Source organism: Ranitomeya imitator, chromosome 2 (assembly GCF_032444005.1).
Source record: "Ranitomeya imitator isolate aRanImi1 chromosome 2, aRanImi1.pri, whole genome shotgun sequence".
NCBI lineage: Eukaryota > Metazoa > Chordata > Amphibia > Anura > Dendrobatidae > Ranitomeya > Ranitomeya imitator.
The window spans coordinates 350,080,406-350,211,899 of NC_091283.1; the positions used below are offsets into that span (position 1 = coordinate 350,080,406).

The following is a 131,494-nucleotide window of genomic DNA, read 5'->3' on the forward strand; positions in this document are numbered from 1 at the left end:
AAGACCCTCCCTTACTACAGACAGCCTCTAAATTTTACCCCTTAACGACCAATGACGGATCTATCCGTGATTGAACGACTCCCTCTGGTGCAGGCTCCTGTGATGAGCCTGCACCTTTTTCCAGCACATGAGAGCTGATCCTCCCACAGCTGTTAACCCATTAAATGCCGCTGTCAAATGCTGAAATCCACCCATCGGTGATCAAGGGTCACCGATGGGTTGTCATGACAACCAGAGGTCTTCTGGAGACGTCTATGGTCGTCACTGCCAAATTGCTATGAGCGCCACCCGGTGGTCGACATTCATAGCACGTGAGGTATTCTGCTACATGCAGGCGATCTGACCATTACCTCTATGTAGCAGAGCCGATCGGGTTATGGCAGCTTCTAGTCTCCCATTGAGACTATTGAAGCATGGCAAAAGTAGAAAAAAACTTTTTAAAGATATAAGGCTATGTGCACACGTTGCGGATTAGGTTTAGGAATTTCTGGTGCGGATTCTGCCTCTCGTGGCAGAAAACGTACCTGCGGATTTGTTGCGTTTTTTGTGCGGTTCCGCAGCGTTTTTTGTGCGTTTTTCTTGCAGATTTGCTGTGTTTTTTACCCCTGCGGTTTTCTATAATGGAATGAGTACAAAAACGCTGCAGATTCACAAAAAAGAAGTGACATGCTACTTCTTTTAATCCGTTTCCGCAGCGGATTTTCCGAAAAGTGTGCACAGCATTTTTTTTTCTCATTGATTTACATTGTACTGTAAATCAATTGCGGGTCTGCAGCGTTTCTGCACTGCAAAAAACGCTGCGGATCCGCAGAGAATCCGCAACGTGTGCACATACCCTAAAAGTTCAAATTACCTCCCCCTTTCGCCCCATTCAAAACAATTTAAAAAAAATAAAAAAATCAAACATACACATATTTGGTATCACCGCGTTCAGAATCTATCAATAAAAAAATTAAAAAAGGATTAACCTGATCGCTAAATGGCATGGTGAGAAAAAGTCAAAACGGCAAAATTACAGTTTTTTGGTTGCCGTGACATTGCATTAAAATGCAATAACGGGTGGTCAAAAAACTCATATCTGCATCAAAATGTTATAATTAAAAACATCAGCTTGGCTCGCAAAAAATAAGCCCTCACCCGACCCGAGATCACGAAAAATGGAGACGCTACGGGTCTCGGAAAATGGCACAATTTTTTTTTAAAGAAAGTTTGGAATTTTTTTTCACCACTTAGGTAAAAAATAACTTAGGCCGGTTTCACACGTCAGTGGCTCCGGTACGTGAGGTGACAGTTTCCTGACGTACCGGAGACACTGACTCACGTAGACACATTAAAATCAATGTGTCTCTGCACATGTCAGCGTGTTTTCACGGACCGTGTGTCCATTTGGAAAACACGGAGACATGTCAGTGTTCGTGGGAGCGCACGTATTACACAGACCCATTAAAGTCAATGAGTCCGTAAAAAACACAAACCGCACACGGATGTTGTCCGTGTGCAGTCCGTGTCCCCCCCAGCGTGGTGCTGAAGCTGCCATTCATTTCTTCTCTCCAGCAGCGTTCGCTGGAGAGAAGATATGAAAAAGCTTTTTTTTTTTGTTGTTTAAAAAAAGATCCCTGTCCCCAACCCCCTCCCACCCCCTGTGCGCTCCCCCGCAGTTAATAAAATACTTACCCGGCTCCCTCGCTGCTTCCTTTCCTTGCCGCAGCTTCTCCTGTATGAGCGGTCACGTGGTGCCCTATGGGAGGTGGAGCCGCATATTCATCACTGTAATGGGCGGCACCACGTGACCGCTCATACAGGAGAAGCTGCGGCGAGGAGAAGAAGCAGCGAGGGAGCCGGGTAAGTATTTTATTAACAGCTGGGGGGCGCACAGGGGGTGGGAGGGGGTTGGGGACAGGGATCTTTTTAAAAAAAAAAAAAAAAAAAGATTTTTCATATCTTCTCTCCAGCGAACGCTGCTGGAGAGAAGAAATGAATGGTGGCTTCAGCACCAGATGCAGGGGACAGCGCTTAACTGTAGCGCTGTCTCCTGCACGGTGCGTGTGGTACCCAGTCGATGTGCCACGTGAGCACACGGACACGGATAATTCCGGTACAGATTTTTCCGGTACCGGAATTATCTGGACGTGTGAGACTGGCCTAAGACATGTTTGGTGTCAGTGAACTCGTAATGACCTGGAGAATCATAATTGCAGGTCAGTTTTAGCATTTACTGAACCTAGTAAAAAGCAAAACAAAAAACAACTGTGGGATTGCACTTTTTTTGCAATTTCACCGCACTTAGATTATTTTTCCATTTTCCAAGACAAGATGTGTTAAAACCAATGGTGTCCTTCAAAAGTACAACTCATCCCGCAAAAAAGCCCTCACATGGCCATATTGACCAAAAAATAAAAAAGTTATGGCTTTGGGAAGAAGGGGAGTAAAAAAAACAAAACTCAAAACCTAAAATAGCTCCGTTCATGCAGGGGTGAAGTAATCTCAGAAGCTCAGTGCCCTCTGATCCCCCAAGAGGAACTTATTCTTGCAGTGTGAACAGCTGCAGATCCTGCAATCATGTAATGACCACAGACAGGATACAGATCCCCAAAAGAAAACAGGACTATTCCTCTTCCGACGTGGTATTCTTAAGGTATGTGCACACGTCAGGATTTCTTGCAGAAATTTTCCTGACAAAAACCGGAGATTTCTGCCAGAAATCCGCATGCGTTTTTACCGCGATTTTACCGTGATTTTGACGCATTTTTTGTGCGTTTTTTCCCAAATGCATAGAATTGCGGGAAAAACGCAGAAAATCCGCAAAAATAATGAACATGCTCATTTTTTTACTGCGATGCGTTTTTTTCGCGGAAAAAAACGCATCCATGTGCACATAACATGCAGAATGCATTCTAAATGATAGAATGCATAATGTATGCGTTTTTAATGAGTTTTTATAGCATTTTTACCGCGAAAAACCGCAAAAAAAAACGCAAAAAAACCTGAACGTGTGCACATAGCCTAAATCTTGTATCTATATGTCCTACTGGGGGACTCTACGTTGGAGAATGGTAACAGAAATAGTGCATTACAGACAACAACAAAAATCTACCAGTGGCAAAACATCTCTGTGCTCCAGGACACATCAGCAATGTGAAAGTTGTCATATTAAAAGACAACTTAAAATCACAGGACACCAAAGGGTCTGGGAGCAAAAATTATTTACAGTCTGTGATATTCTCTGGAGACAGTGAGGGCACCAGGTCTCTGACCTTACATGGATATTGGGACAAAAAACTTTCACACCACTGATCCAAGCTAATGATGGATTCATTGTTTTTATTACAATTATTATTATTATTCATTTTTATAGCGCCATTTACTCCATGGTGCTTTACATTTTAAAAAAAGGGGAATACATAGACAAGTAAAATAAACATGAGCAATACGAGGCACACACAAGTACAGAAGGAGAGAGGACCCTGCCAGCGAGGGCTCACAGTCTACAGGGGATGGGTGAGGATACACTAGGAGAGGGTAGAGCTGGTGATGCAGCGGTTCAGCAGACTAAGGATCACAGCAGGCTGTAGGATTGTCGGAAGAGGTAGGTCTTCAGGTTCTTTTTGAAGGTTTCGATGGTAGGTGAGAGTCTGATATGTTGTGGTAGAGAGTTCCACGGGAGAAGTCTTGTATGCGGTTGTGGGAAGAGGATATAAGTGGGGAGTAGAGAAGGAGATCTTATGAGGATCGAAGGTTGAGTGTAGGTAAGTACCGGGAGACCATGTCACAGATGTATGGAGCAGACAGGTTGTGCACACGTTGTGGATTGTGCTGTGGGTCCGCAGCAGTTTTCCATGAGTTTACAGTACAGTGTAAACCTATGGAAAACAGAAAACACTGTGCCCATGCTGTGGAAAAAAACACGCGGAATCGCAGCGGTTTACATTCTGTAGCATGTCAATTCTTTGTGTGGATTCCGCAGCGGTTTACACCTGCTCCTCAATAGGAATCTGCAGGTGTAAAACCGCAGGGGAATCCGCACAAAATCCACATAAAAACCGCAGTAAATCCGCAGGTAAAATGCAGTGCCCTTTACCTGCGGATTTCTAAAATCCGCAGAGGTCCATTCTACGTGTGCACATAGCCTTAGGGTTTTGAACTAGAGTCTCTGGACAATAACAAGCCAGTAAAGGGCTTGGCAGAGAGGACAGGCTGGGGAATAATGGGGTGACAGGTGGATTAGTCAGGCAGCAGAGTTTAGGATAGATTGGAGTGGTGCAAGAGTGCTAGAGGGGAGGCCACAGAGCAGGAGGTTGCAATAGTCGAAGCGGGAGATGATGAGGGCATGCACAAGCATTTTTGCAGTTTCTTGGTCAAGGAATGTACAGATCCGGGAAATGTTTTTGAGTTGGAGTTGGCAGGAGATGGCAAGAGCTTAGATTTGTGGCTTAAAAAAGAGGGCAGGGGCAATTGTTTGAACCCAGTTTGTATTTTTTATTTTCCAGTAATCCAGTGGACCTTGCTGTACCACCCTGTACAAGGGATAAAAGGTGAAGGCCCGAATTCCTTTGGAGTGGCTAGTGCAAAGTCGGAGTCACTGTTCCTACCGAATTGGGTAAGAATTCCCCGTGAAGGACTTGTTGTAGTCTGTCACAGCAAAAGTTGTGGCTAAGGCTACTTTCACACTAGCGTCGGAATCTCCCCGTCGCAATGCGTCGGGCAGATATTCCGACGCTAGCGTTTAACGCACTGCACAACGGAGGCAGCGGATGCATTTTCCCGGCGCATCCCCTGCCCCATTGTGAGGTGCGGGGAGGTGGGGGCGGAGTTCTGGCCGCGCATGCGCGGTCGGAAAAAGCGGTCCGTCAGGAGCAAAAAACGTTACATGTAGCGTTTTTTGCTTCCGACGGTCCGCCAAAGCACGACGCATCCGTCGCACGACGGATGCGACGTGTGGCAATCCGTCGCAATGCGTCGTCAATACAAGTCTATGGGGAAAAAACGCATCCTGCAAGCACTTTTGCAGGATGCGTTTTTTTCTGCAAAACGACACATTGTGACGGATTGCAGTTAACACTAGTGTGAAAGTAGCCTAATAGTATACAGTTGTGTTCAAAAGTTTACATACCCCGGCAGAATTTTCGGCTGGATGAAAGATGCAAGATTCTGTCTGGATCCCAGAAACTCACTCAGCTTTTATGCACACACATTGATTACAAGAAAACAGGTCACAGGTAAAGATGTTACCTTCAGTAGCCATTCAGACTCATTTGTGTCAACTTGTGTGCATGTTATCATGCCAAAATCACCAAAGTATGTGAACTTTTGATCAAGGTCATTTGGATGTTCTGGGTTGTCATTATGATTTAACCCAGTGGTCCCCAACTCCAGGCCTCGAGGGCCACCAACAGTGCAGGTTTTCAGGATTTCCTTAGTATTGCACAGGGGTTGGAATCATCACCTGTGCAGATGATCACATTACCACCGATGCAATACTAAATAAATCCTGAAAACCTGCACTACTGGCGGCCCTCGAGGCCTGGAGTTGGGGGACCACTGATTTAACCCCTTCATGACCCAGCCTATTTTGACCTTAATGACCTGGCCGTTTTTTGCAATTCTGACCAGTGTCCCTTTATGAGGTAATAACTCAGGAACGCTTCAACGGATCCTAGCGGTTCTGAGAATGTTTTTTCGTGACATATTGGGCTTCATGTTAGTGGTAAATTTAGGTCAATAAATTCTGTGTTTATTTCTGATAAAAATGGAAATTTGGCGAAAATTTTGAAAATTTCGCAAGTTTCACATTTTGAATTTTTATTCTGTTAAACCAGAGAGTTATGTGACACAAAATAGTTAATAAATAACATTTCCCACATGTATACTTTACATCAGCACAATTTTGGAAACAAAATTTTTTTTTGCTAGGAAGTTATAAGGGTTAAAATTTGACCAGCGATTTCTCGTTTTTACAACGAAATTTACAAAACCATTTTTTTTTAGGGACCACCTCACATTTGAAGTCAGTTTGAGGGGTCTATATGGCTGAAAATACCCAAAAGTGACACCATTCTAAAATCTGCACCCCTCAAGGTGCACAAAACCACATTCAAGAAGTTTATTAACCCTTCAGGTGCTTCACAGCAGCAGAAGCAACAAGGAAGGAAAAAATGAACATTTAACCTTTTAGTCACAAAAATGATCTTTTAGCAACAATTTTTTTATTTTCCCAATGGTAAAAGGAGAAACTGAACCACGAAAGTTGACCAATTTGTCCTGAGTACGCTGATACCTCATATGTGGGGGGGGGGAACCACTGTTTGGGCGCACGGCAGGGCTTGGAAGGGAAGGAGCGCCATTTGACTTTTTGAATTAAAAATTGGCTCCACTCTTTAGCGGACACCATGTCACGTTTGGAGAGCCCCCGTGTGCCTAAAAATTGGAGCTCCCCCACAAGTGACCTCATTTTGGAAACTAGACGCCCCAAGGAACTTATCTGGATGCATAGTGAGCACTTTAAACCCCCAGATGCTTCACAAATTGATCCGTAAAAATGAAAAAGTACTTTTTTTTCACAAAAAATTCTTTTAGCCTCAATTTTTTCATTTTCACATGGGCAACAGGATAAAATGGATCCTAAAATTTGTTGGGCAATTTCTCCTGAGTACACCGATACCTCACATGTGGGGGTAAACCACTGTTTGGGCACATGGTAAGGCTCGGAAGGGAAGGAGCGCCATTTGACTTTTTGAATGAAAAATTATCTCCATCGTTAGCGGACACCATGTCGCGTTTGGAGAGCCCCTGTGTGCCTAAATATTGGAGCTCCCCCACAAGTGACCACATTTTGGAAACTAGACCCCCCAAGGAACTTATCTAGATGCCTAGTGAGCACTTTAAACCCCCAGGTGCTTCACAGAAGTTTATAATGCAGAGCCATGAAAATAAAAAATATTTTTTCTTTCCTCAAAAATGATTTTTTAGCCTGGAATTTCCTATTTTGCCAAGTGTAATAGGAGTAATTGGACCCCAAATCTTGTTGTCCAGTTTGTCCTGAGTACGCTGATACCCCATATGTGGGGGTAAACCACTGTTTGGGCGCACGGCAGGGCTCGGAGGGGAAGGCACGCCATTTGGCTTTTTAAATGGAAAATTAGCTCCAATCATTAGCGGACACCATGTCACGTTTGGAGAGCCCCTGATGTGGCTAAACAGTAGAAACCCCCCACAAGTGACCCCATTTTGGAAACTAGACCCCAAAAGGAACTTATCTAGATATGTGGTGAGCACTTTGAACCCCCAAGTGCTTCACAGAAGTTTATAACGCAGAGCCGTGAAAATAATAAATACGCTTTCTTTCCTCAAAAATAATTTTTTAGCCCAGAATTTTTTATTTTCCCAAGGGTTACAGGAGAAATTGGACCCCAAAAGTTGTTGTCCAGATTCTCCTGAGTACGCTGATACCCCATGTGTGGGGGTAAACCACTGTTTGGGCACACGTCGGGGCTCAGAAGGGAAGTAGTGACTTTTGAAATGCAGACTTTGATGGAATGGTCTGCGGGTGTCACGTTGCGTTTGCAGAGCCCCTGGTGTGCCTAAACAGTAGAAATTCCCCACAAGTGACCCCATTTTAGAAACTAGACCCCCAAGGAACTTATCTAGATATGTGGTGAGCACTTTGAACCCCCAAGTGCTTCACAGACGTTTGCAACGCAGAGCCGTGAAAATAAAAAATCATTTTTCTTTCCTCAAAAATGATGTTTTAGCAAGCAATTTTTTATTTTCACAAGGGTAACAGGACAAATTGTACCCCAGTAATTGTTGCGCAGTTTGTCCTGAGTATGCTGGTACCCCATATGTGGGGGTAAACCACTGTTTGGGCGCACGTCGGGGCTCGGAAGTGAGGGAGCACCATTTGACTTTTTGAATACAAGATTGGCTGGAATCAATGGTGGCGCCATTTTGCGTTTGGAGATCCCTGATGTGCCTAAACAGTGGAAACCCCTCAATTCTACCTCCAACGCTAAAACCCCCCACACCCCTAACCCTAATCCCAACTCTAGCCATAACCCTAACCACAACCCTAATTCCAACCCTAACCCTAAGGCTATGTGCTCACGTTGCGGATTCGTGTGAGATTTTTCAGCACCATTTTTGAAAAATCTGCGGGTAAAAGGCACTGCGTTTTACCTGCGGATTTACCGCGGATTTCCAGTGTTTTTTGTGCGGATTTCACCTGCGGATTCCTATTGAGGAACAGGTGTAAAACGCTGCGGAATCCGCACAAAGAATTGACATGCTGCGGAAAATACAACGCAGCGTTTCCGCACGGTATTTTCCGCACCATGGGCACAGCGGATTTGGTTTTCCATAGGTTTACATGGAACTGTAAACCTGATGGAACACTGCTGCGAATCCGCAGCGGCCAATCCGCTGCGGATCCGCAGCCAAATCCGCACCGTGTGCACAAAGCCTAATTCTAAAGGTATGTGCACACGCTGCGGAAAACGCTGTGGATCCGCAGCAGTTTCCCATGAGTTTACAGTTCAATGTAAACCTATGGGAAACAAAAATCGCTGTACACATGCTGCAGAAAAATTGCACGGAAACGCAGCGGTTTACATTCTGCAGCATGTCACTTCTTTCTGCGTATTCCGCAGCGGTTTTGCAACTGCTCCAATAGAAAATCGCAGTTGTAAAACCGCAGTGAAATGCGCAGAAAAACCGCTGTAAATCCGCCATAAATCCGCAGCGGTTTAGCACTGCGGATTTATCAAATCCTCAGCGGAAAAATCCGCAGAGGACCAGAATACGTGTGCACATATCGAAAACCTAACCTTAGTGGAAAAAAAAAATGTTTCTTTATTTTATTATTGTCCCTACCTGTGGGGGTGACAAACGGGGGGGTCATTTACTATTTTTTTTTATTTTGATCACTGTGATAGGTTTTATCACAGTGATCAAAATGCACATTGGAACGAATTGGCCAGCAGATTCGGCGGGCGCACTGCGCATGCGCCTGCCATTTTGGAAGATGGCGGCGCCCATGGAGAAGACGGACGGACCTCGGGAGGCTCGGTAAGTATGATGGGGTGGGGGGGAGCACGGGGGGGTGGATCGGAGCATGGGGGGGTGGATCGGAGCACGGGGGGGTGGATCGGAGCATGGGGTGGGTGGATCGGAGCACGGGGTGGATCGGAGCACGGGGGCGTGGATTGGAGTGCAGGGGGGTTGGATCGGAGCACGGAGGGGGGATTGGAGCATGGAGGGAGCGGACAAGAGCGCGAGGGGAGCGGACAGGAGGACGGAGGGGAGCGGAGCAGTGTACAGGACAGATCGGTGGCTTGGGGGGCGATCGGTGGGGTGGGGTAGGGGCACATCAGTGTTTCCAGCCATAGCCGATGATATTGCAGCATCGGCCATGGCTGGATTGTAATATTTCACTAGTTTTAATAGGTGAAATATTACAAATCGCTCTGATTGGCAGTTTCACTTTCAACAGCCAATCAGAGCGATCGTAGCCACCCCCCCTGGGCTAAACTACCACTCCCCCTGTCCCTGCAGATCGGGTGAAATTGGAGTTAACTCTTTCACCCGATCTGCAGGGACGCGATCTTTCTATGACGCCACATAGGCGTCATGGGTCGGATTGGCACCGACTTTCATGACGCCTACGTGGCATCAAAGGTCATGAAGGGGTTAAAAAAAGAAAACACAGTAGTTTGACAATAAATGGCTTCATCCAACCACTTACCATGAGTGGAGAAGAAGGTTTGGTGTAATCATTCATATTCTCTAAAAAAAAGGCCAAGAAAGCAAAAATTCTGCCTGGGTATGTAAACTTTTGAGCACAACTGTATCAGCTTTTAGATACTGGAACAGTGATTCTTGTTCTTTGAGGTCCAGGTTGCATTGTGTCCAGGACTGCCTCTAGGAATTTTTGGGCCCCCCCTTGAGACTCCACCCAGGCTCCACCCCAGCCCCACCTCCACCCTTCGAAAAATCCGCACTCTCTTGGAAAAACTCCACTTCTGCACCACATCCTCACCAATCACACATTTACAGTTCCCATCACCACATACATAACCAGTAGCTTTTGTTTTGGCAAAAATATTTTTTTAATCCACCACCAAGACAAGGCAGACTCTTCTGGCACTACAGTCATGGACAAAAATTTTGAGAATGAGACAAATATTAATTTTTCCAAAGTCTACTGCTTCATTTTTTCTAATGGCAATTTGCATATACTCCTGAATGTCAGAGTGATCAGCTTAACAGCAATTACTGTACTTGCAAAGTCAATATTTGCCCAGAAAATGAACTTTAACCCCCAAAACACATTTCAACATCATTGCAGTCCTGCCTTAAAAGGAGCAGCTAACATCTTTTAGTGATTGATCCATTAACACAGGTGTGGGTGTTGATGAGGACAGGGCTGGCGATCAGTCAGTCATGATTAAGTAAGAATGACATCACTGGACACTTTAAAAGGAGGCTGGTGCTTGGTATCATTGTTTCTCTTCAGTTAACCATGATTATCTCTTAAGAAACACGTGCAGCCATCATTGCACTGCACAAAAATGGCCTAACAGGGAAGAGTATCGCAGCTACAAAGACTGCACCTCAGTCAACAATCCATCGCATCATCAAGAACTTCAAGGAGAGAGCTTCCATTGTTGTCAAAAAGGCTCCAGGGCGCCCAAGAAAGACCAGCAAGCGCCAGGACCGTATCTTAAAACTGTTTCAGCCACGGGATCGGACTACCAGCAGTGCCGAGCTTGCTCAGGAATGGCAGCAGGCTGGTGTGAGTGCTTCTGCACGCACTGTGAGGCGGAGACTCTTTGAGCAAGGCCTGGTTTCAAGGAGGGCAGCAAAGAAGCCACTTCTCTCCAGAAAAAAACATCAGGGACCGACTGATATTCTGCAAAAGGTACAGGGAGTGGACTGCTGAGGACTGGGGCAAAGTAATTTTCTCTGATGAATCCCCTTTTCGATTGTTTGGGACATCTGGAAAACAGCTTATTCGGAGAAGAAGAGGTGAGCGCTCCCACCAGTCTTGTCTCATGCCAACTGTAAAGCATCCTGAAACCATTCATGTGTGGGGTTGCTTCTCAGCCAAGGGAATCGGCTCACTCACAGTCTTGCCTAAAAACACACCCATGAATAAAGAATGGTACCAGAATGTCCTCCAAGAGCAACTTCTCCCAACCGTCCAAGAGCAGTTTGGCACCCAACAATGCCTTTTCCAGCATGATGGAGCACCTTGCCATAAAGCAAAGGTGATAACTAAATGGCTCATGGAACAAAACATAGAGATTTTGGGTCCATGACCTGGAAACTCCCCAGATCTTAATCCCATTGAGAACTTGTGGTCAATCATCAAGAGACGGGTGGACAAACAAAAACCAACAAATTCTGGCAAAATGCAAGCATTGATTATGCAAGAATGGACTGCTATCAGTCAGGATTTGGTCCAGAAGTTGATTGAGAGCATGCCAGAAAGAATTGCAGAGGTCTTGAAGAAGAAGGGTCAACATTGCAAATATTGACTTGCTGCATTAACTCATTCTAACTGCCAATATAATCTATTGGTACTCATAATATGATTGCAATTATATTTCTGTATGTGATATAAACATCAGACAAACACTAATAAAAACCAGAGGGCAGAAGAGCATGTGAAAATATAATTTTGGTGTCATTCTCAAAACTTTTGGCCATGACTGTACTCTATTCTACTGTAACTTACTAAACATTTGTTAAAATATCCAATACAATGTAGGTATATTTTTATTTATTTTTCAATTTTTAAAATGACCAATAATATCACAAACATGGAACAAATACCACCGCACCATGACCTGTCACCGTATTACCACCACAGTGACCGAATAATATCACATACAAGGGCCAAATACCACCGCACCATGTCCAGACCACATATTACCACCACATGATGACCAATAATACCACATACAAGGAACAAATACCGCCACACCATGACCAGACCACATATTACCACCACAGTGACCGAATAATAGCAAACACAAGGAACAAATACTGCCATACCAGAACCAAATCACATATTACGACAACATAGTGACCGAATACTACAATACCGATCAATAATAAAAAAAACACAATATTAATATCACCATAAGTGCTATTATACACAGATCTGTATATCGTAAACAGTGTCCGTGTACAGGTACTACAGAGATCACCAGTGACATTGTACACAGGAGCTCTGTATATAGTGTCAGTGTACAGGTAATACAGTGATCACCAGTGACATTATACACTGGAGCTCTGTATATAGTGTTAGTGTACAGATAATGCAGTGATCATCAGTAACATTATACACAGGAGCTCTGTATATAGTATACCACAGTGTATAGTGTCAGTGTACAGATAACACACTGACTCATCGGTGACATCTCTAGTTGAAGTCGTTTATCTTCGCTTTTCATCTTCATCCATCGCACACCGCCATCACTTCTTCCAGCCAGGACTCGTTTCTGTAGAAAATAAGTTATCTAGAGCAAATTCCTCAATTTTTCACCAACCTCCACACTACACCAGATGTAGAAAATAAGTGACAGTGTCGCCCTGCACAGTAACAGGACATCTCCTCCCCAACACTGAAAACACTATCCTCAAAAATAATATCCTTTAATTAGCCTCTACAGTAATAATATCCCACATTCTGGACCCCACATGTCCTCCCATTCTGCCTCATGTCCCGCCATACTTCCCCCATGTCTCTCCATATTGCCCCAGTCATCCATAATAGTATAATGTAACCCATCATCATATATAGCAGTATAATGCTCCCCATAGTAGTATATCGTACCCAATAGCCATCTATAGTATAATGCACCCCCATAGTAGTATAATGCACCCCCATAGCAGCATAATGCACCGTATAGTACTATAATGCACCCCCATAGCAGTATAATGCACCCCCATAAGAGTATAATGCAGCGGCCCCATAGTATAATGTACACATAGTATCATGCAGCAGCCCCATAGTACAATGCAGCATCCCCTTGATACAATGCACACATAGTATAATGCAGCAGCCCAATAGTATGATTCCCATAGTCCTTTAAGGCTACGTTCACATTTGCGTTGTTGGGCGCAGCGTCGGCGACGCAACGCATGTCAAACGCATACACAACGCAGCGTTTTTGACGCATGCGTTGTCCTATACAATTGAAGATCAAAAATGCCCCCCCCCCCCAAAAAAAAAAAAGAAAGTCAAAAGGCACATGCGTCAAAAAACGCGGCTCAACGCAGACACTAATGTGTTTTTTTGGCGCATTTAAGACGCAGGTGCGTTGCATGCGTTTTTCTTCGGAAATGTGATGCATCAAAACTGCAACCTGTAGCGTCTTCCGCGCCCTGTCTGGTGCGCCAAAAAAACGCATGCGTCATACAACGCATGACAATGCATACTGGCGCATGTCCATGCGCCCCCATGTTAAAGATAGGGGCGCATGACGCATGCGTCGGTATCCGTCGCCGACGCTGCGCCCAAAGACGCAAATGTGAACGTAGCCTAAGTAAGGTAGGCTGAAAGCACTTCCAATATACTAACTATTCACCACACTGATATGAAAATGTGCCATAACAGTAGGAAGTGACGAGAAGAGAAAAGGAAGTTTGTAAAAGAAATTCTTTTCATGAATTTTACCTGAAGTGGAAATGTGGTTGCTGTGATACAGTGCAGCTAGGAGAGCTGTGTCCTTCCCAGCACTGATGAGTGGCGTTTCGCAACTAAGCTTCTTCCAGAGCTGTAAGCTATGTCCCTTTAACACTACTGCTTCAGTGCAGGCATTTATGATTTTGCGGTTTCCTCCCCACTTTTTGGAGGTATTTTCTTTCCCCCATCTTTTTAAATATTTTAACCCATTACTTGCCAAATTAGCAATTTTCTTTTTTTATGACAGATTTTAACCCCTTTCTGACATTAGACGTACTATCCCGTCGAGGTGCGGTGGGCCCCTATGACCACCGACGGGATAGTACGTCATATGCGATCGGCAGCACTCACGGGGGGAGCGCCGCCGATCGCGGCCGGGTGTCAGCTGCCTATCGCAGCTGACATCCGGCACTATGTGCCAGGAGCGGTCACGGACCGCCCCCGGCACATTAACCCCCGGCACACCGCGATCAAAGATGATCGCGATGTGCCGGCGGTACAGGGAAGCATCGTGCAGGGAGAGGGCTCCCTGCGGGCTTCCCTGAGCCCCCCGCAGCAACGTGATGTGATCGCGTTGCTGCAAGGGTCTTTACCTCCCTCCCTGCCTGCTCCAGCCCCGGATCCAAGATGGCCGCGGATCCGGATCCTGCAGGGAGGGGGGTGGCTTTGTCATGTCTCACGACTTGAGAAATCATTTAATATTTGCATTGCTTGTGTTCGTTCCTTCTTTCTAGGCAGAAGTTTGCCTTTCCCTGTATTTTGTCCCAACTCTCTCACTGTAGTCTTGTGATGTATGTTTGTTCACGCCCTTATTCTCCATTTTGTTATCATTCCTCCATCTGTATGCATCCTACTACATGTCCTCTGTTGAATATTCCTTTTTACCTGCTACTTTCATCATAATACAAGAATTTCAGTTAAAGCAACCCTCTTTTCCTGGAGTCTTCTTACATGAGATCGTGGCTGAGTTAAGCTGTCTGATTAATCGGTATGAACGTGAGTACAGGTGAATACGGAAGCGCCTAAAAAGAAGGGTCTATCCAGGCACCACTACGTTCTACATATCCATGAGTCAGAATAGTGAAAAGGAATAGCCTGCCTTCAGAGACAGTAACTCAAGGTCTGTGCTGAACCTCAGTGGAAAATGACATTTCCCAGATAGATAGTAACCCAGTTCCCAGCCAGACCCCAGCGTGCATAGAAGCACACACTGCAGATAAACAGGAAGAAGTATAACCCTCATCCTTCACTCTTCCTGCCTGCAATCAAATCATGTCTGAAGCAAGGAATACAATGTCCCTACCAGACTTACAAACACAGGAAAGAGACCCAGATCCCCATCCACCAGCTAGTGAAAGGGGAAAACGTACAGTCAAACCTACATGGAAAGTCATGGAGAATTTAGAGACTGCAAAATGTGTCGTATATAGTGATGTGTCTTCACTGTGGGAGAAAGTGCTGAATCACATAGACACTGCATCAAGGCCTGCTTCTCATGAGTTACCACTTGAGGGAGTCCTAGAACAATTATGCACAGCATACCAAATGTATATGGAGAAGACTGACCAATACATTATTCTCCTGAAAAAACTGAATCTGCCAGAGACTTTAAACGAATTGCAAAGTTTCCAGCAGCTTAATTCTGAAAGATACTGCACCGTACGTGACATTAAAACCAAGTTAGAGGCTAAAATTGCACGGACACCAGATGCATCAACTCGCTCATCTAAATTGTCCAAGCACTCAAAACGCTCATCTAGGTCAAGTTCATCAAAATATTCCACTCTCAGCGAGCAGCTTATAAGAGCACGTGCTAAGGCAGAAACGTCTAAGATACAAGCTGCCTTTGCGCAAAGGAGAGCAGAAATGGATGCAGCCACAGCACAAAAGAGAGCAGAAATGGATGCGGATGCAGCACGCAAGGAAGCTCTGGAGAAGGAATGCGAGCACGCGACAGCCATGGCAGAGTTAAGGATCCTGGAGCGAGCTATCAGTGGGAGTCAAAGAGACAGCATCAGTTTGTGTGAAGTGGAGGCAGAAGACCCTATTGAACGCACAAGAGACTACGTGCTAAGCCAAAATGGCGAACCGCAGATCATTACTAACACTCCTGATGGCGTTCATGCTTCTCCAGGGCACCAGGATGCCGATCCACTTACAGAACCCTGCATTCAAGGTCAGTACAATGCTCCCAAACTTGAACTTCCTTCGTATTCCAGTATGCGCCAAGACCCCGCATCTCACCAAACTCCACAGGCTAATATCTACACGCAACCCAATATGCCGGCAGGTCATTATACTCTCGACAACCGCGCAGTGCCAGCTCCGCATGTAGCAGAGACTATACCCACCAAACCGGTTGCTGGACTAAATGCATATGCCACTCCATACTTACCCACGTTTCAAGGCCAGGACGTCTCCACCCCTATGTACAACACTGCTCAACCTACATTCGTGCATCCTAAGTCAGAAAGAACAGACATGTCCGACTTCGCAAGGTACATGATTCGCCGCGAACTTACTAAAACCGGTCTCACAAGGTTTGACGACCAACCTGAAAATTACAGAGGTTGGAAAAATGCCTTTAGAACCGTAACTAGTGACCTTGGCATCACTGCTGCCGAAGAGCTGGACCTGCTAATCAGATGGCTAGGACCACAATCCACAGAGCGTGTCAAGAGACTCAGGTCTGTACATATCAGTAATCCAATGGCTGGTCTCATGGCTGCATGGGAAAGACTAGAGAAAAACTTTGGCAGTCCAGAAGCCATAGAGGATGCACTGTTCAAGCGATTACAGAGTTTTCCAAAGATATCAAGCAAAGACAGTTCAAAGTTCCTAGAGCTCAGTGACTTGCTGTTAGAGCTCCAGCTGGCCAAGGCAGACACCCACCTACCTGGCCTCAGCTACCTGGACACTGCTCGTGGAGTAAATCCCATTATCTCCAAGCTACCGTACAATGTACAAGAAAAGTGGACTACACTAGGGTCAAAATACAAGAAAGACCATCAAGTGTCATTTCCTCCATTCTCCTACTTCTGTGAGTTTATAAAAGACGTGGCAGAGCGTAAGAACGACCCAAGCTTTTCCTACGAAGAATCCAGTGGCCCAGCTTCACCTCCTTCTAAATACATCAGCGCACGCTCAAATGACAGAAACCGCAGGGGTCCAGTGTCGGTGAAGAAGACGGATATTCTTCCCTTACCAACATCAGCCCCAGGCAACAGTAACAAGGGTGAAAAGATAGAGAACCCAAATCGTGAATGTCCCATCCACAAGAAGCCACATCCCTTAAAAAAGTGCATCGGCTTCAGGAAGAAACCGCTCCAAGAACGCAAGGAGCTTCTAAAGAAGTTTGGGGTATGCTACAGATGTTGTGCTTCTACTGAACACCTTGCTAAAGACTGTAAAACTACAATTAAGTGCATGGAGTGTGACAGTGAGGACCACGTACAAGCACTCCACCCATTCCGTCCTGACTCTATAATAATAATAATAATAATTTTTTATTTATATAGCGCCAACATATTCCGCAGCGCTTTACAAATTATAAAGGGGACTTGTACAGACAATAGACATTACAGCATAACAGAAATCACAGTTCAAAATAGATACCAAGAGGAGTGAGGGCCCTGCTCGCAAGCTTACAAACTATGGGGAAAAGGGGAGACACGAGAGGTGGATGGTAACAATTGCTTTAGTTATTCGGACCGGCCATAGTGTAAGGCTCAGGTGTTCATGTAAAGCTGCATGAACCAGTTACCTGCCTAAGTATGTAGCAGTACAGACACAGAGGGCTAATACTGCATAAAGTGAATGAGAACATGATGCGAGGAACCTTTTTTTTTTTTATTATAAATAGGCCACACAGGGATCGTTAGGTTAATGCATTGAGGCGGTAGGCCAGTCTGAACAAATGAGTTTTTAGGGCACGCTTAAAACTGTGGGGATTGGGGATTAATCGTATTAACCTAGGTGGTGCATTCCAAAGAATCGGCGCAGCACGTGTAAAGTCTTGGAGACGGGAGTGGGAGGTTCTGATTATTGAGGATGCTAACCTGAGGTCATTAGCGGAGCGGAGGGCACGGGTAGGGTGGTAGACTGATACCAGGGAGGAGATGTAGGGTGGTGCTGAGCCATGGAGTGCTTTGTGGATGAGGGTAGTAGTTTTGTACTGGATTCTGGAGTGGATGGGTAGCCAGTGTAATGACTGGCACAGGGTAGAGGCATCGGTGTAACGGTTGGTGAGGAATATGATCCTGGCTGCAGCATTCAGGACAGATTGGAGCGGGGAGAGTTTTGCAAGAGGGAGGCCGATTAGTAGAGAGTTACAATAGTCCAGACGAGAATGAATAAGTGAAACAGTCAGAGTTTTTGCAGAGTCGAAAGTAAGAAAAGGGCGAATTCTAGAAATGTTTTTGAGATGCAGGTAAGAAGAGCGAGCCAGTGATCGGATGTAGGGGGTGAATGAAAGGTCAGAATCAAGGATGACCCCAAGGCAGCGGGCATGTTGCTTTGGAGTAATGGTGGAACCGCATACGGAGATGGCAATGTCAGGCAAAGGTAGGTTAGTAGAGGGAGAGAACACGAGGAGTTCAGTTTTTGACAGGTTTAGTTTCAGATAGAGGGAGGACATGATGTTAGAGACAGCGGTAAGACAATCACTGGTGTTTTCTACACTTACTCTACACTTACTCCTTCCCTCACCATGAGCCATGGCGGGGAGGACGCAGGTCAAACTGCAAGCCATACCACAATATCTTCTTCATGCACAGAAGTCTGCGGAGAAGACCTCTGGGACAAGTCCTGTGCGAAGATTTGCCTGGTGAACGTGTATCCCAACGGTCACCCAGAGAAAGCCGTGAAGGTGTATGTCCTTCTGGATGATCAGAGCAACCGATCACTTGCAAGGTCAGAACTCTTTGATATGTTTAACTTAAAGGGAAATGCTTACCCTTACACCTTAGGTACCTGCAGTGGTGTTACAGAGGTTTCTGGGAGAAGGGCCAGTGGCCTTACAGCGACATCTCTCGAGAACACCGTCGAGATACCGTTACCTACACTGGTCGAGTGCAACCAGATTCCATCCAATCGAGAAGAGATCCCAACGCCAGAGGCTGCTCTTCATCATCAACATCTCAAGAAGATAGCAAACAAGATACCAGCCCTCAACAACAAAGCAGATATCCTTATTCTGCTGGGCAGAGACAGTCTCCGGCTGCACAAGGTACGTCAGCAAATTAACGGACCACACGATGCACCATTTGCCCAACGCTTAGATCTAGGCTGGGTAATCGTAGGCAATGTTTGCATACATAAGATGAAGAGACCTAACAACATCTCCTCTTACAAAACACACATCTTGTCAAATGGTCGCAGCACCCATTTCCAACCATGCCCACATCACTACTGGGTGAAAGAGAAAGTGAGCAACACCAAGTGGCAACAGGAATCCTTCAACAACATGAACACGCACCAGCCCAGGGATGAAAACCTCGGGTCATCAGTGTTCGACTCTACAAGTAGTGACAACAAGTTGGCACCCACAAGGGAAGATAAAGAATTCATAAAGGTTATGGATAAAGAATTTGCTCAAGATGACTCCAACAGTTGGGTAGCTCCTTTACCCTTTCGTTTCCCAAGAGTGAGGTTGCCGAACAACCTGCAACAAGCTACTGCAAGGTTCTCATCCTTAAAGGGTACCCTAAAGAGGAAACCAGAGATGGAGAAGCATTTCATTGACTTTATGCAGAACATCTTTGAGAGAGATCATGCCGAACCTGCGCCACCACTGAGGGAGGGAGAAGAATGTTGGTATCTTCCATCCTTTGGTGTCTATCACCCTCGCAAGCCTAATCAGATCAGAGTGGTGTTTGACGCCAGTGCTCAGTTTGAAGGCCTCTCTCTCAATAACCTGCTCCTAACTGGGCCCAACCTGAACAACAGCCTCCTTGGAGTATTGATCTGCTTCAGACAAGAACCTGTTGCCATAATGGCCGACATTCAGCAGATGTTTCATTGCTTCATCGTGAAAGAAGACAACAGAAACTATCTTAGGTTCCTATGGCACAAAGACAACAATGCCAACAATCAGGTCATAGACTACCGGATGAAGGTCCATGTCTTCGGCAATAGTCCCTCACCTGCTGTGGCGATCTATGGTCTGAGACGGACAGCCCAGAAAGGTGAGAGAGAGTACGGATCCGATGCTCGGCAATTTGTAGAGAAGAACTTCTACGTGGACGATGGGCTCAAGTCCTTGCCCACAAGTGAAGATGCAATTGACTTACTCTCCAGGACACAGGAAATGCTATCCACATCAAACCTCAGACTCCACAAGATTGACTCTAACAGTCAAGAGGTAATGAACGCGTTTCCATCTGAAGACCATGCCACAAACCTAAAAGACCTCGACTTGGGTTCTGATGTTCCTCCAACACAGCGCAGCCTTGGTCTATTGTGGGATATCAAACGGGACACCTTCACCTTCCAAGTGTCACCCTATGACAAACCCTTTACCAAACGAGGAGTCCTATCTGTCATAAATAGCATCTATGATCCTCTCGGGTTTGTAGCACCCATCACTATTCAAGGCAAGATACTGTTAAGACAGCTTACGGCCGAGAACACGGATTGGGACACCCTGCTTCCAACTCAGAAACAGCAAAGGTGGGAAGCATGGAAGAAGTCTCTGGAGTTCTTACAGCAACTCCAAGTTCCACGTTGTTATTCTCCAATGATCCTTACTCCGGCTACACTTCTTACACAGAAGACTGGAGCTGCTACAGTTCCGCCTGGGAATTTCGATAACAAGGACATTTACAAACGTCAGTGGAGGCAAGTACAACATCTGGCTAACGTGTTTTGGCATCGCTGGAAGACTGAATATTTGCACTTGCTTCAAAACCGTCACAAATGGCAGACGCCCAGTCCCAATCTCCAAGAAGGAGACCTCGTTCTCTTAAAGGACAAAGAGGCTCATCGCAATGACTGGCCAATGGGACTTATCGCCAAGGTCCTACCCAGTGAGGACGGAAAGACTCGTAAGGTAGAAGTTAAGGTGACAAAAGGGGGCTCTACCCGAACCTTCTTCCGCCCGGTCACTGAACTCGTGCTGCTTCTACGAAAGGAGGACATCACATGAACTGAACATGCTCCTGGACGTTGCTCACGGCGGGGAGCATTCCTCCTCGTCTCCCAGTTTATTGAATATTAACATTTTCCATTGGATTGAACTGTTAACATTCCCATTGGATTCTGGGTTGGTGGAAGAGTTGGCATGTTTGCGGCTTCCCCAATCTGAAGATGGGTTTAATATATTTGGACTTATCTTTCGGTTTGATCTACGGGTCGACAACAACGAGTTTGGACTTTAAAATCTTTGATGTTTATTATTGCATGCATGTTTTCTTTCCTCTTGTTTTTCTTTTTCAGCTTCGAACGACTTCGAAGAATTACGGACATCGTGAAATCCAAGGACTTCAGACAGGGAGTGTCATGTCTCACGACTTGAGAAATCATTTAATATTTGCATTGCTTGTGTTCGTTCCTTCTTTCTAGGCTGTATTTTGTCCCAACTCTCTCACTGTAGTCTTGTGATGTATGTTTGTTCACGCCCTTATTCTCCATTTTGTTATCATTCCTCCATCTGTATGCATCCTACTACATGTCCTCTGTTGAATATTCCTTTTTACCTGCTACTTTCATCATAATACAAGAATTTCAGTTAAAGCAACCCTCTTTTCCTGGAGTCTTCTTACATGAGATCGTGGCTGAGTTAAGCTGTCTGATTAATCGGTATGAACGTGAGTACAGGTGAATACGGAAGCGCCTAAAAAGAAGGGTCTATCCAGGCACCACTACGTTCTACATATCCATGAGTCAGAATAGGCTTCACAGAGCCTGCTCAGAGCAGGCACTGTGAAGCCTGCACTGCTCTAAGTCAGATCGGTGATCTGACAGAGTGCTGTGCAAACTGTCAGATCATCGATCTGTGATGTCCCCCCCGGGACAAAATAAAAAAGTTAAAAAAATGTTTTCCAAATGTGTAAAAAAAAAATAAAAAAAAATATTCCTAAATAATGAAAAAAAAAAATTATTCCCATAAATACATTTCTTCATCTAAATAAAAAAAAAAACAATAAAAGTACACATATTTAGTATCGCCGCGTCCGTAACGACCTGACCTATAAAACTGGCCCACTAGTTAACCCCTTCAGTAAACACCGTAAGAAAAAAAAAAAAAATGAGGCAAAAAACAACGCTTTATTATCATACCGCCGAACAAAAAGTGGAATAACACGCGATCAAAAAGACAGATATACATAACCATGGTACCGCTGAAAACGTCATCTTGTCCATCAAAAAAACGAGCCACCACACAGCATCATCAGCAGAAAAATAAAAAAGATATAGTCCTGAGAATAAAACGATGCAAAAATAATTATTTTTTCTGTAAAATAATTTTTATCGTATAAAAGCGTCAAAACATAAAAAAATTATATAAATAAGGTGTCGCTGTAATCGTACTGACCCGAAGAATAATAATGCTTTATCCATTTTACCAAACGCGGAACGGTATAAACACCTCCCCCAAAAGAAATTCATGAATAGCTGGTTTTTGGTCATTCTGCCTCACAAAAATCGGAATAAAAAGCGATCAAAAAATGTCACGTGCCCAAAAATGTTACCAATAAAAACGTCAACTCGTCCCGCAAAAAACAAGACCTCACATGACTCTGTGGACCAAAATATGGAAAAATTATAGCTCTGAAAATGTGGTAACGCAAAAAATATTTTTGGCAATAAAAAGCGTCTTTCAGTGTGTCGGTTGCCAATCATAAAAATCTGCTAAAAAACTCGCTATAAAAATCAAACCCCCCATCATCACCCCCTTAGTTAGGGAAAAATTAAAATTTTTTATTTATTTCCATTTTCCCGTTAGGGTTAGGGCTAGGGTTAGAGTTGGGGCTACAGTTAGGGTTGGGGCTAAAGTTAGGGTTTAGATTACATTTACAGTTGGGAATAGGGCTGGGATTAGGGTTAGGGGTGTGTCAGGGTTAGAGGTGTGGTTAGGGTTACCGTTGGAATTAGGGTTAGGGGTGTGTTTGGATTAGGGTTTCAGTTATAATTGGGGGGTTTCCACTGTTTAGGCACATCAGGGGCTCTCCAAACACGACATGGCGTCCGATCTCAATTCCAGCCAATTCTGCGTTGAAAAAGTAAAACAGTGCTCCTTCCCTTCCGAGCTCTCCCGTGTGCCCAAACAAGGGTTTACCCCAACATATGGGGTATCAGCGTACTCAGGACAAATAGGACAACAACTTTTGGGGTCCAATTTCTCCTGTTACCCTTGGGAAAATACAAAACTGGGGGCTAAAAAATATATTTTTTTGTGGGAAAAAAATTTTGTTTTACTTTTACGGCTCTGCATTATAAACTTCTGTGAAGCCCTTGGTGGGTCAAAGCGCTCACCACACATCTAGATAAGTTCCTTAGGGGGTCTACTTTCCAAAATGGTGTCACTTGTGGGGGGGTTTCTCCTGTTTAGGTACATTAGGGGCTCTGCAAACGCAATGTGACACCTGCAGACCATTCCATCTAAGTCTGCATTCCAAATGGAGCTCCTTCCCTTCCGAGCCCTCCCATGCACCCAAACAGTGGTTCCCCCCACATATTGTGTATAATCGCACTCAGGACAAATTGGACAACAAATTTTGGGGTCCAATTTCTCTTGTTACCCTCGGGAAAATACAAAACTGGGGGCTAAAAAAATAATTTTTGTGGGAAAAAATTTTTGTTGTATTTTTACGTCTCTGCATTATAAACTTCTGTGAAGCCCTTGGTGGGTCAAAGCGCTCAATCCACATCTAGATAAGTTCCTTAGGGGGTCTACTTTCCAAAATGGTGTCACTTGTGGGGGGTTTCAATGTTTAGGCACATCAGTGGCTCTCCGAACGCAACATGGCGTCCCATCTCAATTCCTGTCAATTTTGCATTGAAAAGTCAAACGGCGCTCCTTCCCTTCTGAGCTCTCCCATGCGCCCAAACAGTGGTTTACCCCCACATATGGGGTATCAGCGTACTCAGGACAAATTGTACAACAACTTTTGGGGTCCAATTTCTTCTCTTACCCTTGGGAAAATAAAAAATTGGGAGCGAAAAGATAATTTTTGTGAAAAAAATATGATTTTTTATTTTTACGGTTCTGCATTATAAACTTCTGTGAAGCACTTGGTGGGTCAAAGTGCTCACCACACCTCTAGATAAGTTCCTTAGGGGGTCTACTTTCCAAAATGGTGTCACTTGTGAGGGGTTTCAATGTTTGGGCACATGAGTGGCTCTCCAAACGCAACATGGCGTCCCATCTCAATTCCTGTCAATTTTGCATTGAAAAGTCAAACGGAGCTCCTTCCCTTCCGAGCTCTCCCATGCGCCCAAACAGTGGTTTACCCCCACATATGGGGTATCAACGTACTCAGGACAAATTGTACAACAACTTTTGGGGTCCATTTTCTCCTGTTATCCTTGGTAAAATAAAACAAATTGAAGTTGAAGTAAATTTTTTGTTAAAAAAAGTTAAATGTTCATTTTTATTGAAACATTCCAGAAATTCCTGTGAAGCACCAGAAGGGTTAATAAACTTCTTGAATATGGTTTTGAGCACCATGAGGGGTGCAGTTTTTAGAATGGTGTCACACATGGGTATTTTCTATCATATAGACCCCTCAAAATGACTTCAAATGAGATGTGGTCCCTAAAAAAAATGGTGTTGTAAAAATGAGAAATTGCTGGTCAACTTTTAACCCTTATAACTCCCTAACAAAAAAAAAATTGGTTCCAAAATTGTGCTGATGTAAAGTAGACATGTAAGAAATGTTACTTATTAAGTATTTTGTGTGACATATCTCTGTGATTTAATTGCATAAAAATTCAAAGTTGGAAAATTGCGAAATTTTCATAATTTTCGCCAAATTTCCGTTTTTTTCACAAATAAATGCAGGTACTATCAAAGAATTTTTACCACTATCATGAAGTACAATATGTCATGAGAAAACTGTGTCAGAATCACTGGGATCCGTTGAAGCGTTCCAGAGTTATAACCTCATAAAGGGACAGTGGTCAGAATTGTAACAATTGGCCCGGTCATTAACGTGCAAACCACCCTTGGGGGTAAAGGGGTTAATGATTTGGGTCCTAATGAATCAGAAACATAACACTGGGGAACACAATTTTTTAAGAGTTAGGTCAGACAACTGTTCTTAATTAATTTTTGGATGCTGAATCCAGAAATGATCTCAGTTTTTCTCTATCACGTCAAGTTTTTGAACTATAGGATTTTTGTCTTCTCAAAACTATGTAAACTACTGTACCTAAAAAGTGTGTTTTTTTTTTTAAAATAGTACAAATATGAACAAAAAATGAAATGTATAAGAAATAGGCATGACAAAGTTGTGACTAGGGTTGAGCGAAACGGATCGTTCATTTTCAAAAGACGCCGACTTTTGGCAAAGTCGGGTTTCATGAAACCCGACCCGATCCCTGTGTGGGGTCGGCCATGCGGAACGCGACTTTCGCGCCAAAGTCGCGTTTCGTATGACGCGCTTGGCGCCATTTTTTTCAGCCAATGAAGGAGCTTGGGCAGAGTGATGACATAGGTCTTAGGGGCGTTGACGCCTATCGCCATCTTGTCGCTTGTGCGCTGTAGCGATTTGCAATGTGTAACACCAGCTTTTCTGTTCAGGGACGAAGGAGAGAGAGAGAGAGAGAGAAAAAAAATTCCCATTGACTTTGCATTGGGTTTCGTGTTTCGGTCGATCCCCGACTTTTCGCCATAATCGGCCGATTTCACTCGACTCGACTTTTGAGATAGTCGAGTTTCGCGAAACCCGACTCGACCCTAAAAAAGTAAAAGTCGCTCAACCCTAGTTGTGACTATTCTTACAAGTTGCCACGTAGCTCTATATGAGTCGAATTGTAATCAGATAACAAGTCTTATTACAGATATCAGTCCAATTGTGCTTCTCTGGCAGGTAAGTTGTGTAGGAAAAACTTGATGTGCTAGAAAAAAAACTGACTACATTTTTGGAATCAGCATGCCAATTAGTATAAATCAGCTCAAAAACCTAACTCAACAGAAATTTTTTTTCAAATTGTTCCCCTGTGTAATTTGCAAAATTTTTTCAAGTACGGATTTTTCAGAAAAGGGCATCCCAATATTCAATTAAAAATGACAATGACATGATTTCCTATTTTGTAAACATTCATTTTACAAACACAACACAAAAAATTGGACCTATTTATGAAAATTATAAAATCTTACTTGCTAGAAGCTAAAGATTAGGTGTCCCAAAAAAGGACATTGGTAGATAATGGGTTAAATACCTTGTACTTAATAAAGAATTTGTTACAAACTTCCTTTTCTCTTTTCATCACTTCCTACTGTTATGGCACATTTTCATATCAGTGTAGTGAATAGTACCCATAGTATAATGCAGCACCCCCATAGTATAATGCAGCAGTCCAATAGGGATATAATGCACCCCATAGTATAATGCAGAATCCCCATAGGGATATAATGCACCCCATAGTATAATGCAGCATCCCCATAGGCATATTATGCACCCCATAGTATAATGCAGCAACCCCATAGGGAAATAATACACCCCATAGTATAATGCAGCATCCCTATAAAGCTATAATGCACCCCATAGTATAATGCAGCATCCCCATAGGCATATAATGCACCCCATACTATAATGCAGCATCCCCATAGGAATATAATACACCCCATAGCAGGGGTGTCAAACTGCATTCCTCGAGGGCCACAAACCATGCGTGTTTTCAAGATTTCCTTAGCTTTGCACAAGGTGCTGTAATCATTATGTGTGTAGGTGATTAAATTATCACCTGTGCAGTACAAGGAAATCCTGAAAACATGACCTGTTTGCAGCCCTTGAGGATTGCAGTTTGACACCTCTGCCCCAAAGTATAGCGCAGCATCTCTATAGAGCTAAAAAGCACCCCATAGTATAATGCAGCATTCCCATAGGCATATAATGCACCCCATAGTATAATGCAGCATCCCCATAGGGATATAATGCACCCCATAGTATAATGCAGCATTTCCATAGGCATATAATGCACACCATGGTATAATGCAGCATCCCCATAGGCATATGCATCCCTTTTTAATTTCCCTCCATACTAGTATAGTATGCCCCATACCACGGCTTTACAAAAAAAAAACGAAAAAAAGGATTTTACCTACCTGGCTGAGCTCCTGCGGTGTGTCCTTGGATCTCCTCTCCGATTCGGCTGAACCGCGTAGTGTCGTTCCGGCATATGACAGTGACGTCACATGTTGGCGACGTGCGCGCTGACGTCAGCTACCGGCCTGTGATTGGCTGGCGTCTGTTATATAATAATAATAATAATTTTTATTTATATAGCGCCAACATATTCCGCAGCGCTTTACAAATTATAGAGGGGACTTGTACAGACAATAGACATTACAGCATAACAGAAATACAGTTCAAAACAGATACCAGGAGGAGTGAGGGCCCTGCTCGCAAGCTTACAAACTATGGGGTCTGTTAACTGTTACCGTGCGGGAGGAATCTCCTGCACAGTAACAATTTTAACTGATCGTGCGGTCAGTTACTGAAGCGGCAAACCTACACATATTTGGTATCGCCAAGTTCAGAATAGCTCTATCAATAAAAAAAAGGATTAACCTGCACTTTTTTTTTTTTTTTTTTTTTAGCAAAGTTTGAAAATTTTTACACCACTTAGATAAGGAACCTTGACATGCTGGGTGTCTATGAACTCGTAATGACCTGGAGAATTATAATGGCAGGTCAGTTTTAGCATTTAGTGAACCCAGCAAAAAAGCCAAACAAAAAACAACTGTGGGATTGCACCTTTTTTGCAATTTCAACGCACTTGGAATTTTTTTCCTGTTTTCTAGTACACTGTTGTGAATTCTGTGGCAGAGCTCCCTCCTGTGGTCACAAGTGGTACTTCGGCTGATTCTCTCTGTGAGCTTCTGTTGGTGGAGGGAAGTGGTACTGCGGCTTCTGAGTTTCCTCCCTCAGGTGATCTGGTGAGGTAGTTAGGTGCTTCTCTACTTAACTCCACCTAATGCTTTGATCCTGGCTTCCTGTCAATGTTCCAGTGTTGGACTTGCTTTTCCCTGGATCATTCCTGTGGCCTGCTGCTCTGCATAGCTAAGTTCTTCTTTGCTATTTGTTTGCTATTTTTTCTGTCCAGCTTGTCTATTTTGTTGCTGGAAGCTCTGGGACGCAAAGGGTGTACCTCCGTGCCGTTAGTTCGGTACGGAGGGTCTTTTTGCCCCCTTTGCGTGGTTTTCTTTAGGGTTTTGTGTAGACCGCAAAGTTACCTTTTCTATCCTCGATCTGTTAAGAAAGTCGGGCCTCACTTTGCTGAATCTATTTCATCTCTACGTTTGTCTTTTCATCTTAACTCACAGTCATTATATGTGGGGGGCTGCCTTTTCCTTTGGGGTATTTCTCTGAGGCAAGGTAGGCTTATTTTCTATCTTCAGGCTAGTTAGTTTCTCAGGCTGTGCCGAGTTGCATAGGCAGAGTTAGGCGCAATCCACGGCTGCCTCTAGTGTTGTTTGGAGAGGATTAGGGATTGCGGTCTGCAGAGTTCCCACGTCTCAGAGCTCGTTCTATGATTTTGGGTTATTGTCAGATCACTGTATGTGCTCTGACCGCTATGTTCATTGTAGTACTGAATTGCCTTACATAACAGTACACGACATGGTAAAACCAATGTTGTCATTCAAAAGTGCAACTTGTCCCCCAAAAAATAGCCATATTTATGGAAAAATAAAATGTTTTGGCTCTGGGAAGGAGGGGAGTGAAAAACAATAACGCAAAACCAAAAAGAGGCTCAGGGGTTAATGACATGTAGTGTTGGGTTCGTCTGTTACTCCTGACACAATTCTTGAAATAAGTTGAAGCATTCGCTGTTTTCTACCTTGTTTTTTTTAACATTTATTACATTTTTGTGGTTTCTTATAGTAATTAGATTGAGATTTATTGTAAGGATGATTATGATTAATTCAACTTATTGTATATATTGTAGTATAGCGGTAGCACACTTAAGGCCCCGTCACACTTAGCGACGCTACAGCGATCCCGACAACGATACAACCTGTCAGGGATCGTTGCTGCGTCGCTATGTGGTCGCTGGTGAGATGTCAAACTGTGAGATCTCCCCAACGACGCAGCAGCGATGCGGCGACCTGTAGCGACCTGTACAACGATGTCACATGGCAGCTATTTCATGACGATTAACAGACCTCAATGAGGTCGTTGGTAAGGTGTCAAACACAGCGATGTGTGCTACCCAGCGGGACCTCAACGATCAAAAAAAGGTCCAGGCCATTCCGACACCACCAGCGATCTCACAGCAGGGGCCTGGTCGCTGCTATGTGTCACACATAGCGAGATCGCTACTGAGGTCGCTGTTGCGTCACAAAACTTGTGACTCAGCAGCGATCTCGCTTTGTGTGATGGGGGCTTTACGCCGTTTATGAGGCAGTGACTCAGCACAGTTCAAACAAAAAGTCTCTTGAATGCGTTTACTTCACAGCATTAAATGTCCAACTCACAGCTCTACATAGTAAACGATATCCTCTGGATCGCAGCCGGGAACCATATTATTATTATTTATATAGCACCATTGATTCCATGGTGCTATACATGAGAAGGGGTTACATACAAATTACAGATATCACTTACAGTAAGCAAACTAACTGCAGATTGATACAAAGGGGCAAGGACCCTGCCCTTGTTGGCTTACATTCTACAGGATGGTGGGGAAGGAGACAGCAGGTCGAGGGTTGCAGGAGCTCCGGTGTTGGTAAGGCGGTAGCTCCGGTAGTGGTGAGGAGGCAGCGGGGTCAGTGCAGGCTGTAAGCTTTCCTGAAGAGGTGGGTTTTCAGGTTCTGTCTGAAGGATCCAAATGTGGTTGATAGTCGGATGTGTTGGGGCAATGAATTCCAGAGGATGGGGGATATTCGGGAGAAGTCTTGGAGGCGGTTGGGTGAAGAGCGAATAAGTGCGGAGGAGAGAAGGAGGTTTTGGGAGGACCGGACATTGCGTGAGGGAAGATATCGGGAGATTAGTTCAGAAATATATGGAGGAGACAGGTTATGGATGGCTTTGTAGGTGAGTATTAATATCCTCCAGATTATAGTCCCTAAATACGCTGGTCCACCTCTGACAGATTGCCGGCGACTGCATCACTGTGTACGCTGCGGTTGCCAGGAGTTCGCTCTGCTGGGCTCTGTGTTATGCCGGCGTCACACTAGGTGTAAGTTAATATGGTCCATTTTTTACGGCCGTAATACGTAGTAATTGTCCCAAAACACTGTTCCATATTCAATGCGAGGATGCGATTTCTACGCACAAATTTATCCGTATGTCATCCGTATGGCGATTTTTTTCTCGCAGGCTTGTAAAATGGACATATCATGGATCCATCGGCTCAAATATTGTTAAAAACATATATACAGTCATATATATATATATATATATATATATATATATATATATAATATATGTCAGTGAGGCACATATATATATATATATATATATATATATATATATATATATATATATATATATTTCAGCGCTAGATAGCAGAAAAGCCGGTAATTCAATTGCCGGCTTTTCCTATCTCCTTCACAAACCCGACAGGATGAGACATGGTTTACATACAGTAAGCCATCTCATATCCCTTTTATTACATATTCCTCTTTAACCCCTTACTGACATCGGACGGTATAGTACGTCCGATATCCGCTCCCCTGCTTTGATGCAGGGCTCCGCGGTGAGCCCGCATGAAAGCCGGGACATGTCAGCTGTTTTGAACAGCTGACATGTGCCTGCAATAGCGGCGGGTGAAATCGCTATATATATTTCAGCGCTAGATAGCAGAAAAGCCGGTAATTCAATTGCCGGCTTTTCCTATCTCCTTCACAAACCCGACAGGATATGAGACATGGTTTACATACAGTAAACCATCTCATATCCCTTCTTTTATTACATATTCCTCTTTAGTAATGTAAGAACTGTCTTTGTGTCAAATTTGGGGTCTCTTAGCTATTAAATTAAAGGGTTAAATCCCGGAAAAAATTGGCGTGGGCTCCCGCGCAATTTTCTCCGCCAGAGTGGGGATTTAACCCATTAACCCCTTCATGACCATGGGATTTTTCGTTTTTCAGTGTTCATTTTTCACTCCCCTCCTTCCCAGAGCCATAACTTTTTTATTTTTCCGTCAATTTGGCCATGTGAGGGTTTATTTTTTCCGGGACAAGTTGTACTTTTGAACGACATCATTGGTTTTACCATGTCGTGTACTAGAAAACGGGAAAAAAATTCCAAGTGCGGTGAAATTGCAAAAAAAGTGCAATCCCACACTTGTTTTTTGCTTGGCATTTTTGCAAGGTTCACTAAATGCTAAAACTGACCTGCCATTATGATTCTCCAGGTTATTACGAGTTCATAGACAACTAACATGACTAGGTTATTTTTTACCTAAGTGGTGAAAAAAAATTCCAAACTTTGCTTAAAAAAAAAAAAAATTGCGCCATTTTCCGATACTCGTAGCGTCTTCATTTTTCATGATCTGGGGTCGGTTGAGGGCTTATTTTTTGCGTGCCGAGCTGGCGTTTTTAATTATTCCAATTCGGTGCAGATACGTGCTTTTGATCGCCCGTTATTGCATTTTAATGCAATGTCGCGGCGACCAAAAAAACGTAATTCTGGCATTTCGATTTTTTTCCCGTTACGCCATTTAGCGATCAGGTTAATGCTTTTTTTTTATTGATAGATCGGGCGATTCTGAACGTGGCGATTGATTTATTTTGATTGGGGCGAAAGGGGGGTGATTTAAACTTTTTTTTTTCTTTTCGCATTTTTTTAAACTTTTTTTTAAAACTTTTGCCATGCTTCAATAGCCTCCATGGGAGGCTAGAAGCAGGCACAGCACGATCGCCTCTGCTACATAGCAGCGATCTGCTGTTCGCTGCTATGTAGTAGAAAATCAGGTGTGCTGTGAGCGCCGACCACAGGGTGGCGCTCACAGCTACCGGCGATCAGTAACCATAGAGGTCTCAAGGACCTCTATGGTTACAATGGAGAAGCATCACCGACCCCCGATCATGTGACGGGGGTCGGCGATGACGTCATTTCCGGACGCCCGGCCGGATGCGGTAGTTAAATGTCGCTGTCTGCGTTTGACAGCGGTATTTAACTAGTTAATAGCGGTGGGTGAATCGCGATTTCACCCGCCGCTATTGCAGGCACATGTCAGCTGTTCAAAACAGCTGACATGTCCCGGCTTTCATGCGGGCTCACCGCGGAGCCCTGCATCAAAGCAGGGGAGCGGATATCGGACGTACTATACCGTCCGATGTCAGTAAGGGGTTAAAGAGGAATATGTAATAAAAGGGATATGAGATGGCTTACTGTATGTAAACCATGTCTCATCCTGTCGGGTTTGTGAAGGAGATAGGAAAAGACGGCAATTGAATTACCGGCTTTTCTGTCATCTAGCGCTGAATTAAATATAAATATATATATATATATATATATATATATATATATATATATATATATATTGTAAGGATTTCACTCACTCAGCTGCGACGGCTGACACTCAGGAGACGTGTTCCTTTAAAGTTCACTGGGTTTATTGCTTCATAAACCATGTGGCAAATAACAGAAAGCAAAATGGGCCTTTGGTTCAGGCAAAGAAAAGCAAGTGTCCAGTTCATCCGGCTCAGTCCTGAAGCCGTAACACTCAGGAGGGTTTCACCTCCACACATATCTGCTGTGTAAAGGATTAGCCAGTCTTATAAAGGGCTAACCCCACCCAGTAACCCATCACATGATTAGCCATGTGGTCTGACATTACCACAGGTCCTGAAACACATATACAAGATTATGTGCAAGAAAGGAATACTCCGGGCTACATTACAGCAACCAGGCACTTATGTGGCACATACCTCCCATCGACTACAAACCCTTTAGCCATGCTACATACCTCCCCCCTCTGCCTAAAGCCGTGGGGCTTGGCACTTTCCCCCACTAAACAAGGGATTCTCGATAGGGCATCCGCATTACCGTGCAGCTTTCCGGCCCTATGTTCCACATGGAAACTGAAGTCCTGCAGGGCTAAGAACCAACGGGTGACTCTAGCATTTCTTCCTTTCGTTTCTCTCATCCACCTAAGCGGGGCATGGTCAGATACCAGTCTAAATTTACGTCCCAGCAGATAGTACCGCAATGTGTCCACTGCCCATTTTATGGCCAAGCACTCCTTCTCAACGACTGAGTAGTTCTTTTCAGATGAGGACAGCTTCCTACTCAGATAGAGAACAGGATGCTCCTCCCCATGTAGTTCTTGGGAAAGGACTGCTCCCACCCCAACATCTGAGGCATCTGTCTGAAGAATAAACTCTTTCTTGAAGTTTGGGGCCATCAGAACGGGTTGCTTACACAAAGCGTTTTTCATTTCTTGGAAGGCTGACTCTGTTTCTTTGGACCATTTAACCATTACTGATTTTGTCCCTTTTAGCAGGTCAGTCAGAGGCGCAGCCATCGTGGCGAAGTTTGGGATGAACCTCCTGTAATATCCCACGATTCCCAGGAAGGCTTTAACTTGTTTCTTGGAAACTGGTTTTGGCCATGTTTGGATTGCCTCCACTTTATTGATTTGGGGTTTTATTTCTCCATGACCCACTATGTATCCAAGGTACTTAGGTTCTTCTTTACCCAAGGCGCACTTCTTCGGGTTTATAGTAAATCCGGCCTCTCTTATAGCATCCAACACCGCTTGGACTTTCTCCAGATGACTCTCCCAGTCCGGGCTAAAGATGACGATATCATCTAGGTACGCAGCAGCGTAGGCCTTATGGGGTGCAAGGACTCTATCCATAGCCCTCTGGAAGGTCGCCGGAGCTCCCTGTAGGCCAAACGGCATCCGGGCATATTGGAAGCATCCATCAGGTGTCGAAAAGGCCGTCTTCTCCTTGGCTTCCTGTGCCATGGGGATCTGCCAATACCCCTTTGTCAAATCCAAGGTGGATATATATCTGGCGTGCCCAAGCCTTTCGATGAGCTCATCAATATGGGGCATGGGATAAGCGTCGAACTTGGAGACTTCATTCAACTTCCGATAGTCGTTGCAAAACCTCCACTCTCCATCAGGTTTTGGGACCAGGACAATTGGGCTCGACCAACCGCTCTTGGATTCCTCAATGACCCCAAGCCTCAACATACGCTCCACTTCCTTGGAGATAACTTCTCGACGAGCCTCAGGAATACGATAAGGTTTCACATTCACCCGCACATGTGGCTCTGTTAGGACCTCGTGCTCTATGACCTTCGTGTATCCTGGCAATTCTGAAAACAGGTCCCTGTTTTTCTGGAGTAACTCCCGGCACTGCTGTTTCTGGGTCTTTGATAGCGTCTCTGCTATAGTAACCGCTCCAACCTCACCTTCTGGGTTGCTTAACAATGACGGAGTTGCTGTCGGCTCTCTATCTTGCCATGGCTTGATGAGGTTGACATGGTAAACTTGGAATGGTTTCCGTCTTCCTGGTTGGTGAATTTTATAATTTACCTCACCAAGTTTCTCGACAACCTCATATGGCCCTTGCCATTTGGCCAAGAACTTGCTTTCCACCGTTGGAACTAACACAAGAACTCGGTCTCCCGGATTGAACTGCCTCACTCTTGCAGACCGGTTGTAGACCCTGGCTTGAGCTTCTTGTGCTTGGAGAAGGTGTTCTTTCACGATAGGCATCACCTTTGCAATCCTCTGCTGCATCAGGGCCACATGCTCAATGACGCTTCTGTGGGGTGTGACTTCGGCCTCCCAGGTTTCCTTGGCTATATCCAGGAGTCCTCGTGGATGTCGGCCATATAGAAGCTCAAACGGTGAGAACCCTGTGGAGGCCTGTGGAACTTCACGAATGGAAAACATCAGATAGGGTAAGAGACAATCCCAGTCTCTACCGTCTTTCTCTATAGCTTTTCTCAGCATGCTCTTTAGTGTCTTGTTAAACCTCTCAACAAGGCCATCTGACTGGGGATGGTACACCGAGGTCCTCAACTGGGAGATCTTCAGGGCTTTGCATAACTCCCTCATCACCTTGCTCATGAAAGGTGTACCCTGGTCAGTCAGGATCTCCTTTGGCAGACCTGTCCGGGAAAAGACATGGACCAACTCGCGGGCTATGCTTTTTGAGGAAGAATTTCTCAAGGGAATTGCCTCAGGATAGCGTGTGGCATAGTCCAGGATGACTAATATATACTGATGGCCCCGAGCTGATTTAACTAAGGGACCGACCAAGTCCATGGCAATTCTCTCGAACGGTACCTCAATAATGGGCAGTGGCACAAGGGGGTTCCGGAAATGAGGAGTAGGAGCAGTTAGCTGACATGTAGGGCAGGACCTGCAATAGTTCACTATTTCCCGGTGACACCCAGGCCAATAGAACCTCTGCACAACCCGTTCCTGCGTTTTTTCCACCCCCAGGTGTCCACCCAAGATGTGTGAATGGGCCATGTCCAACACTTTCCGTCTATACGGACCCGGCACTATCAACTGCTCTACCAACTCCTCCCGTATTTTCGTGACACGGTACAACAACTCCCCCCTCACCAGAAAATGGGGAAATCTTGTGTCTGCCCCCGGCTCCTGTACCACCCCGTCAATAACTGTGACATTATTAAAGGCTTCCCTCAGAGTGGGGTCCCTATGTTGGGCAGTCCCAAAATTTTCACCGGATACCTCTAACTCCAGAATGTCAGATGTAGGGGATACTTCCTCCTCATCCACAACCAGAACACAAAAAGGAAAACTGTCTGCCTCTGGGTGTGGCGATACCCTTCCAGGGTTCACTGGTTCCCTGCCAGGCAGCTCAGAACCATTTCCCCACAAATCCCAAAACAAACAGAAATCGCGGCCAATAATTATAGGGTGCAACAAGTCCTGAACCACGCTGACTATGTGGGACTCAGTGCCACATGCCGTTTCAATGTCCACCCTGGCCATAGGGTAGTCCTTTGCATCACCATGTATGCACCGCACTCCGACCTTCTTTCCTGGGAGCAGGTGGAGAGGAAAAGTGGCCCTCACCAGGGTCACTAGGCTCCCCGAGTCTAACAGTGCCGTTACTGCTCGACCGTTCACCTTTACGGGACACGCTTGAGGTCCCTCGTTGGATGGAGAGTTCACACTACAGGCTGGATACGCATAGTATGAACAACGGCGTCCCATGCTGCAGTCCATCTGCTCAGTGGTTTGGGAACGGGCAGCTATATGTCCTGGCTTGTGGCACCTCCAACAAATAATATCACCCGTGGGGACCTTGGGCACCACCTCCCCCGCCCTTTGTGACCTTGGACGCACCACCCCTTTTTGGGACTCAGCTGCCTTCTGGGACCCCCAGTACGGCATGGGCTGCCTCCCGAAGGAGCCTTCCAACCCTTGGTATCTCTCAACCAGTCCGATCAGCTCGTCGGCATTCTGGGGATCACCCTGGGCAACCCAAGACTGTATAGGCCTCGGGAGGGAATAGACAAACCGATCCATCATCACCCGTTCTACCATCTGTGCAGGCGCAGAGGATTCTGGCTGCAGCCATTTCTGGACCAGGTGCAACAGATCAAACATTTGGGAACGAGGTGGTTTGTCCCGGTGATAGCCCCAGGAGTGAAATCGCTGTGACCTGACAGTGTCACCCCCAAACGTGCGAGAATCTCGGCTTTCAATTTGTGATACTCTTTGGCATCCTGCAAGGTCAAATCATAGTACGCCTTCTGGGGTTCTCCCATCAGGTATGGCGCAAGTACCTCTGCCCACTGCTCTGGCGGAAGTTTTTCCCTCTCAGCGACCCTCTCAAACACCGTCAGGAAGGCCTCAACATCATCCCCGGGAGTCATTTTCTGCAATGCGCGTCTTACCGTCTTCCGGACGTGGGTGTCATCAGCCAAACCTGGGGTTGGGGCGCTCGCCTTGCCCTGGATGGCGGTTGCCAGAAGCTGCATCTGCTGCTGATGCTCCTGCTGGCTCTGCTGCATCTGCTGCCGTTGCTCCTGCTGACTCTGCCGTTGCTCCTGCTGGCTCTGTTGTATCTGCTGCATCAACAGCCTGTTGGTCTCTTGCTGCCTTTGCTCCTGCTGGCTCTGCCTTTTCTCCTGCTGTGACTGCATCTGGACCAAGTGTTTCAGCAGGTCCTCCATTTTCTCCGGCAATGCTTGCTGGCATGCAACAGCCTTGACCCAGGACATTCAAAAATAAACTCACGTCTCCGCTGGGAACGCTGCTCGCACGTCTACCACCAATTGTAAGGATTTCACTCACTCAGCTGCGACGGCTGACACTCAGGAGACGTGTTCCTTTAAAGTTCACTGGGTTTATTGCTTCATAAACCATGTGGCAAATAACAGAAAGCAAAATGGGCCTTTGGTTCAGGCAAAGAAAAGCAAGTGTCCAGTTCATCCGGCTCAGTCCTGAAGCCGTAACACTCAGGAGGGTTTCACCTCCACACATATCTGCTGTGTAAAGGATTAGCCAGTCTTATAAAGGGCTAACCCCACCCAGTAACCCATCACATGATTAGCCATGTGGTCTGACATTACCACAGGTCCTGAAACACATATACAAGATTATGTGCAAGAAAGGAATACTCCGGGCTACATTACAGCAACCAGGCACTTATGTGGCACATACCTCCCATCGACTACAAACCCTTTAGCCATGCTACATAATATATATATATATATATATATATATATATATATATATATATACAGTTAGGGCCAGAAATATTTGGACAGTGACACAATTTTCGCGAGTTGGGCTCCGCATGCCACCACATTGGATTTGAAATGAAACCTCTACAACAGAATTCAAGTTCAGATTGTAACGTTTAATTTGAAGGGTTGAACAAAAATATCTGATAGAAAATGTAGGAATTGTACACATTTCTTTACAAACACTCCACATTTTAGGAGGTCAAAAGTAATTGGACAAATAAACATATCCCAAACAAAATATTTTTATTTTCAATATTTTGTTGCAAATCCTTTGGAGGCAATCACTGCCTTAAGTCTTTAACCCATGGACATCACCAAACGCTGGGTTTCCTCCTTCTTAATGCATTGCCAGGCCTTTACAGCCGCAGCCTTCAGGTCTTGCTTGTTTGTGGGTCTTTCCGTCTTAAGTCTGGATTTGAGCAAGTGAAATGCATGCTCTATTGGGTTTAGATCTGGAGATTGACTTGGCCATTGCAGAATGTTCCACTTTTTGGCACTCATGAACTCCTGGGTAGCTTTGGCTGTATGCTTGGGGTCATTGTCCATCTGTACTATGAAGCGCCGTCCAATCAACTTTGCAGCATTTGGCTGAATCTGGGCTGAAAGTATATCCCGGTACACTTCAGAATTCATCTGGCTACTCTTGTCTGCTCTTATGTCATCAATAAACACAAGTGACCCAGTGCCATTGAAAGCCATGCATGCCCATGCCATCACGTTGCCTCCACCATGTTTTACAGAGGATGTGGTGTGCCTTGGATCATGTGCCGTTCCCTTTCTTCTCCAAATTTTTTTCTTCCCATCATTCTGGTACAGGCTGATCTTTGTCTCATCTGTCCATAGAATACTTTTCCAGAACTGAGCTGGGTTCTTGAGGTGTTTTTCTGCAAATTTAACTCTGGCCTGTCTATTTTTGGTATTGATGAATGGTTTGCATCTAGATGTGAACCCTTTGTATTTACTGTCATGGAGTCTTCTCTTTACTGTTGACTTAGAGACAGATACACCTACTTCACTGAGAGTGTTCTGGACTTCAGTTGATGTTGTGAACGGGTTCTTCTTCACCAAATTAAGTATGCGGCGATCATCCACCACTGTTGTCATCCGTGGACGCCCAGGCCTTTTTGAGTTCCCAAGCTCACCAGTCAATTCCTTTTTTCTCAGAATGTACCCAACTGTTGATTTTGCTACTCCAAGCATGTCTGCTATCTCTCTGATGGATTTTTTCTTTTTTTCAGCCTCAGGATGTTCTGCTTCACCTCAATTGAGAGTTCCTTTGACCGCATGTTGTCTGCTCACAGCAACAGCTTCCAAATGCAAAACCACACACCTGGAATCCACCCCTGACCTTTTAACTACTTCATTGATTACAGGTTAACGAGGGAGACGCCTTCAGAGTTAATTGCAGCCCTTAGAGTCCATTGTCCAATTACTTTTGGTCCCTTGAAAAAGAGGACGCTATGCATTACAGAGCTATGATTCCTAAACCCTTTCTCCGATTTGGATGTGGAAACTATCATATTGCAGCTGGGAGTGTGCACTTTCAGCCCATATTATATATATAATTGTATTTCTGAACATGTTTTTGTAAACAGCTAAAATAACAAAACTTGTGTCACTGTCCAAATATTTCTGGCCCTAACTGTATATATATATATATATATATATCTATACTATGTGTACACATTTTTTCTACCTATTCTATTCTGTCAGTGTGATTTTACTGTACACCTCGCTGAATTGCCGGCTTTTCTATAGAACACCGCTGCGTATTTCTCGCAAGTCACACACATGGTCCGTGTGTAAACCGTAATTTTCTCGCCCCCATAGACTTTCATTGGCGTATTTTTTGCGCAATACGCTGACAAACGCAATATGCTGCGATTTTCTACGCTCGTAACGGATGCGTAATATATACGGCAGATAGGAGCTGCCCCATAGAGAATCATTGGGCCGTGTGCATTGCGTATTTTCTGGACGTATTTTCTGCGCTCATACGTCCGTAAAACTCGCTAGTGTGATGCCAGCCTTACTCTCACACAGATCTCAACTTTTGCAGAGCTGTCTGCTTTGCTTGCTGCAAACTCCACTCTGATATGAACATACCCAACCCTTTACTGCAGGGATTTTAAACTAGAAGCTGTGCCCTTCAGCCACATGGAAAACCTGGACTGGGACTGAAACGGACTGCACGACTACCATCCTGCAGTCTGTTTCAAAACACCAAAAGCCAGGGCAGGTTTTCCCTAAATCTGCCTTGGACACTAGCATGTCCAAAACCTATACTTATTTTTTTATTCTGCATTGCAATCACAGCTACTCCTGTGACTGCAAAGCCCTCTCAAACTGGAATCTGTGACCTTATGCCACCTGTAAGACCAGCCCAACTTCCTTCCTGCAGTCCATTTCCAAAATGAAAGCCCATACCGACTTTTCCTGAACAATGCCAGGCCAAATAGCTTGACCAGGTCCTTGCTTACTTTTATTTTGCCCTGTGACTCGCAGGCATCCTGCTGTGACCACAAGGCACTCCAGTGGTTCTAACAGGACTCCGTCTGCATCTTGGGGGAACACACAGCAACCCCTACATGTGACACCGGTCACTGCCTCACAATATACATATATATTCACATATATAATTATGAAATGGTAAGATAAATTAAAAAAATAAAACCAAAATTTTGCTGATACCAGCTCTCTCTCAACTATACAGGTTCTGGGGGAATATCTTAACATATAAACAATAAAACACATAGGTACAGGTGGATATTAGTATTAAAGGTAGATATTTATTAATCTTAGGTTACAAGTTCTAATGAGGTGGTCAGAAGTCTTTCTCTTCTATGTGGTCGAGTATCAGTTGTGGGTATGTTGTACTTGATTCGGAAAGTTGAAGAGGGAACCATCCAGTCCCCAGTTGGTCTCATCTGATTAATAATACATTTGAATCAGCAACTGTCCGATCATGTATACCAGAGAAGTGCTGGTCATCTTTTGTTCACATAACGGTAAAGTATTCTATGTACAGTGGGGAAAAAAAGAATTTAGTCAGCCACCAAAGTGCAAGTTCTCCCACTTAAAAAGATGAGAGAGTTATTGACATAAGTAGACCACAACTATGAGAATCAAAATGAGAAAACAGATCCAGAGAATTACCTTGTCTGATTTGACAAGATTTATTTTGCAAATTATGGTGGAAAATAAGTATTGGTAATTAATAAAAGTTCATCTCAATATTTTGTTATATATCATTTGTTGGCAATGACCGAGGTTCAAACGTTTTCTGTAAGTTGTTACAAGGTTGGCACACACTATTTGTGGTATGTTGGCCCATTTCTCCATGCAGATATCCTCTATAGCAGTGATGTTTTGGGCCCGTCGCTGGGCAACATGGACTTTCAACTCCCTCCAAAGGTTTTCTATGGGGATGAAATCTGGAGACTGGATAAGCCACTCCAGGACCTTCACATGCTTCTTACGAAGCCGCTCTTTCGTTGCCCTGGCGGTGTGCTTGGGATCATTATCATGCTGAAATATCCATTCACATTTCATCTTCAATGCCCTCAAAATCTCATGATACATGGCCCTATTCATTCTTTCATGTACATGGATCAGTTGTCCTAGTCCCTTTACAGAGAAACAGCAAAGCATGATGTTGCCACCTCCATGCTTCACAGTAGGTATGGTGTTCTTTGGATGCAACTCAGCATTCTGTCTCCTCCAAACACGACGAGTTTCTACCAAACAGTTCTACTTTGGTTTCATCAGACCATATGACATTCTCCCAATACTCTTCTGGATAATCCAAATGCTCTCTAGCAAACTTCAGATGAGCCCGGACATGTACTGGCTTAAGCAGGGAGGCATGTCTGGCACTGCAGGATCTGAGTCCCTGGCAGCGTAGTGAGTTACTGATGATAGCATGATAGCCTTTGCTACGGTGGTCCCAGCTCTATGCAGGTCATTCACTATATCCCCCCCCTCCCTTGTGTGGTTCTGGGATTTGTGCTCACTGTTCTTGTGATCATTTTGACTGCACGGGGTGAGATCTCACGTGGAGCACCAGATCGAGGGAGATTATCAGTGGTCTTGTAGGTCTTCCATTTTCTTGTTATTGCTCCCACAGTTGATTTCATTACACCAAGCTGCTTGCCTAATGCATATTCCGTCTTCCCAGTCTGGTACAGGGCTACAATTTTGTTTCTGGTGTCCTTCGACAGCTTTTTGGTCTTCACTAGTGATGAGCAAGTGTACTCGTTGCTCAGGTTTTCCCGAGCACACTCGTGTGGTCTCCGAGTATTTGTAACTGCTCGGAGATTATGTTTTCATCGCCTCAGCAGCACGATTTGTGGCTACTAGACAGCTTGAACACATGTGGGGATTCCTTAGCAACCAGGCAACCCCCATATGTACTCAGGCTGGGTAGTAGCTGTAAATCATTCAGCTGCAGCGAGGAAAACTAAATCTCCGAACACTAACAAATATTCGGAGACCACCCGAGCAACGAGTACACTCGCTCATCACTAGTTTTCACCATAGTGGAGTTTGGAGTGTGAATGTTTGAGGTTGTGGACAGGTGTCTTTTATACTGATATTTATTACTACAGGTAATGAGTGGAGGACCGAAAAGCCTCTTAAAGAAGAAGTTACAGGTCTGTGAGAGCCAGAAGTCTTGCATGTTTTTAGGTGACCAAATACTTATTGTCCACCATAATTTGCTAAATAAATCTTGCCAAATCAGACAAGGTGATTTTCTGGATTTGTTTTCTCATTTTGATTCGCATAGTTGTGGTCTAACTATAATGTCCGTAACAGGTCTCTCTCATCTACTTAAGTGGGAGAACTTGCACAAGTGGTGGCTTTCTAAATACTTTTTTTCCCCACTGTAAATGGTGGAATATTTAGTATTGTTACATAGATTCTACTTGCTGATGCTTATTGGTCATTGCATACAATAAATGTAGTTATTATCATCATTTAATGTTCTATATTGTTTTCCCTTTCAGATTTGTGATTAAACTTTTACTGTAACTTTTCTTGCACATTTCATCAATAACAAATTTATAAAATATGAAATGGTTACATCCCTGTGTAATTTCTCTGATGTTTAAGAAAATGTAATTTCTTTGTGAAACAGATTTACAGGAATGATTCCCACATTCTGAACATGAAAATGGATTATACTGTGTGAATTCTCAGATGTGCAGAAAGATTTGATTTAGTGGTAAAACATTTTCCACATTCTGAACATGAAAACGGCTTCTCCCCTGTGTGAGTATTTTTATGCCTAACGAGATCTCATCTTTGAGTAAAACATTTTCCACATTTGTGACATAAATATAGCTTATCCCCTGTATGAATTTTCTTATGTGCAACAAGACTTATTTTGTAGGAAAATGTTTCCCACATTCTGGAATTCAAAATGGCTTCTCTCCTGTGTAATCTCTGTTGTGTATAAGATCTCTTTTGCAAGTAAAACATTTCCCACATTCTGGACATTAAAATGGATTCTCACCTGTGTGAATTTTCTTATGTGCATCAAGACTTCTTTTATATGTAAAATGTTTCCCACATTCTGGACACGAAAACGACTTCTCACCTGTGTGAATTTTCTTATGTGCATCAAGACTTCTTTTATATATAAAATGTTTCCCACATTCTGGACACGAAAATGGCTTCTCCCCTGTGTGAATTTTCATATGTGCATCAAAACTTCTTTTATATATAAAATGTTTCCCACATTCTGGACATAAAAATGGCTTCTCCCCTGTGTGAATTCTCTGATGTACAGTAAGACTTCCTTTTTGGTTAAAACATTTCCCACATTCCGAACATGAAAATGGCTTCTCCCCTGTGTGAATCCTCTGATGAAGAGTAAGACTTTCTTTCTTGGTAAAACATTTCCCACATTCTGAACATGAAAATGGATTCTCACCCGTATGAGTGCTTTTATGGTTAACAAAATCTCGTTTGTAAGTAAAACATTTCCCGCATTCTGGACATGAAAATGGTTTCTCCCCTGTGTGACTTCTCTGATGTACATTAAGACTTTCTTTCTGGTAAAAACATTTCCCACATTCTGAACATGAAAATGGCTTCTTCCCTGTGTGAGTTTTCTTATGTACTTCAAGACTTCTTTTATATGTAAAATATTTCCCACATTCTGGACATGAAAATGGTTTCTCCCCTGTGTGACTTATCTGATGTGCAGAAACATTAGCTTTCTTGTTAAAACATTTCCCACATTCTGAACATGAAAACGGCTTCTCCCCTGTGTGAATTCTCTTATGTGCATCAAGACTTTTTTTATATAAAAAACATTTCCCACATTCTGGACATAAAAATGGCATGTCCCCTGTGTGAATTTTCTTATGTGCATCAAGACTACTTTTATATATAAAATATTTCCCACATTCTGGACATGAAAATGGCCCCTCCCCTGTGTGAATTTTCTTATGTGCATCAAGACTACTTTTATATATAAAATATTTTCCACATTCTGGACATGAAAATGGCCCCTCCCCTGTGTGAATTTTCTTATGTGCATCAAGACTACTTTTATATGTAAAATATTTCCCACATTCTGGACAAGAAAATGGCCTCTCCCCTGTGTGAATTTTCTTATGTGCAGCAAGATTTGTTTTGTAGGTAAAATATTTTCCATATTTGGGACATGAAAATGGCTTCTCCCCTGTGTGAACTCTCTGATGTACATTAAGATGTTCTTTCTTGGTAAAACATTTCCCACATTCATGACATGAAAATGGCTTTTCCTCTGTATGAGCTTTTTCATGTTCAGCATCCTTTTTGTTATTTTCATTTTCCTTAACCGTCTGTAATGAATCAGAAAATAGGCCGTCTTGATAAGGAATAGATGATAGATTTTTGCTGTGAAGGGCTGGCGGTAAATCTGGAATAATGTGATACTCTTCATATATATATGGTGTGATACCATAATCAGCTGCTTGAATATCAGTAAATGTCAGCTGTCCATCTGCCAAGAAAAAAAAAATATATACAGTATAAAAATACTAGCGGATGTCATTGCGATGACTAATAGATTATGATATTACGCCAAAAGGTTGTACTCTTTCAGTTTTTAATTTCTCTTCTAATGCTAGCTGTCATAGATGTAATGGTAAAATGACATCAAAATCCATAGTCATCTCGTAAGAGGCGACATGTCACCTTCATATTGAGTATTGATGCATGTGTTAATTATAACTTGGAAAGCCAAAAAGAACTTGCACTTCACTCCAATCCCTATTCAATATGACGCCCTGATGTGAACAGGAATTGAAGTGGGATATCTGATGCAGAGCAGACAAGAAGTCTTTACCAGAGGCTGGCAGACGACAAATCTAACACCTCTGGAAGTAACTATTCCAGTCTTTACAGGAATTATAGCAAACTTTTCTGGAGCTGGAATAATACTGGACACTGTTGGGGTACCTCAGGGTTCAGTCCTTGGCCCCAATTGGACAGACCATCAGCAGATTTGGCTTTCAGTACCATCTTTATGCCGACGACACACAATTATACACGTCATCCCCTGACCTTACTCCCACTGTACTACAAAACACCAGTGACTGTCTGTCCACAGTCTCCGACATCATGTCCGCTCTCTATCTGAAACTCAACCTCTCCAAAACTGAACTTCTTCTGCTCCCACCATCTACTAACCTCCCTAAACCTGATGTTTCCCTCTCCGTGGGTGGCACCATAATAACACCCCGGCAGCAGGCGCACTGTCTGGGTGTTACGTTCGACTCCAATCTCTCCTTCACATCCCACATTCAATCTCTTCCCCGCTCGTGCCGCTTACACCTAAAGAACATCGCTAGAATGCACCTTTTTCTTACTATGGAAACAACAAAAACCCTCACTGTAGCCCTGATCCACTCCCGCCTGGACTACTGCAATGCTCTATTAATTGGCCTCCCCCTTACTCGACTTTCCCCTCTCCAGTCCATCCTTAATGCAGCAGCCAGGGTTGTCCATCTAGCTAATCGTTACTCGGACGCGTCCGCTCTTCACCAGTCATTACACTGGCTGCCCATTCATTACAGGATACAATTCAAAGCACTTTTCTCACCCACAAAGCTCTCCACAGTGTGGCACCCCTTTACATCTCCTCCCTCATTTCTGTCTATCAGCCTAACCGACCTCTGCAAATGACTTTCGACTAACCTCTGCACTAAACCGTACCTCCCACTCCCGACTCCAAGACTTCTCCCATGCTGTGCCAATCCTCTGGAATGCTCTACCCGAAGATATTAGAACCATTCACAATAGTTTTAGGAGCTCCCTCAAAACATTTGTTCAGAGCGGCCTATCACGTTCCCTAATCAGTCATTTTATGTTTGTGTGTAGCCCATTCACTACTTCCATCTATCCCCCACTCACTGAAGATGGCTGGACCATCATTGTAAATACATCATTGTAAATATACACCTGTACTTTGCATCTCCCCCACCTCATTGTAGATTGAAAGCTCTCACGAGCAGGATTGTCTTATTTTGCTTTAATTATTGTATTAACGTTGTTACTTATGACTGTTGTGTTTGAAACTGTAAAGGTACTGTCACACTAGACGATATCGCTAGCGATCCGTGACGTTGCAGCGTCCTCGCTAGCGATATCGTCCAGTGTGACAGGCAGCAGCGATCAGGCCCCTGCTGGGAGATCGCTGGTCGGGGAAGAAAGTCCAGAACTTTATTTCGTCGCTGGACTCCCCGTAGACATCGCTGAATCGGCGTGTGTGACACCGATTCAGCGATGTCTTTGCTGGTAACCAGGGTAAACATCGGGTAACTAAGCGCAGGGCCGCGCTTAGTAACCCGATGTTTACCCTGGTTACCATCCTAAAAGTAAAAAAACAAACAGTACATACTTACCTACAGCCGTCTGTCCTCCAGCGCTGCGCTCTGCTCTCCTCCTGCTCTGGCTGTGAGCGTCGGTCAGCCGGAAAGCAGAGCGGTGACGTCACCACTCTGCTTTCTGGCTGCCCGGCGCTTACAGCCAGACCAGAGAAGCAGAGCGCCGAGGACAGACAGCAGAAGGTAAGTATGTAGCGTTTGTTTTTTTACTTTTTAGGATGGTAACCAGGGTAAACATCGGGTTACTAAGCGCGGCCCTGCGCTTAGTTACCCGATGTTTACCCTGGTTACCGGGGACCTCGGATCGTTGGTCGCTGGAGAGCTGTCTGTGTGACAGCTCTCCAGCGACCAAACAGCGACGCTGCAGCGATCCGGATCGTTGTCGGTATCGCTGCAGCGTCGCTATGTGTGACGGTACCTTTAAGCGCTTTCTTGGACAGGTGGATAACAGCACATAGGCCATGTTCCCTATCTATGGAAAGCTAAATTCATGATAGGAAAAATAGCATTAATATCTCCTGCCGGGGACATCATTGTCAGTTCTGGTAGACACAGTTCACTGTAGTTCTGCACCATTTTCCAAAAAGACCGCTTCCCTCTGGTAAGGTCTGCATCATTTCCATGACACACATTTATATATTTTCTTTTGTTATCCTTTTTACTTTATGTAATTGACTACACTGTATCATTTAGTTCACTTTTATATATTTTGTATATTGTTTATAAACACTGCTGTCACGATTCCTTCGCTCAGTGAATGATTGCTTTGCTGTTCTATGGAAACTGTCTTGCTGAGCTGTCTGTCTTGACTGACACCTTGGTTGTCCAATACTGTGAAGGGCTTGCTGTGCTTTTGGTGGTTTGATTGACAGCTCTGCTGTCCAATCTGTGAATGGGGCGGGCGGGACTTTCTGCATGTGTTCAGTGTTCTGGTAATCACATAGCTATTTAACTGAGCTGTCTGCCTAAGATCCCTGCCAGACGTAGTTTGTGCTTACTGGTGAATAGTGTTGAGCGATACCTTCTGATATCAAGAAGTATCGGATTGGATAGGCCGATATCCAAAAAATATCGGATATCGCCTGATACCGATACCCGATACCAATGCAAGTCAATGGGACACAAATATCGGAATGTAAATAAGCCCTTTCTGTCCTTCTACATACTGTTCCGGAGGGGGGAAGAGTGTGGGCGGTACGTGGGCGGACACTGTGAGTGTCTGTGTGTGTGGGCGGAGTCTGTGCAGGCCTGCCGGGGATCTGTACGGGCGTCTCGGGGCTCTGTGCGAGCTTGCCGGGGCTCTGTAAAGGCATCGTCCGATGGGACTACAAGTCATTGTCCTGCTGGAAGACCCATGACCTCTGAGGGAAACCCAGCTTTCTCACACTGGGCCCTACATTATGCTGCAAAATTTGTTGGTAGTCTTCAGACTTCATAATGCCATGCACACAGTCAAGCAGTCCAGTGCCAGAGGCAGCAAAGCAACCCCAAAACATCAGGGAACCTCCGCCATGTTTGACTGTAGGGACCGTGTTCTTTTCTTTGAATGCCTCTTTTTTTTTTTCCTGTAAACTTTATGTTGATGCCTTTACCCAAAAAGCTCTATTTTGTTTCATCTGACCAGAGAACATTCTTCCAAAATGTTTTAGGCTTTTTCAGGTAAGCCTGGCTTTTTTATGTCTCGGGGTAAGAAGTGGGGTCTTCCTGGGTCTCCTACCATACAGTCCCTTTTCATTCAGCTGCTGGCTGATATTCATAGCAGGCTATAAATATTGGCCCATGGCCATCGGCTTTCCCCCTCTGGCGCAGAAAATTGCGCGGGAGCCCTCGCCGTTTTTTTCCGTTTTTTTTTTTTTTTAATTCAACCTTAGGACAAAGCCTCACTTTATGGCAATTGTTGCGTGGGAAAATTTCTCATACAGCAATGCCAAAAGTCAGACGAGGGACTTTTTTTTTTTTTACAGCGGCTGATTAATACAGTGCGGAAGGATACCTTTCTCCCGTCATTGTGTTCCTGGAGCCCCTAGAGAGCGGTCGCAACAGCTGATGCTGCCGTTCTCCACGGGAAATCGTCGTGGGACACTTGTGGATTTCTGCGGATCAGGGAGTATATTGGTTGTTTGTTATTTTAATCTTTTTTACAGATGACACTGGCTTCGGGGATCAAAGTGACAAGTAATGGTGAGTATGAACTCAATGTTTAATGTACTGTATGTCTGTATTGTATGTAATGTATGAATGTAATGTATGTAGTATGTATGTAGTATTTTTTAATTTTTTTTTTACATTCAACACATTAGCCGGATGATGGGACTACTACTCTACCATCATTGGCTAATGTGTCAATCACTGTCACTGTTGCAGGCATCGTCCGATGGGACTTGTAGTCCCATTGGACGATGCCTGCACAGACCCCCGGCACCCCGCACAGAGCCCCCGCAAGCCGCACAAAGCCCCGACAAGCCCGCACAGAGACCCCGCAAGCCCGCACAGAGACCCCGCAAGCCCGCACAGAGCCCCGAAAGCCCGCACAGAGCCCCGGAAAGCCCGCACAGAGCCCCGGAAAGCCCGCACAGAGCCCCCGCAACCTGCACAGAGCCACGGCAAGCCCGCAGAGCCCGGCAAGCCCGCACAGAGCCCCCGCAAGCCGCACAGAGCCCCCGCAAGCCACACAGAGCCCCCACGGTCACACAGAGACCCCACCCGCCCACACGCAGTCTCCGCCCACGCACCGCTCACACTCCATTATAGTGCATCATTGCACTATGGGAACTTCCGATTCCGGTATCCGATATCACAAAAATATCGGAACTCAGTATCAGAATTCTGATACAGCGAATATCGGCCGATACCCGATATTTGCAGTATCGGAATGCTCAACACTACTGGTGAGTCTTAGCCTGATTCTGTTGCTCTGAGTTCTGATCTGCTGCTGCCTGACCCTTTGGACCGTGTTCTGTCTACCCCATTGTCTTGTCCTTCGGCTTTTGCTCCCCTCTCTCTTGTTATTGACCCTGGACTGTTACCTGACTTACACCTTTGTCTTTTCCCTTGGTAATCTACAGTATGTACTCTCTCGGTATTGACCCAGGAACGTCTGACTCTTCTGCCTCTCGGCCTGTTTGTGAGTAGTGACTAGCGTCACATCTGCATAATTTTTGGATTAAATATATAAAATGTTATAGTTCTGTTCCTTTTTCTCTATGAACCACACCCCTGAAGCCTTATGCTACCTGTAATGGGTGTCTAAATACACACACACACACATATACAGTGGGGAAATAAGTATTTGCTCCATGGCTGGTTTTGTAAATTTGCCCACTGACAAAGACATGAACAGTCGATAATTTTAAGGGTAGGTTAATTTTACCATTGAGAGATAGAATATCAAAAATAAAATCCAGAAAATCACATTGTATAAGTTATATAAATTTATTTGCATTTTGCAGTGACAAATTAGTATTTGATCCCCTACCAACCATTAAAGGGAACCTGTCACCTCCAAAATCGAGGGTGAGCTAAGCCCACCAGCATCAGGGGCTTATCTACAGCATTCTGTAATGCTGTAGATAAGCCCCCGATGTATCCTAAAAGAAAAAGAGGTTATATTATACTCACCCAGGGGCGGTCCCCGCTGCGGTCCGGTCTGATGGGTGTCGCGGTCCGGCGCCTCCCATCTTCATCAGATGACGTCCTCTTCTGGTCTTCAGGCTGTGGCTCTGGCGCAGGCGTACTTTGTCTACCCTGTTGAGGGCAGAGCCAAGTACTGCAGTGTGCAGGCGCCGGGCCGCTCTGACCTTTCCCGGCGCTTGCGCACTGCAGTACTTTGCTCTGCCCTCAACAGGGCAGACAAAGTACGCCTGCGCCGGAGCCGCAGCGTGAAGACCAGAAGAGGACATCATCCTATAAGATGGTAGGCCCCCAGACCGCGACGCCCACCGGATCAGACCGCCCACATTCTCGAATGCTGTAGATAAGCCCCTGATGCCGGTGGGCTTAGCTCACCCTCGATTTTGGGGGTGACAGGTTCCCTTTAAGAGTTCTGGCTCCTACAGACCAGTTAAACGCTCCTAATCAATTTCTTACCTGCATTAAAGACAGCTGTCTTACATAGTCACCTTTAGAAAAGACTCCTGTCCACAGACTCAATCAGTCAGACTCTAACCTCTACAACATGGGCAAGACCAAAGAGCTTTCTAACGATGTCAGGGGCAAGATCATAGACATGCATAAAGCTGGAATGGGATACAAAACCATAAGTAAGCCGCTGGGCGAGAAAAAGACAACTGTTGGTGCAATAGTAAGAAAATGGAGGAAATACAAAATGATTGTCAATCGACATCAATTTGGGGCACCATGCAAAATATCACTTCATGGGGTATCCTTGATCATGAGGAACGTGAGAGAGTAGCCTAAAACTACACAGGGGGAACTTGTTAATGATCTCAAGGCAGCTGGGACCACAGTGTAATAGAGTGTCACCCCAGCCTGTACACATGGACCATACTTTAATCAGGCTTACATTAGCATTCCTTGCCCTGTATCTGGTGGTGGCATGCTTGTCTTTGTTCCCCTCTGCAGGGGGCATCTCCAATACACAAACCTGTAGGGAGACTGCAGACAGGGTTTCTGGAATTTTCTTAATCCTTGGAGCTATGTTTAAGGGGGTGGGTGTTGGGATCAGCCCCTTTGTAGGGCAGAGATACTAAAGGCCCCGTCACACATAGCGACGCTGCAGCGATACCGACAACGATCCGGATCGCTGCAGCGTCGCTGTTTGGTCGCTGGAGAGCTGTCACACAGACAGCTCTCCAGCGACCAACGATCCCGAGGTCCCCAGTAACCAGGGTAAACATCGGGTTACTAAGCGCAGGGCCACGCTTAGTAACCTGATGTTTACCCTGGTTACCAGCGTAAAAACAAACGCTACATACTTACCTACCGCTGTCTGTCCTCGGCGCTCTGCTTCTCTGGTCTGGCTGTGAGCACAGCGGCCGGAAAGCAGAGCGGTGACGTCACCGCTCTGCTTTCCGGCTGCCCGCCGCTCACAGCCAGACCAGAGAAGCAGAGCGCCGAGGACAGACAGCGGTAGGTAAGTATGTAGCGTTTGTTTTTTTTACTTTAACGATGGTAACCAGGGTAAACATCGGGTTACTAAGCGCGGCCCTGCGCTTAGTTACCCGATGTTTACCCTGGTTACCAGCGAAGACATCGCTGAATCGGCGTCACACACGCCGATTCAGCGATGTCAGCGGGACCTCAACGATCAAAAAATGGCCCAGGCCATTCCGACACGACCAGCGATCTCACAGCAGGGGCCTGATCGCTGGTACGTGTCACACATAGCGAGATCGCTACTGAGATCGCTGTTGCGTCACAAAACTTGTGACTCAGCAGCGATCTCGCTAGCGATCTCGCTATGTGTGACGGGGCCTTAAGAGTGGTAGGACAACAAGCCACATGTTCAGTTAGTCGATGCTGTGTGCTTTGAAGGGCAAGGATCTCCTGCTGCAGCTGGATCCTGGTATCATGTATGGAGATTAGAGATCATTTTGCCACATGGAATTGTGAGGTCTCACCACCCTACTGGATTTAAGGACTGAATCTGAAGACTGTAGTTGTGAGGTGACTTGGGAAGGGCTGGGATCTTATGCTGAGGCGAGATCCTGGTGCCAGAGTGTGGAGGGTAAAAAGCTGCCACGTTGGACTGCGTTGTGTCCATCATCTGCTGGAGCCATTGAATTCACTATAGGACTATTTCTATTTCCCTGGCGTCGGATTGCCGGGTGGCGCCCCCGGATCTGCTCCTTTTGCGTGGATTCATTGTGGACTACTTACAGACGCTGCAGAACTACTTTCATTTGTGTTATCCCAGTTCCCTGTTCCAATAAATCTTGTTGGATTGTCTATCGGTCTGGTGTCTCTTTCTGCTCTGTCGCAAACCCCGTCAAACACATTATGCCGCAAAGTTTTAAAATCCTGCAGTGCCCACAAGGTCCCCCTGCTCAAGGAAACACATGTGCAGGCCCGTCTGAAGTTTGCCAGTCCACAACTGGATGATTCTGTGAGTGATTGGGAGAAAGTGCTATGGTCAGATGAGACAAAATTTGAGGTCTTTGGCATTAACTCAACTCGCCGTGTTTGGAGAAAGGGAAGTGCTGCCTATGACCCAAAGAACACCGTCCCCACTATCAAACATGGAGGTGGAAACATTATGTTTTGGGGGTGCTAAGGGCACAGGACTACTTCACTGCATCAATGGGAGAATGGATAGAGCCATGTACCATAAAATCCTAAGTGACAACCTTCTTCCCTCCGCCAGGACATTAAAAATGGGTCGTTGCTGGGTCTTCCAGCAAGACAATAACCCAAAACATACAGCCAAGGCAACAAAGGAATGGCTCAAAAAGAAACACATTAAGGTCACGGAGTGGCCTAGTCAGTTCCCAGGCCTTAATCCCATAGAAAATTTATGGAGGGAGTTGAAGCTCTGGTTTGCCAAGCGACAGCCTCAAAATCTTAATGATTTAGAGATGATCTGCAAAGAGAAGTGGACCAAAACTCCTCCTGACATGTGCGCAAAACTTATAAACTACACAAAACGTCTGACTGCTGTACTTGCCAACAAGAGTTTTGTCACCAAGTATTAAGTCTTGTTTGCCAGAGGAATCAAATACTTATTTCTCACTGAAAAATGCAAATAAATTTATATAATTTATACAATGAGAGATAGAATATGAAAAATAAAATTCAGAAAATCACAAAGTTAAAATTAACCTAATCTTAATATTATAGACTGTCCATGTCTTTGTGTCAGTGGGCAAACTTACAAAATCAACAAGGGATCAAATACTTATTTCCCCCACAGTATTATAGAATAATATGTAACTAAACTAGACTATCATCAAAAAGTTACAGTGCCTTGCGAAAGTATTCGGCTCCCTGGAACTTTTCAACCTTTTCCCACGTCATGCTTCAAACGTAAAGATACCAAATGTAAATTTTTGGTGAAGAATCAACAATAAGTGGAACATAATTGTGAAGTTGAACAAAAAATTATTGGTTATTTTAAATTTGTGTGGAAATTCAAAAACTGAAAAGTGGGGCGTGCAATATTATTCGGCCCCTTTAACTTAATATTTTTGTGCCACCTTTGCTGCGATTACAGCTGCAAGTCGCTTGGGGTATGTCTCTATCACTTTTGTACATTGAGAGACTGAAATTCTTGTCCATTCTTCCTTGGCAAACAGCTTGAGCTCAGTGAGGTTTGATGGAGATCGTTTGTGAACAGCAGTTTTCAGCTCTTTCCACAGATTCTCGATTGGATTGAGGTCTGGACTTTGACTTGGCCATTCTAACACCTGGATACAATTATTTGTGAACCATTCCATTGTTGATTTTGCTTTATGTTTGGGATCATTGTTTTGTTGGAAGATAAATCTCCGTCCCAGTCTCTGGTCTTTTGCAGACTCCAACAGGTTTTCTTCAAGAATGGTCCTGTATTTGGCTCCAGCCATCTTCCCATGAATTTTAACCATCTTCCCTGTCCCTGCTGAAGAAAAGCAGGCCCAAACCATGATGCTGCCACCACCACCATGTTTGACAGTGGGGATGGTGTATTCAGGGTGATGAGCTGTGTTGACTTTACGCCAAACATATAGTTTGGCATTGTTCTATGGACAGACTGTCCCACCTCAGCTGTAGATCTCTGCAGTTCATCCAGAGTGATCATGGGCCTCTTGGCTGCATCTCTGATCAGTCTTCTCCTTGTTTGAGCTGAAAGTTTAGAGGGACGGCCGGGTCTTGGTAGATTTGCAGTGGTATGATGCTCCTTCCATTTCAATATGATCGCTTGCACAGTGCTCCTTGGGATGTTTGAAGTTTTGTAAATCATTTTGTATCCAAATGCGGCTTTAGTCTTTCTTCTCCACAACAGTATCACGGATCTGCCTGTTGTGTTCCTTGGTCTTCATGATGCTCTCTGTGCTTCAAACAGAACCCTGAGACTATCATAGAGAAGGTGCATTTATACCGAGACGATTACACACAGGTGGATTATATTTATCATCAGTAGGTATTTAGGACAACATTGGTTCATTCAGAGATCTACAATGAACGTCTGGAGTGAGTTTGCTGCACTGAAAGTAAAGGGTCCGAATAATATTACACGCCCCACTTTTCAGTTTTTGAATTTCCACACAAATTTAAAATATCAAATAAATTTCGTTCAACTTCACAATTGTGTGCCACTTGTTGATTCTTCACCAAAAATTTACATTTGGTATCTTTATGTTTGAAGCATGATATGTTGGAAAAGGTTGAAAAGTTCCAGGGAGCCGAATACTTTCGCAAAGGCACTGTAATTATTTTCACTACTTCAATACATAAAAGTGAGACTCATATCATAGAGTCATTACAAACAGAGTGATCTACGTCAAGTGCAAGTGTTTATTTCGGTTATTCTGTTTTGTTGATGATTATGGCTTACAGCCCATAAAAACCCCAAAGTCATTAGCTCAGTAAATTAGAATAATAAACAAAAACATTTGCAAAGGCTTCCTAAGCATTTTAAAAAGGCCCTTTAGTCTGTTTCAGTAGGCTCCACAGTCATGGGGAACACTGCTTACTTTACCGATATCCAGAAGGCAGTCATTAACATTGACACTCCACAAGGAGGGTAAGCCGCAAAAGTTCATTGCTAAAGAAGCTGGCTGTTCACAGAGTGCTGTATCCAAGCACATTAATGTAAAGTTGAGTGGAAGGAAAAAGTGTGGTAGAAAAAAGTCCACAAGCAACCGGGATAACCGCAGCCTTAAAGGGATTGTTAAGAAAAGGTCATTCAAAAATAAGGGGGAGATTCACAAGGAGTGGACTGCTGCTGGAGTCATTGCTTCAAGATCCACCACTTCACCACACACAGACTTATCCAGGACATGGGCTACAAGTGTTGCATTCCTTGTGTCAAGCCACTCATGACCAATATACAATGCCAGAAGCATCTTTCCTGGGCCAAGGAGAAAAAGAACTGGACTGTTGTTCAGTGGTCTAAGGTGATGTTGTGAAATGAAAGTACATTTTGCATTTCATTTGGAAATCAAGGTCCCAGAGGTTGGAGGAAGAGTGGAGAGGCACACAATCCAAGCTGCTTGAGGTCTAGTGTAAAGTTTCCACAATTAGTGATGGTTTGGGGAGCCATGCCATCTGCTGGTGTAGATCCACTGTGTTTTATCAAGTCCAAAGTCAGCACAGCCGTCTACCAGGAAAGTTTAGAGCACTTCATGCTTCCCTATGCCAACAAGTTTTTTGGAGATGGAAATTTCATTCTCCAGCAGGACTTGGCACCTGTCCACACTACAAAAAGTACCAATATCTGGTTTAAAAACAACAGTATCCCTGTGCTTGATTTGCCAGCCAACTCAACTGACCTTAACCCCATAGAGAATCTATGGGGTATTGTCAAGAGGAAGATGAGAGACACCAAACCCAACAATGCAGATGAGCTGAAGGTTGCTATCAAAGCAACCTGGTCTTCCATAACACCTCAGCAGTGCCACAGGCTGATCACCTCCATGCCACACCACAATGATGCAGTAATTGATGCAAAAAGAGCCCCGACCAAGTATTGAGTGCATTTACTGAACATACATTTCAGTAGGCCAACATTTCAGATTTTAAAATAAATTTTCAAGATGGTGAAATAAAGTATTATAATTTGCGGAGATGACGACTTTGGTTTTCATTAGCTATAAACCATAATCATCGACATTAACAGAAATAAACACTTGAAATAGATCACTCTGTTTTGTAATGGCTCTATAGAATATGAGCTTCACTGTTTGTATTGAAGAACTGAAATAAATTAACTTTCCAGTTCACCACCTGACAGCACCATTGGAGGATGTCCTTTTTACCCTCAGTGGGACAGGAACAATAAGCGGTTAAAAGGACCCTCCCCTTACCACCCACCAGTGTTTTTCCTGTCTCACTGTGGATAGGAACGGCAAGCATGTCCTGCGACGGTACTGTGCAGATGGTGGTGATTGGGGGGCCCAGCTTTTCCCTTCCCCACCGCAAGATATCTGCGGCTGATACCTGCGATGGGGGGTCCCTCAGCCTCCCCAGTGTAGCGCTGCTCCTGGGGTCGGGTCCGCTACCTCCACGCCGGGGGCTCTCGGTCCCGGCGCCAGCTGCTGGGTGTGTAGCAGCCGCTTCCAGGAACCACGGCGGCCGCATCTCCTCCAGGCCGCGGCAGCCGCGTCACTTCCGCTTGACGGGGCACTCAGCGTCTGCCGGCAGGCAGTTTCCAGTGGCGGTGCCGGCCTCTGGAGAGGATTTTTCAGCAAGGTCGCACCGCGCGGATGCGATGAGGAGGGTAGGATCAACAAGGTAACAAAACTAATAAAAGGGGTAATGGGGCTGCATATGCCGCCGGCCATCCTGATAGGGAGCACCCGGTTAGTGTACCTTCCTGATAGAAGACACAGGCAGACCTGAGGGCCCAGAGCAGACACAGGGGCACGTGAGTAAGCTACTCAAAGTCATACCACAATGCCATTTCCTGATCCCCTATTTACTCAGAGTCAATACTGGATCTCTGTGTGGTATAGGGAGAGCCTCCCATCCCTGCATCTGAAAAGAAAAAGCCTGGGAAGAGTAAATGTCCCATTTGTGCAGCTAGATTACCAGAGAACTGGCGGAAGCCACTTTGAGAGTCATGCATGTCTAAAATCGTAGGCGAGGAGCAGACTTCATTATTAACCAACATGAGAGCAAAGATACGTCAGGAGGTTCAGGCTTCCATCTCGAGTCTGAATCTTCCCCAGACCAGCCAGACAGAACCGCAGACATCGCGGAAAAGACCGAGGGAGTCCAGCCCTTCTTCTGATGAAGAAGATTCCGGAGATTCGGATCAAGAAGAAAGAGAAGACTCTATAGGAAGAGGAAAGAAATATCTTTTCTCGGCTACGGATGAGCTCCTGCAGGCAGTTCGCAACACCATGCAGTTACAGGACACCCCAGAGGAACAATTCACAGAAAAACCCCAAAAATGCTAAAACCGGTTTTTACGTACCGGTAATAGGATTTTACGGAGCCATGACAGCACCCCTACGAGAGAGGGGATCCGCCCACCTTCCGGACAGGAACCTACAGAATTTAAAGGGGCGGTCCCCCTCACCACTCCAGTTTGTGTTTCAGAGTATAAGGGACACCGCCATTGAGTTAGTACATAAACATATATACTTAAACATTACTAAATACCATCACCTACTAAAGAGTGATTTTTTAACAAGCACACTTTCCCCCAAAGGGTGCAGAAACCAGTGAATAACTACGGGGGGGAATGTGCGGGTGCTGTCGTGGCTCCGTAAAATCCTATTACCGGTACGTAAAAACCGGTTTTCCTATCGCCACGACAGCACCCCTACGAGAGATTTTCAAAGATCAATCACCTGGGAGGGACTACAGCACTAAGTACTGTACGGCCAAAAACTAAATTGGCCTCTGAAGATAAATCAAGGCGATAATGTCTATAAAAGGTGGAAGGAGATGACCAAGTTGCCGCCTGACATATTACGTCTATGGAGACGTCCGCTCTTTCCGCCCAGGATGAGGCCATGGCTCGAGTGGAGTGGGCCCTGATGCCATCTGGTGGTGTCTGGCCTTTAGCAGTATAAGCAAGATATATGGCATCTCTTATCCATCTGGCGATAGACGCTTTAGTTACACTCGCCCCTTTCCTTGGATTCTGAAAGGAAACAAACAGAGCCCTACTCTGCCTCCATGGTTCTGTTCTATGTAGGTACTCTAATAGAGTTCTTCTGACATCTAACATGTGATATTTCTGCTCGTCAGCTGAATTAGGACTGTCACAGAAAGATGGTAAAATTATTTCCTGACTTCTATGAAATTTGGAAGCTACTTTTGGTAGGTATGCTGGATCAGGTTTTAACACTACCCTATCCTGAAAGACCTTTAAATAAGGAGGGTCTATCGACAAAGCTTGTAAGTCATTCACTCTCCTAGCAGAGGTCAGGGCTACTAGGAAGGCTGTTTTTAAAGTTAAATTTTTAATGGAGACAGAATCTATTGGCTCAAAGGGGGCTTCTGTTAAGGCATCTAAAACCAAATTTAGATCACATGGTGGTAATCTAGGAATATACACTGGTTTACTACGTTCAGTGGCCCTGATAAATCGGGAAACCCATCTATTTCCCGCCACATCACTGTTATATAACGCTCCCAAAGCTGATACTTGGACTCTAAGGGTATTTACCGCCAAGCCCAATTCTCGGCCTTTCTGTAAAAACTCCAGAATAGCCGGAATTGGAACCTTGCCAGAAAAGGGATTTTGGTAGAAGGCAAGGAACTTTTTCCAAGTTTTAGCATAGATCTTAGTGGTGACTTCTTTCCGACTATTTAAAAGGGTAGATATGAGAGCCTCTGAAAACCCTCTTCTCCTCAATAACTCCCTCTCAAATTCCACGCCGTCAGATGCAGGGATTCCACATTGGGGTAACTGAATGGACCCTGAGAAAGAAGCTCCGGGCTGGTCGGCAGTACCCAGGGTTCGGACACAGACATTGCCCTGAGTAACGAGAACCATGCCCTCCTGGGCCAAAAGGGGGCAATCAGGATCACTCTCACCCTGTCCTCCCTGATCTTCCTGAGGACTAACGGGATCAGACACATTGGAGGGAACGTGTAAGCTAGAGGAAAATTCCAGTGTATTTGAAGGGAGTCTATTATACAGGGCTTGTCCGCCACCCGAATAGAAGCGAACTTCCTGGTCTGCCTGTTCTCTCTCGTTGCGAATAGATCAATAACGGGCAATCCCCACAGGTCCACCATTTGTCTGAACACCCGTCGATCTAGAACCCATTCTCCCTGACGTAGAGAATGACGGCTGAGGTAATCTGCCTCTGTGTTGAGCTCTCCCCGAATGTGCACAGCTGATAGAGAGCGAAAGTGGGCTTCGGCTATTTCTAGTATGTCTGTGGCGGTGTTCATTAGGGATCTTGACCTTGTACCCCCTTGATGGTTGAGATACGCGACTACTGTTGTGTTGTCTGTCTGGATTCTTACATGTGAATCCTGCAGAGATGGAAGCAACCTGAGTAAGGCTTTCTTTACTGCCGTGAGCTCCTTCCAGTTTGAGGACTCTTGAGCCTCTAAGAGAGACCATTGCCCTTGAGTCCAGACATCTCCTATGTGAGCTCCCCAACCTATAGGACTGGCATCGGTTGTGACCGTGTTGTCTGGTACTATACTCCAGCGTACTCCTTTTCCTAAATGTCTTCTGTTCAACCACCATCTCAGACTGTGTAGAGTGGCGGTGGACAGCCTGAGTCTTCCGCCTAATTGCCCTTGAAGACTCCTTTCTGTATCCAAGACTTGGGCCTGCAACACTCGAGTGTGGAATGGAGCCCACAGGACGGCTGGTATGCAGGACGTTAGGGACCCCAGAAGGGACATAGCGTCTCTTAAAGTCAGATCTGGCTTCTTTGTTACCGTACTGACTTTGTGCACAATCCTCTGCTTTTTCTCTTCCGGAAGGAAACACTGTTGCACTTCCGGATCCAGCAGAATACCTAGGAAAGTCTGAGTCGTTGATGGTTCGAGTCTTGACTTTTCCATATTGACTATCCAACCCAAGTCCTGTAAGGAAGATATTACATGATTTAGGCGAGTACTACACTGGCAAAAAGAATTTCCCACTACCAGGAAGTCATCCAAGTAGGGTATAATTAACGTATCCTGTTCTCTGACATAGGCCATTACTTCTGCCATGACTTTAGTAAACACCCTCGGTGCCATAGATAGACCAAAGGGCATTGCAGCAAACTGAAAGTGTCTGACCTGGTCGTTTAAGCGCACCGCCATTCTGAGGAATTGTTGATGATCCTGGTGAATGGGCAGATGGTAATACGCATCTTTTAAATCCAGGACTGTCATATAACATCTGGGAAAGAGAAGTTTAGTTGCCGTTTTAATAGACTCCATCTTAAAGGCATGATACTCTAGATGTTTGTTCAATCTCCGTAAGTTTATGATGGTTCGAAAGGATCCATCTGGCTTGGAGATTAAAAATAAAGGGGAATAGAACCCTTTCCCCTGCTGATGTTTTGGAACCTCCACTATGACTTTCTTCCGTCTTACCATTTGGACCTCTTTTTCAAGGGCCTTTTGTTGGTCTAAGGAATCAGGGGCAGTCAAGATATAAAATTCAGAAGGTCTTTCCCGAAACTCTAATTTTAACCCTGAATTAATTATACCCAGAACCCAATTGCTTGAAGTTATTTTGGCCCACTGAGCATAGAAGTAATTTAATCTGCCCCCTACTGGAAGATCATTATTAACGATAATTCCTTCTTCTTCTTGAGGAAGATGTTGAAGCATTAAAGTCCGAACCTTTCTTTTTCGGGTCTGATGGTTCCCAGTCTCGGTTTTGGTAGGGTCTTCTGTACTGAAAGCGTCTCCTGAAGGTATTCCTAAAGGTAGGATTGAAAGCTTTAGGAAAACCTTTCTTCCTATCCTCAGCCTTAGCCAGGATATCATCCAATACCGGGCCAAACAGGTACTCACCCCTACACGGTATTGTACACAGTTTAGCTTTCGCCTGGGCATCCCCTTTCCAGGTCTTAAGCCATAAGGCACGGCGAGCAGCATTTGAGAGACCTGCTGATCTTGCCGCCAATTTTAATGAATCCACTGATGCGTCCGCTAAATACGCCACCCCTTCACGTATTTGCGAAAGGGAATTCAGCATCTTGTCTCTGGGCACCTTGGACTTCAGCTGTTCTTCCAGTTGGGATATCCACACCATGACGGATCTAGCTGTACATGTGCTAGAGATAGCAGGTTTGAACGCCCCGGCAGTTGACTCCCATGTTTTTCTCAAAAACATGTCCGCCTTCCTATCTGACGGGTCTTTCAAAAGGCCCACGTCCTCCAGCGGCAAAGTACCGGCTTTAGATGTTGACGCCACCGCTGCATCCACTTTCGGGACTTTCATCCACTCCGCCAGCTCATTGTCATCAAAGGGATACCTTCTTTTGGCTGATGACGGAAGGAAACCTTTGTCTTGCTTATCCCATTCTCTCTTTATAAGAGTCTTGACCGTATCCACCACCGGAAAAGCCTTACGACTGCTCTGGCACAAGCCCGCAAACATTATGTCCTGTGCGGACCTTGGTTCTTTGCTCTCTGCAACACCCATGGTAGCTCGGACTCCTTTAACTAACATGTCCATGTTGTCTACCGAGAAACACGGCCTTCCCTCTTCATCTGAGGAGGATGGGGATGAAGATCTGGAACATTCCCCTTCTTGCAGGGACAGACTAGATCTTGGCGATATGTCCCTGCCCGACCTTTCCTGGCGGCTGCCTCTAAGGGAATAGCTTATTTCCTCCCTGATGACCGCTCTAAGGTCTGATGACCGAAGGGGAGCTTCCTCTTCTAAGGTCTGAGATATGCAAGCCTGACACAGCCTTTTGGTGTAACTGTCAGGCATTGGAGTCATGCATAGAGCACATTGCTTGTGCTTAGATTTAGTGGTCTTTCTCCCCTAAAATAAAGCACAAATAACAGACCATATCAGCACCAGGTGTCTGATTTAACACTCACCATAAGGCTGACTCCGTGAATACCGGTTCTGGAGGAGTAGGATCCAAATGTGACCCTGAAGCGCTTGCACGCTGCTGCCCCCGTACCACGCTGCTGCTGCTTCTCCCTGAGCGACTACCATTCTTACTGCGCTGTTCCGTTCCCTCTCCATGAGGGTGCTCGGCGTCCCCTACTGAGGACATGGTTGCGCGCCTCCTACCATCAGCGTCGCTCTTTTACAGCGCTGCAGCGCTCCTCCCCCGGCTTACCCCGGAAGCGTATCAACTACTTCCGGGTTCACCAGCGCCGGTGTGGACGCTGCACACCGCGGACCAGGACGGCACTGCCCGACTCCTGGGACGCGCTCCTCACGGCCAGACGAGGGGGGGTCTGCACGCAGGACACCCCCGACGCTGCTTCCGAGCCCCCAATTCCGCCGTTCCTAACAGACACCGCGCGGAGGCATGGAGGCCCGGGTAAGACTGCTGCTGCAGGCTCCCGCCGTCCGGACAGGAACCCAAACTGGAGTGGTGAGGGGGACCGCCCCTTTAAATTCTGTAGGTTCCTGTCCGGAAGGTGGGCGGATCCCCTCTCTCGTAGGGGTGCTGTCGTGGCGATAGGAAAAGATACCTTTTATTACCTTATTCGTTAAAAACTAGTGCACACAAAACCATCACCATAGGAATTTTAGCACTTGAATAGAAAAGACCTAGGGAGGTGCCTATCCCTAATCGCCTATCACTTAACACTCTACGTGACAGCGGAGGTTGGCACCCTAGACCTGCGCAATGGCACCCCCGCTCACCATCGACTGTCCCTTCTATCCCAACACTACCTATGAGGGGAGAGATAGAAATGTGTATGTATACAATACTAGCAGATAGGGGCCAAATAGAGGATGAGGACGGTCCCTTAATCTGGCCCTGCCTAACAGCGGAGGTTAGCACCCTAGACCTGCGCAATGGCGCCCTCGCTCCTTGACGGCTGTCCCAAAGAAGAAATGCCCTACTAGATTAGTATCAGGGCCACATATAGCTTCAGTGTAAGGTGTTAAAATGTAAGACCGTGGTGAACCATGGGGGGAAGGGGGATCTTGCAATTGGGATTTTCAGGAGTTGTAGTAATCAACAAAGTGCCAATGTTGCACAGTTTTAATCTAAATCATAACCAAAAATCTCAATAGAAAAAGCGGCACAAGATGTTGATGCTGCTCTCATCCTGTGCCCCCATTCTTTCATGTGCTGCTCCCATCCTGCGCCCGTTCTGTCATGTGCTGCTGCCATCCCGCGCCCCCGTTCTGTCATGTGCTGCTCCCATCCTGCATCCCTGTTCTGTCATGTGCTGCTCCCATCCTGCGCCCCCATTCTGTCATGTGCTGCTACCATCCTGCGCCCGTTCTGTCATGTGCTGCTGCCATCCTGCGCCCGTTCTGTCATGTGCTGCTGCCATCCTGCGCCCCCGTTCTGTCATGTGCTGCTCCCATCCTGCGCCACCATTGTATTATATGCCCCCCATAAGATGCTCCATTATATATGCCCCGTATGCTGCTGCCATATATACAAAAAAAAAAAAAATACCATACTCACCTATCGTCGCAGGGCGCCGAGTGCTGGGGGGCCTGAGCAGGCGGGGACACCGGCGCGCTGTGGGAGTCAGGTGCCGGAGTCACCGCTAGCTCAGGCCCCCAGCACTTGCTATACTCACCTGTCTGTCCCGTTCCACCGCTGCGCGCCGCCATCTTCCGGCTCCTCTGGCTGTGACTGTTCAGTCAGAGGGCGGCGCCGGCACGCATTAAGCGCGTCATCGCGCCTTCTGAACTGGGAACGTCACAGCAGAGGACCCGGGAGACGGAGCCGCATGCAGCGCTGGAACGGGGGACAGGTGAATATACTCACCCTCCTGGCGGTCCCTGACTCTCCGGTGGAGATCGCGGTGTGTTTACGCATACCGCGATCTCCTGGGAGCGTCACTCTGTGAGGCCCAGACTGCGCCGGCGCTTATAGATATCCCAAGACAGTAAACGTTTCAGTCACACAAAGGGACCTTCATCAGTAACGTATACTGGGATAAAGAGTAAATACAGGTGGCTATATGGCCTGCCTAAAAGCGATGTCAGCTACCCTACAGGCTGAAATATCTCTTCTTTTGGCATCCAGTGTGACACTTGAGGCGCTTTTTGGCAGGCCATATAGCCACCTGTATTTACTCTTTATCCCAGTATACGTTACTGATGAAGGTCCCTTTGTGTGACCGAAACGTTTACTGTCTTGGGATATAATAAACTATCCATTTCTTCTTACTACAAAGTTGAGTGCCGATTTTTGTATTATTTGTGATTACGGTTTGGGAACCTACCCGTGCACCTTCTCGGGTTGTGCACACGTTATAATAATAATAAAATAATAATTTTATTTATATAGCGCCAACATATTCCGCAGCGCTTTACAAATTATAGAGGGGACTTGTACAGACAATAAACATTACAGCATAACAGAAATACAGTTCAAAACAGATACCAGGAGGAGTGAGGGCCCTGCTCGCAAGCTTACAAACTATGGGGAAAAGGGGAGACACGAGAGGTGGATGGTAACAATTGCTTTAGTTATTCGGGCCAGCTATAGTGTAAGGCTCAGGTGTTCATGTAAAGCTGCATGAACCAGTTACCTGCCTAAGTATGTAGCAGTACAGACACAGAGGGCTAATACTGCATAAAGTGTATGAGAACATGATGCGAGGAACCTTTTTTTATTTTTTTTTTTTTTATTATAAATAGGCCACACAGGGATCGTTAGGTTAATGCATTGAGGCGGTAGGCCAGTCTGAACAAATGAGTTTTTAGGGCACGCTTAAAACTGTGGGGATTGGGGATTAATCGTATTAACCTAGGTAGTGCATTCCAAAGAATCGGCGCAGCACGTGTAAAGTCTTGGAGACGGGAGTGGGAGGTTCTGATTATTGAGGATGCTAACCTGAGGTCATTAGCGGAGCGGAGGGCACGGGTAGGGTGGTAGACTGATACCAGGGAGGAGATGTAGGGTGGTGCTGAGCCATGGAGTGCTTTGTGGATGAGGGTAGTAGTTTTGTACTGGATTCTGGAGTGGATGGGTAGCCAGTGTAATGACTGGCACAGGGTAGAGGCATCGGTGTAACGGTTGGTGAGGAATATGATCCTGGCTGCAGCATTCAGGACAGATTGATTTGTTATATTCCAAACTAATCTCAGAAGTAGTAGCCTACTTAAGGAGTCAAGGTATTTCCATAGTACCATACCTGGACGACTTTTTAATAATGGCGAAATCCGAGCAGCTTCTCAGGATCGATTGCAATTTCACACTCTCCATTCTACACGAACTGGGGTGGATTGTGAATTGGGAGAAATCAAATCTAGTTCCACATTGCAGAATAAAGTTTTTGGGGGTCATTAGATTCCCACACCAGAACATCTTTTCTGCCAGAAGAGAGACAGGTGACATTAATCGAGGACGTACGCCGGTTCAGAGAGAACCCTGCCTCTATAAGGGAGGCAATGAGCATTCTGGGCTTAATGACGGCCTGTATTTCCTGTGTGAAATGGGGTCAATTTCACTCACGGGATTACAGAAGGATATTCTGAAAATTTGGGACAGAAGGCAAAGTTCTCTGGAAAAGAAGATAACTCTTTCTCCTTCAGGAAGGAGATCTCTAACCTGGTGGACCTTCCCAAAGAACCTGAAGGTGGGAGTTCCTTGGGTCCTTTATCCCTGTGTCACCGTTACCACAGACGCCAGTCAGTACAGATGGTACCCAACATATATGAAGAACATACTACCTGGGGAAGTTGAGTCTGGAGATGATAATCAAATCATCAAATTTCAGAGAACTTTATGCGATTTGGAAAGTGCTTTACCAAACCCAGTCACAGGTCGGAGACAAACACGTAAGAATATTGTCCGACAATTTGACAGCAGTGGCGTTTCTGAGGCATCAGGGAGGCTCGAGACATCCATCTCTACAGCACTTAGACCAGATTTTCAGATGGATAGAAAAATCTGTCAGATCCATCTCGGCGGTCTACCTGGAAGGTGCAAAAAATCAGGTGGCAGACTTTTTGAGCCGAACCCCAATAGATCCCAGAGAGTGGGAGTTAAATCCAGAAGTGTTCAGCAACACATGCCATCAGTGGGGAACTCCTCAAGTGGATCTCTTTGCCACCAGGTCAAATGCAAAGACCAGAATATTTTTTCTCTCAATCCCCTAAAGGGAGCAGTGGGAGTCGACGCTCTGTCTCAAAGTTGGGGAGAAGGTCTGCTGTACGCTTTTCCACCTCTGCCACTGATCCCGAGAACACTCAGGAAGATACGAGATGAGGGAGCAACAGTAATCTTGGTGGTTCACTTCTGGCCAAGAAGAAGCTGGTTCTCCCTACTATCCAGAATGTCGACAGAAAGACCTATGCTTCTACCGAAGAGACAGGATCTGCTGTGCCAAGGTCTGGAGTTCCACAGCAACCCAGACTCACTCCAGCTATCTGCTTGGATCCTGAACGCCTAACTTTAAGATCTAGAGGCCTAGCAGAGGATGTGATTACCATGTTCCAAGCAAGTAGGAAGCCGATGACTTCAGCAATCTATAATAAGATCTTGAAGCGATTTTGTTCTTTTTTAGGTGAAGTCCCAGTAGATACTTCGAATCCAGACATTCCTAGGATACTTGACTTCCTACAACTAGGTTTTAAAAAAGGCCTCCGGCCTAGCACTTTAAAAGTACAGATGGCAGCCCATAGTGTCTTCTTTGATTTCTCTCTGGCTTCCCATCCTTGGATAGCAAGGTTCTCTAGAGCCACACAGAGAATGAGACCTCTTGTGAGAAAATCATCTCCACCCTGGGACTTAAATTTAGTCCTCAATGCCCTGTGTAGATCCCCATACCTGTTATCAGAGGACATGGATATAGCCAATCTCTCTTTTAAAACAGCCTTTTTGGTAGCCATCACTTCAGCCAGGAGATTGGGGTAAATGCAGGCGTTATCCATACAGGACCCATACCTTCAGGTTTTTGAGGACAGACTAGTCTTAAGACTTAACCCGGCCATTCTCCCCAAAGTAGTTTCATCTACAAATATGAACCAGGAAGTAATCCTTCCCTCGTTCTGCCAACATCCTAGAAACTCAAAAGAGGGCGTCTATCATAATCTGGACGTAAGAGAGACGGTTTTAAAATATCTAAGGACGACAGAAGGTTGGAGACAAGACACGAACTTGTTCGTACAGTACGGGGGACCAAATAAAGGTTGCAAGTCAGCAAAGTCTACCATTGCCAGGTGGATTAAAACTACTGTAGACCTAGCGTATAGAGCCCAAGGGAAAGATCCCCCAGACATCCTTAGAGCCCATTCAACCCAAGCTTTAGCTACGTCATGGACAGAAAGGGGGGGAGCTTCAGCAGAGCAGATCTGTAGGGCAGCGACTTGGACCAGTCTTTCTACCTTTGCCAGACACTATAAGCTAGATGTCTCATCAGAGCAGTTAGCCTTTGGTAGGAAAGTATTGCATGCAGGAGTAGTCCCACCCTAAGATTACCATTCTTTGGTACTTCTCCAATGGTGCTGTCAGGTGGTGAACTGGAAAACGGTAATTAGACCTACCGGTAATTGCATTTCCAGGAATCCATCCTGACAGCACTACTAGTTCCCTCCCACTGCAAAATTGTATTATATACTAATGTGATGTAACACTGGTGTAGAATTTGTTAATAAACTCTTTTTTTTTGCATCCATCCAGATGTGGTACTTTGGAAAATCACTGGTGGGTGGTAAGGGGAAGGTCCTTTTAACCGCTTGTTGTTCCTGTCCCACTGAGGGTAAGAAGGACGTCCTCCAATGGTGCTGTCAGGATGGATTCCTAGAAATACAATTACCAGTAGGTCTAATTACCGTTTTTTGATGATATTCTAAATTTAGTGAGAAGCACTTGTATATATGTATGCAATTGTGAAATTGTCCTGACAATTGTAGGAAGCAGTGAGATATCGGCGTGATTACCCAGCTGGTTCCCAGACACAAGCTTAATTTATAGCTTTACATGTTTCACTGTGCCAGTTATGAATTTTTTCTAATGAAATGTTCAGTGGAGAATCATAAAGAGACCTGTACATCAGTGCTATTAGCTGGTGTCTGTCTCATACACTCCCTGATAAAGTAGAACAAGGCAAAGGGGAGGAACAGGATGGTCGTGTACATAGAAACCATGACTTTAGAGCAGGTGTAAGGTTGAAGTAGATTGTGCATTTTTGTAAGTATTTTCATTAGCAAAAAAAGAAATAAAAGGAGGACAAGTGTAACATTGGCTTTTGAGACGTATATGGGATAACCGGAACACCTGAAAATTAATTTGAAGCAGTGTCATTATCCTGTCAAGGTTGCCAGTCTCGGGTCTTTGGGCAATCACCCAGCTTAAGCCATATAAAATGTTTTGTATACTCTTACAGTAACGTTTGGCCATTTCTGCATGAAGAGGAGTTCCACAATATCATATTAAGTAGGATTTCAATAAGAAAAATGGGGCACAGGAAATATAGAATTGACCATTTAGGAAAACGGCACTATATCTTTGCTATACTGTGACCGGATTATGCTATAATGTACCTGGCATGTTCCTGCACTTCACTTTATACCAGCTGCATTAATTGAGTCCATTGCCACGCTAGTGAGATGCTGCACAATTCTGCACAATGCATGTGGTCTCCCAATCTAACTGCATACATATCAGATCAGCCACTCTGACTGAAAAATATTTGTCAACATAATTGGCTCGATTTTGTGATTGTGAGCTTTTTCTACTTGGTTCTGACTCAGCTTGCTAGCCGAACTTGCTTCTGCGTTTTCCACCAATCTGTCTATATACTTGCTGCTGATCTTCAGACTGACTTCTATTTTACTTGCCATTCTGGACCTTGAAGTCTAAATCTCGGTTTGGGCATCAAACGGTAAACATGAGGGATCTCTTGGTCTCAGTGACCAAGCTCACTGCAGTTTGACGCACTTTGCTGGTAAGCATTATCCTAACAATATAACTGTTAGAATGGACCACCTGCAATGAACAGTGGATCAAGTTCATGGAATATCTGAACTAGTTAACTAAATTCAACTTTAGAAAAGTCTCCCTTCATGTTGCTGCTGTTCCTGAACTCAAGATAAACTCACACAAATGATTTTCTGAAGATTGTAAGAGATTCTTGACGGTCTGAAAGCTGCCCTCAAACCTTTGACTTTGAACAACAACATGATAGACTATTTGAATTACTACTGCACAAGAGAATCCTCAGATGTGGGAATTCCTTCTGCTTCTTGGGTCTCTGGAGGAAGTACCGTGTTTTTCGGACAATAAGACGCCCCGAACCACAAGGCTATGTGTGCACATTGAGTATTTGCTTGCAGAATTTTCTGCAAGGTTTCTGCATCTCTTGGCAGCAAAAACGCTGCGGCAAAAAGGCACGTTTAAAGGGATTCTGATAAAAGCATGGTTCTAGGTTAAAGAGGGAGAGAGCTTGGAAAGTGGATGAATTATTACAGAAAATTCATTCCCTTGAAATTTCACAAAAACTATCTGCTTCCACGCTTGCTGACTTGACAAAAAAAGAAATGAATTAAGAGAAATTTCAGATAAAAAAGATCTTCAATCCATGGAAAAATCTAAACTTTTTTTCTATAAACAAGTGTGGGAGACCATTATTCAGACTGCGCCATTCACGTGCGTTGGCTACGTTTATTCCATTTGTAAAAAACAAAATGGCAGGGATATACACAACCCAAAAGAAATAGTGCATCTTTCTCGGTCTTATTATGGAAATGTATACAATATTAAAGGGAACCTGTCACCCCGGTTTTTCAGTACGAGATAAAAATACTGTTAAATAGGGCCTGAGCTGTGCGTTACTATAGTGTATTTTGTGTACCCTGATTCCACCCCTAAGCTGCCGAAATAACTTACCAAAGTAGCCGTTTTCGCCTGTCAATCAGGCTGGTCAGGTCAGATGGGCGTGGCGAAAAAACACGCGATCGGCGCTATTTCCCTGAAGTCCAGAACACTCTCAGTGAAGTAGGTGTATCTGTCTCTAAGTCAACAGTAAAGAGAAGACTCCATGACAGTAAATACAAAGGGTTCACATCTAGATGCAAACCATTCATCAATACCAAAAATAGACAGGCCAGAGTTAAATTAGCAGAAAAACACCTCAAGAAGCCAGCTCAGTTCTGGAAAAGTATTCTATGGACAGATGAGACAAAGATCAACCTGTACCAGAATGATGGGAAGAAAAAAGTTTGGAGAAGAAAGGGAACGGCACATGATCCAAGGCACACCACATCCTCTGTAAAACATGGTGGAGGCAACGTGATGGCATGGGCATGCATGGCTTTCAATGGCACTGGGTCACTTGTGTTTATTGATGACATAAGAGCAGACAAGAGTAGCCGGATGAATTCTGAAGTGTACCGGGATATACTTTCAGCCCAGATTCAGCCAAATGCTGCAAAGTTGATTGGACGGCGCTTCATAGTACAGATGGACAATGACCCCAAGCATACATCCAAAGCTACCCAGGAGTTCATGAGTGCCAAAAAGTGGAACATTCTGCAATGGCCAAGTCAATCTCCAGATCTAAACCCAATTGAGCATGCATTTCACTTGCTCAAATCCAGACTTAAGACGGAAAGACCCACAAACAAGCAAGACCTGAAGGCTGCGGCTGTAAAGGCCTGGCAAAGCATTAAGAAGGAGGAAACCCAGCGTTTGGTGATGTCCATGGGTTCCAGACTTAAGGCAGTGATTGCCTCCAAAGGATTTGCAACAAAATATTGAAAATAAAAATATTTTGTTTGGGTTATGTTTATTTGTCCAATTACTTTTGACCTCCTAAAATGTGGAGTGTTTGTAAAGAAATGTGTACAATTCCTACATTTTCTATCAGATATTTTTGTTCAACCCTTCAAATTAAAAGTTACAATCTGCACTTGAATTCTGTTGTAGAGGTTTCATTTCAAATCCAATGTGGTGGCATGCAGAGCCCAACTCCCGAAAATTGTGTCACTGTCCAAATATTTCTGGCCCTAACTGTACATCCATTAGGACATCAGGTATATAGGAGGGTGCGGGAGTGGAGAGAGGACGATGGCCGTTTCGCACAGTGAGTGCTTCGACAGGTCCAGGAGAAGCACTCACTGTGTGAAACGGCCGTCGTCCTCTCTCCACTCCCGCACCCTCCTATATACCTGACGTCCTGATGGATGTATGAATAACCTACAATTTATTCCAATAAAGAGCACGAATACACAGCAAAAGAAGGGTGAGTGCCGCATTATTTTCTTTTTCTCTGTTTTTATGAAAATCCAGCTATACGCTAACAGTGCAGAGCACCATATACCCAGAGATTTCATGACACCTGCAAATCGGTTTCACTAAGAGTCCAAGTCCATAAGAGTTTGTACTCCTCTGGTGCCGTCCCTTTCTATATTTCTCTCTCGTTGGAACTTCCAGGCTACTGCATTACTTAGGATTCTAGATTGACACTTTCAAGCTGATGCTAAACAATGGGTGGGGGTGGAACAGGAGACTTTAGATGTCCCTTTAAAACATATGCTGTGGCGTTCAGGGCAATCTTGGCTATAGTCAATTGTAATTTAATTAGAGACACACTTAAAATATGGCACACTGAGAAAGAAGGGGTTCCCAGATAGGAATATTAGCCCACTTACAGCAATGTTTGTCAATCCATCCTTTCTCCCTGGATACTTGGGCAGATCTTTTCTCGGTCGGTGGGCAGTGGAGGATACCCGATTGTTTCAGGTGCTAGAAGACAGGGAGTTGCCTTCTTTTATCTTCTCTATATAGGCTCATTTTCCATATTAGAAAATTAGGTGGTTTGAATACTTGCAATTACAATCCTTCCTAGTAGCACATAATTTTGAAAAAAATTTCGATTTCAAACGTCACCTTTTTTGAGAAATTGTTCTTAGAAGAAAATAGCCACCACATGCTATATCAGTGATTTATGGGGGTTTGCGCAGAGAGGGTGAAGAGGAGAAGTTAACATTTCAACAGCCATGGGAGAGAGACTTGGGGATAAGCTGGTCTCCTCGGGAATGGGAAAGGGGATTTCTCTTCACTCAAACTTGCTAAGCACTGGGATTTCACAAGAGAAGAACTATAAAATACTTATGCTACACGCAATATATCCAGCAGTTTCAGAGGTTTGTTGGAGATGCGAGAGGGAGGTGGGCTGTATGATTCACCTTTGGTGGGAGTGCTCCAAGATCAAGCCATTCTGGGAAAAGGTTTTTGACAGTTATCAACGAATCACAGGAAAGTATAGCAAGGTCCCCTCAAATAGCTCTTCTGTCAATTTTACCTTCTTCAATAGGGACTCAGAAAAGAGATCTTCGGTTTTGTCTAATAGCAGCACAAATGGTAATCCTGCGGTTTTGGAAACTTACAAACCCCCCTGACATATTAGAATGGTATAAGGAAATGGTCAATCTGTGTAGAAAGGAGAAGCTGTCTGCAGACTGCAATGGAACAAACAATAAATTTACAAGGATTTGGAGTGGATGGATTTTATTTCAGGACTCACCTGATTTCCATAATTTGTTCCACTGACTTTTAGTTACATAAGAATTTGTGCATTAAAATATATATATATATATATATATATATATATATATATATATATATATATATATACATATTTATTTTTTTTAAGGACCCCTCCCCCTTCATCCATATCCCCTTATTGTTCTCCTTTTTCACCCCTTTTTTTTTACCCTGGTCTTTCTTTCCCTCTTCTTCTTATCCTATATCTTTCTTCTAGATAATATAGAAAATATTACCTTTCTTTAATACCTTGCTGGCGATCGCCATATGGTTACTGTTAATGTCTACCATGGTATGTATGACTTACTGTTAAAAGTGGTATTCTCATTTTGAATACTAAATGATATGATTCTATATAGTATCATTTTTCATATAATATATTAGTTGTTTGTAAAATATTTAATTTAACAGATTGAACATAAAAATGCGTGTTTTTCCCGCAATTTTTGGTGCATTTTTGTATGCTTACATAGGCTGTAACCAGACAGCAACACTTCATTTTAAAGAGAAAAAAACTAGATGCGCTCTCGTGTAATTTTAATAATCAGTAGAGGGAAAGATGACTGAGGGCGGATGTTAATATTCTGGAAAGGAGCCAATAGCCATACAGGTTCCCAGTCTATTATTATCAGCTCACAGTTGTTTGCTTAGCCTTTACTGGCTACTTTACAAGGGGACCCCAGAAAAAAAATTGACATAGGGTTCCCCTATAAAATCTAACCAGAAAAGATTAGGCAGACAGCTGCGGGCTGATATTAATAGCCTAGGAAGGGGCCATGGATATTGGCCCCCTCCAAGACAAAAAACATCAGCTCTCAGCCTCCCCAGAAAAGGTGCATCTATAAGATGCGCCAAATCTGGCGCTTAGCCTCGCTCTTCCAACTTGTCCTGTAGCGGTGGCAAGTGGGATTTATATTTGTGGGTTGATGTCACCTTTGTATTGTCAGGTGACATCAAGCCCACAGGTTAGTAATTGGGAGGCGTATATAAGACACCTATCCATTACTAACCCAATAGTGAAATTGTATAAAAGTCCTGTATTTGAAATAAGGACACAGACTCCTTTAATTAATCTTAATTAAATTATACTTACCGAACACTTAATCCACTGGCGCCAACGTCTCCTGCAACAAAAATAAAATAAACTACAATATTCCTCACCTGTCCGCAGAGAATATAAACCATAATGTTCCATGATGATCCTGATGACTTTGAGAGCATTATGACAAACTGAGAGGGTGCAGCGAGGAACACATAGGACACTTCTGGCCATTCTTTGCATCCTGATACAGTGGGTACGGAAAGTATTCAGACCCCTTTAAAATTTTTCACTGTTGCAGCCATTTGGTAAATTAAAAAAAGGTTATTTTTTTTATCACATTAATGTTCTACATTAATGCTCACAGTGAATGTCAGACCAAATTGCTCAGTTTGGCTGGACGGCCAGGTCTATGAAGACTTCTGGTTGTCCCAAACTTCTTCCATTTCAGGATTATGGAGGCCAATGTGCTCTTATGAACCTTGAGTACTGCAGAAATTCTTTTGTAACCTTGGCCAGCCTTGCCACAATTCTGTCTTTGAGCTCCTTGGCCGGTTTCTTTGACCTCATGATTCTCATTTGGTCTGACATGCACTTTCAGCTGTGAGGTCTTATATAGACAGGTGTGCACCTTTCCAAATCAAGTCTTATCAGTTTAATTAAACACAACTGGACTCCAATAAAGGCGTAGAACCATCCCAAGGAGGATCACAAGGAAATGGACAGCATGTAACTTAAATATGATTGTCTGAGCAAAGGGTCTGAAAACTTATGACCAGGTGATATTGAGATTTTTCTTTTTTAATAAATTTGCAAAAATGTCTATATTTCAGTTTTTTTTCAGTCAAGATGAGGTGCAGAGTGTACATTAATGTGATAAAAAATGAACTTTTGGGAATTTACCAAATGGCTGCAATGAAACAAAGAGGGAAAAATGTAAAGGGGTCTGAATACTTTCTGTACCAACTGTTTATCTCCAGTAATCTTGACTAGCTCTTGCACTGGGACTTGATAGGCACTGATGAGAAAGTAAGGCTGATGAGCTGCACAACTCTTGCTCACTTTAATCCAAGTCATAACTTCAAATCACTGCGCTTTAAATTCCTGTGGCGATGGGTTAGCAGTGAAGTAGCAGGTGTGGAATTACTGGAATCTATAGTCACGAACCTGCATACAGGAGGCCCACGGCATAAGGTTACTGCCCAATGGACCGAAGCAGCAGTGGAGTTCGGCATCCCCCTGAGTGTGTGAGCAGCCCTCTTTAGGATCACTCTGCTCATTTCAGTTGAGGGAAGGGCTAGAAAAGGTGCCTCAAAGATAGTCTGCTTCACTTTGACATGGCCAGCCTACCACATCTGGTGAGTATCCCCGACACACAAAGAAAAAAATTATGGTATTCAACCGTGGCACATGGAAAGAGAGAATTCTGCTAGACAATATCAAAACAGATAGACCAGAGAGATGAACGGCACTGATTGCTAAGGAACTAGCTCGCTACAGTGTGGACGTAGCAGCTCTCAGTGAAACGCGCTTAGCAGATAAGGGCCAACTGACAGAGCGTGGTGGTGGATACATGCTTTTATGGAGTGGTCGAGTCAGCACTAAACGACAAGCAGCAGGCGTGGGATTTGCTATCTGTGATTTGTGCTATTTGCATAAACGACCGCCCGATGACACTTCAGCTTCCACTTATAAACAAGAAGTGTGCCATGCTGATTAGTGCCTATGCTCCCACCATAAGCCAAAGTCTGGTGACACACATGACCTTGTCATCACCAGCACTTTGTTTCGTCTACCCACTCGCAGGAAGACATGTTCAAGGCTATGGCATTTCATTGACTTTGTCAGTGGCAAGAAGAGGGATAGGATGGACTGAAGAGTAATGAGAGCCATGTGTGGCCAAGACGACAGGACCAACCACCGCCTCATTGAGTCTAAAGGCCCCGTCACACATAGCGAGATCGCTGCTGAGTCACAAGTTTTGTGACGCAACAGCGATCTCAGTAGCGATCTCGCTATATGTGACACGTACCAGCGATCAGGCCCCTGCTGTGAGATCGCTGGTCGTGTCGGAATGGCCTGGGCCATTTTTTGATCGTTGAGGTCCCGCTGACATCGCTGAATCGGCGTGTGTGACGCCGATTCAGCGATGTCTTCGCTGGTAACCAGGGTAAACATCGGGTAACTAAGCGCAGGGCCGCGCTTAGTAACCCGATGTTTACCCTGGTTACCATCCTAAAAGTAAAAAAACAAACGCTACATACTTACCTATCGCTGTCTGTCCTCGGCGCTCTGCTTCTCTGGTCTGTCTGTGAGCGTCGGTCAGCCGGAAAGCAGAGCGGTGACGTCACCGCTCTGCTTTCCGGCTGACCGACGCTCACAGACAGACCAGAGAAGCAGAGCGCCGAGGACAGACAGCGATAGGTAAGTATGTAGCGTTTGGTTTTTTTTACTTTAACGATGGTAACCAGGGTAAACATCGGGTTACTAAGCGCGGCCCTGCGCTTAGTAACCCGATGTTTACCCTGGTTACCGGGGACCTCGGGATCGTTGGTCGCTGGAGAGCGGTCTGTGTGACAGCTCTCCAGCGACCAAACAGCGACGCTGCAGCGATCCGGATCGTTGTCGGTATCGCTGCAGCGTCGCTGTGTGTGACGGGGCCATTAGTGCAGGCTTTGCAGTCTGCCATCGAGGACACCCCAAGGGCAGTAAACTACAAAGAGGCCGAATGTCTCATTTGTTGTGTGTAGTGTATATTTGATGTCACTATTGTGCTATTGTTGTCTGTATTGAGTACTTCTAATGTCTGTAATGGGTATTTGTCGTGTGTATTGTGTACTTGATGTACAGTGTGGAAAATAAGTATTTGATATACTGCCACTTTTGCAAGGTTTCCCACCTACAAAAAAGGGAGAGGTCTGTAATTTTTATCCAAGGTACACGTCAACTGTGATAGACATAATCTCAAAATAAAAAAAAATAAAAACCCAGAAAATAAAATTGTATTATTTTTAAATAATTAAGTAGCATTTTATTTCATGAAAAAAGTTTGTGATCACCTACCAACCAGAAGAATTCTGGCTCTCACAGACATGTTAGTTTTCCCTTAAAAAGCCCTCCTACTCTGCACTCATTACATGGAATAATTGTACCTGTTTGAACTAGCTACTTGTATAAAAGACACCTGTCCACACACTCAATCACGCTCCAACCTCTCCACCATGGCCAAGACCAAAGAGCTGTCTAAGGACACGAGGGACAAAATTGCAGACCTGCAAAAGGCTGGGGTGTGCTACAGAACAATAGTCAAGCAGCTTGGTGAGAAGGCAACAACTGTTGGCGCAATTATTAGAAAATGGAAGAAACACAAAATGACTGTCAATCTTCCACGGTCTGGGGCTCATTGCAAGATCTTGCCTCGTAGAGAAAGGATGATTTTGAGAAAGGTCAGGAATCAGCCCAGATCACCACGGGAGGACCTGGTCAATGACCTGAAGAGAACTGGGACCACAGTCTCAAAGATTAGCATTAGTAACACATTACGCTGTCATGGATTAAACTCCTGCAAGATCCCCCAGCTCATACCAGCACATGTCCACGATCATTTGTAGTTCACCAATGGATGGATCACCATCTGAATTATCCAGAGGAGGCCTGGGAGAAGGTCATGTGGTCAGATGAGACCAAAATAGAACTTTTTGGTATCAACTCCACTCGCTGTGTTTGGAGGAAGAAGAAGGGCGAGTACAATCCCAAGAACACTGTCCAAACCGTGAAGCATGGTGGGGGAAATGTCATACTTTGGGGGTGCTTTTCTGCAAAGGGGACAGGGCGACTGCACTGTATTGAAGGGAGGATGGATGGGGTCACGTATTGCAAGATTTTGGCCAACAACCTCCTTCCCTCAGTAAGAGCATTGAATATGCGTTGCGTCTTCCAGCATGACAATCACTTGAAACACATAGCCAGGGCAATTAAGTAGTGGCTCTTTAAGAAGCATTTCAAGATTTTAAGATCCTGAAGTGGCCTAGAAAGTCTCCAGACCTGAACCTAAAAGAAAATCTTTGGAGGGAGCTGAAACTCAATGTTGTGCAGCGACAGCCCCGAAACCTGAAAGATCTGAGGAAGATCTGTATGGAGGAGTGGGCCAAAAACCCTGCTGCAGTTTGTACTAACTTAGTCAAGAACTATAGAAAAAGTCTGACCTGTGTAATTGCAAACACAGGTTTTTGTACTAAATATTACATTCTGATTTTTTTTCCCTCCCAAAATGCGGAGGAAAATGGGGGGTGCGTCTTATAGTCCGGATCTACTGGCTCTGGCTATGGTGGGGAGGTGGGGGAGAGGTTTCGGCAGAGCAGCAGGGCACAGATGCAGAAGCCGGCTGCTGCGGCTAACTCCTGTGCCCGTGCTAAAGAGAAATGAATATTCACTCCATGGGCGTGGAGAGCAATGAATATTCATTTCTTCTTGGCATCGTGTGCCGATACTTAAGAGAAATGAATATTCTGAATATTAATTTATCTTAAGTATCGGCACATGTGACCGCCAGCAGCAGCAGGAAGCCAGTGGCTGACACTGCGCGCTACTGAAGAGCAATGAATACTTACTGCTCTCTTTTTTTTTAATCAGATACATTTTTATTGAACAATACAAAACTTAAGGCAGATATTACAGAACAATACTCATTTTACAATATTGTTGTAAATCCCCCCCCTTCCCTTACCCCTCCATGGAGACCTTTCCAGTGCAAACAACACTTCGCCCATTATTAACAATTATCCGACAATATTACAGTTTACAGTGAGTTTTGCGCTACAATAGTACAAACAGGTGTTACTGTAATTGATCCTATCCAACCATGGCTGCCATAGTTTATGGAAGTATTCCTGTTTATTCCTCTTGGTGTAAATACTTCTTTCAAGTTGAATTATACTGTATGTCTCGTTTGAACAATAAAATGCATGTCTTCTTTGAACAATAAATTTGCGTCTGGACGAGGGCTCCTCTCTAATCCAATATTTTGCAATCAATTTTCTGGCAATAAACAATAATCTTGCAATTGCTATTTTGGTCATGTTGTCTGTTATTATTTCCTCAACGTACCCTAAGAAACATGTCAGTGGGTCCCTAGGGACAATGCTCCCATACACCATTCCAATACGGCTCAACACTATGATCCAAAAGGAGGAGAATCTGGGACAATGCCAAGGACCTTGGGCAGTTGGGCACGTTGGGCAGTCGGAGTTAGACTTCAACCCTGCCTTAAGTAACATATCAGGTGTTCTACACACCCTGTGGATCACATACAGCTGTGACATTCTCCCATCCCACCTATCGTCATCTATCTCTCCTAAGTCTACCTCCCACTTCCTTCTAGCTTTGATAGAATGTCCTACCAGAAAGGCGAGTAGCAGGTGTCTATACACTCCAGATATCGCCCCTTTCATTCCATTGTTTTTAAGTATGAAATCTAACGTGAGATCCATTTGTATTACTATAGGCCTCCTTCTGCTTTGTGTCTGAAATGCATGCTGAACCCGTCTATAATTAAAGAGATTTAGCCTTGGGAATTGAAATTCTTCCTGCAACATTTCATACGATTTAAGCTTCCCTTGGAAGATCAATATGAATACTCACTGCTCTCTGCGATGAACAGTCCCGGTGAGTATTCCGGCAGCTGTGCTCTGCTTGTGAGCAGAACATGATGTCCCTGCCATGCGCTGCTTACAAGCATTAAGCAGCTGCTGGCAACAGAGCAGGACGCTGTGAGGGAGCGGAGGAAGGTAAGTGTAATGTTTTTTTTTTTTAATCCTTTCTGATGGGACCATGCATACCAGGACTGGGATGGGGCCAATCATAAGGATGATACCATGCATACAAGGACTGGGATGGGGCCAATCATAAGGATGATACCATGCGTACAAGGACTGGGATGGGGCCAATTATACCAGGACAGGGTTGGAGGCCAATCATACCAGGACCGGGCCAATCATAAGGATGGGACCATGCATACAAGGACTGGGATGGGGCCAATCATACCAGGATAAGGCCGGGTTCACATTGCGTTAAACAGCAGCCCGTTCAACACATACGTGAACGGGCTGCTGACGCAAGTGCCGACATTCTCCATCGCGCTAGCGCAGATAGAGAATCTGCTAGCTCTATCTGCGCTAGTAGTGACGGACCCGGAAATGCTGCAGCCCGCGTCTCAGGGTCCGTCATTCAATGATCATTCCTGCCAGGATAAGGATGAGAGGGACCATTCCTACCAGGATAGAAATGAGAGGGCCATGAATATCAGGCTAGGGATGAGGAGGCATGCATACCAGGATAGGGATGAGGGGCCATGTGTATCAGGATGGGGATGAGGGGACCATATTTACCAGGATAGGGGATATTAAGTACAGAATGGACCACATTTTTTTGCTTCAGTTTTTTCACCCCTAATTTCCTCCTCTAAAAGCTAGGTGCGTCTTATGGTCCGGTGCTTCTTATAGTCCGAAAAATACGGTATTTCATGCAATAAAGTGCAAATTTATAAAGTTAAAATCAGACAATGAGATTTTCTGGGTTTTATTCTTTGTAGATGGGAAAACTTGCAAAATTGGCAGAGTATCAAATACTTATTTTCCCCACTGTATGTACTGTGCATTTGAAGTGTGTTGTATTGTGTATTTGTTCTCTGTATTGTGTATTTGCGGGTATCAGTGATTACTGACAGCATAGTTTTCAATATATATTTTGCCATCAGGGACACCCAATACTGACAAGTTTCAACTAAGGTGCCAGACTAAGCATACTGCCCAGCACCACCGATGGCAGCAGGACTTTTCGCAATGAGGCAGTTTGTATTCACAATATACAACACTGATTCAGCTTGGCTACTTCATGAATGCCACCTTACTGAGTTGAAAAAAAAGGCCTGGCAATCTTCCCATATACCTTGCCAAGAAAACATAACACTAGAAGTCCCCGGAATTTCAAGATCCCCCCTGAAGTCCTGAGAGAGGGTCAAATGACCCTCAGTCCATATTGACACCTTAATTAGCATCCTTTCATTTGTAAATGTGCTCTTGCCTGAGGAATCTGCAGGGGGGATTATCTAAGATAAGAGTGTATAAACAGAAGAATGCAAGCTATTCCTGAGTGTGGGGGTTGCTGCTCACAAGAAAGAAAGAAAGACCCATGAATGTGGTTCATGGGTCTCCCGGAACTAATGGCATTTAACTAATGGCATTTATTTCAGTCATTATCTTGGGGAGAATGGGGGGGGGGGGTGACCAAGGTTCCATCACTACGTGACAGCTGTTCAGCAAACCTGGGAAACCCAAGGATCATTGCCACTATGACCCGAAACCGCTTTCAAGACATCATGCAACACCTACGCTTTGATGACATGTTCACGCGCAGTGAGCGAGTGGAGACCGATAAGTTTGCTGCAATCTCCGATGTGTGGAGATCGTTTGTCATCAACTGCATCGCATCCTACAACCCTGGTCGATACATCACTATTGATGAACAGCTTTTCCCGTCAAAGACTCGCTGCTGTTTTCTGCAATACATTGCAACAAAACCAGACAAGTTTGGCATCAAGTTTTGGGTGGCTTGCGACTTGAAATCAAAGTACATCTGTAATGTCCTCCCATATCTTGGCAAGGACCCCAGTCGTCCCAGCGGGGAGAGACTGTCCGAAACTGTAGTGATGAGGCTGATGGAACCATTCATGGACAAGGGCAGAACTGTAACCACGGACAAATTCTTTACATCATTGTCACTTGCACAACGACTGCTTAGCCGGGAAACCACTATCCTCGGCACAGTCAACAAGAGTCGCCGGGAAATTCCTCAATCCGCTAGACAGATGGACCGCACGGAATTCACCACTCAGGTGTTTTCAACCACTGGTGCCACACTGACAGTGTATGCACCCAAACAAAAGAAGGCCGTCTACATTCTCAGCAGCATGCACAGCGTGGTTGAGACTGAGGATACCAACAAAAGGAAGCCAAACACGGTCACACAATACAACCACACAAAGTGCGGTGTGGATGTAATGGACCAAATGGTGCGGGAGTACAGCGTGCGTGCAGGAACACGGAGATGGCCAGTCGCCGTGTTCTACAACATGATTGACATGGCAGCACTCAATGCTCATGTTCTTTATCAGGCATGCACTGGGGTGCAGGAGAGACGGGTGGACTTCCTGGTTGAGCTTCCAAAAGAGTTAGGTGGCCGTCATGTGACTGAAAAGAAGGCACGCAAGGAGAAACTCCTTTGGCAACTTCCTTCCACACCCAGCCCTGGCAAAAGGGTGAAGTGTCAGGTCAACCATCAATGCACGAACAATTGTGCAACTGAGAGATGTGTTGACTGCTACAAATACACGTGTGGCAAATGTACCAGGGACATACCCAGGCAGTGCCAGGTATGTTCCGACATGTTCAGACAGACTGCTGAGTGAGTGCTGAAATGCTAGTCACACAAGGACAAGCCACTCACACACGCACAGCCCCCCACTGCAGCCTATGGAAAATATGTGTGGAATTGTTTTATTCCTTGTATTTTTTTAACATTTTTATAACAAAAATAAAAAGCATCCTTTGATGTGCGCTCCTTTACTCCCCTACCCCCATGTATTTGTCTTCACCCTTTCCCCCCTCCCCTCTTCCCACTCCTCCACCAACATCCCTCCCTGTTGTATAATTTGATTATATTGTTTTCTTGTTCAGTTTTATCACATTTGTTTGGCCATGCCGCTTATACACTGCTCATCTTGAAAATGTGACTATTTGTTTGATGTTGGTGTGAAATAACCCTTTAGTGAAAAAAAAAATCTTATTGGTTTTAAAAAAAAAATAAAAAGCATCAAAACAAATAACACTTGTTCTTTTGTATATTTTTCACACTAAAATTTCAGTCCTCTTGTGCACATTTTTTTTGCGCCAAATTTGCACAAGAATGAACATGCTGCGATTTTTTTTCGCTAGTGTGATTGAGGCCTAAAGGTACAGTTACACGTTACGATCTTGTTGACTATATCGTTTGAAAACGTCACGTGATCACGTCGTTCATGCAATGTTGTTGTCACATCGTTGCGTGTAACGTGAAGATATCGGACGAACACATCGTTGGATCGCTGATCGCAGATTTGAGGTCAGGATCTCAAATCTGACGATCCTCGTCCAATTATGTGTCAGAAGATGTGCAGCATCGTTCAGTGTAACGCTGAGATGAACGATTTTGGTCTAAATTCTCCTATTCCTGCCATTGTGAAAAATCGTTCTGCAAACGTTTGCAATGAGGCTAACACGGAGCCAAAATTTACATAGTTAACAAGATAGTTGCATGTGACGCCTCTTGGACGATGTGAAACTGATTGCACGAACGATGTGATCACGTGACATTTCTAACTATATTGTCGACGAGATCGTAACATGTAACGGTACCTTTGACCGCTGCGGATCCGCAGCAGTTTCCCCTGAGTTTACAGTACAATGTAAACTTATGAAAAACAAAAAACGCTGTGCACATGCTGCGGAAAAATCCGCGCGGAAACACTGCGGATTACATTCCGCAGCATGTCACTTCTTTTCTGCGGATATTCACCTGCTCCAATAGGAAACTGCAGATGAAAATCCGCAGAAGAAACCGCAGTAAAAAATGCGATAAATCCGCAGTAAAAACCGCAACGGGTTTTCACTGCGGATTTTGGAATTCCGCTGCGGAAACATCCGCAGTGGAATCCGCAAAGTGTGCACATAGCCTTAGACACAATTGCTTCTGGTCATTACTCACAGCTGTACCTTGCTCTAAAATTTCTAATTCTCTATTTAAAATATATAAAAAATGATTCATTGTTTCAGCGCTTTTTTGCACAAATAATACTAAACTAAATACAATATGTATAGTCTTTATATTATCAAATACAATAAACTGAACAGAACTAACTTGAAACTACATGGGTAAACTTGATGGAAAACAGCAAACAACCTCCTGTGGTGCAACAGTAATGGCCTTAATTACAGAACAAAAGACAGTGAATAGAGGTAAGATAAGCTATAGATAAAATCCTTTAGGTCATTTGACCCTTCTCTGGGTTTCAAAGGTAGAAATGTCAAATGACCCATCTCTGGGACTTCTAAATTAATGGAAAGTACAACTAATGGAATTTGTTATACTGCTGGAAGATGCACCTCTAGGTCAGAAGTCAATGAACAAGCTACCATGCGTACAGGGGACCCTTTCAATCTCTTGGAGCGTTGCGGTCAGTTGGATATATGGCAATGCGGAACGCTGCATCTCCCACGGATTTCTCTGCCCAGGAACATGGGACATTGTGTTCCCCGGTTGCCAAGCAAGGTAGGATGCTGCCGTTTCTGGTACTAGACAGTGGTGGGATTGTGGCCATGGAGGTTAACAGGGAGTGGTTATCTGGGGATGTTTGGGAGGTATTCAGCACCTTATCAGTTCCTTTAGCATTAGGCAGGCTATTTAAGGGTACGTTCACACTAGCGTTGCGCCGCCCTGCGTCGGCGACGCAACGCGCGACGCATCGAAAAACGCGCGCAAACGCGCGCAAAAACGCGCGCGTTTTGCGACGCGTGCGTCGTTTTTGACCAAAATCGGACGCACAGAAAATGCAACTTGTAGCGTTTTCGTGCGTCCGACGCCAGCGTCGGAAACGACGCACGTGGCGAAAAACGCAACCAAAAAGACGCACGCGTCCCCTATGTTAAACATAGGGGCGCGTCGCCGCTGCGTCGCCGCTGCGTCGCCGACGCAACAGCGGCGCAACGCTAATGTGAACTTAGACTAACGCTGCTTCCAGGCTGTGCTGTTTATTGCAGTTCCTATGTGCTTTGGAGGTGAGTGGCGCAGGCAATACTGGTCACTATCTTTTCAGGGTTTTCCTAGGGTTCTTCCCCTTGTCTCTTGGGGCTTCACTCCCAAGGGTTCATGCAGAGGCACCCACCTGATTCTTGACTAGGCACTGGCCACGTCACCAGATGCCAGGCGACAGTGGGCCTGGGAAGGGCTCTGCCAAAGTCCCCTTTCCATCTCTGGGAGCTGGCTGAAGAGTATCCAGGCCATCAAGGGCCTGCTGTTGTGAATTCTGTGGCAGAGCTACCTCCTGTGGTCACAAGTGGTACTTCGGCTGATTCTCTCTGTGAGCTTCCGTTGGTGGAGGAAAGTGGTACTGCGGCTTCTGAGTTTCCTTCCTCAGGTGATGTGGTGAAGTCGTTAGGTGCTGCTCTATTTAACTCCACCTAGTGCTTTGATTCTGGCCTCCAGTCAATGTTCTAGTATTGGACCTGTTTCCTCCTGGATCGTTCCTGTGGCCTGCTGCTCTGCATAGCCAAGTTCCGCTTTGCTATTTTGTTTGCTGTTTTTTTCTGTCCAGCTTGTCTCTGTTTTTTCCTGCTTGCTGGAAGCTCTGGGACGCAGAGGGTGTACCTCCGTGCCGTTAGTTCGGTACGGAGGGTCTTTTTGCCCCCTTTGCGTGGTTTTTGTAGGGTTTTGTGTTGACCGCAAAGTTACCTTTCCTATCCTCGCTCTGTTCAGAAAGTCGGGCCTCACTTTGCTAAATCTATTTCATCTCTACGTTTGTCTTTTCATCTTAACTCACAGTCATTATATGTGGGGGCTGCCTTTTCCTTTGGGGTATTTCTCTGAGGCAAGGTAGGCTTATTTTCTATCTTCAGGCTAGCTAGTTTCTCAGGCTGTGCCGAGTTGCATAGGGAGCGTTAGGCGCAATCCACGGCTGCCTCTAGTGTGGTTGGAGAGGATTAGGGATTGCGGTCAGCAGAGTTTCCACGTCTCAGAGCTCGTTCTATGTTTTTGGGTTATTGCCAGGTCACTGTATGTGCTCTGACCTCTATGTCCATTGTGGTACTGAATTACCTTATCATAACAGCCTGCCTAGCATCTGGGGCTGCGCCTTTGCTGGTTTGGTGTTAGTTATGCTGGGTCTCTCTGCATAGCCTATAACACAAAGAACCTGGATGTGACAATATCCCAATACAGCTAATGAAGTCTTTTGAAGCAGCAGCTGATAATATCACATGCCTGTGTCAACAGATATGTACAAGAACTGGACAAGATCTGCGCCTATTCCAAAGAAGGGAGATGCTACCAAGGGTGGAAACTATATTAATATTGCGCTCATACCTCATGCCAGCAGAATACTACTTAAGATCCTAGAAAGATGGATACAACCGTACGTTGATAAAAGAGCTGCCAGAGAAACAAGCAGGATTCAGAAGAGACAGAGGAACTAGATATGTAATTGCTAATATTAGATAGATAATGGAAAAGGCCAAAGAATACAAGATCTATTTTTGCTTCAACAACTACAGCAAAACCTTTGATTGTGTTGATCACCAGAATACCATGAAGGATATGAGTGTACCGAACCATATCATGAGCCTCATTAGGAACCTTTACATCGACCAAGAAGCAACAGTCTGAACGGAACACAGCAACATGGCATGGTTCAAAGTAGAGCGAGGCACCAGAAAAGGCTGCACCCTGTCATCACTTATCTTCAGTTTATATGCAGAAGCTATTTTCAGGAAGACTGGACTTGCCGAAACAGAAGGAATCAAAATGGCTGGACTAATCATCAACTACCTTAAAGATACAGACGATACAATATTGATAGCAACAAGCGTAGATGGAATGAAGGACTTATCAGCTCACACAAGAGACTGCTACTCAACACAAAGAAGATAAAGATATTCACTACTGCCAGGTATAACCAGGACATATTTCAGATGGATGCCGACAAACTGGAAGTAGTAAAGGACTTCAACCTACTCGGTTCAATGACCACTAAAAATGCAGCGACAACACCGGAAGTAAATAGGAGAATTGCTATGTGAAAATCAAGAATGAAGTTACTGGACAAGGTCTTGAAACCAAGGAACATTTCACTGACGACGAAAACCAAAGGGTAACATTTCTCCTTGCAGAGAGTGACCTGTCAAGCATGCCGAGGTAAGGAGACTTTTAAGCTGCAATGCTCCTCTGGGAAATATGCAAATTGTCTCTTCAGAGAGGAAGAGGACTAGAACTCTAATGCCACCTATAGGAAGTAGCAATCCTAAAAGTCAATATCGACTCTCCAACAAGCCTTGACAAGGCTCGTTATCAGGGCCGGGTCGGCTCCAGGTTTTCGTGGGTCCCAGGCAAAATACTCTCAGTGGGCCCCTTTAACACATACCACAATTCATGATGAACAGATATGGCAGAGAAATATAAGTATAGCATAATGCCAAAGATTTCACTTAATTCTTACATTACACGAGTGATATCTATTGTAAATTCTAAAATAGCTCAGAAAGTGGACAGTATACTCCTCCATACAGTATTATAGGCACCACATAGTGCTCCATACAGAATAATGAGCCCCATATATTGCTCCATACAGTATTATAGGCACCACATAGTGCTCCACACAGAGTAATGAGCCCCATATATTGCTCCATACAGTATTATGGGCATCACATAGTCCTCCATACAGAATAATGAGCTCCATAAAATGCTCCATATATAATGGGGCCCATATGATGCTCCATACAGAATAGGCCCCATATAATGCTCCATATCGTATATGATGGGCCCCATATAGGATGCTCCAGTGTATGATGGACCCCATATAATGCTCCATGTATAATGGGCCCCATAAATGATGGTCCAGTGTATGATCGGTCCATATATGATGCTCCAGTTTATAAAGGGCCTCATATATGATGCTCCATATATAATTGGCCTCATAAGATGCTCTAAACATTAAAAAAATGTAAAAAATAAAATAAAATGAAATTCTCACCTCTCCTCGCTGTCTGTTGCTCTGCTCCAGACTCCTCAGCATCGAAGTCTTCCAGCTCTCTGCATTGACTGCTCAGGCAGACGGCTCACACTAGTGACGTCTTCGCACCCTTTGACCTGAGCGTCAGTCAGAGGAAGCAAAAGACGCTGCAGCGGTGGAGCGGGGAGAGGTAAGTATCGCAAGTACCGAAGCCTCGTTCAAGCGAAGGGCCCCCCGCCTGCTTAGAGCCCTGGCACTTGCCAACACTGGCCCTGCTCGTTAGAGTGTCAATATTGACTTTTAGGATTGCTTACTATAGGTGGCACTAGAGTTCTAGTCATAATCCACTCTCAAGAGACAATTTGCACTGACGACAAAGACATGGCTTGTACATAGTTTAGCTTTTTCTTTGGTAACATATGGATGCAAAACCTGGACAATAAAGAAACAAAATGTTAGGGCTATGGTCGCCCGGTCCCCCGCTACTCACCTTCTCCCTTCTGCTCATTCGTCGCGGCATCTTGCTGGACATTGGTCACGAAATGTTTATTCTTCACTGTCGGTCTCGTGGTCGGCAGCGGTTATCCCGTGTTCGCGTGTGCCTCGCCTGGACTTTCTGCTTCTGCAGTATGCTGACCCGGAAGCGCCTCCAAGCCAATGGAACAGAGGTTCTGGGTATATCAGGCCGCCCTCTCCTTGTAGAGGCGCCTGATTATTGTGTGCTTCACAGCATATGTGCTTAGGACCCTTTTTGCATGTTCTCTCTATGCTCCCGCATTCCTCGTCGCGATTCCTGTTTGTACCTCCTGATTCCTCCTTCAGCGTTAGTCCACTCCGTCCGTATCTGTAGATCCCCTGCTCCTCCTCGTGGTTTTCCCTGTCCGCCTACTCCGTCCCACTGTCCGCCTACTCAGGCCCCCTGTCCGTACTCCCCTCCTACTCCAGGCTTTCTGTATTCCCCTGCTCCGCCTCGTGGTTATCCCTGTCCACTGATTCAGTCCTTCAGTCTGCACCCCTTTCTTATTCCAGACCTCCTGTATTCCGCTTCGCCCCTTTTCCTCTGTTTTTCCTGTTCCCCTAGCCCAGTGTGTTATCACTATCTCCCGTCCTGTCTGTTCCCTACGAGCCGCCCTCTTGGCACCAGCTGTTGAGGTATTTGAGTCCCCTGGGCCTGCCCCAAACGATCAATGTATAGGGGTCGGTGTCACCTAGTTAGCTCACCCAGGGAAGGTTCGATACCACGACCCAGAGTGTCCACTCCAGGAAGCTCACTTTCCCCCAGCGCTACACAAAACAGAAGAAAAATTGACAGCTTCGAATATGGTGATGGAAAAGGATGTCAGCTATACCATGGATGGAAAGAAACCAATTTTAGAACAAAATAAATCCACACATGTCACTCGAAGCAAGGATCACCAAACTATGACTTGCCTACTTTGAACACGTCACAGGAAGAAAGCAATCACTGAAGAAGGACATCAGAGTCGGAAAAAAAGAAACAACAAGAAGAAGAGGAAGACAAGCAACCCGATGTTGTAATCAGCCCCTCTGCCCCTTTTTTAGTGATATATACAATTTAAACTAAAAATTGCCAGCAGATCGGTGGATGTCCAGGTCCTGAGACCTGCACCAATTGCTTAATAGACTGGTGAGAAATGCATAGCTTGTGAGGTAGGTCCACAAAACAGAGTACGGATTCAATAGAAAGTCTACAAAATTTAACGCATAATTGTACCAACCAGTGAATAAGAAAATAGGCTACTATTCACCTGGGCAGTTATTTGTAGGAATCTCCTCTTTACACTGCTCATCACCCCTCACATAGGTCTCTGTAGTATTAATATGGGTCAGATCTTCACCCTGAAACAAATATTGTAAAAGTCACCGACAGATGGAGAAGTCACATCTATGATCAGCTCTAATCCTGCCATCTTCATCGTTCTCATTACACAAGCACAAAACATATACTCTGTATTTTTCGTACTCTAAGACGGTGCGTCTTAGAGTATGAAAAATACAGAGTATTTGGGGTAAAATATGGGGTGCCAATATTTTGAGGAGAAAATAGAAAGTAAATGTAATGTAAAAATAGGGGTCCATCTTATTGTCTGAATTTAGCTTACTGGGGGGGGTGGCAGAAGGCTCTCTGCTGCAGGAAGTCAGCGGAGGAAGCAGGAGCAGGGCTGTGGAGTCGGTATCCATTTTGGTGGAGTCAGAACATATAAAATGGACCGACTCTGAAAATATATAATGAATTGGGTACAGTAGTTCAATGCAGGATGTGCTGTAAATTTTTCAGAACAATATGGGAAAGTTATGAAATTTCCTATAAATGTCTGTTCGATTCCAGATCTAAGAATCTAGGCTTTTAGTTCAGGAGAATCTGTGCTGCACTTCATATATATGCTCAGGGATGAGGCAGTGCTGTGGAGTCGGGAGTCAGAGAAATTGAGGAATCAGAGGTATGACTGACTCCACAGCTCTGGGCAGGAGTGAGGTGATCTGGCAGGCCCTGGGCTGGGAGGAGGGGGATGTCCGAGCAGTGCAAGGTTGCGGACCCTGGGCTTAAAAAAAAATGTCGGCAAAGAGGCAGGAGTGGAGTCTTTGCTCTGTACAATGATTTCCCGGAGGTGGGCTTAATGTAACAGGCCGCTGGAGGTGGCGCATGTGCAGATTTAGATCTCGACTCATGGTACCTTCACACATAACGATATTGTTAACGATATCGTTGCTTTTTGTGACGTAGCAACGATATCGTTAATAAAATCGTTATGTGTGACAGCGACCAACGATCAGGCCCCTGCTGGGAGATCGTTGGTCGCTGAAGAAAGTCCAGAACTTTATTTCGTCGCTGGACTCCCTGCTGACATCGCTGGACCGGCGTGTGTGACACCGATCCAGCGATGTCTTCACTGGTAACCAGGGTAAACATCGGGTAACTAAGCGCAGGGCCGCGCTTAGTAACCCGATGTTTACCCTGGTTACCATCCTAAAAGTAAAAAAAACAAACAGTACATACTTACCTACCGCTGTCTGTCCTCCAGCGCTCTGCTCTGCACTCCTCCTGCACTGGCTGTGAGCGTCGGTCAGCCGGAAAGCAGAGCGGTGACGTCACCGCTCTGCTTTCCGGCCGCTGTGCTCACACAGACAGTACAGGAGGAGTGCAGAGCACAGCGCTGGAGGACAGACAGCGGTAGGTAAGTATGTACTGTTTGTTTTTTTTACTTTTAGGATGGTAACCAGGGTAAACATCGGGTTACTAAGCGCGGCCCTGCGCTTAGTTACCCGATGTTTACCCTGGTTACCGGCATCGTTGGTCGCTGGAGAGCGGTCTGTGTGACAGCTCTCCAGCGACCAAACAGCGACGCTGCAGCGATCCGGATCGTTGTCGGTATCGCTGCAGCGTCGCTTAATGTGAGCCCCACTCCTGCTGCCGGCTTACTGCATCTGTGACCCGGCTCCACTGCTGACCCGCCCCCTTCACGGTAAGCTACATTCAGACGATAAGATGTAAACAAAACAAGACTAATCACAAAACCTTCACAGCTGTCTACACATCATAGGGGAGATCTCATGACATCTTCTCTCCATCTACCTGATGATCCTGAGGAACATTGGGATCTTCTTGTTTACAGTCCTGTGGAAGAAGAGGACGGGGACATCTCTCTGGTGTTGTCCTCTTACTGGATAGATCTGGAGGAAACACATAGAGGGACTGAATTCATTCTTTACATACAGATAATTATAGGCCGTGTGTATTTAGTCCTGTCTATTACCTGGTGATGTAACGGGCTGGGGATCCTCCATCATGACGTTCTTGTACAGATCTTTGTGTCCTTCTAAATACTCCCACTCCTCCATGGAGAAATAGACGGAGACATCCTGACACCTTATAGGAACCTGACACATACAATGATAGCGTCATACCCCTGATCTTTTCATTGCGTTACTGTATAATATCCCAGCATTCCCAGCAGTCTCACCTCTCCAGTCAGCAGCTCAATCATCTTGTAGATGAGTTCTAGAATCTTCTGATCATTGATGTCCTCATGTATCAGGGGCTGAGGTGGAGGCCCTGTGATTGAGCTCAGGGGTTTTCCCCATACCTCAGACACAGAGTCCTGACAGCGCTCACTAGAGGTCTTCTTCACTACTGTGTAATCCTGGTTATGGAGAGACACATTAATAGATCTCACTACAGACATTTCCAGAGTCCTCACCTCTCCAGGTCTGTCCATCTGTTATTCCCATAGATAAGAATGATGTAATGTGACGTCATCAGAATCTCTCACCTCTCCAGTAAGCCGGAAGAGGATCTCTAGGGTGAGGTGTAATATCCTCTCCGCCCTCTTGTCTCTGTCCATATACATCCTTGACGGCGCAATCAGAAAAATTCTCTTGTATAGAAGATCTCCACTGAGAGGATCTGATATTGTAGAGAGCTGAACAGGAAGAGGAGAAGTCGATGTAACATAAAGAATCCCACATAATACAATTATTGAAGACTTTATATCTGATCACCGAGGGCAGAAATGATGCTGACATGTATGGCAAGAGACTATTTTATAAGTGTTCATCTGTGTTTTTTTTTATTTTCACCAAAAAGGCCGTGGTTTTAGATGTTTATGTCTGAACTAGATGGTGGCCCGATTCTAACGCATCGGGTATTCTAGAATATGCATGTCCACGTAGTATATTGCACAGCCCACGTAGTATATTGGCCAGCCACGTAGTATATTGCACAGCGACATAGTATACAGCACAGAGCCACGTAGTATATTGCCCAGCCACGTAGTATATTGCACAGCGACGTACTATATTGGCCAGTCACGTAGTATATTGCCCAGTCACATAGTATACAGCACAGAGCCACGCCAGTCACGTAGTATATTACCCAGCCACGTAGTATATTGCCTAGCCACGTAGTATATTGCCCAGTTACGTAGTATATTGCCCAGCCACGTAGTATACAGCACATAGCCACATAGTATATTGCCCAGTCCCGTAGTATATTGCACAGCGACGTAGTATATAGCACAGAGCCACGTAGTATATTGCACAGCGACGTACTATATTGGCCAGTCACGTAGTATATTGCCCAGCCACGTAGTATACAGGACAGAGCCACGCCAGTCACGTAGTATATTGGCCAGTCACGTAGTATATTGCCCAGCCACATAGTATATTGCCCAGCCACGTATGTAACAGGTTAAAAAAAGACTTAAAATAAAAAATAAACGTATACTCACGTTCCGAAAGCCCATTGAAGTCCTGGCGCCTGTGTGCGGTGCACGTGGCAGCTTCCGGTCCCAGGGTTGGTATGAGCGCAGGACCTGTGATGACGTCGCGGTCACATGACCGTGATGTCATGGAAGGTCCTTCTCGCATAGCACCCTTGCCAACGGAATCTGCCGCTTGCACTGCTGAAGGTCGAAGAGTGAGAATAACCTTTTTTTATTATTATTATTTGTAACATTAGATCTTTTTACTATTGATGCTGCATACACAGCATCAATAGTAAAATGTTGGTCACACAGGGTTAATAGCTGCGTTAATGGAGTGCGTTACACCGCGGTCCATTAACGCTGCCATTAACCCTGTGTGAGGGCTGACTGGAGGGGAGTATGGAGCAGGCACTGACTGCGGGGAGTAAGGAGCGGCCATTTTTCCGCCGGACTGTGCCGGTCGCTGATTGGTCGTGGCTGTTTTGCCACGACCAATCAGCCACTTTGACAGAGGCCGCGACCAATGAATATCTGTGACAGACAGACAGAAAGACAGACAGACAGAAAGACGATAGTGACCCAAGTTAGACAATTATATAGTAGATTATCAACTGCAATTTTTATAAATTCACAAATTTTGTCACAAATGTACTCCAGTTCACTCCTGAGCCATTTTATGTATCCTAGATATGTTAGTGCAAATTTTGTGCCATTCAGGAGAACTTCTGACTTTTTGCCCTAGGAGCATTTTTATTTTATTGGAGCTTGCCGTTATCACTCCTGTTTAATTAACATAAATACTACTCTCAGTCTCCGACCGTGGTATTTAAATGCTGCAATTCTGGTGTGGCTTACAATTTCTCCAGTATGACACAATCGCGGGGTGCCGATAGCTTGCTATGGTCGCCTGGATCCTGCTGAAGGCTCTAATTAACAAAATGTTAGTAAAGCCAAAGGAAGATGGAAAAGTGGATTATCTCCTGTGCTGTTAGCAAATCAATATTTTAAAAGCGTGATATGGTAAATCATGCAGTTTAATTCTCATCCTCTCTACATGCTTAGGATCATAAATGTAGATACTTGTTGTGAGTTCTGTTTTTGGGCTCCCTCTGGTGGTTACTGATGGTACTGGGTGACTTGTCTTTCCTGGGTCTCTGGGTTCCACCTGTTCCATCAGGATATGGGAGTTTCCTATTTAACCTGGCTTTGCTGGCATTTCCTCGCCGGTTATCAATGTATCCAGTGTGTCTTGTTACCTCTGCTCCCTGCTCCTAGAACCTTCTGGTCAAGCTAAGTTTTGGTGTTTTGCTTTATTTGGTTTTTAGTCCAGCCTGCAGATATGTGATTCTTTGCTGCTGGTTGCTCTAGTGGGCTGAAATTGCTCCTCATGTACCATGAGTTGGCACATGAGTTTAAGTAATTTCAGGATGGTTTTTTGAAGGGTTTTTTGCTGACCGCGCAGTTCACTTTTGTATCCTCTGCTATCTAGCTTTAGCGGGCCTCATTTTGCTGAAACTGTTTTCATACTGCGTATGTGCTTTCCTCTCATTTCACCGTCATTATATGTGGGGGGCTGCTATTTCTGTGGGGTATTTCTCTGGAGGCAAGAGAGGTCTGTGTTTCTTCTAATAGGGGAAGTTAGATCTTCGGCTGGAGCGAGACGTCTAGGATCATCGTAGGCACGTTCCCCGGCTACTTTTATTTGTGTGTTAGGTTCAGGGTCGCGGTCAGCTCAGGTTCCATCGCCCTAGAGCTTGTTTGTATCTGTGCTTGTCCTTTAGTGATCCCCTGCCATTGGGATCATGACAGTATAACCGGCCCACAAAGTGTTAATTGTATTGGCTGAAGTAGGAGGATAAGTAGTCTGAGGAAGTTTTTTTTTTTTCTCTTTCCCTCAGAGTTTGCTGCCTAGCCTTATTGCAGCTTGGCTACTTCCTCCTCCTCTTAATCTTTGAATGGCTCTGATCCCAGCTGTTTATCATGGACGTCCAGAGTTTGGCTTCCAGCCTGAATAATCTTGCCGCTAAGGTTCAAAATATACAGGATTTTGTTGTACATGCTCCTATGTCTGAACCTAGAATTCCTGTCCCAGAGTTTTTTTCTGGAGATAGATCTCGTTTTCTGAATTTTAGGAATAATTGCAAGTTGTTTCTTTCTTTGAAATCTCGCTCCTCTGGAGACCCTGCTCAGCAAGTCAAGATTATTATATCTTTCCTGCGGGGTGACCCTCAGGATTGAGCATTTGCATTGGCACCAGGGGACCCTGCGTTGCTTAATGCGGATGCGTTTTTTCTGGCATTGGGTTTGCTCTATGAGGAACCTAACCAAGAGATTCAGGCTGAAAAAGCTTTGTTGGCCCTCTCTCAGGGGCAAAATGAAGCAGAAATTTATTGTCAAAAATTTCGGAAGTGGTCGGTGCTTACTCAGTGGAATGAGTGCGCCCTGGCTGCAGAGTTCAGAGATGGCCTTTCTGAGGCCATTAAAGATGTTATGGTGGGGTTCCCTGCGCCTACTGGTCTGAATGAGTCTATGACTATGGCTATTCAGATTGATCGGCGTTTACGGGAGCGCAAACCTGTGCATCATTTGGCGGTGTCGTCTGAACCGTCACCTGAGATAATGCAATGTGATAGAATTCAGTCCAGAAGTGAACGACAAAATTATAGGCGGAAAAAAAGGTTGTGCTTTTATTGTGGTGATTCAGCTCATGTTATATCAGCATGCTCTAAACGCACAAAAAAGGTTGATAAGTCTGTTGCCATTAGTACTTTACAGTCTAAGTTCATTCTGTCTGTGACTCTGATTTGTTCATTATCATCCATTTCCGTCGATGCCTATGTGGATTCAGGCGCTGCCCTGAGTCTTATGGATTGGTCATTTGCCAATCGCTGTGGGTTTAGTCTGGAGCCTCTGGAAGTCCCTATTCCTTTGAAGGGAATTGACTCTACACCTTTGGCTATGAATAAACCTCAGTACTGGACACAAGTGACCATGCGTATGACTTCTGTTCATCAGGAGGTGATTCGCTTCCTGGTACTGTATAATTTGCATGATGTCCTAGTGCTTGGTCTGCCATGGTTACAAACTCATAATCCAGTCCTTGACTGGAAATCAATGTCTGTGTTAAGCTGGGGTTGTCAGGGGGTTCATGATGATGCACCTCCAATTTCTATCGCTTCATCTACTCCTTCTGAGATTCCTGTGTTTTTGTCTGACTATCGGGATGTTTTTGAGGAGCCTAAGCTCAGTTCGCTTCCTCCTCACAGGGATTGCGATTGTGCTATAAATTTAATTCCAGGCAGTAAATTTCCTAAAGGTCGTTTGTTCAATCTGTCAGTGCCAGAGCATACTGCTATGCGGGATTATGTTAAGGAGTCCTTGGAAAAGGGACATATCCGTCCATCTTTGTCCCCTTTGGGAGCAGGTTTTTTTTTCGTGGCCAAAAAAGATGGTTCCTTGAGGCCTTGTATAGATTATCGTCTTTTGAATAAGATTACCGTAAAATATCAGTATCCTTTGCCATTGTTGACTGATTTGTTTGCTCGCATTAAGGGGGCTAAATGGTTCACTAAGATTGATCTTCGGGGTGCGTATAATCTTATACGAATAAAGCAAGGTGATGAGTGGAAAACCGCATTTAATATGCCTGAGGGCCATTTTGAGTATTTGGTAATGCCTTTTGGACTTTCTAATGCTCCTTCAGTCTTCCAGTCCTTTATGCACGATATTTTCCGTGAATATCTGGATAAATTTATGATTGTGTATTTGGATGATATTTTGGTTTTTTCTGATGACTGGGAGTCTCATGTTCAGCAGGTCAGGAAGGTGTTTCAGGTCCTGCGGGCCAATTCCTTGTTTGTAAAAGGCTCAAAGTGTCTCTTTGGAGTCCAGAAGATTTCTTTCTTGGGGTATATTTTTTCCCCTTCTACTATTGAGATGGTTCCCGTCAAGGTTCAGGCTATTTGTGACTGGACGCAGCCTACATCTCTTAAGAGTCTACAGAAGTTCTTGGGCTTTGCTAATTTCTATCGTCGTTTTATAACTAATTTTTCTAGTGTTGTTAAGCCTTTGACGGATTTGACTAAGAAGGGTGCTGATGTTGCTAATTGGTCTCCTGCGGCTGTGGAGGCCTTTCAGGAACTTAAGCGCCGGTTTTCTTCTGCTCCTGTGTTGCGTCAACCAGATGTTTCGCTCCCTTTTCAGGTTGAGGTTGATGCTTCCGAGATTGGAGCGGGGGCGGTTTTGTCACAGAGAAGCTCCGATGGCTCAGTGATGAAGCCATGCGCGTTTTTTTCTAGAAAGTTTTCGCCGGCCGAGCGGAATTATGATGTTGGTAATCAGGAACTTTTGGCCATGAAGTGGGCATTTGAGGAGTGGCGTCATTGGCCAGAGGGTGCTAGACATCGTGTGGTGGTCTTGACTGATCACAAAAATTTGATTTACCTTGAGTCTGCCAGGCGTCTGAATCCTAGACAGGCTCGTTGGTCACTGTTTTTCTCTCGTTTCAATTTTGTGGTTTCATACCTGCCAGGTTCAAAGAATGTGAAGGCGGATGCTCTTTCTAGGAGTTTTGTGCCTGACTCCCTTGGAAATTCGGAGCCCTCTGGTATCCTTAGGGATGGGGTGATTTTGTCTGCTGTCTCCCCAGACTTGCGACGTGCTTTGCAGGAGTTTCAGGCGGGTAAACCTGATCGTTGTCCGCCTGAGAGACTGTTTGTTCCGGATAATTGGACCAGTAGAGTCATCTCCGAGGTCCATTCTTCTGCGTTGGCAGGTCATCCTGGAATATTTGGTACTAGAGACTTGGTGGCCAGGTCTTTTTGGTGGCCTTCCTTGTCGAGGGATGTGCGTTCTTTTGTGCAGTCTTGTGAGGTTTGTGCTCGGGCTAAGCCTTGCTGTTCTCGGGCCAGTGGATTGTTGTCACCTTTGCCTATCCCGAAGAGGCCTTGGACGCACATTTCCATGGACTTTATTTTGGATCTCCCTGTCTCTCAAAAAATGTCCGTCATCTGGGTTGTGTGTGATCGCTTTTCTAAAATGGTTCATCTGGTACCCTTGCCTAAGTTACCTTCCTCCTCTGAGTTGGTCCCTCTGTTTTTTCAGAATGTGGTTCGTTTGCATGGGATTCCTGAGAACATCGTTTCTGACAGGTGATCCCAGTTTGTGTCTAGATTTTGGCGGACGTTCTGTGCTAAGATGGGCATTGATTTGTCCTTTTCGTCTGCATTCCATCCTCAGACGAATGGCCAGACTGAACGAACTAATCAGACCTTGGAAACTTATTTGAGGTGTTTTGTTTCTGCTGATCAGGATGACTGGGTTACCTTTTTGCCGCTGGCCGAGTTTGCCCTTAATAATCGGGCTAGTTCTGCTACCTTGGTTTCTCCTTTCTTTTGTAATTCGGGGTTTCATCCTCGTTTTTCCTCTGGTCAGGTGGAACCTTCTGATTGTCCTGGAGTGGACATGGTGGTGGATAGGTTGCATCGGATTTGGAGTCATGTGGTGGACAATTTGAAGTTGTCCCAGGAGAAGGCTCAGCAGTTTGCTAATCGCCGTCGCCGCGTGGGTCCTCGACTTCTTGTTGGGGACTTGGTGTGGTTGTCTTCTCGTTTTGTTCCTATGAAGGTCTCTTCTCCTAAGTTCAAGCCTCGGTTCATCGGTCCCTATAGGATCTTGGAAATTCTTAACCCTGTGTCGTTTCGTTTGGATCTCCCGGCATCGTTTGCTATTCATAATGTGTTCCATCGGTCGTTGTTGCGGAAGTATGAGGTACCTGTTGTTCCTTCGATTGAGCCTCCTGCTCCGGTGCTGGTGGAGGGAGAATTGGAGTATGTTGTGGAGAAGATCTTGGATTCTCGTGTTTCCAGACGGAAACTCCAGTATTTGGTCAAGTGGAAGGGTTATGGTCAGGAGGATAATTCTTGGGTGGTTGCCTCGGATGTTCATGCTGATGATTTGGTTCGCGCTTTTCATAGGGCTCATCCTGGTCGCCCTGGTGGTTCTCGTGAGGGTTCGGTGACCCATCCTCAGGGGGGGTACTGTTGTGAGTTCTGTTTTTGGGCTCCCTCTGGTGGTTACTGATGGTACTGGGTGACTTGTCTTTCCTGGGTCTCTGGGTTCCACCTGTTCCATCAGGATATGGGAGTTTCCTATTTAACCTGGCTTTGCTGGCATTTCCTCGCCGGTTATCAATGTATCCAGTGTGTCTTGTTACCTCTGCTCCCTGCTCCTAGAACCTTCTGGTCAAGCTAAGTTTGGATTTTCCTGTTTTGGTGTTTTGCTTTATTTGGTTTTTAGTCCAGCCTGCAGATATGTGATTCTTTGCTGCTGGTTGCTCTAGTGGGCTGAAATTGCTCCTCATGTACCATGAGTTGGCACATGAGTTTAAGTAATTTCAGGATGGTTTTTTGAAGGGTTTTTTGCTGACCGCGCAGTTCACTTTTGTATCCTCTGCTATCTAGCTTTAGCGGGCCTCATTTTGCTGAAACTGTTTTCATACTGCGTATGTGCTTTCCTCTCATTTCACCGTCATTATATGTGGGGGGCTGCTATTTCTGTGGGGTATTTCTCTGGAGGCAAGAGAGGTCTGTGTTTCTTCTAATAGGGGAAGTTAGATCTTCGGCTGGAGCGAGACGTCTAGGATCATCGTAGGCACGTTCCCCGGCTACTTTTATTTGTGTGTTAGGTTCAGGGTCGCGGTCAGCTCAGGTTCCATCGCCCTTGAGCTTGTTTGTATCTGTGCTTGTCCTTTAGTGATCCCCTGCCATTGGGATCATGACAGATACTCTCGAATACCCCCATGAAAAAGTTGGCATATGTAGGTGCCATCTGTGTCCCCATAGTAGAACCTCAAATATTTCTAAAATTAAATTCTGAACCCTCTAGGTCCTAGGATGAAGCTTCTATGGTTGTTGTCAATTCTGGTGCCTTTTCTGGGGTGGCTGGGGGCAGATGTTTTTAGCCAGGGGGGGCCCAATAACCATGGACCCTCTCCAGGCTATTAATATCTGCCCTCAGTCACTGGCTTTACCATTCTGGCGGAGAAAATTGCGCAGGAGCCCACGCCAATTTTTTCCGCGATGTAACCCTTTAATTTAATAGCTAGAGCGCCCAAATTTTGCACATACACACTAATAACATTAGTAGTGTGGAATATGCAAAAAAAAAAAAAAGGGATATGAGATGGTTTACTGCATGTAAACCAGGTCACATATCATGTCGGGTTTGTGAATGAGATAGCAAAAGTCGGCAATTGAATTACCGGCTTTTAAGCTATCTAGCGCTGTATGAGATATATATATATATATATATATATATATATATATATATATATATTTCCAGTATAAGGCTGGATCACATTAATGTGTTCTACGCTGAGTGCCTACGTCGGGGTTTCTGTGTAAATTACATAAAAATGCGATTCAGAGGGAACCATCCACCATAATGAGGTAGATGGAGACACTCCGCTTGGCATCTGCTCTGGTGGTAGCCATCATTTAGACATGCACAGACCTGTGGTAGCCAACAATTGTGCGTTAAGACACCTAAAATCATGGTACACCACCACAGCAACCAGTCCAAAGTGGCTCCAAGTGCCCCATGAGTGAGTGGTTTCATCAGGGGTTCTGTCTGAATCGTTGTTTTGGGCAATTTAGACGGAAACCACGATGTAAGCCTTCGGTGGAGAGCGCAGGATAAATTTGAGCTGAGCTTTCTTCCAATTTTTGGGAGGTAGAAAGAACAAATAGACAGCAGTACAAGAACAGTTCATATTTTTATTTTTGAGCTGTTCACCGTGCGGTATAAGTGATAAGGCGGATTTATTCTTCGGGTTGCTGCGATTACAGAGATGCCAGAATTACATTTTTTTTAGGTTGTACTGCTGTCACATAGTAAATATGTTTGTTTTAAAAAAAAAAAAATTTTTGTCGCCATATTCTGAGAGCTATAACTTTTTTATTTTTTGGTGAACAGAGCTGTATGAGCTATTATTTTTTGCGGGAAGAGTTGCAGATTTTTTTTTGCTACCATTTTGGGGCACATAATATTTTTTGATCACTTTTTAGTAACATAGTAACATAGTTAGTAAGGCCGAAAAAAGACATTTGTCCATCCAGTTCAGCCTATATTCCGTCATAATAAATCCCCAGATCTACGTCCTTTTACAGAACCTAATAATTGTATGATACAATATTGTTCTGCTCCAGGAAAACATCCAGGCCTCTCTTGAACCCCTCGACTGAGTTCGCCATCACCACCTCCTCAGGCAAGCAATTCCAGATTCTCACTGCCCTAACAGTAAAGAATCCTCTTCTATGTTGGTGGAAAAACCTTCTCTCCTCCAGACGCAAAGAATGCCCCCTTGTGCCCGTCACCTTCCTTGGTATATACAGATCCTCAGCGAGATATTTGTATTGTCCCCTTATATACTTATACATGGTTATTAGATCGCCCCTCAGTCGACTTTTTTCTAGACTAAATAATCCTAATTTCGCTAATCTATCTGGGTATTGTAGTTCTCCCATCCCCTTTATTAATTTTGTTGCCCTCCTTTGTACTCTCTCTAGTTCCATTATATCCTTCCTGAGCACCGGTGCCCAAAACTGGACACAGTACTCCATGTGCGGTCTAACTAGGGATTTGTACAGAGGCAGTATAATGCTCTCATCATGTGTATCCAGACCTCTTTTAATGCACCCCATGATCCTGTTTGCCTTGGCAGCTGCTGCCTGGCACTGGCTGCTCCAGGTAAGTTTATCATTAACTAGGATCCCCAAGTCCTTCTCCCTGTCAGATTTACCCAGTGGTTTCCCGTTCAGTGTGTAATGGTGATATTGATTCCTTCTTCCCATGTGTATAACCTTACATTTATCATTGTTAAACCTCATCTGCCACCTTTCAGCCCAAGTTTCCAACTTATCCAGATCCATCTGTAGCAGAATACTATCTTCTCTTGTATTAACTGCTTTACATAGTTTTGTATCATCTGCAAATATCGATATTTTACTGTGTAAACCTTCTACCAGATCATTAATGAATATGTTGAAGAGAACAGGTCCCAATACTGACCCCTGCGGTACCCCACTGGTCACAGCGACCCAGTTAGAGACTATACCATTTATAACCACCCTCTGCTTTCTATCACTAAGCCAGTTACTAACCCATTTACACACATTTTCCCCCAGACCAAGCATTCTCATTTTGTGTACCAACCTCTTGTGCGGCACGGTATCAAACGCTTTGGAAAAATCGAGATATACCACGTCCAATGACTCACCGTGGTCCAGCCTATAGCTTACCTCTTCATAAAAATTGATTAGATTGGTTTGACAGGAGCGATTTCTCATAAACCCATGCTGATATGGAGTTAAACAGTTATTCTCATTGAGATAATCCAGAATAACATCCCTCAGAAACCCTTCAAATATTTTACCAACAATAGAGGTTAGACTTACTGGCCTATAATTTCCAGGTTCACTTTTAGAGCCCTTTTTGAATATTGGCACCACATTTGCTATGCGCCAGTCCTGCGGAACAGACCCTGTCGCTATAGAGTCCCTAAAAATAAGAAATAATGGTTTATCTATTACATTACTTAGTTCCCTTAGTACTCGTGGGTGTATGCCATCCGGACCCGGAGATTTATCTATTTTAATCTTATTTAGCCGGTTTCGCACCTCTTCTTGGGTTAGATTGGTGACCCTTAATATAGGGTTTTCATTGTTTCTTGGGATTTCACCTAGCATTTCATTTTCCACCGTGAATACCGTGGAGAAGAAGGTGTTTAATATGTTAGCTTTTTCCTCGTCATCTACAACCATTCTTTCCTCACTATTTTTTAAGGGGCCTACATTTTCAGTTTTTATTCTTTTACTATTGATATAGTTGAAGAACAGTTTGGGATTAGTTTTACTCTCCTTAGCAATGTGCTTCTCTGTTTCCTTTTTGGCAGCTTTAATTAGTTTTTTAGATAAAGTATTTTTCTCCCTATAGTTTTTTAGAGCTTCAATGGTGCCATCCTGCTTTAGTAGTGCAAATGCTTTCTTTTTACTGTTAATTGCCTGTCTTACTTCTTTGTTTAGCCACATTGGGTTTTTCCTATTTCTAGTCCTTTTATTCCCACAAGGTATAAACCGCTTACACTGCCTATTTAGGATGTTCTTAAACATTTCCCATTTATTATCTGTATTCTCATTTCTGAGGATATTGTCCCAGTCTACCAGATTAAGGGCATCTCTAAGCTGGTCAAACTTTGCCTTCCTAAAGTTCAGTGTTTTTGTGACTCCCTGACAAGTCCCCCTAGTGAAAGACAGGTGAAACTGTACAATATTGTGGTCGCTATTTCCTAGATGCCCAACCACCTGCAGATTTGTTATTCTGTCAGGTCTATTAGATAGTATTAGGTCTAAAAGTGCTGCTCCTTTTAACTTAACTTTTTAGTTATATTGTTCAGACATAGAATGAGAAAAAACAGCAATTTAGTTGTTGAACAGCGCAAACAATAAAAACAATAAGCAGTGATAAGACCGATTTGTTCGTCGGGTTGGTAGGATTACATTTTTGGCGTGTTTTTTTTTTTATGAAGTTCACAATGTGGAATAAATAACATGCCAGTTTTATAGAGTGGGTTGTTTTGGCTGCGGCGATACCAATTATGTGTATTTTTTTTTGTTTTATCGCAAATGCTGTGTTTTGAGTGGTTAAACTGCTTTTCAGGATTTGTGTGTTTTTCTTTTACATATTTTATTTTACTTTTTTTTGTTTAGTCCCAGTGTGGAATATGTATAATTTTTACTTTGATCACTGGTCTCATACACTGCAGTACTCGTGCACTGCAGTATATGAGACTGTCGGTGTTTCACTGACTGTGCCTGTGAGACTCAGCTTTCAGGATCATACTCATTTGCGAGAAAAAAAAGAACGAGTGCAAACCAATAAAAAAATCATCGGATTGCACACTGACCAATGTTATTCAATGGGTTATATCTCATCTGCGATTTTTTTCTCAGCTGAAATCGGACTGAGAAAAACTTGCAACATGCTGCGATTTGCCGCGTATCTGAGACGAGACTTGCCAATGCAAGAAAATAGATAAAGAAATAAATGGCACAGCACTTGGACCATTCGAGTGCCATCCGACAGATGTCCTTGGAAAAGCCGGCAATTCATCTGCTGTGCACAGTAAAATCACCGCAGGAAACGCCTGCTACCAGCAGAGACACTTAGCAGCGTGTGCTCAGTGTCTCCCTGTTATCTCCTATTACCTATCCAACGGCACCACGAGCGTGAGAAAGTTCTCCTGCTGTCGATGCCGTCAGAAAGGTCCTGGGAGATCACAGCCAATGAGCTCACTTCACCTATATAACGTCAGCGCGAGCTCCGTGGGAAAATGTCACCGCCCTATAAGTTCATGTTAAAGTCGCACTGCATTCGGATGTAAATTGGACACTAGGTGTGAAAAATCGCATTGTACTCGCATGACACTCATGCGCTTTTTTGGTCCAGGTGTCGGAACTTTTTTTCCCACACATACGAGTATGAGCCCTGTACCTGGATCTCACTCGCAACCATAACTTGGGGTCATCAAATGACCTCAGGGTACCATGGTAACCATAGAGACACGCAATTCTTATCACGGGGATCTGATGGTTACTAAGGGGGTCTTGTGACTTTCTTGCAAACACTTAAATACCGTTGTCGCGCTTGACAACGGTGTTTAATGGACTAATCAGCCCCAATCAGCTTAAAAACCCATAGCATTTGCGGAAACCAGATGGCGATATTCCCGATCACTGTTTTTCTGCTAGCAGAACAGCAAATAAGCGCTTTTCCTTCTTCTTTTAGATATATAGGAATTAATGTGACTCTCGGAGCAGCTGCTGCTGGACGTTCTTATCGGCCTCCTTAAAGGTATGTGCACACGTTGCGGATTCTCTGCGGATCTGCAGCGTTTTTTTTGCGGTGCAGAAACGCTGCAGATCCGCAATTGATTTACTGTACAATGTAAATCAATGAGAAAAAAAAATGCTGTGCACACTTCGCGGAAAATCCGCTGAGGAAATGCTGCGGACCGCTGCGGTTTAAAAGAAGTAACATGTCACTTCTTTTTTGTGAATCTGCAGCATTTTTGTACCCACTCCATTATAGAAAACTGCAGGGGTAAAAACCGCAGCAAATCCGCAAGAAAACCGCAGCAAAAAAGCACAAAAACACCGCGACAAATCCGCAGGTGCGTTTTCTGCAAGGAGAGGCAGAATCTGCACCAGAAATTCCTAAGGCTGGCTTCACACTGCGTTGCAAGCATAAACGCGGTGTAACATAGTCCGTTAAGGCCGCCATTAATTCCTATGTCGGACGCATCGCTAGTGCACACCCACAATGGGCGTGCGCTAGCGATGTGCCGTCATTGAGCGATGGACCCTGAGGCGCGGGCTGCAGTGTTTCTGGGTCCATCACTGCTAGCGCGACGGAGAATGTCGGCACTTGCGTCAGCAGCCCGTTCATGTATGTGTTGAACGGGCTGCTGTTTAATGCAATGTGAACCCGGCATAAGCCTAATCCGCAACGTGTGCACATAGCCTAATAGTTGTGCATTTCATAACCCCACAAGGTGAGCGAATATCACACCAATGCCCCATGTATCCGGTCAGTCCCCCATAGTGCGCTCTTATGTCACCCCACAGCCTATTACCGCCATCTCGGTGCCCATGTGAAGCTCAGCTCCAGGCTCAGCACCTGTATAACAAAACATGTAATGGTAATAATGTTCTGGGAGATCTCCAAGGGGGCAAATACTTATGGCCCCGACTGTATGAGGCGCACAGGGGTCACTGTCCTCAGCCGTCTGTAACCCGGATATTAGCGGCTCAGACAGGTCCGATGTGGCGACAGATTCCCCTAATGCTGCGCCATAAAGAATGGAGGCCGAGCACAAACCCCCCAGACACCCAGGACTGCAGAGCCCGATCTCAGGGTCTCCGGGTCACAGGTCAGACCCCAGCGACCAGCAACTGGGGGGGAACGTGTGTATTCAGGGGGAAAACGGAACAGCACAGAGATGGGAAAGGCCATTTATTATACGGGGAGGAAAAATGGCCGAGTGTGACCAGCGGCTAATCCTGATAGAGAATAACGGGGCTCCAGCACCTACCTCCACCTGCAGAGCCGCACTCCACATATATGGCTGTTCTGTGCACACAGGACCTGTGATGAGGTCACAGGAGGGGAGGAGTCGGGGGTCACATGATCAGGGGCCTCAGTGTATGCAGGACTCTGCTGTGCTGGTTGTCATGGTGCTGGATGAGGGGAAGTTTATGTGTGGGGTCAGGAGGGGTTTACAGTGTGGGTGTAGCGGAGCCGTGTGTGTACAAGGTGTACGGAACGGAGCTGTGTGTGTACGAGGTGTACGGAGCGGAGCCGCGTGTGTACGAGGTGTACGGAACAGAGCCGCGTGTGTACGAGGTGTACGGAGCGGAGCCGTGTGTACGAGCTGTACGGAGCGAAGCCGTGTGTGTACGAGGTGTACGGAACAGAGCCGCGTGTGTACGAGGTGTACGGAGCGGAGCCGTGTGTACGAGCTGTACGGAGCGGAGCCGTGTGTATACGAGGTGTATGGAGCAGAGCCGTGTGTACGAGGTGTACGGAGCGAAGCCGTGTGTGTACGAGGTGTACGGAGCAGAGCCAAGTGTGTACAAGGTGTACAGAGCGAAGCCGTGTGTGTACATGGTGTACGGAGCGGAGCCGCATGTGTACGGAGCTGAGACGCGTGTGTATGAGGTTTACGGAGGGGAGCCGTGTGTGTACAAGGTGTGCGGAGCGGAGCTGTGTGTACGGGGTGTACGGAGCAGAGTCGTGTGTGTACGGAGCGGAGCCGTGTGTATACGAGGTGTATGGAGCAGAGCCGTGTGTACGAGGTGTACGGAGTAGAGCCGTGTGTGTACAAGGTGTACAGAGCGAAGCCGTGTGTGTACATGGTGTACGGAGCTGAGACGCATGTGTATGAGGTTTACGGAGGGGAGCTGTGTGTGTACAAGGTGTGCGGAGCGGAGCTGTGTGTGTACGGGGTGTACGGAGCAGAGTCGTGTGTGTACGAGGTGTACACAGCGGAACCGTGTGTGTACGAGGTGTTCAGAGCAGAGCTGTGTGTGTGTGAGATTTAAGGAGTCGAGCCAGCATCGGACTAGAGCACTTTGGGCCCACCAGAGAAAATCATCCTTGGGGCCCACTATGTAGCTACATAGAAATAAATACAAGATCACCAATTGTGCGGTAAAACATGCTAATATCAGGGTATACTATAAAGTAGTAAATGTCTTAATTATGTAGCAGGGGTTGGGGTAGCCCCCCTCATAGAATATAAAGTAGCCCCCTCATATAGGATAATGTAGCCCTCTCACAGAATATAATGCAGCCCTCATATAGAATATAATGCAACCCCCTCATAAGGTATAATGCAGCCCCCTATAGAAAATAATGTAGCCCCCTCGGAGTATATGCAGGCCCTTCAAATAGTATAATACAGCCCCCCCACAGAATATAATGTTGCCCCCTCAGAGTATATGCAGGCCCCTCTTAAGGTATAATGCATATGTAGCCCCTTCATGGAATATAGTGCAGCCCCCCCACAGAACATAATGTAGCTCCCTCATAAGGTATCATGCTGCCCCCCCTCATAGGGTATTATGCTTCCCACTCTCATAGGGTATCATGCTGCCCCACCTAATAAGGTATCATGCTGCCCCCCCCCTTATAGGGTATCATGCTGCCCCACTTCATAAGCTATCACCCTGCCCCCCTCATAGGATATCATGCTTCCCCCCATAGGGTATCATACTGCCCCCCCTCATAAGCTATCATGCTGCCCCCCTTCATAGGGTATCATGCTGCCCCCCTCATAGGGTCTCATGCTTCCCCCCTCATAGGGTTTCATGCTGCCCCCGTAATAAGGTATTATGCTGCACCCCTTATAGGGTATCATGCTGCCCCCCTCATAGGGTATCATGCTTCTGCCCATCATAGGGAATCATGCATCCCCCACATCATATGGGTATCATGCTTCCCCCCATAGGATAGGATATCATGCTGCCCCCCATAGGGTATCATGCAGTTCACCCCCCCCAAAGGGCATCATGCAGCTCACCCCCCATAGGGTGTAGCTCCCCCCATAGGGTATCATGCAGCTCCCTCCCCATAGGGTATCATGGAGCTCCCCCATTGGGTATAATGCAGCTCCCTCCCCATAGGGTATGATGCAGCTCCCTCCCCATAGGGTATCATGCAGCTCACACCCCATAGGGTATCATGCAGCTCCCTCCCCATAGGATATCATGCAGCTCACCCCCATAGGGTACCATGCAGCTACCCCCATGCAACCAGGACTCACTGATATATGTAAAAAAAAAAAAAACACACAATACTCACCTCTCCTCGCTCCCGGCGGCGGCTCTGCTGCGATATCAGGAGGTGCGCTGCAGTCGGCCTCGCACACAGCTGGCACACGATGAAGTGATATCATCGCGCACCCGCTGTGAGTCAGAGGCGCGGGGAATGATGGGAGAGGGAGCATCATCTGACTCCTCCTTTAATGCGCACAGGGGGGGCGGCGCTGAAACCCGGACCCCTGGCTTAAGGTCCATAGCGGCCGCGTGGGCTTGGGTCCCTTGAGGGAGCGGGGGCCCTGGTCTGTAGGCCCTGATAGCGGGCAGTGTTAGCTGCAGCTTGTGGCAAACAGTGCCTACTATTACAGTGAAATGAAGTCACTCCTCTCCACGCCCATGAGAGCGTAAATATTCATTTCACTTTTAGCAGCGGGAACAGGCTTCTGCCTCCTGTCACCCGCTGCTGCTGCTCCATAGTTGTTTTTTTCAGCCATATTCTGAGAGCTATAACTTTTTTATTTTTTGGTGAACAGAGCTGTATGAGCTATTATTTTTTGCAGGAAAAGTTGCAGATTTTTTGGTACAATTTTGGGACACAATATTTTTTTATCACTTTTTAATCATATTTTTCAGACATAGAATGAAAAAAACAGTAATTCAGTTGTTGAACAGCGCAAAAAATAAAAACAATAAGCGGTAAAAGTGATAAGACCGATTTGTTCATCAGGTAGGTAGGATTAGATTTTTTTGGCGTGTTGTTTTTTTTTTATGGAGTTCACAATGCGGAATAAATAACGTGCCAGTTTTATAGAGCGGGTCGTTTTGGCTGCAGCGATACCAGTTATGTGTACTTTTTTTGTTTTATCACAAATGCTGTGTTTTGAGTGGTGAAACGGCTTTTTGGGATTTTTGTGTGCTTTTTTTTCTGTTTTTTTTTTACTTGTTTACATATTTTATTTTACTTTTTTGCTCGTCCCAGTGTGGGATATGTATAAATTTTACTTTCATCACTGGTCTCTGTCACGCTTCACACCGTGACTGTCACCCCTACGTCACAGATCGGGGTGACCTTAGGCCAACTAACAGCTATCACATGTGCAGGGGGGCTTATCTTAGCTATCCCTCCACTACTACACTGTGATGAAAACACACACAAGGCTATTGACCTCTTAGTTTACCGCAGGGGCTTATTTTAGTTATCCCACTGCTCCTACAATATAACACGAACTGCAGGGATTTATGTATATCCCGCTTTACAGTTCCGCTTGAAAACTTGCAGCTCTCTGGCGCCCCCTTACCCTCAGGTCAGATTAGGTACTGCACCTAGGGTAATTAGTCGCCAGAAAGGCTGCCTGCTATGTACTGGCTATTGGGCACGCTGCAGCGAGGCGATATAACTACTCCCACTCAGGCAGGAACAATAATTATCAACGCCGCCGTCGCTACAACGACTCCCAAAGGCACAGAACAAGGTATGCTGCTGGAGCGCCCCCAGACGCAGGGCCGCGGGGTACTCGGTACCGGTCCTCTCTGTCTTGGTCCTGGGGTTGTCACGGTGGCTGGACCCGGTCCGTGACCCTGCTAAGGGGCTTCCAATGAAAGGTGATGCAAGTTTGTCAAGGTTTCGTGACGCCACCTGTGGTGTTCGGTCAGGGTGACCGACGCTGCTTGGGGCCCACTGGGGTGGTGTTATGGCAGCTAGATGGTTTACCTTCCCACAGGTGAAGTGCTTCCCCAGGGCTTCCCAGTAGTGTAGGTGGTAATGATGCGAGGTGCGGTTAATAACGAGGACACAGGGTTGCAGTCTCTTTACCTTTTACTGAAGGCTTCGGGATCCGCAATCCAGAGCACTGTTAACAGGGCTGGCTGAGACCGGCCGGTCCGAAGGCACATCCAGAGTTCCCTTTGCAGGTGGAAATCGTTGCCTACCAACTAGCGCCTGTGTGTTGTAGTCCTTCCCTGCTGAGCACCACGGGATAGTCCTCACAACTCTCGTTTCAGTTCTTTCTCTTCTCCGTCCCCCAAGTTTATCTGGCTAGGACGCACCCGTATGACGGGAAGGCTCGGAGCTATTCTGGGACCCTAGAGATTCCCCTCTCCACATTTGCCCCTATGTCTGCTTAGGTGATGTTAGGTACACAGCCAACCTGTAATCAACTGTCCTGCCGCTGTTTGAAGTAATGCTTGGAGTCAGTTACTTCCTCGGCGTTCCGGCCACCGGCTACGCGCCTCAGTAGGATGTTGCCATTCTCGGGGCACGACTCCTACTGGTTCTATCTCCTTGTGCTGTGATCTCGTTTCTCACTTCTCCACAATATACTTCGCTTCGTGTCCTTTCTTAGGATGCCGCCGCAAGGTAGTGCAGGCGCTGCTCCGTCACGTTCTGTCCTTTCTGCTAGGTACCTGCCAGAAACCCACCCCTGACAGGTCCTCCCTGGAGCTCTCCCAGGCTGCGTTCTCCCTAACTTCCTGTCCAACTCCCAGTTTTACCAGAGTGTGAGGAGTGGCCTAATACATAGAGCCTTTTGCTCCCCCTGGTGGCCGGAGTGTGAAGTGTAATGTGTGACTGTGATACCTGGTCAGGTGAACTCCTTTAGTGCAATCAGACATAACATCACTCCCCATAGTGAATTAAATATATATATGTCACAGTACACACGTAATTTGAAAATCAAAAATCTCAGTATGAAAAAAGACAATTCTATATATATAGAGTATAGAGAACCACCCGGGTGTGCTGTGCAAAGCTACAGTGAACCCCACTGTGAGGAAGAGGCTATAAGACCAACACAATACCACACGGATCAAAGAGCAGAAAAATTATACAAAGGCATGGGATAAATAATATATGGCTTTATTAATAGGATGCCTTTATATAACAAGAATCAATATAATATAAAAAAAATATTTTTAAAAACATAAATGAAATATGCGCAGTAACAGGATATATTGAGCTGTGTATATTGTATACAGTAGTAACACCACCACAATACCAGGATTCTTTCAAAATTATAGGCTATACCAAAATACGTGAAAAAGAAAAAATAATTAAAATAAAAAACTATAAAACACAATTTATACCAATAAAACAATAATCATATGTAATTTTTGCCTACATGGCAAATAAAGTGACCAAGTGTCGACAAAATAAAAAAATCTCCTAGTGCAAAAATTCAATTATGGTACTGTCTCACACATATAGTGCATATTGCACAAATATAATCCAGCCTAGTAAAAAAAGGTGTTGCAAACCTTATAGGGGCCCGCAAATAAGTAACCCTATATGTATCAAGGGCAGTATGTGAAAAAAACAGGAACTAGAAAAAGCTGCCGTGGAATATAATAAAGTGCAAGTTTCTACTGAGAAACTAAAGTGCACACGTGCAGTGACCCACAATTAAAAGCAGCGTAGCGTTTCCAAAGTGAGTGTGATAAAAACCGTGCAGCAGTATAGCCTAAAAAATAGATTTCTATATACCTGAGGGGGTTAAATCCTGTGTATGCGCTCACCCGACGCGCGTTTCGGAACGTATGTCTTCCTTCGTCACCCCTGACGAAGGAAGACATACGTCACCCCTGACGAAGGAAGACATACGTTCCGAAACGCGCGTCGGGTGAGCGCATACACAGGATTTAACCCCCTCAGGTATATAGAAATCTATTTTTTAGGCTATACTGCTGCACGGTTTTTATCACACTCACTTTGGAAACGCTACGCTGCTTTTAATTGTGGGTCACTGCACGTGTGCACTTTAGTTTCTCAGTAGAAACTTGCACTTTATTATATTCCACGGCAGCTTTTTCTAGTTCCTGTTTTTTTCACATGCTGCCCTTGATACATATAGGGTTACTTATTTGCGGGCCCCTATAAGGTTTGCAACACTTTTTTTTACTAGGCTGGATTATATTTGTGCAATATGCACTATATGTGTGAGACAGTACCATAATTGAATTTTTGCACTAGGAGATTTTTTTATTTTGTCGACACTTGGTCACTTTATTTGCCATGTAGGCAAAAATTACATATGATTATTGTTTTATTGGTATAAATTGTGTTTTATAGTTTTTTATTTTAATTATTTTTTCTTTTTCACGTATTTTGGTATAGCCTATAATTTTGAAAGAATCCTGGTATTGTGGTGGTGTTACTACTGTATACAATATACACAGCTCAATATATCCTGTTACTGCGCATATTTCATTTATGTTTTTAAAAATATTTTTTTAATATTATATTGATTCTTGTTATATAAAGGCATCCCATTAATAAAGCCATATATTATTTATCCCATGCCTTTGTATAATTTTTCTGCACTTTGATCCGTGTGGTATTGTGTTGGTCTTATAGCCACTCCCCATAGTGGCAGAGCGATATTACTGCAACGACCAGGACTCTGGGGCGCTGCACTGCCACCAGATTTGATTAAACGGGTCCGAAGCTAGCCCAAAACAGTAGCATAATTCCCTTCAGAAGACTTAGGGTACGTTTTGGAGCAGGAAGAACGAAGCTAGTAATTTAACCCCTTTACCCCCAAGGGTGGTTTGCACGTTAACCCCTTTCTGCCATCAGACGTACTATTCCGTCCATGTGGGGTGGGCTTTACTTCCCACAGATGGAATAGTACGTCATAGGCGATCGGCCGCGCTCACGGGGGGAGCGCCGCCGATCGCGGCCGGGTGTCAGCTGCTTATCGCAGCTGACATCCGGCACTATGTGCCAGGAGCGGTCACGGACCGCCCCCGGCACATTAACCCCCGGCACACCGCGTTCAAACATGATCGCGATGTGCCGGCGGTGCAGGGAAGCTTCCCGCAGGGAGGGGGCTCCCTGCGGGCTTCCCTGAGACCCCAGCAGCAACGCGATGTGATCGCGTTGCTCCGGGGGTCTCTCACCTCCTCCCTGCAGAAAGTCCCGGATCCAAGATGGCCGCGGATCCGGGTCCTTCAGGGAGGGAGGTGGCTTACCAAGTGCCTGCTCAGAGCAGGCACTTGGTAACGCTGCAGTGCTGTTTGACAGATCGGTGATCTGTCAGAGTGCTATGCAAACTGGCAGATCACCGATCTGTATTGTCCACCCCTGGGACAAAGTAAAAAAGTAAAAAAAATTTTTTACAAGTGTGTAAAAAAAAAAAAAAAATCCTAAATAATGAAAAAAAAAAAAAAAATTATTCCCATAAATACATTTCTTTATCTAATTAAAAGAAAAAACAAAACAATAAAAGTACACATATTTAGTATTGCCGCGTCCGTAACGACCCGACCTATAAAGCTGGCCCACTAGTTAACCCCTTCAGTAAACACCGTAAGAAAAAAAAAAAAAAAACGAGGCAAAAAACAACGCTTTATTATCATACCGCCGAACAAAAAGTGGAATAACACGCGATCAAAAAGACAGATATATATAACCATGGTACCGCTGAAAGCGTCATCTTGTCCCGCAAAAAATGAGCCACCATACAAAATCATCAGCGAAAAAATAAAAAAGTTATAGTCCTCAGAATAAAGCGATGCAAAAATAATTATTTTTTCTATAAAATAGTTTTTATCGTATAAAAGCGCCAAAACATAAAAAAATGATATAAATGAGGTGTCGCTGTAATCGTACTGACCCGAAGAATAAAACTGCTTTATCAATTTTACCAAACGCGGAACGGTATAAACGCCTCCCCCAAAAGAAATTCATGAATAGCTGGTTTTTGCTAATTCTGCCTCACAAAAATCGGAATAAAAAACGATCAAAAAATGTCACGTGCCCGAAAGTGTTACCAATAAAAACGTCAACTCGTCCCGCAAAAAACAAGACCTCACATGACTCTGTGGACTCAAATATGGAAAAATTATAGCTCTCAAAATGTGGTAACGCAAAAAATATTTTTTGCAATAAAAAGCGTCTTTCAGTGAGTGACGGCTGCCAATCATAAAAATCCGCTAAAAAACCCGCTATAAAAGTAAATCAAACCCCCCTTCATTACCCCCTTAGTTAGGGAAAAAAAAAAAATTAAAAAAATGTATTTATTTCCATTTTCCCATTAGGGCTAGGGCTAGGGCTAGGGTTAGGGTTAGGGCTAGGGTTAGGGCTAGGGTTAGGGTTAGGGCTAGGGCTAGGGTTAGGGCTAGGGTTAGGGTTAGGGCTAGGGTTAGGACTATGGTTAGGGTTAGGGGTAGGGTTAGGGCTAGGGTTAGAGCTAGGGTTAGGACTAGGGTTAGGGCTAGGGTTAAGGCTACAGTTAGGGTTAAGGCTACATTTAGGGTTAAGGCTACAGTTAGGGTTAAGGCTACAGTTAGGGTTAAGGCTACAGTTAGGGTTGGGGCTACAGTTAGGGTTAGGGTTTGGATTACATTTGCGGTTGGGATTAGGATTAGGGGTGTGTCTGGGTTAGAGGTGTGGTTAGGGTTACCTTTGGAATTAGGGTTAGGGGTGTGTTTGGGTTAGGGTTTCAGTTATAATTGGGGGGTTTCCACTGTTTAGACACATCAGGGACTCTCCAAACGCGACATGGCGTCCGAACTCAATTCCAGCCAATTCTGCGTTGAAAAAGTAAAACAGTGCTCCTTCCCTTCCGAGCTCTCCCGTGTGCCCAAACCGGAGTTCACCCCAACATATGGGGTATCAGCGTACTCAGGACAAATTGGACAACAACTTTTGGGGTCCAATTTCTCATGTTACCCTTGGGAAAATACAAAACTGGGGGCTAAAAAATAAGTTTTGTGGGAAAAAAAAGATTTTTTAATTTTCACGGCTCTGCGTTATAAACTGTAGTGAAACACTTGGGGGTTCAAAGTTCTCACAACACATCTAGATAAGTTCCTTTGGGGGTCTAGTTTCCAATATGGGGTCACTTGTGGGGGGTTTCTACTGTTTACGTACATTAGGGGCTCTGCAAACGCAATGTGACGCCTGCAGACCATTCCATCTAAGTCTGTATTTCAAATGGCGCTCCTTCCCTTCCGAGCCTTCCCATGCGCCCAAACGGTGGTTCCCCCCACATATGGGGTATCAGCGCACTCAGGACAAATTGCACAACAAATTTTGGGGTCCAATTTCTCCTGTTACCCTCGAGAAAATACAAAACTGGGGGCTAAAAAATAATTTTGGGGGGAATTTTTTTTTTTATTTTCACGGCTCTGCGTTAGAAACTGTAGTGAAACACTTGGGGGCTCAAAGTTCTCACAACACATCTAGATAAGTTCCTTTGGGGGTCTAGTTTCCAATATGGGGTCACTTGTGGGGGGTTTCTACAGTTTAGGTACATTAGGGGCTCTGCAAATGCAATGTGACGCCTGCAGACCATTCCATCTAAGTCTGTATTTCAAATGGCGCTCCTTCACTTCCGAGCCTTCCCATGCGCCCAAACGGTGGTTCCCCCCCACATATGGGGTATCAGCGCACTCAGGACAAATTGGACAACAAATTTTGGGGTCCAATTTCTCTTGTTACCCTTGGGAAAATACAAAACTTGGGGCTAAAAAATAATATTTGTGGGAAAAAATTTTTGTTTTATTTTTACGGCTCTGCATTATAAACTTCTGTGAAGCACTTGGTGGGTCAAAGTGCTCACCACACCTCTAGATAAGTTCCTTAGGGGGTCTACTTTCCAAAATGGTGTCACTTGTGGGGGGGTTTCAATGTTTAGGCACATCAGTGGCTCTTCAAACGCAATATGGCGTCCCATCTCAATTCCTATCAATTTTGCATTGAAAGGTCAAACGGCGCTCCTTCCCTTCCGAGGTCTCCCATGCGCCCAAACAGTGGTTTACCCCCACATATGGGGTATCAGAGTACTCAGGACAAATTGTGCAACAACTTTTTGGTTCCAATTTCTTCTCTTACCATTGGGAAAATAAAAAATTGGGGGCGAAAAGATAATTTTTGTGAAAAAAAAAATATTTTTTATTTTTACGGTTCTGCATTATAAACTTCTGTGAAGCACTTGGTGGGTCAAAGTGCTCACGACACCTCTAGATAAGTTCCTTAGGGGGTCTACTTTCCAAAATGGTGTCACTTGTGGGGGGTTTCAATGTTTAGGCACATCAGTGGCTCTCCGAACGCAACATGGCGTCCCATCTCAATTCCAGTCAATTTTGCATTAAAAAGTCAAATGGCGCTCCTTCACTTCCAAGCTCTGTCATGCGCCCAAACAGTGGTTTACCTCCACTTATGGGGTATCGGCGTACTCAGGACAAATTGTACAACAAGGTTTGGGGTCCATTTTCTCCTGTAACTCTTGGCAAAATAAAACAAATTGGAGCTGAAGTAAATTTTTTTGTGAAAAAAAAGTTAAATGTTAATTTTTATTTAAACATTCCAAAAATTCCTGTGAAACACCTGAAGGGTTAATAAACTTCTTGAATGTGGTTTTGAGAACCTTGAGGGGTGCAGCTTTTAGAATGGTGTCACACTTGGGTATTTTCTATCATATAGACCCCTCAAAATGACTTCAAATGAGATGTGGTCCCTAAAATAAAATGGTGTTGTAAAAATGAGAAATTGCTGGTCAACTTTTAACCCTTATAACTCCCTAACAAAAAAAAATTTTGGTTCCAAAATTGTGCTGATGTAAAGTAGACATGTGGGAAATGTTATTTATTAAGTATTTTGTGTGACATATCTCTGTGATTTAATTGCATAAAAATTCAAAGTTGGAAAATTGCAAAATTTTCAAAATTTTCGCCATGTTTCCATTTTTTTCACAAATAAACGCAGGTACTATCAAAGAATTTTTACCACTATCATGAAGTACAATATGTCACAAAAAAAAAAATGTCAGAATCACTGGGATCCGTTGAAGCGTTCCAGAGTTATAACCTCATAAAGGGACAGTGGTCAGAATTGTAAAAATTGGCCCGGTCCATAACGTGCAAACCACCCTTGGGGGTAAAGGGGTTAATGACCGGGCCAATTTTTACAATTCTGACCACTGTCCCTTTATGAGGTTATAACTCAGGAACGCTTCAACGGATCCCAGTGATTCTGACATTGTTTTCTCGTGACATATTGTACTTCATGACAATGGTAAAAATTCTTTGATAGTACCTGCGTTTATTTGTGAAAAAAATGGAAATTTGGCGAAAATTATGAAAATTTCGCAATTTTCCAACTTTGAATTTTTATGCAATTAAATCACAGAGATATGTCACACAAAATACTTAATAAATAACATTTCCCACATGTCTACTTTACATCAGCACAATTTTGGAACCAAAATTTTTTTTTGTTAGGGAGTTATAAGGGTTAAAAGTTGACCAGCAATTTCTCATTTTTCCAACACCATTTTTTTTAGGGACCACATCTCATTTGAAGTCATTTTGAGGGGTCTATATGATATAAAATACCCAAGTGTGACACCATTCTAAAAGCTGCACCCCTCAAGGTTCTCAAAACCACATTCAAGAAGTTTATTAACCCTTCAGGTGTTTCACAGGAATTTTTGGAATGTTTAAATAAAAATTAACATTTAACTTTTTTTCACACAAAATTTAATTCAGCTCCAATTTGTTTTATTTTACCAAGGGTAACAGGAGAAAATGGACCCCAAACATTGTTGTACAATTTGTCCTGAGTACGCCAATACCCCACATGTGGGGGTAAACCACTGTTTGGGCGCATGGCAGAGCTCGGAAGCGAAGGAGCGCCATTTGACTTTTCAATGCAAAATTGACTGGAATTGAGATGGGACACCATGTTTCGTTTGGAGAGCCCCTGATGTGCCTAAACATTGAAACCCCCAACAAGTGACACCATTTTGGAAAGTAGACCCCCTAAGGAACTTATCTAGAGGTGTGGTGAGCACTTTGACCCACCAAGTGCTTCACAGAAGTTTATAATGTAGAACCGTAAAAATAAAAAATCATATTTTTTCACAAAAATTATCTTTTCGCCCCCAATTTTTTATTTTCCCAAGGGTAAGAGAAGAAATTGGACCCCAAAAGTTGTTGTACAATTTGTCCTGAGTACGCTGATAGCCCATATGTGGGGGTAAACCACTGTTTGGGCGGATGGGAGAGCTCGGAAGGGAAGGAGCGCCGTTTAACTTTTCAATGCAAAATTGACAGGAATTGAGATGGGACGCCATGTTGCGTTTGAAGAGCCACTGATGTGCCTAAACATTGAAACCCCCCACAAGTGACACCATTTTGGAAAGTAGACCCCCTAAGGAACTTATCTAGAGGTGTGGTGAGCACTTTGACCCACCAAGTGCTTCACAGAAGTTTATAATGCAGAGCCGTAAAAATAAAACAAAATTTTTTTCCCACAAAAATTATTTTTTTAGCCCCCAGTTTTGTATTTTCCCGAGGGTAACAGGAGAAATTGGACCCCAAAATGTGTTGCCCAATTTGTCCTGAGTGCGATGATACACCATATGTGGGGGGAACCACTGTTTGGGCACATGGGAGGGCTCGGAAGGGAAGGAGTGCCATTTGAATACAGACTTAGATGGAATGGTCTGCAGGTGTCACATTGCGTTTGCAGAGCCCCTAATGTACCTAAACAGTAGAAACCCCCCACAAGTGACACCATTTTGGAAACTAGACCCCCTAAGGAGCTCATCTAGATGTGTTGTGATAGCTTTAAACCCCCAAGTGTTTCACTACAGTTTGTAACGCAGAGCCGTGAAAATTTAAAAAAAAAATCTTTCCCCCCAAAATTATTTTTTAGCCCCCAGTTTTGTATTTTCCCGAGGGTAAGAGGAGAAATTCGACCCCAAAAGTTGTTGTCCAATTTGTCCTGAGTACGCTGATACTCCGTATGTTGGGGGGAACCACCGTTTGAGCGCATGGCAGAGCTCAGAAGGGAAGGAGCGCCATTTGGAATGCAGACTTAGATGGAATGGTCTGCAGGCGTCACATTGCGTTTGCAGAACCCCTAATGTACCTAAACGGTAGAAACCCCCAACAAGTGACCCCATATTGGAAACTAGACCCCCCAAGGAACTAATCTAGATGTGTTGTGAGAACTTTGAACCCCCAAGTGTTTCACTACAGTTTATAACGCAGAGCCGTGAAAATAAAAAATCTTTTTTTTCCCCACAAAAATTATTTTTTAGCCCCCAGTTTTGTATTTTCCCAAGGGTAACAGGAGAAATTGGACCCCAAAAGTTGTCCTATTTGTCCTGAGTACGCTGATACCCCATATGTTGGGGTAAACCCCTGTTTGGGCACACGGGAGAGCTCGGAAGGGAAGAAGCACTGTTTTACTTTTTCAACGCAGAATTGGCTGGAATTGAGATCGGACGCCATGTCGCGTTTGGAGAGCCCCTGATGTGCCTAAACAGTGGAAACCCCACAATTATAACTGAAACCCTAATCCAAACACACCCCTAACCCTAATCCCAACAGTAACCCTAACCACACCTCTAACCCAGACACACCCCTAACCCTAATCCCAACCCTATTCCCAACTGTAAATGTAATCTAAACCCTAACTGTAACTTTAGCCCCAACCCAAACTGTAGCCCTAACCCTAGCCCTAACCCTAGCCCTAACCCTAGCCCTAACCCTAGCCCTAACCCTAACCCTAGCCCTAATGGGAAAATGGAAATAAATACATTTTTTTAATTTTTCCCTAACTAAGGGGGTGATGAAGGGGGGTTTGATTTACTTTTATAGCGGGTTATTTAGCGGATTTTTATGATTGGCAGCAGTCACACACTGAAAGACGCTTTTTATTGCAAAAAATATTTTTTGCGTTACCACATTTTCAGAGCTATAATTTTTCCATATTTTGGTCCACAGAGTCATGTGAGGTCTTGTTTTTTGCGGGACGAGTTGACGTTTTTATTGGTAACATTTTCGGGCACGTGACATTTTTTGATCGCTTTTTATTCCGATTTTTGTGAGGCAGAATGACCAAAAACCAGCTATTCATGAATTTCTTTTGGGGGAGGCGTTTATACCGTTCCGCGTTTGGTAAAATTGATAAAGCAGTTTTATTCTTTGGGTCAGTACGATTACAGCGACACCTCATTTATATCATTTTTTTATGTTTTGGCGCTTTTATACGATAAAAACTATTTTATAGAAAAAATAATTATTTTTGCATCGCTTTATTCTCAGGACTATAACTATTTTATTTTTTTGCTGATGATGCTGTATGGCGGCTCGTTTTTTGCGGGACAAGATGACGTTTTGAGCTGTACCATGGTTATTTATATCTATCTTTTTGATCACGTGTTATTCCACTTTTTGTTCGGCGGTATGATAATAAAGCGTTGTTTTTTGCCTCTTTTTTTTTTTCTTACGGTGTTTACTGAAGGGGTTAACTAGTGGGCCAGTTTTATAGGTCGGGCCGTTACGGACGCGGCGATACTAAATGTGTACTTTTATTGTTTTTTTATTATTTAGATAAAGAAATGTATTTATGGGAATAATATTTTTTTTTTTTTCATTATTTTGGAAAAAAAATTTTTTTTTTTTTTTTTTTTACACATTTGAAATTTTTTTTTTTTACTTTGTCCCAGGGGGGTACATCACAGATCAGTGATCTTACAGTTTGCACAGCACTCTGTCAGATCACCGATCTGAGAGCAGTGCAGGCTGCTTCACAGTGCCTGCTCTGAGCAGGCCCTGTGAAGCCACCTCCCTCCCTGCAGGACCCGGATCCGTGGCCATCTTGGATCCGGGTCTGGAACAGGCAGGGAGGGAGGTAAGACCCTCGCAGCAACGCGATCACATCGCGTTGCTGCGGGGGGCTCAGGGAAGCCCGCAGGGAGCCCCCTCCCTGCGCGATGCTTCCCTGCACCGCCGGCACATCGCGATCATCTTTGATCGCGGTGTGCCAGGGGTTAATGTGCTGGCGGCGGTCCGTGACCGCTCCTGGCACATAGTGCCGGATGTCAGCTGCGATAGGCAGCTGAAACCCGGCCGCGATCGGCGGCGCTCCCCCCGTGAGCACCGCCGATCGCGCTGGACGTACTATCCTGTCCGTGGTCATAGGGGCCCACCCCACCTCGACGGGATAGTACGTCCGATGTCAGAAAGGGGTTAAATATTTTACTCCGAAAGATTAGGCAGTGTTTATCAAAATATTACAAGGATGTTACAAAAGAGACAATTGGAAATATGTACAAAGGTAATTATAAAATAACAGGGATTAAATGAGATTAAATGAGAAGTTAACACTTACATGTGTTCAGGTAATTTCAGGCAAAACTAAGCTAGTGGGCGGAGCTCCAAATATCCCAGTTCATCAGGGCTGGCAGTAAGAGCTCCTCAGGTAAGACTAACTGCTAGGTGCCTTGCAGAAAACTTATAGCTGCAGCCTGGTGACGTCACTAAAAGGGTTGAGTCAACATCACCCTCCCCTCTCCTCAGCTGTAGTTTTCTCCAACAATTTATATAATTCTTGTATTTTCCCTCCCGAACATGTCAGAATCATAACACACCCAGCATTCATCTTATTTTAAAATTGGCTTTCTAATGAGACCAAATTTGTCCTAGTTGTTCCGCACGGTTGAGGAGAAATCCGCACTTTGCACTCATTGGGCCTAGCTGTTTGCTCTTACAGTGGATGATAGATCCGCCGATGGAGATTCACGACATGGACTTCTTATTTTCCTAGCCCAAATCGGTGGCCCAGTATCTTATTATAATGGAACAAAGGACTTCCTGTCTTTAGAGAAATTCTATACCAGTTCTAGCTGATTCTAGATGGGAGGAGGGAGAGTGAGCAATGTAAGGAGATCGGCTTACAGCTCCAAGCGCAATAAACATTCTTCTGGTAGGGGCATGAGGGGTTTGGGATCTACACATACACATCTCAGCAAACAGAAACACACAGAAAAGGGGGGTTTTTAGCCCACATAATGGGTGCTAACAGGCAAAGCTACAAAATCATTTCATACAATACCGTGACAGTCTCATACACTGCAGTACTCGTGCACTGCAGTATATGAGATTGTTGGTGTCTCACTGACTGTGCCTGTGAGACTCAGCTTACGGGATCATACTCATTTGCGAGAAAAAAGAACTAGTGCAATCCAATAAAAAAATCATCGGACTGCACACTGACCAATGTTATTCAATGAGCTATATCTCATCTGCGATTTTTTTCTCAGCTGAAATCGTACTGAGAAAAAAGCCAGCAATTCATCTGCTGTGTACAGTAAAATTACAGCAGGAAACGCCTGCTACCAGCAGAGACACTGAGCAGCGTGTGCTCAGTGTCTCCCTGTGATCTCCAATTACCTATCTGAGAGCACCGCGAGTGTGAGAAAGTTCTCCAGCTAGCAATGCTGCCAGAAAGGTCCTAGAAGTTCACAGCCAATGAACTCACTTCACCTATCTAACGTCAGCGCGAGCTCCGTGGGAAAATGTCACCGCGCTATTAGTTCATGTTAAAATCGCATTGTAGTCGGATAGCAATCGCACTGCATTCTGATGCAAATGGGACACTAGTTGTGAAAAATCGCATTGTACTCGCATGACACTTAACTACTTTTTTGGTCCAGTTATCGGAACTTTTTTTTCCACACATACAGTTAGGGCCAGAAATATTTGGACAGTGACACAAGTTTTGTTATTTTAGCTGTTTACAAAAACATGTTCAGAAATACAATTATATATATAATATGGGCTGAAAGTGCACACTCCCAGCTGCAATATGATAGTTTCCACATCCAAATCGGAGAAAGGGTTTAGGAATCATAGCTCTGTAATGCATAGCGTCCTCTTTTTCAAGGGACCAAAAGTAATTGGACAATGGACTCTAAGGGCTGCAATTAACTCTGAAGGCGTCTCCCTCGTTAACCTGTAATCAATGAAGTAGTTAAAAGGTCAGGGGTGGATTCCAGGTGTGTGGTTTTGCATTTGGAAGCTGTTGCTGTGAGCAGACAACATGCGGTCAAAGGAACTCTCAATTGAGGTGAAGCAGAACATCCTGAGGCTGAAAAAAAAGAAAAAATCCATCAGAGAGATAGCAGACATGCTTGGAGTAGCAAAATCAACAGTTGGGTACATTCTGAGAAAAAAGGAATTGACTGGTGAGCTTGGGAACTCAAAAAGGCCTGGGCGTCCACGGATGACAACAGTGGTGGATGATCGCCGCATACTTAATTTGGTGAAGAAGAACCCGTTCACAACATCAACTGAAGTCCAGAACACTCTCAGTGAAGTAGGTGTATCTGTCTCTAAGTCAACAGTAATGAAAAGACTCCATGACCGTAAATACAAAGGGATCACATCTAGATGCAAACCATTCATCAATACCAAAAATAGACAGGCCAGAGTTAAATTTGCAGAAAAACACCTCAAGAAGCCAGCTCAGTTCTGGAAAAGTATTCTATGGACAGATGAGACAAAGATCAACCTGTACCAGAATGATGGGAAGAAAGAAGTTTGGAGAAGAAAGGGAACGGCACATGATCCAAGGCACACCACATCCTCTGTAAAACATGGTGGAGGCAACGTAATGGCATGGGCATGCATGGCTTTCAATGGCACTGGGTCACTTGTGTTTATTGATGACATAAGAGCAGACAAGAGTAGCCGGATGAATTCTGAAGTGTATCGGGATATACTTTCAGCCCAGATTCAGCCAAATGCTGCAAAGTTGATTGGACGGCGCTTCATAGTACAGATGGACAATGACCCCAAGCATACAGCCAAAGCTACCCAGGAGTTCATGAGTGCCAAAAAGGGGAACATTCTGCAATGGCCAAGTCAATCTCCAGATCTAAACCCAATTGAGCATGCATTTCACTTGCTCAAATCCAGACTTAAGACGGAAAGACCCACAAACAAGCAAGACCTGAAGGCTGCGGCTGTAAAGGCCTGGCAAAGCATTAAGAAGGAGGAAACCCAGCGTTTGGTGATGTCCATGGGTTCCAGACTTAAGGCAGTGATTGCCTCCAAAGGATTTGCAACAAAATATTGAAAATAAAAATATTTTGTTTGGGTTATGTTTATTTGTCCAATTACTTTTGACCTCCTAAAATGTGGAGTGTTTGTAAAGAAATGTGTACAATTCCTACATTTTCTATCAGATATTTTTGTTCAACCCTTCAAATTAAACGTTACAATCTGCACTTGAATTCTGTTGTAGAAGTTTCATTTCAAATCCAATGTGGTGGCATGCAGAGCCCAACTCGCGAAAATTGTGTCACTGTCCAAATATTTCTGGCCCTAACTGTATGGGTATTAACCCTGTACCTGGATCTCACAGGCAACCATAACCTGGGGTCATCAAATGACCTCAGGGTAACATGGTAACCATTGAGACACGCAAATCTTATCACGGGGATCCGATGGTTATTAAGGGGGTCTTGTGACTTTCTTGCAATCACTTAAATATCGTTGTCGCGCTTGACAACGGTGTTTAATGGACTAATCAGCCCCAATCAGCTTAAAAACCCATAGAATTTGCGGAAACCAGATGGAGATATTCCCTTATTCCCGATCACTGTTTTTCTGCTAGCAGAACAGCAGATAATGCTCTTTTCCTTCTTCTTTTAGATATATTATGTAGGAATTCTCGGAACAGCTGCTGCTGGACGTTCTTATCGGCCTCTTTAATAGTTGTGTGTTTCACAACCCCACAAGGTGAGCGAATATCACAACACCAATGCTCCATGTATCCGGTCAGGGCCCCATAGTGCGCATAATGTCACCCCACAGACTATTATCGGCATCTCGCAGCTCATATGAAGTTCAGCTCCAGGCTCAGCAGGTCAACATGCAATTGTAATAATTTTCTGGGAGATCTTCAAGGGGGCAAATACTTATGGCCAAGACTGTATGAGGTGCACAGCGTTCACTGTCCTCAGCCGTCTGTAGCCCGGATATCAGCGGCTCAGACAGGTCCGATGTGGCGACAGATTCCCCTAATGCTGCGCCCCGGAGAATCCTGCACCATAATGAATGGAGGCCGAGCACAAACCTTCCAGACACCCAGGACTACAGAGCCCGATCTCAGGGTCTCCGGGTCCCAGGTCAGACACCAGCAACCAGCAACTGGGGGAGAACTTGTGTATTCAGGGGAAACACAGAAAATGGAACATCACAGAGGTGGTAAAGGCCATTTATTATATGGGGAGGAAAAAAGGCCGAGTGTGACCAGCGGCTAATGCTGATAGAGAATAACGGGCAGCGTCGGACTGGAGCACCTTGGGCCCACCAGAGAAAATCCTTCTTGGGGCCCACTATGTAGCTACTGTACATAGAAATAAATACAAGACCACCAATTGTGCGGTAAAACACGCTAATATCAGTGTATAATATAAGGTAGTACACGTCTTAATTATGTAGCAGGGGTTGGGGTAGCCCCCTCATAGAATATAAAGTACCCCCCTTACAGAATGTAATGCAGCCCCCTACAGAATATAATGTAGCCCTCCCATAGAATATAATGCAACCAGCCTCAGAGTATAATGCAGCCCCCCATAGGGTATAATGTAGCCCCCTTAGAGTATAAGTGCAACCCCCTCATAAGGTATTATGCAGCCCCCTCATAAGGTATAATGCAGCCCCTTCATGGAATATAATGTAGCCCCCTTATAGGGTATCATGCTGTCCCCCTTCATAGGGTGTCATGCTGCCCCCCTCATAGAGTATCATGCAGCTCACCCTCATAGGGCATCATACAGCTCCCCCCATAGGGTATCATGCAGCTCACCCTCCCCAGAGGGTATCAGGCAGCTCACTCCCCCCATAGGGCATCATGCAGCTCACTCCTCCCCATAGGGCATCAGGCAGCTCACTCCCTCCATAGGGTATCAGGCAGCTCACTCCCCCCATAGGGTATCAGGCAGCTCACTCCCCTATAGGGTATCAGACAGCTCACTCACCCCATAGGGTATCAGGCAGCTCACTCCCCCCATAGGGCATCATGCAGCTCACTCCCTCCATAGGGTATCAGGCAGCTCACTCCCTCCATAGGGTATCACGCAGCTCACTCCCCCCATAGGGTATCAGGCAGCTCACCCTCCCCATAGGGTATCAGGCAGCTCACTCCCCCCATAGGGCATCATGCAGCTCTCCCCCCTCCCCCCCCCGTAGGGTATCACGCAGCTATGAGTGCTATCTATCTTCTTATTTCCATGATATCCATTATGACGTTTTTTCTGGAGGAGCACTCGGAATCCCAAGGTACAGCCTGCATTTGCTTATAACACTTGTGATATAAAGATTCTGCAGTAGAGCGGTGCTGTCAACTTTTCTCTATTGAACAATGAAAGAGATATTTAAGCTGCATGGAATTCCTGACAATGTAGTTTCTGATAGAGATGTTCAGTTTACATCAAGATTTTGGAAAAGCTTCTGTACAGCTCTAGGAGTTACTGTCAATTTGTCTACTGTCTTCCACCCACCATCCAATGGCCACACTAAAAGATCTAACCAAACTCTCAAACCATACCTGAGCTGTTTTATTTCTTATCTACAGGATGACTCGATGGACTATTTACCAACAGCAGAACTTGCCTATAATAACTTCAAACACAGTTCTACATCCCAGAGTCCATTTTTGCTTACTATTGTTTGCTAATCTTCCATTTAATACTTCAGTTGCTGCTGTTACAGACTTACATCGTTGCAGAAAGCTGAGAAAGAACTAATTGAGATGTAAAAGAGAGCACTGTCCTTCTGTTCTGCCTTCTGCACCACGTCTTTACAGTATGTGCTCACTGCTTCCATGGGGTCCCTTGACCGTTTCACCCCAGTTCTAAGGGTTTCTGCCCAGAGAATGAGTTGCCGCATCCTGAGTCTTCAAACTGTTCTAACCCGCTGATTATCTGTACTGTAGCTGTGGATGGCTGAGATCCACTTCTCTTCACATTGCGTGACTGCTGTCACGTCCTGGGCCTATAGCCCGTGTGGACGGCTCAGGCATCCCTAGCCCTCTGCCCTATTTTAAGACTATCACTATATACTGACTTTATGTTCTACTTAGGAACTGTGTGCACTAAAAGTGCCCCCCCATCTAGTGACCTAGGAGTTACTGTCAATTTGTCTACTGTCTTCCATCCACAATCCAATGGCCACACTAAAAGAACTAACCAAACTCTCAAACCATACCTGAGCTGTTTTATTTCTTACCTACAGGATGACTCGGTGGACTATTTACCAACAGCAGAACTTGCCTATAATAACTTCAAACACAGTTCTACATCCCAAAGTCCATTTTTTGCTTACTATTTGTTCCTAATCTTCCATTTAATACTTCAGTTCCTGCTGTTACAGACTTACAGAGTTGCAGAAAGCTGAGAAAGAACTAATTGAGATGTTACAAAAGACCAAAGAAAATTATAAAGAAGCACCAGATAAAAATAGCAAAGCCCTACCTACTCTTCAGGTCGGTGACAAGGTTTGGCTTTCAACAAAAAATCTGAAAACTACGGTGGCGCAGTGGTTAGCACAGCAGCCTTGCAGCGCCGGAGTCCTGGGTTCTAATCCCACTCAGGACAACATCTGCAAAGAGTTTGTATGTTCTCTCTGTGTTTGCGTGGGTTTCCTCCGGGTACTCCGGTTTCCTCCCACATTCCAAAGACATACTGATAGGGAATTTAGATTGTGAGCCCCATCGGGGACAGCGATAATAATGTATGCAAACTGTAAAGCGCTGCAGAATATGTTAGCGCTATATAAAAATAAAGATTATAAAACTAACGTACCATCTTCTAAATTGGGTCAAAAATTCATAAGACCTTTTCAAATTTCTGCACAAATTGACCAATTGCTTTTTGTTTAAAACTTCCTAACAGTTTGAAAATTCACCCTGTGTTCCATGTGTCCTTGCTCAAACCACCAAGTGAGAACCTGTTTCAAGGAAGAACTCGGCCACCTCCTCCACCAGAAAAAGTCCATGGTGAAGAAGAGTACATTGTGGATAAAATTCTGGACTCTGGAAGATTTAGAGGAAGATTACAGTATTAGTGCAATGGAACACAGTTACGGAACAGCATAAAATTAATGGAAGCCGGATGGACACATCCATGCACCCAGGCTTACAAGAGCCATTCATCACAGACATCCAGAGAATCCAGTTCCTGAGATTTCCAGAGGCCATCCTGGAAGGGGATGAGTACTGTCAGGATTCGAACCCAGCAACTCTTGTGCACCAGCTCTTCCCTATGAATTATTCAGCTCGTTGCACCTTTCCTTGCTAACCCAGATACTAGTACATATGATGGTCCTGATGTCTCTGTCCTGTAATCTCCTGATTGAACACCCTACTTAACCCCTTCACCCCGAAGCCTGTTTTCAACTTCCTGACCAGGCCATTTTTTTTTCAATTCTGACCTCTGTCACTTTATGAGGTCATACCTCTGAGACACTTCAATGGATCCTGGTGATTCTGAGAATGTTTTCTCGTGACATATTGTACTTTATGATAGCGGTAAAATTTCTTCGATTTGACTTGCGTTTATTTGTGAAAAAAATGGAAATTTGGTGAAAATTTTGAAAATTTTGCAATTTTTAGACTTTTAGCTTTTATGCCCTTAAATTAGAGAGTCACATCATACAAAATAGTTAATAAATAACATTACCCACACGTCTGCTTTACATTAGCACAATTTTGGAAACATTTTTTTGTTAGGAAGTTATAAGGGTTAAAAATTGACCAGCGATTTCTCATTTTTACAACAAAATTTGCAAAACCATTTTTTTAGGGACCACCTTACACTTGAAGTGACTTTGAGGGGTCTATATGACAGAAAATGCCCAAAAGTGACACCATTCTAAAAACTGCACCCCTCGAGGTACTCAAAACCACATTCAAAAAGTTTATTAACCCTTCAGGTACTTCACAGGAGTTTTTGGAATGTTTTAAAAAAATTGAACATATAACTTTTTTTCACAAACTTTTTACTTCAGATCCAATTTGTTTTATTTTACCAAGGGTAACAGGAGAAATTGGACAAGAAAAGTCGATGTACAATTTGTCCTGAGTACGCTGATACCCCTGTTATGATCTGGTGGTTTAGGAGCAACATGGGACGAGCTCTGAAGGAGGTGGTACCTGTACTGACCGAAGTCCCTAAGCTCAACACAACACTAGAAGTAGCCGTGGGATGCTCCTGTCACTCCCTAGGCACCTCGTCACAGCCTGAGAACTAACTACCCCTAAAGATAGAAACAGGAAAACTATTTTGCCTCAGAGAAAATCCCCAAAGGATAGATAGCCCCCCACAAGTAATGACTGTGAGTGGAGAGGGAAAAGACATATACAGAATGAAACCAGGATGTAGCACAGGAGGCCAGTCTAGCTAGATAGATAGGACAGGATAGAATACTGTGCGGTCAGTATTAAAAACTACAAAAATCCACACAGAGTTTACAAAAATCTCCACACCTGACTAAAGGCGTGGGGGGTAAATCTGCTTCCCAGAGCTTCCAGCTTAACTGAATTAATCCATACTGACAAGCTGGACAAAACATAGAATGCACAGAACGAATAAGTCCACAACATGTGGACAGAAAAGAGCAAAGCAAGGACTTATCTTTGCTGAACTGGTCAGGATATCAGGGAAATCCAAGAGAGATGTGAATCCAACCAGGAACCATTGACAAGTGGCACTGGCTGAAGAGAAGAGCCAGGCATAAATAGCCAAGCAGAAAGACACAGTGGAAGCAGCTACAGACTGCTAAATCCAAGGAGCAGCCATACCACTTAAAACCACCGGAGGGAGCCCAAGAGCAGAACTCACAAAAGTGCCACTTGCAACCACCGGAGGGAGCCCAAGAGCGAAATTCACAACAGTAGCCCCCCCTTGAGGAGGGGTCACGAACCCTCACCAGAGCCCCCAGGCCGATCAGGACGAGCCAAGTGAAAAGCATGAACCAAATCGGCGGCATGGACATCAGAGGCAACAACCCAAGAATTATCCTCCTGGCCATAACCCTTCCACTTGACAAGATACTGAAGCCTCCGCCTCGAAAAACGAGAATCCAAAATTTTCTCAACCTCATATTCCAACTCTCCCTTAACCAACACCGGGGCAGGAGGATCAACCGAGGGAACAACGGGCATGAATGGCAAAAGAGGCTGGAAGAGCCAAACGAAAAGACACCGGATTGATCATTTCAGAAATCTTATAAGGACCAATAAACCGAGGCTTAAACTTAGGGGAAGAAACCTACATAGGAACATGACGAGAAGACAACCAAACCAAATCCCCCACACGAAGCCGGGGACCAACACACCGACGGCGGTTAGCAAAACGTTGAGCGTTTTCCTGAGACAACGTAAAATTGTCCACCACATGAGTCCAAATCTGCTGCAGCCTGTCCACCACAGAATCCACACCAGGACAATCAGAAGGCTCAACCTGCCCCGAAGAAAAACGAGGATGAAAACCAAAATTACAAAAGAAAGGTGAAACCAAAGTAGCCGAACTAGCCCTATTATTAAGGGCAAACTCGGCCAACGGCAAGAAAGCCACCCAATCATCCTGATCAGCAGACACAAAGCATCTCAAATAGGTTTCCAATGTCTGATTAGTTTGCTCAGTTTGGCCGTTAGTCTGAGGATGAAACGCCGAAGAAAAAGACAAATCAATGCCCATCCTAGCACAAAAGGCCCGCCAAAACCTAGAGACAAACTGAGAACCTCTGTCAGACACAATATTCTCCGGAATGCCATGCAAATGAACCACATGTTGAAAAAACAATGGAACCAAATCTGAGGAGGAAGGCAACTTAGGCAAAGGTACCAGATGGACCATTTTAGAGAACCGGTCACAAACAACCCAGATAACAGACATCTTCTGGGAAACAGGAAGATCCGAAATAAAATCCATGGAAATATGCATCCAGGGCCTCTCAGGGACCGGCAAAGGCAAAAGCAACCCACTAGCGCGGGAACAGCAAGGCTTCGCCCGGGCGCAAGTCCCACAGGACTGCACAAAAGCACGCACATCGCGCGACAAGGAAGGCCACCAAAAGGACCTAGCAACCAAATCTCTGGTACCATAAATCCCAGGATGACCAGCCAACACTGAACAATGAACCTCAGAAATTACCTTACTTGTCCATCTATCAGGAACAAACAGCTTCCCCACTGGGCAGCGGTCAGGCTTATCAGCCTGAAATTCCCGAAGCACCCACCGCTAATCAGGGGAGATGGCAGAAAGAATCACCCCTTCCTTAAGAATGCCAACCGGCTCAAGGACTCCAGGAGAATCAGGCAAAAAACTCCTAGAGAGGGCATCAGCCTTAACATTCTTAGATCCCGGAAGATACGAGACCACAAAATCAAAACGGGAGAAAAACAGGGACCATCGAGCCTGTCTAGGATTCAGCCGCTTGGCCGACTCGAGGTAAATCAGATTCTTATGATCAGTCAAGACCACAACGCGGTGCTTACCTCCCTCAAGCCAATGTCGCCACTCCTCAAACGCCCACTTCATAGCCAACAACTCCCGATTGCCGACATCATAATTGCGT

General features: G+C 44.8%; 1 protein-coding gene across 1 annotated transcript; it reads right to left on the minus strand.

Moving 5' to 3' along the window:
- Nucleotides 1-40,325: 40,325 nt before the first annotated feature.
- LOC138663735 (zinc finger protein 678-like) lies at nt 40,326-105,939 on the minus strand. Its single transcript, XM_069750060.1, has 7 exons — nt 105,889-105,939; nt 91,806-91,955; nt 91,497-91,676; nt 91,290-91,413; nt 91,109-91,206; nt 89,283-89,373; nt 40,326-44,548 (listed from the first exon to the last, which is right to left on the minus strand). The coding sequence occupies exons 1-7, from the start codon at nt 105,913-105,915 to the stop codon at nt 43,053-43,055; spliced, it is 2,166 nt and encodes a 721-aa protein (XP_069606161.1). The 5' UTR covers nt 105,916-105,939; the 3' UTR covers nt 40,326-43,052.
- Between the last annotated feature and the right edge of the window lie 25,555 nt (nt 105,940-131,494).

Coding starts and splice junctions, on each gene's coding strand:
- LOC138663735 (XM_069750060.1), bottom strand. CDS start 105,915: ATGTGGAGTGCGGCTCTGCAGGTGGAG. Junction 91,677..91,805: donor TCTTCCGGCTTACTGGAGAG/GTGAGAGATTCT, acceptor CTCCATAACCAG/GATTACACAGTAGTGAAGAA. Junction 91,414..91,496: donor TTGAGCTGCTGACTGGAGAG/GTGAGACTGCTG, acceptor TGTATGTGTCAG/GTTCCTATAAGGTGTCAGGA.